Source organism: Vipera berus (assembly GCF_964194415.1).
Source record: "Vipera berus genome assembly, chromosome: 3".
Lineage (NCBI taxonomy): Eukaryota > Metazoa > Chordata > Lepidosauria > Squamata > Viperidae > Vipera > Vipera berus.
Genome location: NC_138204.1, coordinates 128,379,025 through 128,523,203, shown reverse-complemented (window position 1 = coordinate 128,523,203; position 144,179 = coordinate 128,379,025). Strand labels below are relative to the sequence as shown.

The 144,179-nt window shown below is 39.2% G+C and overlaps 3 protein-coding genes across 7 annotated transcripts; 1 reads left to right on the top strand and 2 right to left on the bottom strand.

Moving 5' to 3' along the window:
• Positions 1 to 26,378: 26,378 nt before the first annotated feature.
• CTNNAL1 (catenin alpha like 1) lies at positions 26,379 to 88,417 on the top strand. Of its 4 annotated transcripts, XR_014025814.1 has the most exons (20): positions 26,379 to 26,573; positions 50,546 to 50,735; positions 58,600 to 58,787; positions 59,215 to 59,334; positions 60,763 to 60,852; positions 61,199 to 61,369; positions 63,113 to 63,313; positions 64,798 to 64,884; positions 67,224 to 67,382; positions 68,642 to 68,734; positions 69,481 to 69,631; positions 79,805 to 79,842; positions 81,727 to 81,777; positions 81,877 to 82,031; positions 82,987 to 83,035; positions 83,667 to 83,723; positions 84,859 to 84,978; positions 86,747 to 86,830; positions 86,922 to 87,152; positions 87,350 to 88,417. XR_014025814.1 is itself a non-coding variant. In XM_081322707.1 (19 exons), exons 1-19 carry the CDS (start codon positions 26,427 to 26,429, stop codon positions 87,078 to 87,080), a joined length of 2,307 nt encoding a protein of 768 aa, XP_081178833.1. In that variant the 5' UTR covers positions 26,379 to 26,426; the 3' UTR covers positions 87,081 to 88,417. The 4 variants fall into 4 exon arrangements, 3 of the variants coding, with proteins under 3 accessions (XP_081178833.1, XP_081178832.1, XP_081178834.1); XM_081322707.1 differs by having other exon boundaries at positions 86,925 to 88,417; XM_081322706.1 differs by having other exon boundaries at positions 86,922 to 88,417.
• Positions 88,418 to 88,647: 230 nt separating this feature from the next.
• ABITRAM (actin binding transcription modulator) lies at positions 88,648 to 94,359 on the bottom strand. Its single transcript, XM_081322709.1, has 6 exons — positions 94,263 to 94,359; positions 91,585 to 91,636; positions 90,673 to 90,802; positions 89,270 to 89,346; positions 89,124 to 89,193; positions 88,648 to 89,028 (listed from the first exon to the last, which is right to left on the bottom strand). The coding sequence occupies exons 1-6, from the start codon at positions 94,348 to 94,350 to the stop codon at positions 88,864 to 88,866; spliced, it is 582 nt and encodes a 193-aa protein (XP_081178835.1). The 5' UTR covers positions 94,351 to 94,359; the 3' UTR covers positions 88,648 to 88,863.
• An 8,513-nt stretch (positions 94,360 to 102,872) lies between these two features.
• On the bottom strand, positions 102,873 to 122,472 carry SLC39A6 (solute carrier family 39 member 6). 2 transcript variants are annotated; one of them, XM_081322323.1, is made up of 11 exons: positions 122,306 to 122,472; positions 119,156 to 119,221; positions 117,291 to 117,905; positions 115,777 to 115,957; positions 115,297 to 115,466; positions 112,799 to 113,011; positions 112,222 to 112,315; positions 108,945 to 109,322; positions 107,711 to 107,791; positions 104,710 to 104,900; positions 102,873 to 103,716 (listed from the first exon to the last, which is right to left on the bottom strand). In XM_081322323.1, exons 3-11 carry the CDS (start codon positions 117,894 to 117,896, stop codon positions 103,564 to 103,566), a joined length of 2,067 nt encoding a protein of 688 aa, XP_081178449.1. In that variant the 5' UTR covers positions 117,897 to 117,905; positions 119,156 to 119,221; positions 122,306 to 122,472; the 3' UTR covers positions 102,873 to 103,563. The 2 variants fall into 2 exon arrangements, with proteins under 2 accessions (XP_081178449.1, XP_081178448.1); XM_081322322.1 differs by having other exon boundaries at positions 119,156 to 119,224; positions 122,306 to 122,407.
• Positions 122,473 to 144,179: the final 21,707 nt, after the last annotated feature.

Sequence of the window (144,179 nt, the reverse complement as noted above, 5' to 3'; positions counted from 1 at the left end):
ATAAAAACAATAATAAATAGAAAAAATATTACTCTATTACATCCTCATATAAAACATTACTCCAAAGATCCTCAAGACTGACCTTTTGTGCTTCCTTTTTGAGGTTAAGACACATTTTAATGTCTTCATGCACATTTTTTTGTTAGGGGAATAATTTCTGATCACCTTCTGAAATTTCTTTCTTACTTTTGGTTTCCCAGCTTAGCCAGCAGCCCTGAAATTCCACACTTAATTAGGTCCAATCCTGCTTAATCCCCAAGATTAGCCAAAGTTGGCTAAATATTTCTATTTAATTTTAATTTAATTTAATTTAATTTATTAGATTTATATACTGCCCTTTCCCAAAGGACTCAGGGCGGTTTACAGGGTATTTTAAAATCACACCAATACAAATACAAAAGTTAAAAAACAATTAAAAAGATTAAATTATCCCTGAAAATAAAAGCCCCAGTTAAAAATGCTGGTGCAAGTGACTTTATGGCATTAAATATTTTGGTTGCATATTTTGAATATGTAAATGTTATCACTTAAATATATCTGGTGGCCACAAAAAGGTGCTAGGTGAGAAAAACTGCTTTCTTGATTTGACTGCAAATCTTGATTTCATATATACATATATTATTTGGATTTATTGTATGTTTACAGCTGTCTGCATAATTGTATCCAGTGTTTTTTTTTAAAAAAAAAATACTAAGTAACCACACAATTTGTTGATCTCAGACCAAAGCATCGTTTAGTAGTCACCTCACAATATACTCATAAGCAGTGCTTTTTTTGTAAAAGAAAAAGGTGCCGGAACTCACACATGTCCTACAACCCGCTTTGCCTACCCTACAAGGTTCCATCCAAAAAAGGTGCCGGAACTCCGTTCTGAGCGTTCTATGAGAAAAAAAGCCCTGCTCATAAGAAATTTTATTCTGCTATGAATAGGATTAAAGCTTTAGGATCAACTAAAGCTGAGGGTTTTGATTTTTCAAACAAACAAAATAGCCCTAGGTATGAAATTGTTTTGCATGTGTCTTCTAATCCTGCCCTTTGGAACCAGTTACCCGTAGAGCTCAGGACTGCCCCTGATCTTTGTTCGTTCCGCCGGGACCTGAAGACCTGGCTCTTTGAGCTTTCCAGCCAGGACTGAGAATTTTAATTTTAACTTATTGTAATTGGGTTTTAATTGGAGCTATAGGCGTTTTATATTTTACTCAAGGATAATTTAATTATTTTAATTGTTATTAACTTTTTGTATTTGTAGTGTTATTTTAATTACCTTGTGAACCGCCCTGAGTCCCATGGGAGAAGGGCGGTATGTAAGTTCAATAAATAAATAAATAAATAAATAAATAAATAAATAAATAAATAAATAAATAAATAAATAATCATACTTACTTAGCTTGTTTGATTCATTTCGTATATTAAGTTCTTTGTCAAAAGCTCAAACTCCTTTTTTCACTTTCAAAGACCACTGAACCCCTTTCTTTTAATGAAATTGTAGCAAAATACAAGGCAGAGACAGTTGGTCTTCTGGTTGCTGCTGAACTACCGTTCCAAGAATTCCTCACCATGGGTCATACTAGAATTGGTGAGATATATAGTTCAGCGGTGTAGAGCCTTATTTCTGCTATTTTATCTAACATGAATTTTGTCACGTTTAAGGCAAAAGTAAGAAAGGACAACTTCCTACTTGTCCTTCTATCTCTATGGTACATTCCATTCTAAATAGGTACCCATTTTAAAGAACCCTTAGTACTTCTTTCCAACTTTGGAGAAGGATGTTTATGGTAGATATATATTTGGCAGGAAATTCTTAAGAAGATATAATAATAATTAATAATAATTAATAAATGATAATAATAATATAATAATAATAATAATAATAATAATAATAATAATAATAATAATAATAATAATAATAATAATAATAAGAAGAAGAAGAAGAAGAAGAAGAAGTAGTAGTAGTAGTAGTAGTTGGAAGGGACCTTGGAGGTCATCTAGTCCAACCCCCTGCTAAGGCAGGAAACCCTATACCATTTCAGACAAATGGCTGTCCAGTCTCTTCTTAAAAACTTCCAGTATTGGAGCATTCACAGCTTCTGGAGGCAGGTTGTTCCACTGGTTAATTGTTCTAACTGTCAGGAAGTTTCTCCTTAGTTCTAGGTTGCTTCTCTCCTTGACTAGTTTCCATCCATTGCTTCTTGTCCTGCTTTCAGGTGCTCTGGAGAACAGCCTGGCTCCCTCTTCTTTGTGGCAGCCCCTGAGATATTGGAACACTGCTATCATGTCACCCCTCGCCTTTCTCTTCATTAAACTACACATACCCAATTCCAGCAACCGTTCCCTATATGTCTTAGCCTCCAGTCCCCCAGTCATCTTTGTTGCTCTTCTCTGTACTCTTTCTAGAGTCTCGACATCTTTTTTACATCGTGGTGACCAAAACTGGATGCAGTATTCCAGGTGTGGCCTTACCAAGGCATTGTAAAGTGGTATTAGTACTTCACGTGATCTTGATTCTATCCCTCTGTTAATGTAGCCTAGCACTGTGTTGGCTTTTTTGGCAGCTGCAGATATAAAATATAACTTTTCACTGACAAGCTGTTGTCCCATCTCTGAAAGCACCAATATGTTTATACTTAATCTATTGAGGTTTGTAGATTTTTATATCATAAAGAGTGCAAGTGCAATAATAAGACTTTACTTAGCACCTTTAAGAACCTCTTTATTTCATTCATCTTGCCCACTATAAAAAAAAATCCAGCCTGCTTTTAAATGTAGACAGTACTTTGGAAATTATAAATACTTCAATTATCTAAAGAAGGAATTTCATAAAGAAGTAATGAAAAACATAACCTCATTCCTCCGAAGTGATCTGATAAGGTGGTATTAGTTTTGGAACTGTTGATCATCGTGACTTGTTTTCTTTTCCCTGCAATGCCACAATTTATAAATAGTTGAGGCAGCATGCGGAATATTACAACATTTATCTCTCTTTCAAATCAAAGCAGCACCTGAGAATGCAAAGCATAGCTTATTTATGGGATGTTTGAACTTAAAGTCTGCTTCTTCTTTTAAGGACTTCTGATGTATGTTTGGGGTTTAGACTCAGAGCCATGGCATGTCTAACTTGATCCTGGCACATTCTCTGGAGTGGGGTAGGGCCAGGAGAGATACGGAAGCCCCATCATAGCCAGTCTGCTGTGGCAATCAACAATTTTATTCAGTATTCTACAATCAAGGATAACAAGACGTGTTTTCTCCTGTGGTATCTTGGTACTCAACTGCTTTGAAACTCAGCAAACTTGGTAATGTATTTTGATGCGAAAATTTTGTCCTGGTACTCATTGTTCTTTGGTACTCAGTGCACAAGCTAGAACTCGTCAGTGTCAGCTGCTCTGTGACTTACTACATTATTCCTTATGGAAAACATTTGTTTGGTGCTCATTGTTTTTGGTACTCATCGCACCTCCCGGAACCAATTAATGTTGAGTATATTCATGTCACTAGACATGTGGACTTGCTTTGAAAGATCTGCCCAAATTATTTAAAAGGGCTTTTCTTTTGTACCCTTTTCAGAAATTTCCAAGAATGTTTTTCATTGTCCCCATCCTAAGATATTTGTCTTGTTTTTAGAGACAGGAGATGGGTAGAACCTGTATTTTGGCTTTCCTGTGAATTCTAGTTAATTTCAGGCAAAAACTAATGAGCACCCATAATATATTGCCACCAGAACCTGCCTGTCCTTGCAGTTATGTTCAAGGTGTGCTAGAATTTCTCAAAAAACAAACAAACAACCCATAATAATTATTAAACCATTAAAATACATTATTAATAAGCTACAGCCTGTATTTAGACAATGATATTGTACTTTCTCAGGCAATGGGTGGCAGGCCCATAGCTGCATATAAACCTGAAGCATATTCTCACAAGCCACAAGGGACAATAGGGCAATGATTCTACTATGGAACCAGATCCTTCAACAAACCTAGATGTCTACTTTGCCCCTGCATCTACATTAACAGCACTGTCACAGGCCCCCAACAAGTACACAAGATCACAGATGTCTTCCCGTGCCCCTTCTCTAATAAGATATAGACCATCATGTGCCAACAATGAACATAGAATTCTACATAGGCAAAGAGGTCAAATTTTGTGCAAAACAATTAATGGGCATGTTTGATTCCAGGCCCAAAACAAACACCAGAGAGTTCAACCTCCCAGGATACTCACTATATGGCAGACATCAAAGTGCCCATTTTGAAACAAAACAAAACCAAACCCCAAGATTTTATCACCACTGTTGAGCAAACAATTACTGAACTCATATATCAGGGAATCTCAGAAGATCTCAATAAATACAATGTGTTTTAATGCATCACATTTGTTAATTAGATACTTGTAATCTATATCTCACATGAAACCTGCATCTATATAACTCATTTGCCTTCCCCTCTTCCCCTCCCACCTCATCCCAATTACAATCCTACTTCAACTGAGCCACCCTACATAAGACATAAGTATTTGTGAATTGCAGCTGTCTGAGAAATGAGCTGCAGCTCACAAATGTTTATGTCTTTGAATAAAACTTGTTAGTCAGAAAATGTGTTACTGGGCTCCTTTTTTGCTACCACCTGGGACGTAATGCTGTTATGCTAAAAGACATTAACCTTTGTAAGGTTTTTGGCTCAGAATCCTAATAAATCCCAATGAGACTCTGAACACGAGGCAACTGGAAAGAACATAGGTTTATTCTTTTGATCAAAGGAATAAGCTGGGTGTCTCAATCTCTTGTCACACGCACGTATGAGACAGAGGAGAGTGAGAACAACCTAAGCAGAAAAGTTCTGCTTTTTATAACTAATACACATTACAAAGTTCCTGCGCATCTAAAAAGTTCCTTTGAATTTCCTCATCTATTCTAGCTCCGTTACATTTCTATGTGTCTAAGCCAGAATACACAATAACTTAATAACTGGCAATTAGCCCAGAGACTTAACTTGTTACTTCTTCCAGCAGAGCCTGGGCAGAAGAGTGAAAGGAAAGGGGACAGAAAAAGAACGCAGACTCTTAGCTAGGCTTTCTCTATCTCTTGGAACAACACAGTTTAGCTAGGCTTTCTCTATCTCTTGGAACAACACAGTTTAAAGTAACAGAAACATTTTCTTTGGTCAGCACAATTTAGAATACAATGGAGCATATACAGAAAGCAAGCAGGAATAAATGAACAACAGCTGGGCTGTGTTATACGTAAAAGATGGATTATGCACAAAAGATTATATTTTGAAAGGTTATACTTTGCTTGATCTCTATATACCTTGTTTTTTTCCTCCTCTGCCAGGCTATTGGATGCGCACTTTGCTGGCAGAGGCAGCTGAAACCCAGTGTGCGCTGTTGTGTGCCTCCTCTCTAGCAGAAAATTAGGGTTTTGGTCTTAAGTACAAAAAGACAATGTAGGACATCTTGTATCTGCTATATTCCTTCTCAGGGCTTTTTCCTTGCTTTCCTTTTGCAGGACTAATTCATTGCTTCTCTGAACTACGAAGATGGGTTTCCATTAGAGATCCATCTCCCAAAGTATCCATAATAAGCCCTGTTGTGCCATCACTTCCAGTGTTCTACTTCTGACTGCAAATTGTAGGCACTGCATCCTGATGTTTGTTCTGAGGTGCAGGGAGGAGGCAGTCAGCTTCTGCTCTCAGACATGTGTTTTGTAACTCTTTTGTCTCTCAAGGCTTTCTTGAAAAATACTCTTGTGTAACTAGGTGCTGAACTAGATAAGGATATTTTTGTTCCTAACTTAAAGACATCTCTGAGTGCAGCTGCTTTTTTTTATAGATTGGGATGAGTGCTATTGCGATAGACTCTCTGAATGTATATCTCAATAATATTATTTTTCAATCTAATGAAAGATTGGAAAGTAATTGTTAAAGAAACAGAATTCAGTGGGGTATTTCCGCTTGGATGATACAGAACGCCATTTCAGCTACCCTTGTGCAAGTACAAGTTACACTACAGAATGAATAACCTTAAATCCCCCCAAAAGGTCATACGTATCCATTACTGTACAAAGAACCGGTTGTCTCTGCAATATAACCTATCATTTCAAGTCCCATCTTATTCATCTACTTTGTATTCATCGTGCCCAATTTTAGGACAATTACATGATGCAGAAATAGTTTTACTAATTATTATGAAAAGACTAGAACGTAAATTTTGTAGACTGTGCTCAACTGGAACAATTTATTCCTTCCCTCCTCTGGAGTTGTCTGTGCATGTTTCAGTAATGTCCCTCTGCTACTCAGCATGATAGGCACTGCGGTTCCAAAAGGACCAAAGATGCATGTTCTCTTGAGGATATATTACTTACAACTATGGTGATACTTTCTTAAGTGGAGAGCTGCAAAATAGATGTAATGCAAACAACAACAACAACAAACAAACAAAAAACAAACCCAGCATAAGAAGGGGAGAGTCTGGCAGCAGGAAAGCGTGAATGAAACCTGACTGAAATCTGAAAGATGACCAGATTTCTTGGGCTCAGAAGGTTAAATGTCAGAAAGATCTTTGGCTACCAACAAAATGAAATTGGAATAGTTCTGGGGTAGGAGCAGGGAATAGCATGTTTTCCTTTAATATCACCTCTTGGTCCTCATTATTCGTGTTTCTTGCAGCCACCATACCACATTTCAATGGTGTAATTTTAAGCCATCTCAGTAACAGGCTCTGGGGCTCTTCTGTTAATGTGCACCTCTGTATCCTTGATTTGACTGAAATGTTTGCCGTCATAAATTGCCCTGTCCTGATGGCCAAGATCTGACCTGCATCAGTAACAAGACCAGTGAGTGGTACCTTCTGTAGAGTTTTGTAAAGAAAATTAAAGGAAAGGAATTGGTGTATTCCCCTCGTTTTATTTCCCCGCCCTTCAAATGTATTAACTTTCAGGAAGGTATCCATTAATCACTCTCCTTATTGGCTGAGGAGGAGGCAAACACTGACAGAAAGCTAAATTGGTAGGCTATCTGTTAAAATGTGCTTGTGTTGTTTTATCATTAAAAAGAGGCTGACTATCACCTGAAAACCTGGCTCCTTTTGAACATAGGCTGAACATTATCCTGGAAAATTGCTACTTATGAAAAGAGGAGCAGGGGAAGTGTAACCGTAAAGGCCAAAATCAAACTGAAGAGATGTCATCTCCAGCATTATCTAGGTGGCAACTCAGGTGGTTTTCATGGTAAGTCTTGTGTCAGGAAAAGACAGAAAATCCATCTAAGAACTTTTTTTTTAAAGGGGGGACCGAAGCAAGATCCTTCTGCCTGGGAAACTGAATTAAAACCCTTCCCAAGAAAACCACAGGAAGCCATACATAAAGTAAAGAGGTACAACCATGTTGCCTATGTCTTTGATTTCAGTGGAAAAAAACAAGGCATTCATTAATCACAATGGTTCCAATTATTATCTGATTCGTCTGGAGGAACCTGAGTTTCTGGGCACAGATATCTTCCACCCACCCACCCGGATCCCCCTTCAAGCAAGCAGAATATTAGCCAGACTGGAGACATTAAACTTAGCCATAGGAAAATTAAAACTATTGAGAATTGATGTTCCCCCCCTCCCCTTTACATCTGCCTTTTGTATTTTTAAATGCTTATTTGCTTTAAAAACTGTTTGCTTTTTAATGTTTCATTTCAATTGTTCTACACGTTAGATGAAAAAAAATGCAGAAATCGCTGAATAAATAGATCACATCAGCCAGTTGCTCCCTGGATTATAATTTTGGAGATGTCAATGAATTCCTCCTCCCCTCTTGAAAACATAATATAAAAATATATGGTTCCTCTTCTTGGCACCCGGTTGCCTTCTCAAATACAATGGCTGTACTTGTATTTCAGTTTGAAATTGTCAGTTCCCTTACCAGCACCAAAAATATTTGTATATAGATAATGAGGTTTGAAAACATTGTGACTTGCAACTATAGGTAGTCCTCGACTTACGACCACAATTGAGCCCAACATTTCTGGGGCTAAGCGAGACATTTGTGAAGTGAATTTTGCCCCATTTTGCCAGAGTTGTAAAGTAAATTGCTGCAGTTATTTATTAATAACAGAGTTGTTAATTGAATCTGGCTTCCCCACTGACTTTGCTTGCCAGACGTTCGCAAAAGGGGATCACATGACTCCGGGACACTGCAGCTTTCATAAATATGAACCAGTCGCCAAGGATAAGAATTTTGATCAGATGGGGTGTCCATAGGGATGCTTCAATGGTTCTAAGTGTGAAAAATGGTCATAAGTCATTTTTTTCAGTGCTGTTGTAACTTTGAACGGTCACTATGTAAACTGTTGTAAGTCAAGGACTACCTGTATAGACAATCTTACATAAACAAGTAATTTGAACGCATTGCCAAATAATAAAACACACCAGCTGGAGGTATTGTATTGGGTTTTATTGCTATTACTTAAAAACTGAGAAAAGGAATTATTCCATTTTTAAATGTGTAGATTACTTTTTTTCACCCACACCCACATTTCCTGTACATACATACAGATACAGACATAGATATACATGAGAGTCAGCATGGATAATGGTTAAGGTGCTGGATAAAGAGAAGGGAGACCAAGGTTTTAGTCCTCCCTTAGGCACGGCTGGCTGGGTGACTTTGGGCCAGTCACTCTCGTAGCCCTAGCCTAGACTGAGAAATCAGGAAATACCTACCTACCAATCCATACTGGGGCGAAGTTGTAGATTATTGTCTAAAACAGGGGTGTCAAACTGCCAGCCTGTGGGCCGGACATGTCATCAGGAAACCGTGCCCACCCCATTGCCGGCACTGGAGAAAAAGCTCCGACACGTCACGTGACATCATGTGATGTCACGAGTTTGACATGTCTGGTCTAAAACCTTCCATGAAAAGGCCTTCCTCCTGCAGTGAAATAATTGGGGCTGATGATAATATGCACCTACATATACATGCACAGCTGTGCAGTGATACGATCAAATAACGACTTGGTTCAGTTATTTTTTTTAAAAAAAAACCTTTAAACTTTTATTACTTGATCCTGATATAAAAAAAACTAAGGTTTTGCTAAAAAGACTGAAGGGACCATTTGGTAGATGACCCATAGCATGTGAATTTGTAGCCATCGTAATTAAGGATAAAAAAATTCTCTCCTTTGTAGTACTCCTGGTTTGGCATTAACTCTATAAATCTCATTTCAGGAAAGTTCAATTATTCTTTTTGGCTCTGAGCAATACATAAAAAAAGAGCTGCAGCTTAGTGCAAGTATAAATGTTTTATAGGTAGTCCTCAACTTACGAACATTTATTTCACAACTGTTTGAAGTTATGATGGTACCAAAAAAGTGAATTATTAACCAAGTCTTGCACTTACTAAGAGTTGTGGTGTCCTTGCGCTCAAGCAATCAAAATACAGGCACTTGGCATGTACTTATGATGGCTGCAGCATCCTGGGATCATAGGGTTGCCATTTGTGACTTCCCAGGGGGCTTTCAACAAACAAAATCAATAAGAGAAGCTAGATTTGCTTAACAACCATGTGATTCACATGGTTAATGACCATTGCAAAAAGGGTATAAAATTGAGCGTGACAAAAAAAAATACATCAAACAAATGTATAACAAAAGTGACCTCCAACTTTTTTGCAGCACAGACATGGTAATACAATAACCTTTCTCTAATTTAAAAGAATAGTCAATACTTAAACGGTCTTAAAATGTTAATAATAAACATTCTAAAGATCAATCTCATATTCTTTTCTTGATTTTAATCTAACAGATGAAATAAATTGTCAAATATTAATAAGCATATAATTAAGAAATCACAATATTTCTCTAGTCAGATCAGATCTAATCCTCAAATCCCGAAGTCAGAGGTTGAAAGAAAAATAGGAAAAGAAAATAGAAAATATTGTGTACTGGTACTATATATTGTACTACCAATACAGACACGCATGCACACATGCACACACACACGCGCGCGCGCACACACACACACACACGAGAAAGGTTGCACTTCATAGTGCATACATTCCAGTCACCAGTACTTGAAGATATTGTACAGCTAAAAATGTGTAAAAACGTACAACAGTTCTACTGTGAAAAACAATTAATTGCATCTGATGCTTTTTAGCTGTATATACCTCTGCGTATATAACAGAAGTATATAAATAATGCATGAGGTGGAAACTATGGATGAAGAGATAAGTGAATAATATTAGAACTCTGGATCATTCATTAAGGCTAAACATGGCAAGATATAAATGTAATAAATCCAAACGAGTTCACTGCCATCGTTATGATGGCTGCCAATTTAAACATTTTAAAAAAGAGGATTGGATACATTAACGGAGGATAAAGCTGGCAATGTCTATTATTCTTTTTTAAAGAACACTTACATTTTATTTTAAAATATTTAAAATAAAAGAATCCACCAGTTGGGCAGCTAATAAATTCAAATAAATAAGTAGAATTTATTTTAAAACTTTAAGGAACAAAATAAATGACTACATAACAGGGGGGAAAAAAGAAAGCAATAAAGTACATAGTAAATAGACAAGAAAATTGCTGACTCTCTCCCAGCTGGCTTTCATGCGTATGGTGGGACTAGAACTCACGGTCTCCCATTTTCTAGCTTGGTGCTTTAATCATTAGACCAAAGTGGCTCTGTTTACAACATTTTTACTGAATATTGGTGATGGTTCAGCAAAAATTTTCCATAGTGAACAGTGGATTTGCTTAACAATCACCGTGTTTGCTTTATGATCAGTGTGTTTGCTTTACCACCTCATGCTCACTTAATAATCACTGCCAAAAAGATTGTTGAATTGGGTCAATGACCTACTTTACAAGTGTCATGACTTATGAACATAATAAATTCATAATAAGAGTTACGAACGTGCCTACAGTAGCCACATGGCTACTCTAACAAACAAACAAATAAATAAAATAAATGGCAGGCTTCATTATGGTCATAACTTGAGAACTACCTGTATTCCTTTTCTATGGCATAAAGAATGCACAGCTTTATTGCCTTTGCAGGGTTTAGTTTAACTATTATGCCTAGCAGCCATTAAGAACTTTTTTGTTTATAAAATTGGTTAATTCCAAATGTTAATAATGGGTTGTGTGAAGAACTATAATTAAATAAAAGTTGATAGTAGGTTTTCCCTTAGAGAGAAATTACAATTTCCTTACCCAATTAGGATTATCAAGCGAAGCCAGATCTTAAACTTTTCTTAATTAATTTTCTTCTAGAAATGTAGCTATAACTATGAGTATTAAAGGCACAGTTCTCAAACTAAACTAAATATATTCTGAAATTGTTTTCGAATTCATATAAATAATAATTTGGCTATTTTTCATTGGAGGAAAAACACTTTTCGCTTGGTTAATCACTGTATCCTTATATTGATAAACAATTTAGTTTAAAAGAACATCACCCACTTGTACCATTCTTTTCATCCTCAGCTAGAATTAAATATTTAGCAGTATTTCACCTGCTGATAAAATATTTAAGCCCCATGGAAATTGTAGTAGGAGGCCTATAGAGAGGTTGGTACTGTATTCACCAAGGATGTACCCCTAGATAGATTGTGATCACTTTCTTGGATTTATCCTACTATCCATTTTGTATTCTTTCATCCTGTGGCAAAAGGTGTCAGTATTCTATTCATTTTTACAAATAACAACAGCAACAAAAGATACAGATCTGGTCTTATACACCTTTAGAAGCAAATCAATGTAGCTTGGTCTGAAGAAAAGCGTGTCTAGGATTACAACAAATGAAAAAGCAAACTGATATCCATACCTTGGTCAGTCCACCACTACAGTGCCTAAAGAAAATGAAAGACCTAAAAATAAAAGAGAAGGAAATCATAGCTTAATCTTACAGCATTCTTAATATCCATAGATCCAGAACAAAAGAATCCACTGAAGCACCATTAAGCAATACACCCAACTTAACATAATACACTGATTGAAATACCCAGACTCATAGAACTCATTGGCCTTTGTGTCACAATCTACTTTCAACACTCATGGAATCACCACAGTCAGAATTCATAGCTGAGACTCTGATGCAATGTCTAGAACAGGGGTGTCCAACATTGCTAACTTTAATACCTTTTAGAGCAACTTCTAGAATGGCCCAGCCAGCCATGCGGGCTGGGGAATTCTGAGACAGGAAGTCCACAAGTCTTAAAATTGTCAAGTTTGGACACACCGGTCTAGAAGCATAGCAATCCCACACAAACAACCAAAAGTATGGATCTGCTTTGTAGATAACATTTTCATTATAAGAAAAGGAACAATTATAGAAGACACATGAGACAATCAATAATATCTTTCAAGGAATAAAATGTACAAGAGAAAAACACACGCCGACTATTTTCTTGAATATCTTCATCAACAGAGAAAACAATGGCAAATTAAAGACTAAGTTTGTTTTTTAAAAAAATCCTCATACTAACCAAGTGCTTCACTATCAAAGCAACAACCCAACCACCCACAAAAAAAGTTATATAAGAACATTATGCAGAAACATACTGCAGTAACCCAGAATGCTTAAAACAGGAAAAATACATCCTACACATCTTCCAAAACAATGGATACCCATCTCACTTTATCCAAAAGTAATTCACTACACAACCCACTGCAACACAATCATTACAACTTACAAAGGACTCTCCTGTATATAAAAAAACATTCCAAGACTACTAAAACCACGAATTACTGTAGTATGCAAAACAACAAAATCTCTCCAAAATATCTTATACAAACCAAAACACCTAGTACCAAGAATGAAAAACAGGAATCATCCACAACATACAATGGAAACACTATAACAGCCACTGTTATAGGATGGATAGATAGAAAATTGACAGACCGCATTCACAAACACTAACTGGCTGTCAGAAGACATAACAAATACTCCTTACTTTGCCACAGATTCACCTAACAAAAGTTAACATTTTGCCTCAAGCTGAATCCAAAAATGCTAGGGAATTCCTGGATGCTTGGCATTAAGACAAAGCAGCCATAATAGGTACAAAGAGACAAACCTCATTTATCTATCATTTAAAAGATACAATCAAAAGAAAGGAAGGAAACAAGTTATAACACATCCTTTCAGCAACCAACTACCGTACCTGTTAAGCAGAAGTAGCACCAGATAAATGCTGCAACGGTCGTAAGTGCGAAAAATGGTCATAAGTCACTTTTTTCAGTGCTGTCGTAACTTCAAACGGTCACTAAATGAGGAATACCTGTATGGAAATTGTAGTATAATGTTTTTATAATTGCAAGTATCTGGTATTCAGACTATCTCTCTCCTTTCTCTGAATAAAATGAACGTAAAAGTTAATTCTTCTGTATTAACTTTATAATAAAAGTAGTGTTGGAAGAAAAGTCTTCATTATGGTTCATCCAAGCTGGGAATAAACATGGCAACTGCTTTGGGAAGAAGGTTGTAATTTATTGAAGAGGAGAACCAGACAGGAATATGGCTGGAAGAAAAGAAGGACTGACCACATGTAGGGAGTGGGTTTTTATACCCTCTGGAGCCTTTTGTTTGGAGCTGCTTCCTTTTCCTGTTTGAGGTTATTTCCTGTGTCATGAACTTTTGACCTGAGTCTGAGTGTGCCTTTCTGGTATTCTGATGAGTTAATCCTATTGTGTCCTGTCTTAGATTTTGGGTGGGGTATGTAGATTTCAGGTCTTTGTCTTCTTAATGTTCTAGCTCCAACCTTCCTGATGGTTTACATTTGCATGTCTATAGAACTGGTTCTCTGCTTGGGGGAAGGAGACCTGGGACTATTAAGAAAATTGGGCATGCTTTCCTGGTTCTTCAATATCTTTTTAGGAAATATATTTTTCTGCCCTTTTTAATATTTCCTTCTCTGGGGAGCTGACTTCCCACAGGTGTATTTATGTGTGTGGGTTTATTTACAGAGGGTTAGGAAATCAAAGGCATAGGTCCAATAACTGTCTTTGGTAGAATGAAAGACTTCTGTCCACAGAAACAGAGCAGTGCCTAATTGAAATAGGGAGGAGGTGATAACCACTTATTTCTTCCTCACCTAATACCATCCACAAAACGATCCAAACAATTGGGATGCTCTTAGTAGGACCTGCTTTATGAGATGCCTATTGAAACCTCGCTTCTTACAGAAGAATTATAACCACTATTATTCTACTCGGGCATTTCACTGGCAGGTAGTTGAAGAGAGAGTAAACAGGCTCAATCAAATATTTCATCTCTGAAATTCATTAAACTCTGATTGTTACTATAAACCCAGATTATCTTTTTTTCTGTGGACGTGCTCTTGCTCTGGAACCAAGGTTCCTTGTAAAGTAGCAACTTTGCTGTGAAGATGCTTGAACAGAGAGAAGGCTGGATTGTCTGGTTACAAATTTCCTTATGGGCTTACCCTCTCCTCTTCAGTTTTAAATGATAGCTTTGCTTCATCCTGGGGGGAGGGTACTGCATGAGAAACTGAAATGGTAGCATTTCTCACCCAATGCAATTCTGATGATGGGATAAGAGCACATCCTTAAACAGCGTGCCATGGTTTTTGGAAGGCCAATTAGTTCTGGCTTCCATACCTATAGATGTGCTCCTGGTGAGTTTTTCTTCCTTTCCTTTTTCTTTTTTTCAAGCTGGCTTAATATTTAAGCCAAACGATGGTTCCCAAATTCAGAAAATCCCTAAATCTGGCAAGATTTAACGCCCTTCCAGCAGCTGCTTTTGAGGGGAAATTATGAGATATACTATTCAAAGACTTTTTCCCTGTGGTGACGATGTTACTGAAATATTACACTATGATTTGCTATATTACTCTTATTATAGAGCTGCCTGGGTTACAGTTAATAATGCTCCATTTTGTCAGATTTCTCGGCCACCTGGATTCCTTTTAGTTACAATTGTTGTTGTGTGATCAATGTGATTTTATTTCTATGAAGATGGTTAACTTTTACTTCAAGATACATTGTATTTTCACTGCATCAGTTTTATAATTATTAGATTTTATTGTCATTTTTATTTCTTTTCCTTTTTGAAGTAGTCAATAGCTGTAATAAAATATATTGCATTGTACTGTGCTGGCTACAGACTTTGCAAGCACAAACAACCCAATTTCCACTTTAGACTGGGGGAAAAAATGGCCTTATTTTTCCCCCAAACATTATATATGCATTTTGTAAGTAACGTCTGATTGGTCCTGTTATTCTAACAAAATAATTCTGTTTGCTTTAAATCTTTGCAAATATTTATTTCAGCTAAGCCCCATAAGATCACATAAGGAAAGATTAAAGAAAAATCTCCTTCAGCATTTCCCATCCTCACTGGGGAAAAACATAGGCTGCTTTCCTAGACTGTAAGGCAGCATTCAGCTTGACCTCCAGAAATAAGTTATGGGAGTAATTGAACACCTCCTCTATTGCCAGACTGTAGCATGTGTCCACTAGCTCTAATCCTAAAATTTCACAAGAAAAATACCACGTAGGTTGTTGTGGCACTCAGGGATATGCTGTATACATCTCCTTAAACCAATTCAAAGTATCTTACTTCTGTCCTTGGCCCTATTCTTTTTAACTCTTATAGAAAACCAATGGGTCAAGTTCTGCATAGAATTCCACAGCCTTTGTTAGCTAGTGGGCCCGTTTTGGTCTATATAACACAGTCATCCTGCAGATGCCTTTTGTAGATCTGAGAAGAAGTCACTTTCTCTTTCCTGCATCATCATAAAATGAAAATCAGTGTTCTCAAAAAGTCCTGTTAAATGTCAGCATTCGTGGACAATAGATAGGATTAATCAAGTTAATTGCTTTTTATGTTTCTAGGTCTTGGGGAAAAAAATAGATAGACTATGTCTGCAAAGGCTTTAAGTCTGGCAAACATAGTTTTGTACTTTCTATAGCCAGACTAGCCTCCAAGCATCTTCTAGCAATTCTTAAGATATCTAGGACAAAGATTTTGAGCAACCAGATGTATCACCTTTTTTGGAACTGTTCAATCAAAATTGTTAGGCATATGATGATAGCCTACATAGTTGGGTTGAAAATATAAGCCATGATGTTGTGACTTTAAGATGTTAATTGGCCAATGGGTGTGTAAGTGTTCTCATGGCCATAAGAGGGAGCTAGGAACGTAGTTTCTCTCTCTCTGAATTCACTGCTCTCTCTGTTTTGCTGTACTGTTTTGCTGTACTGTTGGTTTACTACTGTGATAAACCTGAACAACTGTGTATTGACCTCTGGACCGGTAAGAAGACTTTGTATTTGGAATACTCCTTGGACTGTTGCTATTGTGTATGACCTGGACTGTTTATTTTTGACCGTGCATTTTTGTTTTTTACACCACCTCAAAGTAAAATACTGTTTTCACAACTCAGTGTACTCTTGTGGTTACTGTGTGACTCTTACTGCTCTCAGTACTCTTCCTTGTCTGTGCAGCTTCTTGGTAGCACAAGGAGACCTCTGCATAACAAATTTCCTAACAAAAATGTCTTAGATGTTAGATGTTCTTCAACGTATTTCTATTCTTCTATTGAAGCTGGAAGCTGACCTGATGTATACTGAAATATATATCTTGTTTTGCCACTTAAAGTACTAGTTCAGATAAATGATTTTTAACTTGTCTGGTTGTTTGTAACAAGCCTATGTTCTCATAGCTAAAGGAAATAAATTGGGATCTACAATTTCCTGACCTCTCTACTCAATATCTAAGTTTAGTTGATTTCAGGAGAATCTATGTGGAAATAAAATGGCAGATTTTTAATTAAAACCTGCACACCATATCTTTTGCCCAATATTTAACCTGTTTGAGTTATTTAGAAACCTCTTTCTCCTATTGTACAAGATTTTTTGCCTAAAGCTTTATTCTGGGTAAATATGATTTATTTATTTATCATTTCTTTCTCAATTTAATTTTTTATCTTTCTTGACATGAGGATTTAATCATGTCACACCAATCTCATAGAAATCCAAAGATTCTGTTCTTTTCATTTCCACATATACAGTATGTTAATGACAACTTCTTGCAAAATGTTGTGCGATTGCCTTTTTAGTCCTTCATACAAATGTTTAGATTTGTACTATGGATTTTATTGTAAATTGCTGTATTTAAACAACCAATAGCAAGCATGCTACTATGGCTGTAACTATGAAGTGTAATGCATAGCATCAGACTTTATATTTTTTTATTGTGCTTATTTGGGTCCAAGACTATAACAAAACCTTTATATACCATGTTTTCATGGCATAAGGAAGTTTTCCACTACTTCTTCCAAGATGTTTTTTAAGCTTCTCAGTTAACCCAACAACTCTGGAATTCCAGTGGTCCCTCGTAAAGTATTAGCCATCTCCAATCCTGCTTAGCTTCCAAGTCCAGACAGGCTTAGCCAGTTGCTGCCATAAGGTTTACTCTAGTAAACTAGAGTAAGGTAAACTCTAGTTTACCTTTATGTACAGAAGTAAGTTAGAGCAGAAAACTGAGTTCTTCTAGCAATTCTGTGCTTTCCTAGAGCTACTATACATCTTAGTCCTTGGTCTAAGTTCAAAAGTTCTCTGGAAAGGATCACTTAAGATCTTGCCAACAATAATCTGTTTGCCAGCAGCCCAATCGTCAGGGAGGAAGGGGAGAACAATCTCAGGAAATCTTGAGAAAGATGTCCTAAGTGATCCAGTAACACTTTCTATCACCTCATTTGCCTTTTCTAGTGCCCTCAGTGCTTTCATGCCTCATTCCTCCCAACACCGCATTTGATTTTTTAATAACATCTGATGTTGAAACAAAGGCCCCACAGAGGCCTTTGGCCAGAGGTCTTATTGTGGTGGCATTCATGAAAGTGAAAGATTGCTTCTTAGATAGATAGCTTCTAGTACTATAAGTCAAAAAGCGTTATATGACTATTCTACCTCTTCCCTCTTTCACTTTTTTCCCCCTGGTTAATAAAAACAAGAGGTAGAAAAACACGGAAACAAAACACTTGAACCAAATATGTTATTAATTAACTAGGGCTCTTAATTCATATATATATATATTAGACACCTTGATGGTAAGTAAGATATCCAATCAGAGCTCCTATAGGAAAAGCCACTAATGCTCAAAGGATTATCACTTGCATGAAATCAACAAGCATCAATGAACTTCTGAGAACAATCTCCTTCCATTTATATTTCTACAGATCTAATAATGAATGAAAACATTAGACTGGCTTAAAGCCATCGGTGCTGTCATCATCTTTAGCAGAATATGTGACTTTAATAATGTTGGTGACTGTAAGCCCTGAAATGTTCTTGAAAACAAAGTTAACACTTTCTGAATTCAATCCAACAATAAAATGAAGAGAAAGTTTATGTGTGTATTACTTGCTAGGTGTTTATATGTATGTACACCAAATAAGTAAACTGTTAGCATATGCTAATTTTATTGTTGTTGTTTTGAGAAGTGCCCACACAGTAAAATCCTTTTCTGAGCTAATATTGAGGGTTTCCTTAATTCCCTAGATTCCTAGAGTCCCAAATGTATGGTTAATATCTCCAATCTTAAGCAAAATGTATCTATGTAAAAGGAATTCCAACGAACATAAGGGACTAGTTTCTATGAGAGGTGTTTGAATTTTGACAAGGTTGAAACGGGCTTTCCCCATTTCCTTTTAGAAGGGCCTCTTTTTATGTTTGTGCTAAGAAGCCTTTGTGTCAGGCATGGGGAAACCAAGGACACAACGAATTGCTTAAGTAGATTCTTTATTGCGGTTTGCCCATAGATAAGAATCTTGCCAAAGTAAAGCACACTCTGAACTACTGTCAGAAAAATGCTGTGGAGATTAAGGGAGGATCTTTCCTGGGCCTCTTCCTGCATAGTGATTCAGTGCTGATTTGTCTTTTTACTTCTTTCTCCTTTTACTCAGTTTCTACCACATTATGGGATTAATCAAAGCTATGTAAATTTAATAGATTATTACGTTTGAGTAATCTACAGTTAGATTCACAGTCTAAGACTGGTGGAAACTTACCGTATTTTCCGGCGTATAAGACGACCCGGCGTATAAGACGACCCCCGACTTTTAAGAAGATTTTTTAAGGTTTTTCGTCTTATACGCCGGAAAATACTTACATGCGCTGGAGAGGCGGGCTTGGGGCGGCCATGCCGAGGCCGGCTGGTGAGGGCCGCTGCGTGGTCTGCGGGCGAGAGGGGCGCCAGGCCCGCCAGAAGTCCCCGGAAGTTTCTGGAACTTGGAACGGCCTGGCGGCCTGGAGCCACGCCGGAGATAGCTCGGTTGCGCAGGGCGGCCCGGCTTTGCAAAAACGGGGACACTCGACTGATTTATGTTTTTTTCCTGGCGTATAAGACGACCCGGCGTATAAGACGACCCCCCAACTTTTGAGATGATTTTCATGGGTTAAAAAGTAGTCTTATACGCCAGAAAATACAGTATATTTCAAGTGCTAACCAAGGTCGTAAGAATTACTAAAGTAACATCTAAGAATAAAGGCAGTTCCAAGCTGTTTTATTTAAAATGGAATGGAATGGAATGGAATGGAACGGAACAGAACAGAATAGAATAGAATCTGGAAGGGACATTGGAGATCTTCTAGTCCAGCCCGCTGCTCAAGCAGGAGATCCTATACCATTTCAGACAAGTGGCTGTCCAGTCTCTTCTTAAAAACCTCAAGTGATGAAGCACCTACAACTTCTGAAGGCAAGCTGTTCCACTGGTTAATTGTCCTCACTGTTAGGAAGTTTCTCTTTAATTCCAGGTTGCTTCTCTCCTTGATTAGTTTCCATCCATTGTTTCTTGTCCTGCCTTGAGGTGCTTTGGAGAATAGCTTGATTCCGTCTTCTTTGTGGCGGCCCCTCAAATACTGGAATACTGCTATCATATCACCCATTTCTTCTTTTCTTTAGACTAGCCCACGGGTCGGCAACCCGCGGCTCTGCAGCCGCATGCGGCTCTTTGAGCCGTCTCCTGCGGCTCCCAGCCGCCCGGTGCGCGCGCACCTCTTCGAATGGGCAGTGGTGCGCGCGCACCTCTCCAAATGGAGAGTGGCACCACCCGTTCTGAGAGGTGTACGCGCACCTTTCCGAAGGGTGGAGGTGCGCACGCACCTCTCCAAGCCGCCGCCGTCCTGTCCGGAGACCTGCCGCGTTCGTCAAAAATTGACGAACATGGCAGCTGTGCAAATGGGATGGCGGCGGTTTGGAGAGTGCGCGCGCACTCGCCAAACCGGCGCCATCCCGTCCGGAGACCTGCTGCGTTCGTCAAACATTGACGAACACGGCAGCTGTGCAAACGGGATGACGGCGGTTTGGAGAGTACGCGCGCACTCACCAAACCGCCGCCATCCCGTCCGGAGACCTGCCGTGTTCGTCAAACATTGACGAACACGGCAGCTGTGCAAACGGGATGGCGGCGGTTTGGAGAGTGCGCGCGCACCTCTCCCAAGCTGCTGCCGTCCGGAGACCTGCCGACGTTTGGGGAGGTTTGGGGAGGTGCGCGCGCACCTACGGTCGTTCGGAGAGGTGTGCGCGCACCTCTCGGAATGAGTAGCGGCGCCGCTTCTTGCAAAAGCTGCCGCGGCCCGTCTGCAAAGCTGCATTTGAATTTGTTTTCCCCCCAACAATTTTGCATACAATTTGTGCATGTGTTGTGAGATGAAGGAAACAATTTTTTACCTGTAGAAAATTTCATATTCAATTCCTAATATTTCAGATTGGTAAGCTTTCTTTTGCAAAACCAGAAGAGCAATTGTTAGACTGTATTGCAGACCAGTCTACCTTAACTTGATAGTGCCTCAAAGTGTTGGACTAATTTACAATTACCATTGCTGGAAGCTAACAGAGCTACTTGGACAGCAGCTGCTCCCCAAATTTGGCTCCCCAGATTGGGAAAGTCTGTTCTAGAGTTCAATCGATCATTGGATGCCCTTGATAAAAGGCAGCTCCCAATGTTCCCTGTGCATTTGGACTGATGGCTATTGTGAGGTATTGACAGCATTGTCTGAGTGCTCTTAAATAAATTGTTTAATTTTTGTTTCTTTGCACTACAAATATTAAGACACCCAAGAGCAGGATCCTCACCTGGCACTAAAACCAGAAAAAATGCTTCTGCCATCTAAATTTATCAAAGGCCTCTCATATCTGTCAATTTTAGTAGATTCTGCCTCATTTTGTGATGATTAGCCTCCAGGAAAGTGTAAAAACAAGGGAAAAGTTGGTGATAGAAGGATATGCATGTCAATGGTTTTCTCGTGTACAAGCAGAAAAAATTTAAGTAGATAAAAGAACTTTGGTGCTTGAACAATGTAAAGCTGAATCTAAAACCAAATTGCAGGCAAATAATGAATGTGATTGCTGAAATGGATAAACATTTATTGAAATTTGAAACAGAAGAACAAGTAAAAGAATGTGTGATAAAATGAATTAAAACTTTGGTTATAAAATACAAACGGAACAGGAGAATATGTGGCTGAAAGCATAGGAATTTACATTTAATCTGAAATACAAGTACAAATTTATACTGGAAATGTAATTACCGGTAACAAGAAGAGAATTTTTGTCATGTTTGGTATTTGTGTAAAAAAGTTTTAAAATGAACTTGATTACATATACTAATACAGAATATTTTAAAGATTAATATGCATTTAAAACCAGAGATTTTTCTTTTGGGACTGATGGTTAAACATTTGAAAAAAAACACCATGAAATTTGTTTTTGTAAATGACAATTTCAGCAAGACTATTATAGGCACAATGGTGGAAAAATTCGACTATACCCACAGTGGAGGAATGGGTGATGAAGATGGTGGAACTTACTGAAATGGTCAAACTGACAGTTTTAATTAGAGAGATGTCCAAATGTAATTTATTTATTTACTTAGATGCTGCCCACCTTGCCAAACGGCGAGTCTAGGTGGCTTACGCTCATTCCATAAAAATGCCACATGAAACGTTAAAACAATAAACAGAGATCTTATATTTAAAATTCAGTTAAAATTAAATGGAACAAGATGGAGAAGAAGGGAGCAAAGTGTGCACAGGGAGGAGGAGGACACGGGATGTTATCTAATCATTAGCCACTTCCACAATGCCACATCCCTGTTGTAGTGCAGTTGGCAGAGCCATGTCTTCAAGCCCTTTTGGATGACCATAAGGGTGGGTGTGGATCTCACCTGGGGAGGGGGCATGATTTTCCAGAAGGTGGGAGCCAGTATTGAAAAGGCTCTTCTGGATTTGCCACCTGAAATTCCTTGACTGATGGGATCCGCAACATGCCTCTTCTGCCAGCGTGAGTAGGGTGGGCTAATCCCATCAAGATGAGACAGTTCCTCAGATAATCTGGACCCATGAAAGTCAACACCTTGAATTGGACCTGCAAGCAAACTGGCAACCAATGTAGCTCAGAACAGCGGTGTAACACGGGCCACTGAGGGGCCCCAAGAACAGCCCACGGAGCTGCATTCTGAACCAGCTGAAGCTTCCAGATATTCTTCAAGGATAGCCCCATGTAGAGCATGCTGCAACAGTCCAAGTCTGAATTGACCAGGGCTTGATTGACTGAGTGCAGGACTTCTGATCCAGGAAAGGGTGCAGTAGGTGTACAACAGGAAGTGGTGCAAAGGCTCTCCTAGTCATGACTGCCACAAGCTCATTGAGCAGGAGTTGTGAGTCCAAGAGAATCCTAAAATTGCGCACCACGTTGGAAGTGCCACCCCATTCAGAGCTGAAGAAGTTAAAGTCCAAGAAACCAAAGCTCCACATACCCAAAGCCAGTCAGTCTTACCAGGGTTCAGACGAAATCTGTTGCCCTGCATCCAGACCCCAAAAGTCTCCAAGTACTGTGACAGGGTAGATGCTGATTTGGAAACTTTTATTGACTTGTTGATTTATTTGAAACAGAAAAAAAATGAAATTTTGATGCTATACCTTTATAAACATGAAACAACTTTTTAAATATCAGTGTATATAAATTACTTTGATAACATTGTAAATCATAATATAATAACATTATAGTAAAGTTTTCAAACAAAGTTTTGAAGATTAAAAAATAGATTATAGAAAAAATGTAAGCAACGCTGTAACGTTAAAGTAAGAAGTTAATATGCATTTATACTTATAACTGCTATAAGAGGAAATCAAGTCATTTCTTTTTTTTCATTTTTTCTACAGTTTCAACTTTTTCATATTGCCTCTTTTCCGTTCAATCTCAATATTAGTTCTTGTTAGATTTTATCTTAAAATTTACATAAAATTACATAAAAATATGTGATGACTAGCAGCTGAATGAGTAAATGGATTTCAACGAAGAACATTGTAGAAAATGATATTAATGTACTACGTATACTGCCTTGCAAAGGGATTGTAATGATAGCAACATCAAGTATCAACAGCAGATCTCACTTTTTTTCTGATGCATTCACAACCTCTCCAAGTATTATAATAGCTGCTCTTTAAAAAAAAAATGTGACGGCAAATAAAAGTAACTAGGTAACTCCTGGCAATTAGGTAAACACAGATATGTACTTTCCTTGGCAGCAGTATAGAAGTGGTTTGCCGCTGCCTGCTTCTGGAATATTTCCGTTTTACTTCCAGTCTAATCCTTGGGCTAGAGATTTCCTGACGTTTCAAATCCAAGTATTAACTAGATCCGACTCTCCTTAGCTTTTGGGAGTCACCCAGCTCAACCGGTTGCCGCCATGTTCTGTGACAAATGCTACTTAATTTTAGCCAGTTCCAGTGGTGTTCTGAGCAACAGTGTGTCAATGATAAGAGGGCTTAACAATAGCGACATTTACATTATGAAGATCTCCCTGTACTTCACAAGTGCCTGAGGCTTAAACCTTCTTATTTTATAGCAGGTTTTAGGAATAACAAGTACACATTTGCATTAGTTAATATTTCTTTTAAAAAAAGATTTTTTTTGTTTTAAATCTTTTTTTGCTCTTCTAGTTAAAAAACACATGAATCACAGTTTCATGAAATAATTTACCACATGAATAATGAGGCTCAATCAGTAGAATTGCATTAAAACACTTGTTTCAGGTAAAACTATCCAACAACTGAATCTTAAAGCCACAATCCTATGTACGTTTACTTGCGAGAAAGGCCTACTGAACACAATTAATCTTATTTCCAAATATTCATAGAATTTGGCTTTATGATTGCAACCCTGTACATCTTCACATTGAAATAATATGAGATTTAGTATGACGATGTTATCAGGCTGTACATCTCTATCATGGGTCAAGCAAGTGATGGTGTCAAGGTCTTGTCTCAGCACTTGTTCTGTCCAGGATATGGAAAGATAAGCTTAAGTTCAGCACTGAGAAGATTGGTAACCTAGTTTTGAAAGTGTCATTTCTGAAAAGGCTGCACTTTCCCAGATAGAACGAGTGCACAATTTGGGGCTTCCTTGAATTCACAGCTCCTATATTAAGATGTGCACAAGATGGTCTTTGCTCAGATTTGGTACCCTAATCGCACCCTTGCGTGGATTAGGAATGCCCTTTTCATATTCATTTATGCTATAGTTACCTTGCAAGTGAACTACTGCAGTGGGCTTTACACGGGGCTGCCCTTGAAGATGATACAGCTGGTCCAGAAGAAAGGATGGCAAGCAGCTTGGGCTGGCCTCAGCATGCCTACCTATCACATTTCCAGTGCAATTCAAGATGCTAATTGTTACTCCAAAGCACCTCGTGGCATACTTCTTTCAGGGATGGTGTTTTCCCAATGCATTTACTCCTCTGACATTGTGGGCATGTTCAAAATCTCATCTATTAAACAACCCCATTCAATGGGACCTCAATGCTTTCTCTGTCCTGTCATCCAGGTCTGGAATAGTATCTCCCTGGAGGTTCAATCAGCCCTGAGCCTTAAGGGTCTTTTCTTTCTTCCCTGAGCTCTGGCTTAGGGTGGGGGAGGTCTGGGTTCCCCTGCGTAGGACGTTTAGCATATTGATGCAGGTCTGTTTTTCCTGACTTATCTTTAAAATTGATTTCATGTTATTATTACTTTTTTAAAAAAACAACAACTCTGCATGCTGCCAGAATCACTGAGAGTTGGGCAGCCTTATATGTGGAGATTTGATACCTACAGGATGTACCAAAACCAGTTGGCCCACATGCCAAGCCAATAGGCCAATTAGAGTTATACTTTTTTCCCCCAGAGATAGTTACTGTTCTTAGGTAAAGGTAAAGGTTCCTCCGCACATGCGTGCTAGTCGTTTCCAACTCTAGGGGCCGGTGCTCATCGAAGAGCCAGTGCTTGTCCGAGGACGTCTCCATGCTTGTCCGAGGACGTCTCCGTGGTCATGTGGCCGGCATGAGTAGACGCCAAAGGCGCACGGAACGCTGTTACCTTCCCACCGTAGTGGTCCCTATTTTACTACTTGCATTTTTACGTGCTTTCGAACTGCTAGGTTGGCAGAAGCTGGGATGAGTAACAGGCGCTCACTCTGCTATGTGGTACTCGGGATTTGACCTACCAAACTGCTGACCGACAGATCGACAAGCTCAGCGTCCTAACCCACTGAGTCCCTTATATTACTGTTCTTAGAAATGTTCAAAGGTCATAAGTCAAATAATGTGTTTGAGCAAAAGTGGTAATCAATTCACACAGTTAACATAATTTATATAATAATCTACGGGGGGGGGGGCTGACTTTTCATACACCTTGTCTATGTATGCATACCTTGTCTATGTATGTATAATTCTTTTTGTCTTAGTGTAGCAATTTAGTCAACAAATAAACAAACTGCACGGTAAGCTGCCATCATCGGCTCACCTAGTATAACCAAATGGAAAAGGAACGTGTCCGAAGGAAATATTTTTGTCCGTGGTTTATGCGCTCGAGGACGCGTGTTCTGTAAGAAAGATCCGTGACCTCTCGGGAATTTTACGGTATTTTGAGTTCGCGCAACACGCTTTTATCAGGTCCGTTGCAAACTTACCGGCTGCCTTGGCCGATACGTTAAGCTCGACCAAGTTCCCTCTTAACTTACCGTAGTTACTTTGGTTCGGATGGTTTCTGTAATGCTGCCACTCCAAAGCTGACGGCTTACTTAAGGATTTGGGCTACTGAAGAGCCTGCGGGTGATGGAAATAAAAAAAAAACCAACAGACGGGAGGAGGCTGAAGGTTGGTAAGAGTTGCAGCCCTGTGTAATTTTCCCGCCCGAGGGATCGGCAAAATCACACCCATCCGCCCAGGGAGACCCGCGTCCCGTTTGCAGCTGGAGGGAAGGGCGAGGGCAGAAGGCGGGAAGACGGAGGAGGAGGAGGTGGAGACCAGGCGGAGCCCAGTCAAGCAAGCGAGCTTTGGCTTCGCCTCCCGCCTCCTCCTCCTCCTCCTCCCCCTTCTTTCCCCGGCAGGTCCCGTGCGGGCGGGAGAGTCGGGAAAGAGCGAGCTGTGCAACGCCGGAGCAATGGCCGCGTTCCCCGGTGGTAGCGGCAGCTGCGGACTCGCGTGGCCGCGCTCGCCGCCCGCTTCGGCTCTGGGTTGGGAACCGATGCTGGGGCTCCAGATCCGTTCGCGCTCGGTGGAGCAGACGCTGGTGCCGCTGGTGGCGCAGGTAATGAGCAAGCCAAGCCGGGCGGCTACTATCTCGGTCCCGATCGGTCGTTTTTTTCCCGTCCTTTCTCTCTCCGGCAGGCGCCTCCGGTTACCCGCGCGCCCTCCGGGCCCCCCCTTCCTTTTAAGTCCTGATTTTTTCATTTCCAGTGTGCACGGTATCCAGAGTCACTCCGGATAGGGCAGTGTTTCCCAACCTTAGGAACTTGAAGATGCGTGGGGAATTCTGGGAGTTGAAGATACTCTTCTGGCTGGGGAATTCTGGGAGTTGAAGTCCACGCATCTTCAAGTTCCTAAGGTTGGGAAACGCTGGGACAGGGGCCCTTAACGGACGGCTTCCCGAGGAAAAGTACCTTTGCTGGACATTTTCGGTGGGTCTGCCCCACTCGCCCTCCGGGGGGGTGTCGGTTAGGAAGCTCCCGGAGTTGGGGACTGATGCGGAAGGAGGGAGGGGGTGTTTGTAAAGTAGCCTGGATCAAGAATCCCTCTCCAGCCCCCCCCCACCTCCCCCCCCCGTCTGCGCGCGCGCTTTCGCTCCCTCCGGAAAAAAAAAAACTTGGAAGCGTCGCCCGGAACCGCGATTCGGAACGCGGGTTTGGCTTGAGTCCAACTTGGTGAAACCCAAAGCCCACTTCGAACAACTTGGCTTTTCGGAGCGCCAAGTTGGGTTTACGAGTCTTCTGTCCATGCGAGAGAGAACATCTTGGAATTTCAGCCTGGCCCTTTGTGCTTTGTTTGGTCTTTTCTCTCGGGCCCAGAAGTCGGGCATAACTTACTTTTTCTTTTTTTCTTTTTTAATGCTCACCCTCACCAGCTCTAATCCTTGAAAGAATTTTGACTGCCTTCCGGAGGATTAGCAGCGCATCCCGTGTAGCCTTCGCTCGCAATCTTTGTAAGGCGAGGGAGGGAGGGATATATTATATTGCATGAATGTTAACCTTAAACGAGGACGGTGGTACGTACGCCTGGTAAATCTTATAAGGCAGCACTTCTCCAGTCTCTGAAAACCCTGGAAATTCAATAAGAGTAGTTCGTCTGCAGCTCTCGGAACAGTTATTCTTCAAGTCGCCCCATAGAATAAAGACTTTCTGGGAAAATGTACTGAAAAATACGATTGAGTATCTCCGTTGGTAAATCTGGAACCAGTAAAATTTATTTTCCAGTAAATGTATATAAGTTTGGACTATGTGAGCAGGCACAAATCATGGCTTGCCATTATGCAAGAGAACTAGCTGAAGTAGTATTTTAGTTATCTGCCGTTCTCATTCATTTCACAGGGAGCATTTTGATCATCTTGTGTTTAGCCTGTCAGTGCTTTGTCAAAAGCCAGGGGGAAAGTCAGTCTGCTTCTGGATTAATCCCTGTTCAGGCAGTACATTTCAGCAGGAAACTAAGAAGGTTGCTGAATTGCAGCATTAATTTTATTGAATGTTAAAGGCTGTGGGTGTAGACAGAATTTCAGACATTTCAGTTGGAAGCCAGAATGAGTGGAAACTGGAAGAAAAACCAGTGAAAACGTATTTGGATTTTACAGGCATCCTTGGTGAAGTGTTCTTTTTAAAATTCTATGCAGACTAATGGTTATGTTGGATGATAAACTACTGTGCCTTTTTCCTGTATCAGTTTATTTACATAATGCATATGATATATAATGATTATATATTCTTCTGGCTTTATGGTCTGTGATTAATGAGGGTAAAGTGATTTGGAACAGAAGTTGCTTTGCTGCTTCCAAACTTAATGATGGTTAGAACAATTTAAATTTTTTTAAAAATAGTTTAACAAGCTCATAGAAGATGCTGTTCCATTTTTTAAAGATTATCTTTCTTCATTTCCCCATGGCTATTCAAAAGTTTCTTTACTGTACTTAATGCATACTCTTTTCCATTGGGAAACTTAGAAAGCAGCTGTTCATTTGCCTAGTTGCATCAGACCCAGTAAAAATATTGTAATAGCTTATATCATTCAATGCATTCTGAAGTATAAAATATTTGGAAGTGAATTTCAGTGAGTTAAACTGGACAAGTGAACATGTTTTGCGTTAAGATTTTGGAAGCATCTGTAAGACGAGACAATGTTCAATAGTTTAGCGACTGGCTTTAAAAAAATAAGAAATCAAGAAATATTGGAAACGGGAACTGAAGTAATGGTTTAAAAGCTAACATTTAGGAGTATTTACAAATAGTCCATTTATTCTGGTTTGACTACAGTACTGTACTAAATACAAGATGCATTAATGATAATTTTAGGTTACAATTAATAAGCCATTCTGTGTATATCTGAATAAGCAAATTAATATACCTTTTAGCTTTTCCAGGAATTCAATTGGAATTTAAATTAACTTGTTTAGATAAAATAGAAGTATATGGATGCACAGAAGGCCTAACATCATCATGAGACAAGTATAACTTTGGCTCTAAATTGCACAGAATAAATTTAGCTTTTGAAATTGTAGAATACTAGATTACAAGAGCAAGAATAGCTAATACAGACTGTTTGCCCAGAGTTTAAATTTATATTAAACTGAATTACTCCCCTCACTGATCCAAACCTTTGCTATTCTTGTTATCATGCAACTGGTAAAAGAGGTGTGATCCTTCCTGCTTTTCAACCTTCTTTATTGGGTTTTGATGAAGATAATGTAAAGCAGACATGTCAAAACACAAGGCCCGGGGGCCAGATGCGGCCTGCGAAGTGGTTTCATGTGGGCCGCGAAGCCATCCTGGAAACAGTGAGGGAACGGCCCCCGCTGCCTTGGCCCTGGCCCAGAGACCCTCCTTCTGCCAGAGACCCTCAGAACTGTCCCACTCCTGTCCAGGCCCCCAGAGGTACCCTTGATGCGAATGATGTAGAGCTGGCCACGCCCACCCAGTAGGCCATACGCACTCTAGCCACGCCCACCCAGTAGGCCACGCCCACCCGGCCCCCTGAGGGCAACCGCAATGCTGATGCGGCCCTCAATGAAATTGAGTTTGACACCCCTGATGTAAAGGGAAACTCTGTATGAACTCCCACAGTGAAAATAGAATGTGCTATGATAAAATTAGAGAAATAAAAATATTGCCAGAGAAATTTGGCTGTGTTATTGTCTCTAAAGTCATTAAAAAGAGGCTAATCCTTTCTGTTCATGGGTTGCAAATAGTAAAATGGTGAGAGAAATGATGTCTAGTAGGTAAAGTATGCACAGTCCAACCAGGGCAAAAGGATAGGTGGTTTGGGTCATAGCAAAATACCAGGTGAGTAAGACTGTTTAGTGTTTGTTGGGGAATAGATATCTCATTTATATTAAGGCAGAGAATTCGATAATTTATTCCAGTACTATCTCTCGTGATTGATACTCAGATTGATTGATAATTGATTGACAACAATTATCTGGTGACATTAGGCTGCATTCCTATAGCCAGAATGAAACAACAACGTTTCCCCTTAATTCCATTTATCTCCTTTAGTATATTCAATAGCCATTCTAATATTACTGCATTTACTGCTAAAGCCAGTGCACGTCTTAATAACCTGTTGACTGAATTATCACAGCAGTCTTCCTGCCACTTTTATCTGGTGTTTGATCTTTTTAAAATTATTGCTGTTGTCAGATCATTTCCTCTTCTGCTGCAGTGTATTGTAGCTGTTTCTTGTCTTGACTGCTGGCCATTCATCATCTTTAGCTCACATATGCTTCAAGATACACACACACACACACACACACACACGCACGCACACACTAGCTAATTTCTTGTTTTTATTGACCCTGATTAAAAGTGGTTGCCTCAAATGGGAGCTGGAATATTTGGGAAGAATTTACTATTCCGTCAAGGTAAAGTTTCTGCTGTCCTAGTCTGTATTTTATCATTTAAAAAATTGCCTTGATGTTTATGGTGAAACAATAATAGTCAATTCTGAGTATTTTCTTTTATATAGATTAATTGTGTTATCCTCAAAAGCTTTTGAGGACTACCATATGAGTTAGGGATTTATTTTTATTGTAAAGAAAATAAAAATTTCAAAAAAGAATTTTTGTGAGATTGCCAGATCTCAAGAGACAGTAGTGTGTCAACTGAAAGACAAAGCTGGACTTAAATATCTATTTTATTTTACAAATTCCAGAAATGACCTGCAGTATTTTCAAAACCACCACCTGTCTCCAGAATGGAAACAGTTGCAATAGATAGATGAACTAAGTGGAATAGCTTGGAAATGTTTCCTTTTACAAAAGATGAGCCTCGCTTACCATACTGTGATCTGAGCCTCAGCTGTATGTAGTGAAGAATTAGAAATTGTAACAGCGGTAATTATTTCAGTAAAATAAAAATAGAATTGAAAATTAATTAAAGATTGGCAGCATGATGCTGGTGTTGAGGGTTGCATGGTGAATGGCTGATGAATGGACAAGCTGTTGTGGCAAGAAAATACTTGATGTTTGAGGGAAGCTCATTGTAAGGAAGCTGGTGCTGCAGATCAGATGGGTCAGTGATATAAAGAAGGTAGCAGCAGATGTCCTATGTTTTTCTGATTTTTTTTAAAGAACATATGGAGTTAGTTTGTATATGTCCCACTTAAAAGAGAGGAGAGAAAAAGATGTGGAGCTATAATAATGGAGTTCAGGAGTGACATTCTGCCTACAGATTTTCCATTCCTGCTGCAGAATTGCAGGCAGATGCTCAGGAAGGAAGATTGTTTTGTTTTTCATGATATATGTCTATTAAGACCTTGAGTTTTCAATGCCATCATGGTGCTCGTGAGCTATTAAATTAATTTTCAGGCAAGAAAAACATTGAAATGGTTCCAGATTTATTTACAAATGCATACTCTTACACTTTCTAACACAGAGGTAAGCATCAAGTCTATGGCTTGTCTGTTGAGTATACATTCAAACCAATATCTCATTAATAGTTTTTTCAAATAAATGTATATCAATTGGAATATTGTGCATGACTGCACACTGGAATATTGTAATTGGAAGCTTGTACGTGATTCATTACAAATAACTACCCAGAGGGGCATTTTTTATACAATGAATACTGGTTGAGGCAGGATTATATCTCAAAGGATATTATCATAACTGCAAGAGTTAAAGTATGAAACAGGCTTTTCTTTTGATTCAACATCAAGACACATCAAGATACAAAACAAGTCGAAGTAGTACAAGCCTGTGCAGATACAGTAAAGATACCTTTTATTTCTTCCAAGTGTGATACTTTTCAATGGGCAATTTCTTGCATTTTTATAATCAGAACCACTGAGTTGAGATATCTTTACTTGGGAATCAGTCTCATTAAATAAAAGAACTTACTTTGTAGTAAGTTCTACGTATGTGAATCAGCCCTAAATGCCTATAGTTGCTGTTACAAAGTATTGAAAATAGATAGCCTGTAGAATTAACTGGAAGATTGTTATAAAGTGTGGGGTGTATTGTGAGAGGAAAGAGAGGGGGGGTGGAATTTGGAAGTGGGATGCCGGGAAAGAAAATAATGTATATAGCAATCTTTTCTCAATCTAAAATATAAACTGCTTTCGAAACTGGAGGAAGAGATGTGGAGTTAAAAAGGGATGTTCTGAAATCTCAAATTATTGATACAGGGATGTGATTAGTGTGGACCAGTCTTTTGGACTTTTTAAATTCAAGCTGCAGTTCTACCTGTACCTCTCCTGGGAGCAAGTCGCATTGAATTTTAGTTGACATGCAGAAAATTGAACTGTCAGTCACATAAGGTGAATTTATAAAGGTAAAGGTTCCCCCGCACATTTGTGCTAGTCGTTTCCGACTCTAGGGGCCGGTGCTCATCTCCGTTTCAAAGCCGAAGAGCCAGCGCTTGTCTGAGGACGTCTCCGTGGTCATGTGGCCGGCATGACTAGACGCCAAAGGCGCACAGAACGCTGTTACCTTCCCACCGGAGTGGTCCCTATTTTTCTACTTGCATTTTTACGTGCTTTCGAACTGCTAGGTTGGCAGAAGCTGGGACGAGTAACAGGCGCTCACTCTGTTACACGGCGCTCGGGATTCGACCCGCCAAACTGCCGACCTTCCGATCGACAAGCTCAGCGTCCTAACCCACTGAGCCACCGCGTCCCTCAAGGTGAATTTAGTTACCTGTAAAAAACAGTTTAGTTACTGTGCCTATAGAGAACAAGTGGTGCATAACAAGTGGACCAAAATCACCAATTTACAGCATTTGGCATTGTTACGTCTGTGATCTTAGGAGTGCAATTTTGTCATGAAAAACCTTGTCAACAGTTAGTCATGCCCTCATCGCCACAAGATTAGATTGCTGTAGTGCTCTTTCCATGGGGCTCCCTTTAAACACCACTCCAGAACTGCAGGTGGAGCAGGGCAGCAGCCTGTATATGAGGAGGAGACATCCATCACAGCCATATTCCAGTCTCTGTAGTGGACAATTGTGCTGATTTCCAGTAAGTGATTCAAAGTCCCAGTTTTAACATTCAAAGCTCTGTTTGGCTTGGCTCTCAGTCATCCTCATCAGAAAGTGCCAGCTTACCTTGCATGCTCACTGTGAGTAAGGGTGCTTAGGGCGTTATGAGGGAAGGGGAGAAGAGCCCTAGAAGTATTGTTTTCCAGCAGCAGCCGCATTTGGTAGAATAGTCTCAACAGTGGTCTGTTTGGTATTTACTCTTGTATCTATCTTTTTCATATTTAGTTATTCATTTCTTTTATTTAGAGATGGTCATCAGTTTATTGTAATTGGGAGTGGGGACTTTGTTGCTAAGAGACACGGTTGTAAAATGAAAAATCATGTAATGGTGGTAATGCTGCAAGGTCACCGTGGACCGGCTATAAGTTTCCTTATTCAACACCATCCTAATTTTGAATGGTCCCTGAAGGACTGCCTGTATTTAGATTTTTAAAAATTTTCTAATGTTTGTGAAGATTAAGCTTTTTTGGAAGGTCTTTGAAATCTAATTATTGGCTGCTATTAAGCTGTGTGGTGCCAGGATTGTGTTTTGTGATTTGCCATTTTTTTATTACTTTACTTTAGTAATTGTTTTCCTTATTTTTTTACTTTATTATGTGCTTGCTTTTATTTGTCACACCAGTCTGTAAATACAACACGTGAATAAATAAATCAGTTTAGTACAGAGGTAGTGTTGTATCTTCTCAAGAGGTACATTCCACATTCAAGATACTACTTGAATTATATTTTGTACTGTGCAGTCATGGCTAATTGATGTGATTATTCTAGGGAAAAGGGTTTTGGGCAACCTTTTGGTGTATAATGACTAAAAAAATAACCTGGTACGTTCTACCAATTTCTGGTCATTTCAGTTTTAAAAATTGGACCTGTGGGGACTTTCCTGTAAGCTTTGTACTATAGGGTTCAGTAACTTGTAAACTCTAAGCTAAATCCTTCTTTTAAAGAGATTTGGTCTTCTTAGCCCTGAAACCAAGTTCTTGTTCCCATTTTACTCCCTGAAGTATATGAGAACGTGGGAAGAAAGTAGAGAGAAGTTATATAGAGAATGGAAGCAAAACGTGGAATGTATGTGTTCATGCAGTTTCTCTGAATGTGTGCATTATGAAAGCAGAACAGAAGTAAAAGGGAATATAGATAGCATGTTTGTAAGAATTAAATATGACAGTAGGTGTCTTGAGGTAGACGTCATTCATTTACCTTTCGTTCTGTTGTTGTTGTTGTTTTGCTGTGCTCCTAAAAAATGTGTTCTAAGATAGGAGTATTCAAACTTTTTTAGACTACAGAATTTGTTAGTTTAAAAATATACTGTATATTCTGGAATAAGTGGCAAAATTCTAGTAACAAGAAAATTAGTGACTCTATGTTTTAATGAATTTTTTGTTTTGTTTTTGCCCTTAGACTCTCCCAGAGCATAGTTTGAAAAACTCTGCTTTAAATGTGATTTTGCATAAAAGACATAAGATGCTTTCTCATCCTCAAATTCAATCAAGTCAGTCAATTCCAGGCCTGTAGAGTATGGCGCAAGCTCTGGGGTCACATTTGTTAAGAATATCTTGATTTGACATTTGATGGTGCACCTGCATGAAGAAGCCATGCTCATGTAAGTGTCAGGTCCCCAAATTCTTATTGTCTCCCTTCCATTTATATATTCTTTTGCTTTGCTTTGGGGCCTGCCATGTAGCTGGGGGAAGGGGGGAATATTTGCTCTTGCTTGGGATAACTTTCGCTTTCTGCTTTCCTTCTTCCACCTCTATCCTCTTGAGAAAGGAATGTGTCTCCCTTATCAGGGAGACGGTTACAGAGAAACAAAAGCTGGAGAAGACCTTGAGATGCGTGCCAACTACCAATACCCAACTCATTGTGCCACCTGTGGATTGGCTGGATTTCAAATGGACATTATGACTTTGGTTGGGAGGAGGAATATTGCTGGTTTAATTATACCGTTCAAGCGGGATTTTTCCCAGATCTCGCCTTGACTTCCTTACTGTCACTAACCCCTAATAAAAGTTTCCTATTGCGACAATGCCTGTTTCAAGAGTTCTGCTTTCTTGGCTGATTAGGTGAGGTGGGTCCTTGCATAAAAGACGTAAGATGCTTTCTCATCCTCAAATTCAATCAAGTCAGTCAATTCCAGGTCTGTAGAGTATGGCGCAAGCTCTGGGGTCACATTTGTTAAGAATATCTTGATTTGACATTTGATGGTGCACCTGCATGAAGAAGCCATGCTCACGTAAGTTTATTTGGAAGCACTTTAGCAGTGAAGCAAGGTGGTCTCCATATTCTTCTAGTAAAATAATGTCAGGGCTGATTCAGATGATGGGATCTTCTTTCTCAATGAATGTAGGCATTGGTTTAAGACACACATAATAATACCCACAAATGTCAGCCCAGATCCCCATCAGTCCTGTTGCTTATTTAAAAGCATAGTCCCTTATTTTATTTATTTTTCTATTAAAGGATTTTTAAGGCACAGCACAGGAAAGAGAAAAAGAGAAGAAAAATGGTGAGCTTGTGTGGGTATATTTAAATATTTTTTCCTGATGGAGTGTTTATTTTCTTCTACTTAGATTCCTTAATCTGTTAATGCTTTGTAGGTTAGGAGTGTGCAATTTGAGTGGGCACGTACTTCTTTTTTGCATTTCCCCACAACTCTGTTGTCCATAGTTGCCAAAAATTGGTGGCATTCTTTCATTTTACAGTGGAAGAGATGTGCAGACAAATACAGTGTACAATAAGCTATGCAGTGATTTAACTTTGAAAACAAAAGGAGACCCCAGTCTTTCTCCTCTCTAAATTCAGAAAATCTTGGTTCTACTGTATATGTTCACCTCATCCTCAATCTTGGCCACCACTCAAGGTTGACTTAGATCCTGACTGGCTCCAGGTTGACTCAGCTTTCCATCCTTCCAAGGTTAGTAAAACGAGGAGCCAGATTGTTGGGGCAATACAGTATGCAAACTCTGTAAAACTGCTTAAAGAGGTCTGTAAAGCACTATGTAGCAGTATATATGTCTAAGTGCTATTACTATTGCCTTTCTTAAATACAGCTCCCAGCAATCAGAAAATTGCATATTCAAACAATAATCTTTTCTTTTCTTGATATCCTTTTCTGTGTATCCGATTTGTGCCACTCAGTTGCTGCATCAAAAAAAAAGCAGGTTCAAATAATAGGATGGGTGCTTTTTGGTTTTGGACATTTAGATTCTTAGAGTTAACATGCCTCATTTTACTGTGCAAGAGATGTTACTTTGCTCAGTTATTGAATGTGGAAAAACTTTTTTCATGCAGTAGTAACTGCCCTGAATTCAAAAGATGTTGGATGTGGTGTTCAATGAATCTCCCCTTTTCCCACAAAACTTTGTTTTTCTCTAGACATTAACTGCTCCAACAGCCTTTGCATATACAGTATATGTATGTGTGTATGTGTGTGTGTGTATGTATATCTATATCTATCTATATCTATATCTATCTATATATATATATCTATCTGTCTATCTATCTGTCTGTCTATCTATCTATCTATCTATCTATCTATCTATCTATCTATCTATCTATCTATCTATCTATCTATCTATCTATCTATACAAACACACATACATTCCTCACTGTGTTTAGGAAAGAGACAGCCATTGGAACTTACAGCATTAGTGGAAAGCTGTCTATGTTCAGACTTGCAAACACATAATTCACAGTGAAGAAGGCATGAGGAGAGAGAGAGAGAGAGAGAGAGGGGGGGGGAAACAAGGTTATGACATGTGAAATTTTGTTTCATTCTTGAAAAAGTGATGCTTCTGAAAGTTCTGTGGTCAGATTCCATTAACCTAATAGTTATTATTAACCTAATAGTTAAAATAATTGCCTGTAAAAAGTGTCAGAAGCCTTACAAAAACAATTTGTAATAAGACATCAATTTGAAGTGAGACACTGTTCCTTAGTTTATTTAGGTGCTGTGGAGTTATAATGTATTTTGCATAAGTGCTTTTAGGAATGCTTAAAAGAAGGTTGTGGCCGCTGCTCTGCTGACTGATTGCCTCCTGCTATTATTGTCTTCCGTGGATTACAGTACTGATCAGGGTGGTAAAGAGATGCTTCATCATGCTGATGCTAGGTGAGCAGAAGCCAAACATACGGTGTACATTCTGAATTCTGCTTCTGACTCAGGACCAGATAGCATCTCCAGTTTTCCTGGAGGCAAAGAAAAGGCAAAAGAAGTCCAGCCTGACCCCCGTCCACTGGCTAGAAAAGGGGCAGCTGAAGTGAGCTTGATCTTCCCATCCTTCTATAAAGAGCACTTCGTTCCACCTGCCAAGTTTAGGAAGAGGTAAATCACTTGCCCCGTGTGACCCCATCCAGCCAGAGAAGAAATATTTTCTGGATATGTTAAGCTTCCGGAATCGTGTGATTGAAATGATCTAATAAACTGTATGATGCAGTGTCACAGACTTTATATGAGCAACTGTGCAAATTAAGATAGATTAGTGTAGATATGAGCGATATGTATAAAGTTATATGTGGACCTATTCACTGTTCAAATTTTCAACGTCTTCAGAAGAACACAGGCAGCCTGTGTTCAGATTTGCAGGTTTGAATATTATGCAAATGCTTTCCCATATGAACATTTTTAGCATAAAGATTTGTGGAATTCCATATTAAAACACATTTCCCCCACCCCCATTATATTAACATGGATAGTAGCAGAGTGCTACGTGATGAAATTATTTTGTTTCTCTTCTTCTTTGCTGTGCTCAGATTAACTAAACACTTCTTTTATTTTTCACATAGACTTAATATTTCAGGTATGCTGCTGAGCAACAGATTTAACTCTTGGGAATAAATATCCCTTGAAGAACTTGTAAAGACTATTTGAGGAATAAGTTCCTGGTATTTGAATGCCAAGGGTGAAGTATAATGAGATGTAGTTAAAATTAAATTATCAATTTAGACATATTGCATTACAGCTTAAAATGAAGTCTTTCTAAGGAAAAATATAGGCTAAATGGCTAAATATTGTGGATTAATATAATAGCTTTTTTTCTCTATGCCATATATGAGAAGGACCATTTCTAATCTGTCTATAGAGAGAGAATCAAGAATTAACATATAGAGGAATTCCTAAGATTCCTAGATGTATGTGTGAGCACACAATTCCTAAGTGGATTCTAAGCCATGATTTAGTTTGCTTGTACAAGTGTTATGCGCTCTCATGAAATGTTGAGCTCAAGGGCTCTGCTGTCTCTCTTGTTTTGAGCATTCCTCCCCCTCATTTATTCTGCCAAAAGGAATTTATTTCAACAGTCAAACTAAAGCAGATTTCATTTCACTTCTGCAGATTCTTGGCTTGTGATTTTGGGTAAATCAATATTGGAAAGTGAAATGAAAAACTCTTTAGTTAAATAAATCATAAAAGATTTGCATGGATGATTGAGCAAAGGATAATTATTTTAAAATCATAATTTCCAAACTGCATATAATAATAAAGCAAACCAGGAATCTGCAAATCTGCTACTCAGTTCTAGTTTATCCATCTTCCAGTTGCATGGGAGGAGAGGAAAGGTGGGTGGGGTAGAGTGCCAAACATTATGTGTGTGTTCCTTCCTGTTTAGGCGTATAATGCTGTATTGTGTGTTAGCCTTATGTGAGAACCAGCCTACATAAACCATGGAATGCCAAGTATCATACAATTATTTACTGTTGTATGATACATCAAAATCAGTCTAACATTTTCAGGAGCTTATCTACCATAAACAGTATCACTAAATATATTCTGATTTTATACTGCACTTGAGAACATTTTAAAAACTTATTTTTTAAAAAAGTGATAGTCTTTTGCTGTGCCTTGATAGCTTTTTGAATGATATTTTCTATACTCTTATTTATGACTCAGTGGGTTAGGACGCTGAGCTTGTCGATCAGAAGGTCGGCAGTTTAGCGGGTTGAATCCCGAGTGTCGCGTAACAGAGTGAGCGCCTGTTACTCGTCCCAGCTTCTGCCAACCTAGCAGTTCGAAAGCACGTAAAAATGCAAGTAGAAAAATAGGGACCACTCCGGTGGGAAGGTAACAGCGTTCTGTGCGCCTTTGGCATCTAGTCATGCCGGCCACATGACCACGGAGACGTCCTCGGACAAGCGCTGGCTCTTTGGCTTTGAAACAGAGATGAGCACCGGCCCCTAGAGTCGGAAACAACTAGTACGCATGTGCGGGGGAACCTTTACCTTTATATGTGACCTAAAAGTACAAAGCTAAATATAATACTTTTGTCCAAATTTGGGTGCATATTTAACATGTACACGAACTTGTTTACAGATTCAAAAGAATAAAACACACTGAATATCACAGGTGCACAAATTTGGATACCCTTACAATCAGTGCTTTGTAACACCTTTGGCAAAAAACAAAAAACCAGCATGCAAATATTTCACCTTACCAAATAAGAGTTTAGTTTTGGTTTTTGATTCTCTCCCCCACCTTCTTTACAAAACACATCTAGCTCATATATAAAAATGGTAGCATTTTTTAAAAATGCTGGGTTATGTTCTATGCTTATAATGGAGTGGCATAGAAGTGTAAGTAATAAAGAAAAGAAATGAAAAATGTTCTTAGATCTCTACATGCACAGCATATCTGGAATCTCCCTGCAGTTTTTCAATTATATTCAAGACTGGGAATTGTGTAGGATGTTCCTGTAGTTATTTCATGGTTGGTCTTGGGGTATGTTTTGTATAATTGTCTTGCTGAAATATCTAATCTCTATTCAGCTTCAATTTCTTGACTATTGGAGCAATCTTTTGACTGGTCAGATCTGCAAAATAGAATCTGCAAATCACTGCAAATAATTTAACACTTAAAACACTTGCTGCAAAATGTAACGCTTGAGTAGTTATCCATGGGTTGTCAGTGTACAGTGTTGCTATTACAACAGTGCATGCATCTCCCAATTGTTTGGAGACATGTTTAGTTTACCATGCTTTTCCCAGAAATCCTTTGTGGGAAAACTATTGGAAGGAAACATTTTCTGTATTTAAATGGGAAGCTTGATAACCATGAAGTCCCTTGGCTCAAAGGTCTTGAATTGGTAAAATTAAAATTAAAATTTACGCCAGAACAATTTACAGTATCCTTGGAGAACAATGGTTGGATCATTTGATCCGCAGGGAAATAATGTCAGAAAGTACAAAGTTTGGTATCTTAACATTAAAAGCTTTTACTCCAACGTAAGTTTTATTGTATTCAGTGGGGTTTCTTCCCAGATGAGTGGGCATAGGATTACCCTTGTAATTACTTTGATGGAATCCAAGTGAATGCCTGATAAGCATGGTCTAAGAGCATCTGGGCCAATTTTGTATAGAGGAAATCTTTTTCTCCTTTTTATGCATTATTCTATGTCCTCATCTACCCTTTTTTAGTTAAGAGGGTTTTAAAAAGAACAACTGTAATTAATTCTGTCTTACAATACAGACCTCAATTGTTGAAATGAGAAGATAACAGTCTTCTACAATCTAGTATTATAATTCGAAAGGTTGTAATTGTAGAATGAGTAGAAGTGTCTCTCATAATAAATAGCAGTGTATTAGCTTGTGATGGTATTTTGGGCATACACTGAACCTTTAGGAAAGACATAATTTTGGAATTTTTTTTAGGACAAAAGTATGTGTCCTTCTGTAAGCTGGATATGTACCATGGGAATGAGTTGATCATGAGGATAGAGAAAGTTCTCTGGTTCTCATGATTTTCTTATCTCCTGAATTTCATTTTGTTGTTCTCTTTTCCTATTAGCAGCTGAAGGCCCCAACAGTAGCAAATAGTTTTAAATGAGTTAGTTAGAATGTTTCCTGTGGTTTTCTCAGTCATGCTAATGTTGCTCTCTTGGTGGTTCTTAATTATCTGCGCATCAGTAGAACAGCTGAAGAGTGTAGGACTGGTACAGTGATGTTCTTATTAAGTAGTAACAATAAGTAAGAATATTGATTTACACATTTCATTCTTAGAAATTTCTAAATTAGGTTATAGGTGATAAATATATCAGGTTACGTAAACTAGCTTTTGCTCATGTCAGCATAAAATCATTGCTGCAGCCTAAGGGGAATTGATAAAAAAACATTTCAACAAACTTAATTGGCATACAACAATTTTAGTAGTCTGTCTATTTGTATTGGATTTTAAGAATAAGGTTATAATAATTTCCTGTATAACCCCAATGAAAATCTCATTTTTAAAATGAAAATTAAGTTTTCATTATTTATATATTTATATCCAGTCTTTCTTTGTTTTAAAGTTTTATTTTATAGTAAACAATCCTGTCAGACAATGTCAGCGTAACAAGCTAAAAGTTTTTGCACAAGGACTGACTGTATGCAAAGTATCCTATTGTAATGGACATTTTTTTTGCATGTTTTGTGTCATTCTGTTAGTATACCAGAGATAGCTAGAATTGCATAATTTCTGCTTTGCTGGAGAGTTGGAATAGTGCTACTTGTTTGAAGGAACAATCCCATGTTTGCATTCTGAATCCCTAATATTTGCTATTGCCCATTTTCTGCACAATTTTTTTTCTTTATCCTTTTGAGATCCATGGCCAAATTATGGTTTCTTGAGCCTTTACTGCAAGCATCTTTATACAGGCAGTACCAGTGAAACACTTTCCATTGGGAAATATCCAAGCTAAGCAGGTAACTTACAAGTGAAGCCAACCTGGTATAATTTGGCATGGTTCCATTGACATGTGGTTTATTCTGGAAAGAAATAGCTTCAATGAAGTGCTTGTTCTGTACCAGCCTGCTACCGGCCCTGCAGAAAAGGCAGGGACAACCCCTCTACAAACGGCAAGAGGCTGGAATTACGCCTGACAAATTTATTCACATAAAACAGAGCAAGACAAGACACCAACCATAAAACACGAGCTAAGAAGCAGGAACAATCCAAGCGGTTGCCTTCAGCAAACCAGCCCTCCCACACATTCCCCTTAAATACAGTTCAGGGCATGGCCTCTCTGTGCCTCCTTCCGAGGTGCCCCATTGCCTCCCTCTGTTTACTCCTGACTGACTGCCTCCTGCGTCGGGCGTCCTTGAACAGGGCCAGCTGTGGGTCATCTTCATCCACGCTGTCAGGCTCACACAGCTGGGTCTGCATCGTGACCAGATGAGAGGGGCCTTGCTGGGGGCTCTCATCAAGCTGTCCAATCCCCTCAGCAAGCTCTTCAACACCCCCCTCCTCCTCCTCTGAGTCGTCCGACCCAACTGCCGAACCCACAGGCTGACCCTGAATCACAACAGTGCTAATAGTTAGCTATTCAGAGTTTTTGTTTTAAACTAGCTTGAACTTCCAATGTTCCAGTCAAGATAACCAGTGTTATCTTCCATTGGTTATATTGGTCAGATATTGGAATTAGTTTTCCAGTTGTGCCAGTTAATATGTTGCCCATGCAGCTAATCTCTATAAGATATTGCTCTGTGATTTGTCTCTTTAGTTACAACTAAATTTATTGTGGCTGTTTTTATAGTTAGGAATCCCTTAGCTTTCTGAATAGAATAATTGGTTTTAAATGTGATTACAAGTAGTCCTCAACTTAGGGCTTGACATTTATCAATCATTCAGAGCTACAGTGGCCTCCGAAAAGGTACTTTACAGTTCACAAAGCACTTCCAGCTGATCACATTTCTGGCATTTGGCAACTGACTCACATTTCCAACTCATTGTAGCATCCCATGGTCTCATGACTGATTTGCAACTTTTTGGCAAAAAAAAAAGTTTGCAAAAACCACCATCCAAGACAACCCCTTCATAAATACATGGCATAACATAGGACAGGGGTGTCAAACTCAATTTCATTGAGGGCCGCATCAGCATTGCGGTTGCCCTCAGGGGGCCGGGTGGGTATGGCCAGGGTGGGCGTGGCCTAATGGGTGGGCGTGGCTAGAGTGCGTACAGCCTACTGGGTGGGCGTGGCCAGCTCTACATCGTTCGCCTCAAGGGTGCCTATGGGGGCCCGGGCAGGAGTGGGACAGATCTGAGGGTCTCTGGCAGAAGGAGGGTCTCTGGGCCAGGGCCAAGGCCGTGGGGGCCGTTCCCTCACTGTTTCCAGGATGGCTTCGCGGGCCACATGAAACCACTTTGCGGGCCGGATCTGGCCCCCGGGCCTTGTGTTTGACATGTCTGACATAGGAGAACAAACCCATCAGGACAAGATTCAGCAGACCATCTGCATTTAAAAGGCCACACTTTCAAAGATAGTAAAGCCCACATTTTGGACTTGTTTGAAAAAGGGATCAAAGAGGCCATCTACGTCATAATTGAACAGCCCTCTCTCAACAGAGGGGGAGAGATACAACATCCTCTATCTCCAGTCTACAACAAAGTTCTTTTAGCAGTTCCAAGAAGGCTCCACACCCATTTGCATTACTCAGGTGACCCTGATGACAGAGATAAACCTCCAGGTGGCCTCAATGACTCTGTCAATGCTGTAAACATTGACAAGTTTTTGCACTGACAATATAAGAGACAGCCTTTTGTTTAAACTGCTTCTCTTTGAATCTTGAAGTGAGGGAATTTCAAAAAGCTATTTTGAGAAAATAAGAGTAGCCACGTACAGTGAAACTTCATATATAAAACTAATTAGTGAACGTGATTCATGACGTGTAATTAAGGGAGGGAGATTATGCAGCATATGATGTATCAAGGGGAGGAGAGATCAGATTCTGGCATCCCTCCATGAGTGCCATGTTTCGTTTCATTATTAAGACTTTTTAGATAATGCTTGCATTTTGTTTGAACTGTCTCATTTATCGGAACCATGACAGACTCTCTAAAAGAATAGAAAAGACCAGCTGTCTGCAAGGAGTATAAATCCTTCCATTCCCCACCATCCAGTCAGAACTGAAGAAGCTTCTTGGTCGAGAAGTGAAATGTCTTCAAAGGAAAACAAGGAAGTCCAGTTACACCTTTGGACTTAAGGGGAGAAAGTACATTTAAATTTACTGATTTAGCAAATGTAGATTTACTCTAGATTTCTGGATAATTTTCAAAAGAGTGTAGCAACAAAAAATATGTCCTGTGACTAAAACTGTAGTGTGAGATGAATGAGGCTAGGAAGCATAGCCATTGGTTTTTAAATAGGAGAACTATGAGCTCTGTTCAGTTCTGATACATAAGTAATTTGGACTTGCAAGTTCTTTATATATCTAAAGAATTAGCATTTTAGAAAAAAAAGGTGTAACTTATAGATGTACATTTTGAGAAGGTAACATTTTACCTGTTGATTGACACGTTCCTTGGCAGATAATGAAGAATAGAACTCTAGTGAACTTTGACTTTGTTCAGAAATTGAATTTGCCACATCTTTCAAATGGCTGTTATGCATAATATATATGTTTTTGAAAGTGGGCGCTTCAGGCATAATTTGATTCAGTGTGTCTGTAATATAACTTGGTTTCAGTTATGAGCACCTACAAATCTGGGTTTTTTTTCAGATCCATGGACAGAATATGTGATTAGAAACAGGTCAGTTGTTTTGTAAGAATAATGAAGTAAGTCTCTATATATGTATGAATGTGAAAAAGAGAGAATGTAATCTCAGATACAGCTTTTATTGGATGCTGAATTATGCTGAAATTCAGCCCCAGCTCATGATAAATAGAAATGATTAAAATGCATAGATGCAAAATATAATGTCCACTTTTTGCATTTATTATTATATTGTCAATGAGGAGATAAGATAACCTTTATTGTCTTTTTTTTACTGTGGGCACAATGGCACACATCAAAAATGAAATTTAGTTGCCTGCTCTCAAAGTGGAACACATACATGACACACACCTAACCATACTATATACACATATGTATAGACCCACACCCCTACATATACATAACAAATAAATATTAAACACTGTCCATCTTGAATATATAACAGAAGGAGGAAGCTTGAGAGTTCACAAGGTTAATACTGTATGGAATGAAACTATAGCTGAATCTGGATGTTCTACGGATACCACAAAGACTCCTCCCAGAAGGTAACAAGGAAAACAGGTCATGAAGAGGATGTGTAGTGTCCCAGACAATCTTACGGACCCTGCTCAAGCAACACTTCTGTGCTATGTCCTGGATGGAGGGGAGGGAACTGCCAATGATCTTTTCGGCCATCCTCACCACTCTGAACCGCCTTCCTGTCTGAAGCAGTGATGCTTCCAAACCAGACTGTGATACTGTATGACAGGATGCTCTCGATTGTTCCCCTGTAGAAAGTGGTCAGGACAGGGGAAGGAAGATGAGCTTTTCTCATACAATGCAGAAAATACAGGCGCTGCGGTGCCCACTTCACCAGTTCCTCACTGTTGAGCAACCAAGCCAGCCTACTCGTTAGCTGCACACCCAGGAATTTGATGCTGGTAACCCTTTCCACAGGTGAATCATTAATGCACAGAGAAGTGTGGCTGTGCCTGCCTTTTCTGAAGTTGATGGTTTTGCCATGGAATTGTTTTAATATCTATGAAACACATTAGGAAATAATTGTCTCAAAAATAGTATTCAGGTGACATTCAAATGCTTTTCTTTTTTAAAAAAATACTAGACATATGTTTGGATTATAGATATGTCCTTAGCTATCCGTTATGAACTCTTAAATGAAGTTCTTTTAATGAATCTAATTCTAGCTGTTTGGGACAATAAATGATGAAAGATTATTGTTGCATTTGTGAGTTCAGAAGGATATTTTGCTGGTCCCCATTTAAACATAGGCATGCTGAAAAAGATGTTGCCTTGTAACTCAGACTGATTTCAATAATACTGTTGTTGCCTCCATTTCCAGTAACTGCACAAACTCAGCTACCGTCCTCTGAAATAGGAAAAGGTACGATAAACAAATACAGATAAATGTAAGCATCAGCAATGCACTGTTGCTCATTTTTCACTGGACCTGTTTAGAAAAGATGAAAGAAGGATTTAAGAGGTTGGTGAAACTGAACTCCATGTCCAAACGTCTTTCAAGGACAATCTAGAACCCTCAGGATAACTGGAAGCATGATCACAGGAGAGAAGAGAGAATAGAATGTATTTCCAATTCTAAGGCAATGGCTATTGTCATTAGATGAAGTGGAATGTTCTGATGGTAGGGGCAAGCATGCCCACTTTTAGTTCAGTGCAAACAATGTACCCTGATTGCTTTTGTTACTCGTTGTTCCAGAAAAATATCTTAAATATAAATATGTGCCCCAGAGGTGTCAGCATCTAGCCAACCTTGCCTGATTTCAGTTGACCAGCCCATGTTAGTATTTGAATGAAGGACTGCTTCAATTTTCCAGAGTTGTAAGCTAGACTGAGTTTGTATGGGGCGGGCGGGGGGGTCCAGAAAATAACAGCAAAACATTTTCATATTGTCAGCAAAACTGGATTGTCTTGAGGGTGTCTTTATAATTTGAAACAAGATCCAATTCTATACTTGTCTAAACAAGATTTACAGGTGTTTCTTTTAAAAATAATTAAGCCTGTTAATGTAAGGGTTATTGTAATTATGTCACTGAGTAGAAAGGTGGATTTTAAATTGAGTGGCCAACATTTTGGAGACAAGGGGAGCAGTTAAGTTTTTGGTGGGCCTGAATGCACAGAACAATTATATCTGCTTCCCAAAAGGGAACTGCTATACATTTTTGCAATCACAGTAGAGAGTCCCAGGGAACATTACAAAAAAAAGCCTCAAGCCTGCAGGTTTTCTCCTCCCTGTGGCAGTAATACCAATTTAATATTATTTTACAGAAGGAATCTACCACACCTTTCAATGAATTTGCATTGCTTTCCGCAGTTAAAAACAGCTCGGGGCAGCGAAATATTAATACATGCTATGACAGATAACATTCCTAAAAGATAGCCTAAGTTTCAAACAAGGAGAAGGTATAATTAAAAATCTCATTGGCAAAACCCTCCTTCCAAGTGTTCCCTAATAAATAGGCTGCCATCAATCACACTGCATCTCCTGCCGTGAACTAGAGTGTCCTCTTGGAGAATTTATAGCCTTTTCATTAAGGATTTGTCTCTTCAACCATGCTGCTTTTTTTGTGATTGCTTGAAGAAGCCCCTGCAGTTTTCTTGGCAGGATTTCAGAAGCGGTTTGCCATTGCATCCTACCTAGACTGACAAAGAGTGACTGGCCCAAGGTCACCCAACTGGCTTCATGCCTAAGGTGGGACTAGAACTCATAGTCTCCCAATTTCTAGCCTGTTGCCTTAACCACTCTACCAAACTGGCTCAATCAGCCATGCTTTAGGAATAAAGAAAGCAAAGGTCTTTCAGACTTCCTGCCCCAAGCCGCAAAGTACAGTTTTAATAAATGTGGTGACAAATATATATGTTTGTGATTTTACTCCAATTTATTGCTACTGTAGCACGTTTCTCTAGGCCAAAATCTGTGCTAAAAATTCTTACAATATTTGTCAATGACTGAATTTCAATTTTTGATTTTCCACAAACCTTTAGGTCATCCGAATAAAGCAAATGTGAGGTTTTATTAGTACTTTTTGCTGTTTGATAGCCAATATTTATTTTTTTTTCAAAATCACTGAAAGTGGAATCATAGCAATGATACATAATAAGGGTGATAATGAGTCGCCCTGGAATATGCCTCTTCTAATGTTGGGTATGCCTTTTCATTTCCAACCAGCAAGTCTGTCTTCCACTGCTTCATTATTTTTTCTATAAACATTTCAATGACATCAGTTGTTTCCAAACATTTGATTATTGTAGAAGGACTAGCAGAACCAGTGAGAAGAGTAAAAAGAGGGATCAGCTTACATAGCCACAAACAAACTTAATTCTTTTATCCATCCAGCATTTATATTTTTAGTTGAGGTTGGGTTTAGAGCTTTCCAAAACTAGATTGTTTCCTTTTTTTTGTCTGGTTTTCCATTTTCAAGGTTTGGGAGAAGTTTTATCTGTCAGTCCTGGCTGTTTCTCACTCAAAAGATTCACAGAGGTAGAGTCCTTCATGGCTTTGTGAATGCCACTGTATTCAAATCACATTGGACAACCTTGTTGTGTTTTTCTGGATGCCATACATTTGGGACACAGTAATTTGTCCCATTGAGTCTGACAATCTTATCATCTTTTGCTTCCCCAGATTCCTGGTTTGATATTTCTTACAGCAAAATGGGTTAGTAGAATTGAACGGTATAATTTCATTTTATAAGAAAGCTGGGGAATGGCATTTTTAAATATTCTTATATATTTTAAAAACACGAGGGAGGTTTCGTAGACATAGAAAATAGCACAGCAGGACAATTATGTAGCAAAAAACAGATAAAGATGGAGAAGAAAGAAGCATGTAACCGAGACAATAAAAATGTCTCAATTTGGGGAAAAGAGTGACAAATGCTCAAAATAACCCCCACCTTCATTCCATATGGCAGGGGTGTCAAACTCAATTTCATTGAGGGCCGCATCAGCAGTGTGGTTGCCCTCGGGGCCAGGTGGGTGTGGCCTACTGGGTGGGTGTGGCCTACTGGGTGGGCGTGGCTAGAGTGCATATGGCCTACTGGTTGAGCATGGCCAGCTATACATCATTCGCATCAAGGGTGCCTATGGGGGCCTGGGCAGGAGTGGGACAGATCTGAGGGTCTCTGGCAGAAGGAGGGTCTCTGGGCCAGGGCCAAGGCAGTGGGGGCCATTCCCTCACTGTTTCCAGGGTGGCTTCACGGGCCACAGGAAACCACTTCGCGGGCCAGATCCGGCCCCTGGGCCTTGTGTTTGACATGTCTGCCGTATGGTATAAGACTATTTCCCTTTCAAGACTGCCATGGGGTGTGCCTTGCAACGGGTTCAGGATAATGCTTTGCTGAATTTTGAAACAGGGATCTTGTTCGGGTCACTGGCTGATTTGTAGTAAATAGGTTGTTAATAAATATATACTGGGGACAAGCTGCATAATCGATTTGATCTTCGGTGTTTAAAATTCTTTGTTTCAAAATTGAATTGGCTTGTTCTAATTCCATAGGTAAAAAAGGGTATCCCAAGAAAAGTTGTGGAAATATAATTACCTGGAAATGGGTTTTTTTACTAGATGGAGTCAGAAACATCTACTATAATTAAAGCGGTAAATCCGACTGAATCATGTAATCATTTCAGCCAGCAGTTACAATTATAATCCAAATTCTACTGACTTCTGTTTCTTTCTGGAGCATTGTATTCCAGTGAGAGACCTGTCTCGAAAATTTGGATTGGTCTTTCTCTTTTATTGCTATCTTGCTGTATGAACCCAACTGAACCAGCTATAATAATTTAGTGCAAGCCTTAATTATAAATTATTTAACAACCGTTGGAATGAACTGTTGAACTTGAGTAAAATAGAAAGCTTATATAGCCGAGTGCAATTTCTGCCCTTTGGGATATGTAGAAAGGGTATTTCAAGCTCCAGAAGTTTGGAAAGCCTCCAGAGTATTTAACAGTTCTGATTTGTTTCATGGTGTGCCCTCATATTTGCCAGTTCTCTAACTTGGGAAGTTTGGAAAATACAAATATTTTAGATTTGGAATACTTTATCATGAGGTCCTCATTATTAGAACAAAGCTACCACATCATCACCATAGAAAACTAATTTCATACACCATTAGGCCAGTGTAGGAGGATGAAAATCTAGGCTGCTTAAACTAGCCATAAGTGAATTTATGTATGCATTAAACCGTGCTGGAGGTAAACCGTGCTGGAGGTACTGCACAATCCTGTTTTACTCCTGAACTCATTGATATTTCTTTCATTTTATGTCCTTGGTCAGTGCATCTGACTTTCATTCTTGCATCTCTATGCATTCTAAATACTAGTAGAAGCAGACATTTATCAGTTGTGCTAGTTCTAAATTTGCCCATGGTCTAATCCTGAAAATGAAGTTGAATGCGGCCTTAAAATCAGTGAAAGGCACAAATGGAGATATTGCAGCACTATATTATGGTCTCTAGTGTAAATCTATGTTCCCCAAACTCTGCCTGTTTATCACTCAGAATGGATTCAGATTGAGGTCAGTCTGTGGAAGTACATCTGCAGGTATATTTTACCAATGATTTTAGACCTGGCAGGAAGGGGTAGGGGTGAAATTAAGTTGCAAATATAGAAGCACCTTTTACAGTTACTCCCCAGCATATTATATAGATGTCTTTTTAGTTAGCAATTACTTTTATATCTATTTATTTTTTTATATTGCTTTCTCTTCTGCTTATCAGACTTGGAATTTTAATTGAATGTTGATTATTATTATTTTTGTCTGCTGGGTTCTGCCTAAACTCCCTCACACAAGGAAAGGCATTAGGATGGAGAGAGGGTGAGTTCTGATGTATAAACGTTGCATAAATTATTCAAACAACAAAAATTAAAAGACCTCAAAGGAACTAAGAAGGAACATTTAAGTAAAATTAAAATAAGAAGACACTCTAGCACTGGCTAAACACATGCAAGGGATAGGAAAAGAATTTCATAATCTGTTACGCAGATATTATTTTGAGTGGAACTTCTTGGGAATAAAAATACCAAAACAATATTTAACACATGGTTTTGGCTGTCATCTGTTTCTGTTTTTAGATAACAACTCTGATTAACCATAAAGATAAGCCAAAGAAGTCGGATAAGACATTGAAAGCAGTCCAACAGGTGGGCCAAGCGGTTAACCTAGCTGTTGAAAAATTTGTCATGGTGGGTGAAGCTATAGCCAATGAAAACCAAGAGCTGAAAGAAGAAATGAAGGCAGCCTGCACTGAAGCAAAGCAAGCAGGTAGGTGAAGGTTTACGAACCTGAGAAGCAGGGCATCATTTGCTATAAAAACACCTGCAACAGAGACTTGCATTTCAATCTCTTAAATGTTTGGACAAATACCACAGGAGGTTATTTTAGATCAGATATCTCAAGTTTTGTTGAAATTGTATTAACACCTACTGTTGATCTGTGGTATTCAGTAGGAGAGTATCATCACAAAGAAACTGTGGAATAGACACAGTTCTCATAAATATCTGCTGTGATTTAAAGCAAAAACTCTAATATAAATGTATTGGTTCTTTGGAGCATGAATTGCAGTTCCTAATTTCTCAGGATGTTGAGTGATGTGAGCTGGGCAGTATTCTAGATGCTTCATGCTTTAAAATGGGACCAAATTCTTTTCAATGAGGAGTATTTGATGATTACAATAGCCTTCTTTCTCAAAATATAGAAGTTTACAGGAGAGGAACTAATTGACAGGGTGATTAAAAAAGATATACCACCATTCTCCATATTTTGTAAGCATAAGAATGACTAACTAGGACATATAGGTAGTCCTTGACTTACAACAGTTCATTTAATGACCTTTTGAAGTTACAATGGCACTGGAAAAAGATAATTTTTACACTTATGACCATTGCAGCATCCTCTTGGTCACGTGATCAAAATTCAGATGCTTGGCAACTGGCTCTTATTTATGATGGTTGCAGTGTCCTGGGGTCAAGTGATCATCTTTTACAACCTTCTGACAAGCAAAGTCAATGGGGAAGCCAAATTCACTTAAGAACTAACTGTTACTAACTTAACAGTCACAGTGATTCACAACAACTGTGGCAAGAAAGGTTATAAAATGGGGCGAAACACATTTAACAAATGTCTCATACGGCAACAGAAATTTTGGGCTCAATTGTGATTGTAAGTCAAGCATTATATATATTAAATAGATCTATATACGTATATGTTCTACTCAGTAAAATTCCATATTTCGTGAAGCTGTTGTCAATGCTGCTAACATTGGATGTTCTTACTTTGATAACAGATGGAAATGCAGCCATTTTATTCTTTTTCTTTTAAAGTTAGTTGATGCTGGGAGCGGGAATGTGGATGAGAGTGCAGTTAGTCATAACAATAATAACTTGGCCGTGGAAATCCAAGGTTATTGCACCCAGAGTTGATAAAGATTTGGCGGGCTGGAGAGCTGGGGAGAAAGCCTGGCTTCAAGCTAATTGGGGAATGTGATTTATGACTGTTAATTGGAGGAGGGAATTGTGCTTTGTTACTTTGTGCCCAGGGGAGGGGAATTCAGTTTTTGGTTTTAACTATGTAGTGCCGATACTTTGTTTCTCAAATAAAAGATTCTTTAAGGTAAACAGTGCTTTGAAGTTCTTCTGAAGAGTTTCATCTGTCGGAACCATGACAGCTGTAACATTAATGAGTTTCCTTGGTCCCCAAATTGTTGTGTATTTACTAGTTATTATATTAAGTTAACAGAAGTTACAGGGCTGAGGTAAAACCACGGCAGCTTTTGACAGCTGTCAGTATAAATAGAAGTCATGTTCTCTTGTTCTTTGCCTGGTTCGGAATAAAAGTTAAAACGTTAACTTGCTGTCTCGCCTGCTTCTTAGCTAAAGCACTGGCGACGAGGATGGGATGCCTGCTTGCCTAAGCTGAAGTCACTACCTAAGGGGAGAAGAGATTTTTCCCCTTAGCCGAGCTGGTCACTTGCTGAAGTCACTGGAAGCTGAACTTCCATTCAACGCAAGCAGCGGCACCCACAATTACAGACAGCATGACGAACCACGGCCACATCCGAGAATTCGATACTCGCCACCCAGAAGGCTGGGAATCGCATCTGGGCCAGGTAGAAGGGTACCTGGTAGTCAAGAAGATCACGGATGACCGGGCCAAGGCAGCCGCCCTCCTCTGGTTATTGCACCCAGAGTTGATAAAGATTTGGCGGGCTGGAGAGCTGGGGAGAAAGCCTGGCTTCAAGCTAATTGGGGAATGTGATTTATGACTGTTAATTGGAGGAGGGAATTGTGCTTTGTTACTTTGTGCCCAGGGGAGGGGAATTCAGTTTTTGGTTTTAACTATGTAGTGCCGATACTTTGTTTCTCAAATAAAAGATTCTTTAAGGTAAACAGTGCTTTGAAGTTCTTCTGAAGAGTTTCATCTGTCGGAACCATGACAGCTGTAACATTAATGAGTTTCCTTGGTCCCCAAATTGTTGTGTATTTACTAGTTATTATATTAAGTTAACAGAAGTTACAGGGCTGAGGTAAAACCACGGCAGCTTTTGACAGCTGTCAAAAGCTGCCGGACGAAACAGCGCAAGCGCCAACAATTGACAGCTCTACACGCGCTACAGATGACAGCTCCGAGCTGTCAAAACCGGACGGCCCCGATTGGCGGCGACTGCGGCGCGGGAACAGACTCACCCCTGATTGGTCAAGCCGCCGGCAGCTGTCAGTATAAATAGAAGTCATGTTCTCTTGTTCTTTGCCTGGTTCGGAATAAAAGTTAAAACGTTAACTTGCTGTCTCGCCTGCTTCTTAGCTAAAGCACTGGCGACGAGGATGGGATGCCTGCTTGCCTAAGCTGAAGTCACTACCTAAGGGGAGAAGAGATTTTTCCCCTTAGCCGAGCTGGTCACTTGCTGAAGTCACTGGAAGCTGAACTTCCATTCAACGCAAGCAGCGGCACCCACAATTACAGACAGCATGACGAACCACGGCCACATCCGAGAATTCGATACTCGCCACCCAGAAGGCTGGGAATCGCATCTGGGCCAGGTAGAAGGGTACCTGGTAGTCAAGAAGATCACGGATGACCGGGCCAAGGCAGCCACCCTCCTCTGGCTCAGCGGCCCCGCCGTTTATGATGCCGCTGTGGGGATCTTCACCCCGGAGCCGGTCGCCACTATCTCCTATGCTGACCTCACTGAGGGGCTGAGTAAATACTTCATGCCCCTCAAGTCAGAACTCTACTGGAGAGTGAACTTCGCTCGGAAAATCCAGCTTCCTGACGAACCGGCAAATGACTTTATAACCCGGGTCAGGCATGCTGCACGTCGGTGCCGGTTCCCGGATTTAGAAGACCGAATCCGGGACCAGATTGTCATAGGGCTCAGGGACGAACGGCTGAGGAAAAAGCTGATCGCCAAGCCTGAAATGACAATGACCGATGTAGCCAGAGAAGTCATCACATACGAAGACTGCCACGGAGACGACCGACGGCCACCGGACAGCGGACCAAGGGGGTCCGTGCACCAGGAAGACGGCAGGTTCAGCGGTTCCGAGGACGGCGACGGCCCCACAGACATAGACGCGGTGCAACGACGGTTCGAGAAACTGAGGCTGCAACGCAACTACAGGGGGGCGCCTGCCAACAACCAGAGGGGCCCAAACTTCCCGACAAACAGGGCGAAGTGTGCCAGCTGCGGCGGAAGCCACCCTAGAGCAACGTGCCGGTTCCGCAGTGCCAAATGCCATGGGTGCGGAAAGACGGGCCACCTCAAAGCCGTGTGCCGCAGCCGGAGCCGGGAAAACCTGCACGACCTGGAGGTGACAGCCGAAGGTATGGGCCCACATACACTCAGAGACAGGCACAGTCTCAGGCCCCTAGTGTTTAATGTAAGGGGGAGGGCGGAGAAACATACGGTCCACAGCACTCTTAAACCCAAAATCAAGGTGGACGTCCGGATTCAGGGAATTCCCTGTGAGATGGAAGTGGACTCTGGGTCCTCCGTCTCACTAATCTCATGGCAAACGTACAGGGACATTTGTAACTGAAGTAGGAAAGGGCCCGCCCTTAGACCCACCAAACTCCGCCTAGCTGATTTCCAGAAAACGCCCATTAAACTCCGGGGAAAAGCTTCCGTCCCCGTAGAGTTCAAGAAATTTAAAGGATCCCTTCCTATTCTTGTGACCCAAGAAAACAGGATCAGCCTGCTAGGATTAGATTGGTTCGAGGCACTAGGAATAGCGTTGACAGGTGTCAACGCCATTCAGCTGTCAAAATTGGAATCCGTCTGCCTTCAATTCGCGGACGTTTTTGACAGCTCACTAGGGAAATACACGGGACCGCCCATATCACTTAAACTGAACCCAAATGTGATGCCTGTCAGAATCAAGGCCAGAAGGGTTCCCTTCGCCTTGAGGGGAAAAATAGAAGCGGAGCTTGACAGATTAACAAACTTAGGGGTCCTCGAACCGGTAGAAGGGGCCGAGTGGGAGACACCCATAGTGACCCCAGTTAAGCCAAACGGCCAAATAAGATTATGTGCCGACTATAAGGCGACCCTCAACCTCGCTTTAAACGCACATGCCTACCCGGTCCCGGCTGTCAAAGACATCCTCGCGGCCATTAAGTCAGGCGCCATATTTGCCAAGTTAGACTTGGCGCAGGCGTATTTACAGCTGCCTGTCACCCCTGACACCGCTTTGGCTCAAACAATAGTCACCCACAAAGGAGCATTCAAAATTAACCGCCTTCAATTTGGCATCTCTGCAGCCCCGGGAATCTTCCAGGAAATCATGGAGAAAACACTTAAGGGAATTCCCGGGGTCTGCCCATATTTTGACGACGTCCTAATTGCAGGGGAATCAGAAAATGACCTGGCTGACAAACTAACTAAGGTGCTCCTAAGGTTCAGGAAGGCTGGTCTCAAATTAAAAAGAGATAAATGCTCCATCGGGGTGCCCTCAACAGAGTTCTTAGGTTTTAAAATAGACGCTAAGGGAATTCACCCCACAGACACTAAAATTAAAGCTATTAAAACAGCACCAACCCCCAAAAACAAACAAGAACTTCAGGCTTTCTTAGGGTTAGTTAACTTTTATCACACCTTCCTACCGCATAAAGCCTCCATTGCAGAACCCTTACATAGATTATTAGACAAGGGCAAACCCTGGACGTGGACCCCTGAGCATGATAAAAGTTTTAACCTCCTAAAAAACTTACTCTCCAGCAGCACAACGGTAGCCCTGTTTAACGATCAGCTGCCATTATGTCTAGCCTGCGATGCCTCCCCGTACGGCATCGGAGCAGTCCTAAGCCATTTTACTAAAGAAGGATTACAGACCCCTGTAGCGTTCTATTCTAGAACGTTGTCAAAACCTGAGCGTAATTACGCTCAAATTGATAAAGAGGCTTTAGCTATAGTGGCTAGCGTAAAAAAAATTTCATGATTACCTGTATGGCCGACCATTTACTATTTTTACGGATCATAAGCCCCTGTTAGGACTTTTTACAGTAGACAGACTAACACCACAAATATTATCTCCCCGCATCCTGAGATGGTCTACCTTTCTGTCAGCCTATTCATACAAATTAGAATACAGGCCAGGGAAAACCATGGGCCATGCGGATGGCCTGAGCAGATTGCCCCAACCAATAGTGGACCCAGACCCAGCACCAGCTGGAAGAATACTAGCTATCTCAGAGCTGGCAGAATGCCCATTATCTGTCAAAGATATCTCCGCAGCTACCGTGGCAGACAAAATCCTAGGCAGAGTCCTAGGCTATGTCACGACGGGCTGGCAATATTCACCCCGAGACCCACTATTCCAACCTTACATCTTAAGACAAAAGGAATTATCCACCCATCAAGGATGTCTCTTATGGGGCAGCAGGGTAATCATCCCAGACAAACACAGACTCAAAGTGCTAGAGAGCCTACACGAAGGGCACCCGGGCACCGTCAAAATGAAGGCTCTGGCCAGAAGCTATGTCTGGTGGCCTGGTTTAGACAAACACATTGAAGCACACGTAGCTGGCTGCTATTCCTGCCAGCTAGTTAGAGCCGCCCAGCCACAGGCTCCCATACATAGATGGGAAACTACAAAGACACCCTGGTCTCGCATTCACATAGATTATGCAGGTCCATTCCAGGGACAATCATTCCTAATTGCTGTCGACAGCTTTTCAAAATGGCTAGAGGTAGCGCCAGTAGCCAGCACAACTTCCTCAGCCACGATACAAGTTTTAAGGGGATTATTCGCCACACACGGGCTCCCTGATGTTATAGTTTCCGATAACGGCCCCCAATTTACCTCCTACGAATTCCAGAGTTTCACAACGGTGAACTCTATTAGGCACACCACTACGGCTCCCTTCCACCCATCGACGAACGGCTTGGCGGAGGTGATGGTAAAATCAACCAAGGAGGCACTGCGCAAGATCATCTCCGGCAACTGGCACCAAAGACTGGCACAATTTCTTCTGTCCCCACACACCACGCCTTGCACAACTACCGGGAAGTCCCCAGCAGAACTTCGCTGGGGCAAAAGATTAACTACCAGACTAGACCGTCTCCACCCAGACAGATCCCCTCCAGACCCAGAACCAGCCCTCCAACATAGAACTCTCAACACAGGGCAAGCTGTCTGGGCCAGGAACTACGGGGGAGGGAACAAATGGACACAAGGGGTAGTCATAGAACAAACAGGCCCCTTGTCATACATCATTGACATTGGACAAAATATACATATCCGCAGACACATTGACCAACTCCGCCAACGCAGTCCTCAAAACGTAGGGGGAAGGGGGGACGACGGAATACTAACAGAAGCACCGCCGCAGAGACTGGCACGACAAAGCTCCCCCGACCGGAACATTCCATTTCAACACCCCGCACCAATCAATGCGGAACCAGCAGAACCAAACCCCCCACCCCCGGAGCCAACCCGAGAAGCCCCAAGGGAAACAGAACATCCAGCCGAGACAACTCCCCGGCGCTCCGAAAGACTAAAGAAACCTCCCACCTACCTGAAAGACTACGAATGGGGAAACCCAAAAAAGAAACAGTTGGGGTAAAACAACTCAATCAGAGGGAGGGGGAAGGGGTGTTGTGTATTTACTAGTTATTATATTAAGTTAACAGAAGTTACAGGGCTGAGGTAAAACCACGGCAGCTTTTGACAGCTGTCAAAAGCTGCTGGACGAAACCGCGCAAGCGCCAACAATTGACAGCTCTACACGCGCTACAGATGACAGCTCCGAGCTGTCAAAACCGGACGGCCCCGATTGGCGGCGACTGCGGCGCGGGAACAGACTCACCCCTGATTGGTCAAGCCGCCGGCAGCTGTCAGTATAAATAGAAGTCATGTTCTCTTGTTCTTTGCCTGGTTCGGAATAAAAGTTAAAACGTTAACTTGCTGTCTCGCCTGCTTCTTAGCTAAAGCACAAATCATAATAAGAGAGGTTATAAACGTTTTAAGGCCCCTGACCTTCGCTCATTCCGCCGGGACCTGAAGACCTGGCTCTTCGAGCTTTCTGGCCTGGACTGAGAATATTAACTGTGGTTTTAATTGTATTTTAATTGTTATTGGGTTTTTTAGTTTCAAGGTTAGTTTAATCATTTTAATTGTTTTTAATCTATGTAATTTGTTGTACTGTTTTAAAAAACCTTGTGAACCGCCCTGAGTCCTACGGGAGAAGGGCGGTATATAAGTTTAATAAAATAAAATAAATAAATAAAGGTGAACAAGCTTACTTCCTTCTAAAACATAAGCAATGTCCTACTGTATCAGACAGTAGCCTATTAAGTCCAGCAGTCTCTTTTCCTGGTGGTCCCTCATTGTGCAAGAAAGCCCATTAGTCTCCCACAGATGGCTTTCAGAGGCAATTACACTGCCATCAAAGCTAATCACTACTGATCCCCAGGATTTCCCTGAATTGGCCCAACACTTTTTTGAAGTCAGCCAAGCTGGTAGCCATCTTGTCGTAACCAGCACCACTAACTCATAAAAATAATGCACAGAATTTAAAATTCTCTTTCTGCTCCATTGATGTTGGCCTAGAGCTCTTTTGTAAAATACAGTTTTTAACCAGTTGATTCTGTATTTGGAGCAAGGCTGAACTAACTACTTTTTGCTTTTAGGCAAGACCATTGCGCAGCTTACAGACATTGCAACCTTGGATCGTCCAGAATCTGATGGCCAGATTACAATTTTTACTGACAAAACAGGAGTGGTAAAAGCTGCAAGGCTCTTGCTTTCCTCAGTTACTAAAGTATTGGTGTTGGCTGATATAATAGTTATTAAGCAAATTATAGCTTCTAGAAACAAGGTAATTATGATTTTGTGAATACTGATTGTACATTTTCCATACAGTTTTATATTGTATATTATGGAAGTGATAATTAAATATGTTTAACTGGCATTGAGATCAGTACAAGGTCATTGTGTGTGTGTTTGTGTATGTGTGTACATACGTACATTTTCTTATTAATAGAAAACCCAAGTGCTAAATTTTAGCTAGATAATACATAATAGATATGTACAGCTATTATGGGAGCAATAAATAAGCCTTTCATCCAGTAATACATAAAGTTAAACTGCATTGTGTATAGTAAGAGTACATAAATAATCTTGACTCTATGGCCATGCAGAACTGGTTGCATCTTAATATAGAAAACAGGAACTGATTTTGATAAATTCTAAAATTGTCTTGTCAGCGATACATCAGTCATTCATGATTTCAACATATTTGACAGGTCCTTATGACAATGGAACAGTTAGAGAAAGTGAGCAGTTTTCAGGAGTTTGTGCAAATATTCAGTCAGTTTGGAAATGAAATGGTGGAATTTGCCCATTTAACTGGAGATCGACAAAATGTAAGTACTAGACAAAAGTCTGTCTGTTCAATGCTTTGTAGAAAACTAGCAAAAATTACCTCATTCTCAATTCTGCCTTTTTACAGAAAGGCAGAATGGTCAGCTGGTTAAAAACTTACAATTGGTATTTATAATGTGTGCATCCAACCTGCAGTTTATCAAGTATTGTAAGACATAAAAGTGGCTCTGAACAGTGAGATCCCATCTGAGCTGTCACGGTTAATAACCATAAAAGGCAGAATACCACTGGCTTTAGTAATACTAGTGACTTTTAGTCTCAGCATCTGTCCTAATTGAGCCACAGCAGAAGTGTTTCCTCCCAGCTGTGAAGTACTGGCAGTCTTGGATGACCCAACATTTGCAAAAGTACAAAAGGAAAAAAATAAAGCAGAAATACTGTATACTGGGAAACTACCGTCATTAAATAAAAAACAAAACCCCCACAATAGCCTGAGTATGGAGTGCTGACTGACCATCAGTGGGAAAATGTTAATAAATAGATTTCTGGGTCAGCAGAAATTCTTTCTCAGCATGTAGACCGTGGTGAGAAGTCTGCAAATAGCTTCCCACTTGAGCACCTAAGACTGCCTGCCAGAATTTGCCAACTACTATGCTGAAGAAAAGCACCTTGATTTTGTGACAAAATGAGATGTTTCTTACAGACATAAGACACTAATGTTACTTAAGCAAAGAGAAAGCCCCCCACTCTAGTTCCAAATAGGAAAAAAGGTGTTCCAGATCCTTAGGACATATCATATTGTTGCCTGGCCCCCTGCTGCTATCTATCTTGAAGAAAGTGGTAGAAAAGTGTGGTTACTTTTCCTGCTTTTCCTGATCTAGACGAGCAAACAGTTCCTTTAATTGTTCTATACTAGCAAACAACTCCTTTAATTCTGTTGAAGCCAAATCTAAATTGTTAGATCTTTTGAATTCCTTCTCTGTAACTTCTAGATTGTAAAAGAAAAATTTTGTGTTATATCCGTGGAATGTTTTATTTTGATAAATCGGAGATATGAGACATGTCTCCTTTACGGCCCGAAGCTATTTCAAGCTATCGTTCTCATTCTACTTGGGATTCTGAGAATTAAGTAGCATTCACATCTTCATCGGTGATTATAATAAACAGGAATATTAGATATTGCAAGCAAAATAGTAATGCCTGCCCACAGTAATAGTAATCTGCCCACAGTAATCAAAACCCATGCACGTTCAGTTATGTTTTCAGAAGGCGTTGAAATCAGATGAATTCAATAGTTCAGAACCAACAGAAAAGCTGCCCAGGTTTCTCTCCATATCCCATTATGAGGTTCTGTCTTTTTTTTAATAATTAAAAGATATGACATGCTTTGTTTTTCAGTAGATGTCCTACACCTCCCTTTCCCAAGAATTATTGTTATCTGTTAGAAGGTTTTGCTTTTCTTTCCTTAGGATCTGAAAGATGAAAAGAAGAAAGCTAAAATGGCAGCTGCTAGGTCTATTCTTGAGAAATGTACCATGATGCTTCTCACTGCTTCCAAGGTAACTAATTTTTTCTGTTTGTTATCAGCAAAGCAAAAGACTTGAGAGCCACTCTCCAGAACACATAGGGACAGCATTGATTAAAGCTACATCAGTCAACATGTCTAGAGACCGGAAGGCTTTCTGAGGGACCCCAGAGGAAATGTTGACAAATGCAGTGACTGACTCACTGATGAAAGTGATAAACAGCCTTGGCTGATTTGCCCGAGGGTGGCGGTGGGGGGGCATTAATGGGATGCACCTTAGTATATAGCACAGAAAGATCCAAATAGTGTTGATGTATTTTTATTTATCTGCTTGCTTATTGCTTTTTTTCCCCTTTTTTGCTCAAATTATTGATCTTCAGACCTGTTTAAGGCATCCCGATTGTGAATCTGCCCGCGTTAACAAAGGAGCAGTGTTCCACAGAATGAGACTAGCTTTGGAACAGGTTATAGAGATTGTAGCAGACACTCGGCCCAGTGGAGAAAATGAATCAGGCCCAATGAGCATCTATACTGGCATTAAGGAATTCAAGGTAAGGACAGATGAGTCTTTTTTTTAAGAGACTTTTTCTAGATGCAAGAGGGAAAAAACATTTCAGTGCTCTAGACTAGAACTTTCCAGTGATTTTCAAATACTTCAGTATGTTCAAGGCTTTTCAGGGTACTTTGTTCATACTCTGTCCAGGATTTTATGAACTAAAAACTGCATGTATATGTAAGGTTAAAATATGAAAATTCCTTCAAGAGAATGTGTCTGTACCTTGGTGGAGGAGGTTCACTCAGAAGGTAGATAGCTCAGACTACTGGTGGTTAACCCAATTTGCTGAAAGAGAAATGACTCCAACCCAATAGGTTGGTAACTTCTCATTTGTATTAAAAATGGCAAAATTATATAATAGCTATTGCTACGCAACTAACACATGCCATTGGATGGCTTTTCTATAATATAATCTTCTTAGTGATATATCTCATGGGAGTAGTATGGATTATTTTTCTTGCAATTATGGCTGTTTCAGCCCAACTTTTGAGGGGAGCCGGGTATACGAAAGCTTGACAGATCATTTGGGAAGCTGCTTTGCACAAATATCATCTGGTATAATTCCCTATTCATATCAGCCATTTTACATAGATGGTTGTGTAGGTTATTGCATGTGGGAATTGGTATTATTTAACTGGAGTCCATCATCCTTTCCATAAGAAATGTATTCTGAAAAGAATGCAGCAGGATGTGGGTGTTCTCTCACATAAGAGTAAGACGTGGGTCATATTTGTAACATTTTTAAAGATTTGCATTTTCCTACTGCTGCTCTTGATTGTAAACTGTCATTGAAATAAACATGTGGATGTGTTTTGAAGCTGGGAAACTTGATGCCTTCTGAGTCTTTTGAAACGCAACTCTACACAGCCCTAACAAAACCAATACGTCAACAAAGGATTGTGAGAATTAGCCCAAACATTGGCAGGGCCCCAAATTGACTGTCCCTGATATGTGAAGCTCCATTGTGAGTGGTGCATAGTCAGCATAAAGACACTGAGATGCCATTTTTAATTCAATTAACAAAATATTTTAAACAATAGCTTATAGGATGGAATACATATTAATAACTTTAGTTATAAAAGCAGTGTTCCAATATCTCAGGGGCTACCACAAAGAAGAGGGAGTCAAGCTTTTCTCCAAAGCACCTGAAAGCAGGACAAGAAGCAACGGATGGAAACTAGTCAAGGAGAGAAGCAACCTAGAACTAAGGAGAAACTTCCTGACAGTTAGAACAATTAACCAGTGGAACAACCTGCCTCCAGAGGTGGTGAATGCTCCAACACTGGAGGTTTTTAAGAAGAGACTGGACAGCCGTTTGCCTAAAATGGTATAAGGTTTCCTGCCTGAGCAGGGGGTTGGACTAGATGACCTCCAAGGTCCCTTCCAACCTTATTATTATTATTATTATTATTATTATTATTATTATTATTATTATTATTATTATTATTATTATTATTATTATTACATTGAGTGAATTTACCATATTATGGGTGGGAATGTATAGCTTTTTTTAGGTCATTTGATGGAAGAGAGCTTTTGGTTCTAGACCAGGGGTAGGCAACCTTGGCTCTTTTATGACTCATGGACTTCAACTCTGGGAGTTGAAGTCCATGAGTCATAAAAGAGCCGAGGTTGCCTACCTCTGTTCTAGACCTTTCTCCTAACTGGCATGCTGTAGTTGCGCTGATACTTCAGTACTTTTTGCCTTTTTTAGTATATCCCTTTCCCCTCTTTTCAGAATAAGGTGGAAGGTCTGCGAGAAAACCTTTACCTTCTGCCAAGGGAGAACCTTAGAGCATTGCTGCGTCTTGTCCTTGAACTCACAGAAGATTTCACTGATTCTGCTTATACAAGGCATGAAACCCGGGGGCGTATCTTGGAGCTCTCCAAACAAGCAAAGATGGAATTGGAGCAGCTGATGTCAGCCTGGATCAATGCTGTAAGAAACACATTTTCCCCAGGAAAACTGTTGATTTGAGAACTAATACTAAATCCGTTTATACGCTCTACAATGATAGCATGTATCATCCCAGTATTGCAAATTCTATGGGGTGATCACCTTTGCCATTTAAAACTAGAATTTACAAATGTTTACATAAATCAGAACAAAATCCCAGTATAATCCCTTTTATAAATACAACTTTTCTCCTATCATTAGTAGTCAGATTCAGAAAAAGATATAACCCCTAACCCTCTGGTATACTGCAATAGCAGCCACTGCTCTCAGCTAATATGGGCAACAGGAAAATGTGGAGGATTCCAGAAGACTTTAACAATTTAAATTTTCTAAAAATGTAGGGAAGGAATTGAAATCATGTAGAACTGAAATACAGATAAACCTTCGGATTAAAATTGGGAACAAAATTGCCATTGCTAAGCTACATGGCTGTAAAGTGTTATGTCACGTGACCATTTCACTTAGCCTCAACAGTCCTTGCAGTCCACATTTGTCATTGTTAAGCAAGGATCACATGGGTCATTAAGCAAGCTGATACCCTATCAGCTTCTCCCATCGACTTTGCTTGTGGGAAGCCAGTAGGGAACATTAGAAATTGGGATCATATGACTGCGGCTCATTGTGATGTTGTAATTGTGAGCAGGGTGCCAAGCACCTAGATCACAATCATATGACCATGAAAACACTGCAACAACTGAAATTCTAAAGACCTGTCATAAGTACCACTTTTTCAGTGCCATCACTAGTTTGAATGGTCTCTGAACAATAGATCGTACCCTACCTGTGTATGTAACATTGCTTAACAAATCTAAATATATTTTTTTTGGCTTTACAGCATACCATATATTAGAGCAGTATATCTTTCTGTATGCCAACCTGTAAAGCTATTGGTTACAAATTAGAATGGTTGGGTTCAAGTTAAAGTATGCTTTTTTTGGTTTTGGTTAGTATGATGTATGAACACAACTATAGCAGCTTGGAAAACCATGTTTGCAAACACTGGATTAGTGTAATGTATTAATCCAGCTAAACTTCAAGCAACAGCCTTATCATAACAATACACTTCACGACTCTTAACAAATTTTACTAAATAGGAACAAAATTGATTATTGTCATAATTCTTCATATAGAAATTTATTGAGTTCTCATATTGCACTAAAACATAAGCTGGTTTGATTTTAGCTTAGCACATTGTTCAGCTCATTGTGTAAATCAGTCAGTTGCTTCTTATTCAACAAACTTATGATTAAACCATGGTTCAGCATGATATTTGAATTAATATAGAATTCATGCATATCTATCTTAGGCATATCTTTTTAAAGCCACATTTCAAGATAAAATTACTATTGGATTGAAATTATATTTGCAAAGCCATGCTAGGATTTTTCAATTTTAAGATTTTATCTAAAAGAGCAAATGGCCTAAAGGCATGAATTTGTTGAATTTAAAATTTTGGGTTTTTTTAGCAAAATCAGAAGAAAAGAGAAATCACAGAAGACTTGGAAATATCCATACTAAAAATGTGCCAGTGCATGAATGAACTTCAAAGAGAGGTAAGTTAGAATCCAGTGCAATCTGGAATGTGCTTGGGAATTATAATGTGTAACCTCTTCAGAATGAATAATTATAATCTCAATAGAGAAATAATGGTATAACAGTGTTTCCAACTGTCTGAATTTGCCATTTAACCAGCAGGTTGTTTTGAGTAGAAGCCTGCAGGGCATAACTTTCATGCAGGAATACAAATTGTTTGGGATTGTTTCAGAATCCACTTTAAATGCTTTTTATTCACAATGAGTCATTTTAATAATTCAGTTTATGAGCTACATAGATGTGAGTAACCTATTAGCTCTTGCTGTGGCCCTCAGAGTCCCCTCCAACCTTGATTGCTAGAGACTGATGGCATAGTTTCCTGCCTAGACTGGGAGGAACAGAGAAAATTCTCAAAAAGGCTTACAACAATCCAGCATTACAAATCAGCATTTCAGGACCAAGGAAATTATGCCCCCCCAAGTGTGACAGTCTGTAGTTTTCAGCAGCTCTGGTCAGCAGGACCCATGCTTAAGCATGTTGAAACTTCTCGTTGAGCTGCCTCTGAATGCCACAATCCATCTATCAAAGATTTGGGCACAGAGATCTTCCCCAACAACAAACATTTGTGAATGGATGTGTCAAGCGATGAAAACAGGGTTGCAATGGGACTCTGTCCCTTTTGTACATTTATCGCATTTTGACAAAAGCATTGGATCTTGCAGATGCCTTTGTTCCCAGCAAGTGTTAATTTTTGCTGAAGACAAAATCTCTACATGCAAAGTATGTATTCTTCTACTGAGCAACAATCTCTTCCCAAGCTGTACTTGAGTGGGCATGCTTAAAAAAAGAACAAAAGCAGAGAAGCAGTTTAACCCTTTGGAACCAGCTGCTCGTGGAGCTTAGGACTGCCCCCGACCTCCGTTCATTCCGCCGGGACCTGAAGACCTGGCTCTTCGAGCTCTCTGGCCCAGGCTGAGAATTTTAACTTTAACTGGGGTTTTTATTTTTCTTTCAGGGATTGATTTAATCTTTTTTAATTTGTTTTTAACTTTTGTATTGATTTTTCTTTTAAATATCCTGTAAACCGCCCTGAGTCCTTCGGGAAAGGGCGGTATATAAATCCAAATAATAAATAATAAACCTTACTGTCCTTAGAGTACAACAGTTGGGTTACCCACCCTTGTTGTTTTTTTAGAATTAGAGAGAGTTCCAAGGCTGATAGTTACGTGCATAGTTATGAAAATCCTCTGAATTTATGATGAAGCCACTTATAAGTTTAATTTTCTGCCCCTGGGTGTTATACGTTACCCTGTAGATTATTTAGCATACTTTTGATTTTATTCCAGATCACTTAGTTCCATCCTGGAAGAAGAACAAGAATAACGTGGGGGGTTATCCCTTGTTAATCCTCTTCTTAGTTCTGGCAGATTGGTTATTTGTAGCAGCAAAGAACATTGCAAGAATTATGAAAAATAAGATGAACAAATATTGCTGAAGAAGAAGACTACAATTACGTGTCAAAATAATCAAAATTCTGCATTGGAAGTATTTTAATTAATTATGAGATCTATCTCAGGGAATTCTTATTCTGCCCACATTTTCTGCCTGGAAGCTGTGAAATACACAGAAAACCTACCCCTGACCTACCCCTAATATTCTTACTCTCTTCAATGCAGGGTCTCTCTAGATTTTTATAGTATCACCCACATTTTTTCTCATATATATACATATTTGCGACCATGCAACAAGTTTAGATACTTATGATACTGTTTAAATTAATACTGTTTTCAAGAAGCAGTTTTCAAGTCTGTATCCAAGATCTATCAGATAATATAACCATTTGTTGATATGTAGGACTAACAGGTCTAATAGGATGCCAGCATCCAGAAGAGAAATGATAAATGGTTTAGTAAATTCAAACTGGAAATAATTTGCTCCATAAACCCTGTATTAGTTCATATTTTTTCTACTTTGAATAGCAGATTACTTAAGATCAACCATATGTGTTTGAGTTTTTTAATATACCTAGCCCTATCGGGTTTTTTGTTATTGTTTACTGCAATGTGAGAACTATGCAACAGTTAACTCTTGGTAAGCATCTTTATCCTCTTCTCTATGTAAATGATTTTTGACTGTTTATTCCTCATGGTTCACATTTTTTTTCTAGATTCATTATATTGACACAGTCTAGAATATTAGTTCAGAAAGATTAGTTGACCACAAAAAACGTTCAACAGATACGCCAAATTTCAAAAGGAAAATATTAGTGGCTTTTGTATAAATGTTCTGATTGCCTGGAAATAATTACTGCTTGCTCCTACGTTCTCATTGTTTTGTGTTAATTTTTCCAATGTCAAAGCTCCACAGTGCAGCAATATCTGTTGCAGCAGACCTGATAAAGTATCATTCTGATCACCTTGTTTTGAAAGCACTGAAAGCCTGCGGAGCAGAAGGAAATATAGAAGCTATTGCAGAGCGTAGCTATAAGCTCTCTGAACAGAAAGACCAATTGATCGAAGTAAGTTTGGATTATGTTGAAAAAGACAGCCAAAATTCTGCTTATCTGGGGTACATCATTGAAATTATTATTTTTCTTTAATAGAGGTATTAGAAATTGCTTTCTACCATAAAGAGTACTGCAATCGGCTGGGAGATTTTGAGTTGATCATGCCCCTTAAACAGGAATTCCCTTTGCATGGTCATATATGTGACCCCAGTCTTCATTCCCTTCAAAAAGTATTGCTGAATTGAAATTTTAATGTGTCAGGAATTACTATTGGCATAGGGAATAATCATATTAATTGTATTTACTTTGCATTTACATTTAATTTTTGTCCTGGCCCAACCCACTTCTTTGTCCTTACCCCACCATACCATTTAAAGACCAACTGCAACTCTCCCCTTCCCCCAGGTAAGTAAAAGGGAATATCCCCAACTCTTGCAAGAGAAAGTATTCATATAAAATCTTAGGTTTTTGGAATTGAAGTGCTGTGTTAATGCTCCTGCTTCATTCTTCAGATCACCCTTATGGTGAAAGTTGTTTTGGAGCCTTAGGGTATCTGTTCTTAAAACCAACAGCTGACTGATTTCTAAACCCAAGTAGTTGTACCCAGTGCTTTTTTTGTAAGAAAAAAGGTGCCGGAACTCACACATGTCATACAACCCGCCTTGCCTACCCTACAATGTTCCATCCAAAAAAGGTGCTGGAACTCTGTTCTGGGTGTTCTATGACAAAAAAAGCCCTGGTTGTACCAATCCTACCATATTTTTAATACTATTGATTCAAAAGGAGAAGTAAGCATGCTCATGGAACAAAATAATCATAACAATAACAGCAACAATAATTTATTAATCTGCCACCTGATTCTCAACAATCCTGGGTGGAAATAGAAATGGATTCCAGATGTCATCAAGTATCGTTTAAAAAATAACAAGAAGTAGAATTTCAGGGAGTTTTCCTAGCTTTCACTGCTTCCTTTCAATCTTTGCCCCAGCCATATATCCCTTGGCTTATTTAGGATGACTGAAAGGTCAAGGTTGGAGAAACAGGAGTTCAGATGACAAACGATTGGCAGAAGAATACTTAAGCATCCTCTAGCTTAGATGTCAGGCAGATGTCCAGCTTTCTACCAAGAGTAAGCCTGAATCTCTAGATGCATTCCTGTATATTCAAAGCTTTAATTTAGTATCCACCATATATGTTCAATAATATGAGTAATTCCACAATTCATACATAGGTTTTGTGATTATGTTGGATTGTTTTGTTTCTCTTTTTAGATATGCCATCTATTGAGACATGTCTCTGGAACAGAGCCACTTGAAATTACTTGTCTCCATGCAGAAGATACTTTTCATGTGACTGGGCCTCAGGTATTTATAATTTTACATGAATATTTGCTCCAATGTAATTTTCCAATTGTGTTTCTAATTCTTTAGCTTCAGGTGCCGGAAATTGCAACTGAAAACTTTGTCCATAACATGTACTATTCTCACATGGAAATATATCAATATTCCATCAATATTTGACAATAGATCAGAATTTCATAATGGAAAAAGTATATCAAGCTTGGAATAATAGCGTTAAAGTGTCTTTTAACTATTACGTTCAACATACATACAGACTTCCTAAATACGTAGGTAGCAAAACAAAACGAAAAAAAAATCTCTTTAAGGAGGGTTCTGGATAAGGAATCATGTTTATAATGATTATATTATAATAATCATGTTATAATAATCTCGGCTGGCATGATTTATGAGGCTAGATTCACATTAACTGTTCCTGACAGTAAAATCAATAAAGTGCTTCTTTAGAGTCTGTTGGAAGACCTTCCCTGTATCAGAAAAATAATAATCCTTTTCAAAATATTTTTGAAAGAAAGATTTCTTATAACACAGTTATATTCTCTCAGCCTACTTAGTTGAAAACAGCCACTCATTCAAAACAATATATAGCATAGTGTTCCCTATGAAAGTCCCCTGTTTTTTGTAAAGCTTTGTTAGCAAATGCTATGCAGCCTTTTTAATACAAATGAGAGACAGCTTATCTTTTGTCCTGTGGACATGGATGCTGATACACAATTGTATGTGTATGACAAAGCCTGTTTTGTTTCCTTCAGATAATTTCTGCTGCTGAAACCCTGACATTGCATCCTTCAAGCAAAATTGCAAAAGAAAATCTGGATGTATTTTGTGAGGCTTGGGAATCTCAGCTGAATGACATGTCCCTGCTCTTAAGAGAAATCAGTGATGTGTTTGAAGGAAGACGAGGTGAGCAGGTTGTTCCTAAGTACCGACAACCTACTGTCCTTAAATACAAACTTCCAGCTTACAGTGCACGCATATTCTGAGTATTCTCACTATGAGATGTGATGATCTACATTCTTCCTAAAGCCAACAAACTACAACTTGAAGCCACTTAAAACTTTTAGCTCCTCTGTAGGTGTTTTGGGGGTTGACTACACTAAAATATATTACCTATGGAGGGAAAACATACAAACTTTGAAAACCCATCAGTAACATGGCAGATCCTTGGAATGTGTCCACCCTGTGTTCACAGTTCATAGTTATCAAGTTAGGAAATACTAGAGTACTGTGATGCAGCTAAAACTCAGGAGCACTTCTTACGCATTTAAATAATAATTCAAAAGATCTTGTCTCCTATTTTTCAGAGAAGTTAAAGAATATGCTGAGACTGAACCTTTTATGGTTTTAATTTCAGTCGAACCCTGTGAGACTAGGAAGCAGTCTCGCCTAATTAAAAGCGTATTTACTCCTTTTAGTTAAGTGATTTTCAACCTTTGTCTCCTCTTTTCTTCTTTTATATGATAATAGAAAAATCTCTGCTTATCAGACCTAAAGTTCTTCCCCAATATCTAAGATCATGTGGGTGCACTTTTGATAGGTCTATATAAATTGGGTTTGTGCTACATGCTGTGTTCAGTTGTCTCTTTTATTTATATATTACAGAAAAGGGTGCTAAGCAGTATTTCTAAAGAGCTTTCTTAAGAACCGCAGTACTGCAGCTGAAAGGCACCATTTTAAAGGAATAGAGTTCTTTTCAAAGAATTTTAAGGGAATAGAGTTTATTGTACAATGAGGTTATTGTATAGATCAGCAATACATTTTCAACTATTCAAGGAAATGACTCATAATTCAAAGCACTTGAATTTTGTTTTTAGTGGGGTGATGGAAACATAAGTTCTTCTTTCAGTCTGACCTGAACTGTCTAGTGTTCTTGCAAAAGAAAGACATCCTTATTTTTTGTGCTCTCTGCTGACTACACAATGTAGTGAATTTAGCTATTTGATTTTTAAACTGCTATCGTTTCTGCTTGGATGGGATCTTTCTGATGACTGCCCACAACTTTTGGCCTATATTCTGTGGTAAGTCACCTGGTATTTGTGTAGCATTTAGAAAAATATAAAGAACAAATCTATCTCTCAACATTCTTGCCAGAGGCACTGTAGTATTATTTGTTGAGAGATTTCTCATTCCTCTGCGTAATTTAATTTTCTTTAGAAGGGTTTTCAGTTTTACAGAAAAAAACCCACAAAATTCTGCCATTCTTCCTGTGATAGAAATGTTATGTTTGATGAATTGATTCTTTTGGTTATTTTCTTGAATATAATAACTCAGGACAAAATCATGTACAGTATCAGACCTGACATTAGAGAAAAATCAGGCAAGTGACAGTAGCTTTTAACTTATAAAACCATTGCAGAATGCCAAAGGAGACAGTTATACATATCTGATTTTGCCCCTCACTTTCTAGCTGCATACAGCTTTTAATGGGGTAAGACCTATTAGACTTTATGTGCTGATTTATCCTCATTTTATCCTCATAATGAAAGCAAAAATTAGATACCTCTTGCAAAAATGAGGCCTGTGTACCGTATATACTTGAGTATAAGCCGAATTTTTCAGCCCACTTTTTGGGCTGAAAAATCCACTTCGGCTTATACTCCAGTGAACAAAAAAAAAGAACTTCTACCCCCCAGTTTGGAGAGCTGCTGCTTTCATCAAACATGGACGAAGGCAGCAGCTCTCCAAACGGGCGGCGGTGGTTTGGAGAGCTGCGCGCGCAGCTCCGCCGCCACCTCTGCAAGCCTCCGCTGAGAGAATGGGGCGGTGGAAGCTTGCCACCCATTTTCTCGGCGAAGACTTCTTTCGGGGGATGCAGCCTCTGTCACCCCCTTCTCTCAGCTGGGCAGCTGAGAGAAGGGGGCGGGCCTGGATCCCCCGAAAGAAGTCTTCGCCGAGAAAATGGGCGCTGAGACGAGAGAATGAGGTGTTGGAGCGCTCCAACGCCTCATTCTCTCGCTCAGCGGAGACTTCTTTCGGGGGATGCAGCCTCTGCCGCCCCTTTCTCTCAGCTGCCCAGGCAGCTGAGAGAAGGGGGCGGCAGAGGCTGCATCCCCCGAAAGAAGTCTTCGCCGAGAAAATGGGCGCTGAGACGAGAGAATGAGGCGTCTCAGCGCCCATTTTCTCGGCGAAGACTTCTTTCGGGGGATGCAGCCTCTGCCGCCCCCTTCTCTCAGCTGCAAAGGGGCGGCAGAGGCTGCATCCCCCGTAAGAAGTTCGGGGGATGCAGCCTCTGCCACCCCCTTCTCTCAGCTGCCTGGGCAGCTGAGAGAAGGGGGCGGCAGAGGCTGCATCCCCCGAAAGAAGTCTTCACCGAGAAAATGGGCGCTGAGACGCCTCATTCTCTCGTCTCAGCGCCCATTTTCTCGGCGAAGACTTCTTTCGGGGGATGCAGCCTCTGCCGCCCCCTTCTCTCAGCTGCCCAGGCACCTGAGAGAAAGGGGCGGCAGAGGCTGCATCCCCCGAAAGAAGTCTCCGCTGAGCGAGAGAATGAGGCGTTGGAGCGCTCCGCTGAGAGAATGGGGTGGTGGAGGCTTGCCGCCCATTCTCTCGGCAGAGACTTCTTTCGCGAGATCCAGCCTCTGCCGTGCTGCACCGAGAGAACAGCAAGCCTCCCCATTCTCTCGGCGGAGCACTCCACCGCCCCATTCTCTCGGCGGCTTGCCACCCCGTTCTCTCATCTCAGCAGAGACGTCTTTCGGGGGATCCAGACTCCAGCTGCTGCATTTCCCAGCCTCGGCTTATACTCGAGTCAATAACTTTTTCCAGGTTTTTTTGGTAAAATTAGGGGTCTCGGCTTATACTGAAGTCGGCTTATACTCAAGTATATACGGTATTTCTTTTGTGGGACATACAATGTTTATAATGCAGTAAAGATACTTAGGAAAATGTCATACTGCAGGGTCCACAACCCCTCGGCTGCAGACAGGCAGGAACTGGGCCGCACAAGTCAGCAAAGCACCATCTGCGCATGCACGGGATTCAGGCAGCGTGCAAAACCACACACCCTGGTCCATGAAAAAATGCCCTCCATGGAACGGGTCCCTGGCACCCAAAAGTTTGTGGGCCGCTGTCATACAATATTATGTTTCCGTCTCACAAAATTATTTGCTGTGTCACGTTTTCTATGATTTGCTAACTACCTAATGTCTGTAATCTTCTCTCAACACAATCCTTAATTTAGTTTTGAAGAATATTTTTATATTCTGGCTGTGTTTAAATGTCAGGCTTGTTTAATTTTAATTTCCAAACTGCTACAACATTAGCGATTGATTATAGACCACAGTAAACCAGTGGATTTATGCAATAAAATAAATCAAAAGGCTTAGTGTCTAAATATGTGGGGAGAGTTCAGTATATGAAAGGATAAAACCATGCACCTGAACTTTTCCTTGCATGAGATCTGTAGGTGACCTGTAGGAGACCTGTATTTGTGAATACTTGAACATGAATAGAATTATTACACAAGGACAACTATCAATGCGATACAGGCCTACTTCTCTTTATACTGATCTTTTCACACATTTAGACAACTGCCTGAATAGAACTAGAATGACTCAAAGCATATGAATGGCACTCTAAAAGCATAGAGGCAGCCAAGAGCAGCAGCTGAATCAGAATTAAATGTATGTTGAATAATATAAATTGAATTTGAATTATAAATTCCTTATGTAGATAATTTTAATTATTTATAATATAAAGTTTGTATAAATTAAATAATGTAAACGTCGAAATTACCTTGGATGTTATGCCACCCTGGATATATAGATTGACATATAGACAGTCATATTTAAAAAGACTTCCTCATAGGTATATTAGGAGAATAGGATTCATGTGCTCTTAAGAACCATGTAAAACTTCAGCAAATGCAGCTTCTCTGCTCTATACAGTTGACATCAACCAAAAGCCTTCCTTTTGTGCAGGAAGATACAGGAAACATAAGTGGCTGAACTGGGGTTTTTGGAATGCCTGGTGTACTGATTAATTCTGTTGGAGTCATTGGCTAGAGTAGAGGAGGGAGTAAAGAGCTGGTCTATCTTGGAGTTACTCTGTAGGAGGAAGCAGCAGAGGCCAAACTATTGAAGCCTTCATCTGTCTTTTCCCAAGAGAATGCATTGAATCTGGTGAGTTTAATGTCAGGTGCAAAGAACCAGAATAACTCCATGAATAGGCCAAAGTAGTTTCTTTATTGTTGTTTATGTTTATTCGTGTTAGAAGCTCCACAATTAAAATAAGACATACTATATGACATAACATTTACAATATAAAGTACAAGATTAAAATATATACAAATTAAACAGATCTTGGCCAGAAATTAGCAACATTGTGTTGTGTCGCACTGCCAGGAGGTCTTCAAGTGTACACTGATCAGGACACAAAGGGCAGATATACAGTATGTGTTGTTGTCTGCAGATCACCACAATTGCAAAGAGCAAAAGCCACTGGAGAGCCCCATTTGTTCATAGTGTCTCTGGATCTTGTTGTACCCATGCACAGTCTATTCAATGAGTTCCATACTACCCAGTTTTTGTTAGGCTCAGAAGCCAGCTCCTCTGTTGCTTCTCTCCAGTGTTGGTTCTTTGTAGCTTGCCATAGGCCTCTTCTATGACTTTCATGTCAAAGGACATGGAAGGATCCTTCCCAAAGAATGTGTGCTGTTAACAAATTCAGGTGTCCCCTGGACAACAGCTTATAGCTGGCTAATCCTTTCCAAAAGCATCCAAAGCATAGTGAGGTTCACTATTCACCTGTTTCTTTATTGTTGATCATATATTTATAACAATGTCGTGAAACTCACTGCATACCCTTGAGAAAGGCTTTAATTGTCTGGCCTCTGCCATTTCCTCCCATGGACCAACTTCAAGCTAGACGGCCTCTTTACTCCCTTGTCTACGCTAGCTGATGATTCCACATCAATCCAACTTAGTTAAAAGGGAATTTTTAAAGCGAGAGACTGTACTTACAGAATGATGCATTTTAAGTCCTTGACATCTCAGGGGTGTTTTAAGTTTCCTATTTAAATTAATGGGACAGCTTGTTTAATTAGCTGGTATCTTGGCAGGCAATTAGGTTATATTTTTATTACTAAAAACACATTATTTTCCTAGTTATATTTTTAAATTTCAGGACCATAGTAGTTTATTCAGCCTTTTTCTAGAGGAAAAAAAATGGGATTGCTTTCTTGATAATGGGAGGTATATCTTTAGTGTTTTGATTAAGAGATGCAGTTAGCATATCAGGATGATAATTGAGGCTATGCCCAAGCTATCCCACTCCACTTAACTCCTTAATTTACACATGTTATATTTTTATGGTAATGTCATTTTTAAATTGCCAATTTAAACTATTGAGCTTGGTATTGGCATGTGATGAATAAGTATGTTTTAATGTTGGTGAGGCAACAGCCCTCTGCTTTTGATGATGGTTAAAGACTAAAGAGCAATCAAATGTGCTGGACACTTTCTAATAAACCAATTTCAGTTTTACAATGAATCATTTTGGCTCCATTTTGGTTTGTTTTCTCTTCTTCACGGGAAATACAGAAATGTAATGGCTTTAATTCTAAATTTCTTCTACAGCTCACCCTGGCCTTCTATAATGTTCTTCATCTCAATCTTACCTATGTCGCCTTTCTTACTTTCCTTTTTGCCCATATATTAAATTGCTTCATCCCATCTTCAGGTGGTCTTAATCACTCATTGATTAGCAGAAAGCAGGAATGAATTAAGATGGTGTGAAATAGCTGCAATTACTTTTACATATTTTCCACTGAATGACTTTGGGGTTTAGTATTAATTGAAAAAGGACATTGACAAGTTCAAGATGGCCAAGATTTTTTGTTTTTTGTTTTCCTGTTATAAAACATGAGCTTTAAAAACTGATTCTTCTGGCATTCCAAATACTTTATTTGTGGAGGAATAGAAGATAGAATGGCTGGACCAAGCAGAAATCTATTTCTTGTTAACATTGTTTCCTAATAATTAGGAAAAAGGAAGATGGCGTACACTGCCTTGTCTTCCATCATGTGTGAAACATAATGCACTTCCCCAGCTTTTTATATTTCAGTAGAACAGTTGCATTTAAATATTTGATAGCAAGCCCTTTTCTATCTAATGTAAACAGTTCATATAGCTAAGCTTCATATGCACTAATAAAAATTATTTAATTTGCTTGTGGAAATGCAAATTTTGAATTAATCTGGGACATTCAGTTGTTACATCTGTTTGGTGATGATACATAAGTCAGATGTAATTATACCAGCCTTGTAAATAAACCAACAAGCTATTAGACTTCAAGAAAAAAAAAGTTTGCTAAGATCTTGGTCACCTCATTTCCCTGTTGTCCATGAACAGGGAGAGGTTTTCTACCTCCGCTCTCAGATAGCATATAGCTATAATATGTTAGTTTTCTATTAGGGGGTGAGTACAGGTAAAACTCGAAAAATTAGAATATCGTGCAAAAGTTCATTTATTTCAGTAATGCAACTTAAAAGGGGAAACTAATATATGAGATATACTCATTACATGCAAAGCAAGATAATTCAGGCCGTGATTTGTCATAATTGTGATGATTATGGCTTACAGCTCATGAAAACCCCAAATCCACAATCTCAGAAAATTAGAATATTACATGCAATCAATAAAACAAGGAGTGTACATAGAATAATATCGGACCTCTGAAAAGTATAAGCATGCATATTTACTCAGTACTTGGTTTGGGCCCCTTTTGCCGCAATTACTGCCTAAGTGCGGCGTGGCATGGAAGCTATCAGCCTGTGGCACTGCTGAGGTGTTATGGAAGACCAGGATGCTTCAATAGCGGCCTTCAGCTCTTCTGCATTGTTCGGTCTCATGTCTCTCATCTTTCTCTTGGCAATGCCCCATAGATTCTCTATGGGGTTCAGGTCAGGCGAGTTTGCTGGCCAATCAAGCACAGTAATCCCACAGTCACTGAACCAGGTTTTGGTGCTTTTGGCAGTGGGCAGGTGCCAAGTCCTGCTGGAAAATGAAGTCAGCATCCCCATAAAGCTCATCTGCGGAAGGAAGCATGAAGTGCTCCAAAATCTCCTGGTAGACGGCTGCGTTGACCCTGGACTTAATGAAGCACAGTGGACCAACACCAGCAGATGACATGGCTCCCCAAATCAACACAGACTGTGGAAACTTCACACTGGACTTCAAGCATCTTGCAGTGTGTGCCTCTCCATTTTTCCTCCAGACTCTGGGTCCTTGGTTTCCAAATGAGATGCAAAAGTTGCTCTCATCAGAAAAGAGGACTTTGGACCACTAAGCAACAGACCAGGTCTGTTTTTCTTTAGCCCAGGTAAGACGCTTCTGACGTTGTTGTTCAGGAGCGGCTTGACAAGAGGAATACGACATTTGAAGCCCATGTCCAGGATCCGTCTGTGTGTGGTGCACTGACTCCAGCCTCAGTCCACTCCTTGTAAAAGTACCCAACACTTTTGAATGGCCTTTTCCTGACAATCCTCTCCAGGCTGTCATCCCTGCTGCTTGTGCACCTTTTTCTTCCACACTAGGGTGTCAGTGATGGTTTTCTGCACAACTGTCAGGTCAGCAGTCTTCCCCATGATTGTGATTCCTACTGAACCAGACTGAGAGACCATTTAAAGGCTCAGGAACCCTTTGCAGGTGTTATGGCTTAATTAGCTGATTAGAGTGGGACACTTTGAGCCTAGAATATTGTACGTTTTCACAATATTCTAATTTACTGAGATTGTGGATTTGGGATTTTCATGAGCTGTAAGCCATAATCATCACAATTATGACAAATCACGGCTTGAACTATCTTCCTTTGCATGTAATGAGTCTATCTCATATATTCGTTTCCCCTTTTAAGTTGCATTACTGAAATAAATGAACTTTTGCACGATATTCTGATTTTCCGAGTTTCACCTGTAAATGTGTGTGTGTGTCTGTGTGTAAACAAAAGTTACTTTCTCACCCGCATGGGTAATGTAGGTCTTCTTCACTCTTGGGTGCCCTCTGCAGTTTGAGGGTTCTGCGCATTATCTTAGCTGTCCTTAGCACTGCACTCTGGACAGAGAGCTCTGAGGTTGTTCCTGGGATCTGTTGGAGTCACTTTCCTAACTTAGAAGACACAGCTTCAAGCATTCCTACCACTACTGGGACCAATTTGGCCTTTACTTTCCACATCTTCTCTAGTTCCTCCTGATACTCCTCTAGCTTCTCATACACATTCCTAATGTTGCTGTCACTTGGCACCACTATACATATGACATCAATCTCAACATGTATGTATAGATAAATGTGTTTATGTTTGTGTATATGTGTGTGAACAATATATACATACTGTGTATACTGTATATATAAAACATTGAGATACATGTCATGTGTGTGTGTGTGTGTGTGTGTATGTATTTGAGATTGGAATGTTGGTTGCTAAGTGATGCATTCATTAAGTCATCACATGACTGGACCCAATTCTATTACCATTTTACCACGATCATTAAGTAAAATCAGTGAAGCAAGACAATCAGGTTTCCATAATTGACTTGGCTTGTCAGAAGGCATCTGGGAAGGTTGCAAATTGCGATACTGTGACGGCAAGACATTGCAATTTTAAATGTAAGTTGGTTGCCAAGCCCCCACCCCATCTGCAAGTTGGTGAGTAGAAGTGTCAATCTTTGCATTTCTATGATGACCAAAGAAAAATAGGATTTATTTCTTGACAAACAAACCAAGTGGATGGATGGTCTGATCTTAAATGTCTCTGTATGTCTAATCACTTATGATTATCTAATGAATATTTAAATATCAGACCAAACTTATTTTAAATTTAAATAGCAAGCTCAGATACCACATCTGGATGCCATAAGAATTCTCCAAATAATATGAACTTAAGTATTGATAGTTAACAAGGAGCACTACCAATTACTAACAGTTATGGAAACTTACTTACAGTACCTATCTATGGTTAGATGTAAGTTTTGAATGAATTAATTACATTCTTTTTTCAGGCAACTCAGAATCTATTGATGCTTTGATATCAATTTGAAAGCTGTTTTGCATACATTATGATTTGATATGATGTCTGAATTGAAAACCATATTTGGAAATGGAATTCAATCTAGAAAATGATATACGAGAGAAATGAGAGTGATGAAAGATGGAAAATGGGAGTCAGATAAACATTGGTGTGGCTTCTCAAACTAAAAGTTCAAATATTTGTTTTAATCCTGAATGCTGGTTGGAATAAACTATGCTTGTGTCTGAATTGACCTGAATTGCCTTGTAGAAAAATTGAAAAGTGATTTTGAAAATTTGAAAGGTGATTTTGAAATGTTGACTGGTGTGCAGTCTGAATTTACCTGAACTGCATCACAGAAAACTGGAAAAATAATTCTTATGAAAAAATAATATCATCTGACCAAAATTGAGCACTTTAAATTCCCATTAATTTCTACAAAACAAGTCTGAAATACTGAACAGCAGAGAGACTTACCTTAAGTCTCCACTTGACTATGAAATACTGTAGCTGATTTTAGTCCATCATTCAGTATTTTAAAATGAAAGGTAACTCATGCAGTCTGTCTTGAGCCATTTAGAGGAAGATAAATATAATAAAACAAAAACTTTAAAAAGCATTAAGTACATATTGGTGTTGATTTCAATGGAAGAAATATCAGGGTCCTACTGAAAATCAAATGGTTCCTTATACCGTTATAAAATCTGAACTTTACTCCAGGGATTATTTGATTCCCATCATGGCTGTACTAGGCCTTGCACATAGGCTTCCCCCACACCAGATTAGCTGCTCTTCTTGGACATTTAGAAAGATAAAGGAAATTTTTAGTAATGTTGTCAACTAAATGGAAAGATTTCTGGTGAATCTGTCAGTGGCCTCCCATAAGCGCAAATATAGGCAGTAGCAGAATTTCCCTTTTACAATGCAATGCATGGCAAAATACAAAACCTGTCTGATCTATGAAGAGGAACCAATAAGGGTAGGTATATTTTTATATGATGTTTTTTTTCCAAAAACCTGCAGAGACGATTTCAGAAGTACAGTACATAATCAATTTTGGTGTATTGTTTTTAGGGGAGAAGCGTGCATACTTGTCACTACCCAAACCAGGGGTAAGTTCATTTTTGTGGGGCTGGTGATTTCTTTATACTTTTCATCAATTAATTGTTCACTCCACATAGTCATTTTTGTTTAATAAGCTACCCTGGCCTGGTAAGGCGGTTTATATACCACATTAATTTAAAAGGTAAATGAACCGTGTAACGACATAGCATTGTAGGTGATGTAAAGTTGTCAAAGGCTAATCTTTCTAGAACACTAATATTAAGGCTGAATTCTGCACGTATCACTGAGTTTCTGAATGTTGCTGCAATAGCTTCTCTTTTCCATATTAAGAGTTGTATAAGTGTGCCAAGGTAGTGACAGATTTTATTTTCCTGGGCTCCAAGATCACTGCAGATGGGGACTGTAGCCAAGAAATTAAAAGACGCTTGCTCCTGGGGAGGAAAGCCATGGCAAATCTAGACAGCACACTAAAAAGCAGAGACATCACCCTGTCAACAAAAGTGCGTATAGTCAAGGCTATGGTCTTGCCAGTTGCAATGTATGGCAGTGAAAGTTGGACCATAAGAAAGGCTGAGCACCAAAGAATTGAGGCCTTTGAACTATGGTGCTGGAGAAGACTCCTGCGAGTCCCTTGGACTGCAAGGCGATCAAACCGGTCAGTCCTAGAGGAGATCAATCCTGACTGCTCTTTAGAAGGCCAGATCCTGAAATTGAAACTCAAATACTTTGGCCACCTGATGAGAAGGAAGGACTCACTGGAGAAGAGCCTAATGCTGGGAAAGATTGAGGGCAATAGAAGAAGGGGACGACAGAGAATGAGGTGGCTGGATGGAGTCACTGAAGCAGTAGGCGTGAGCTTAAATGGACTCCAGAAGATGGTAGAGGACAGGAAGGCCTGGAGGAACGTTGTCCATAGGGTCGCGATGGGTCGGACACGACTTCGCAGCTAACAACAACAACAACAACAACAAGTGTGCCAAGGGAAATGTCTGAATTCTGTATTTATGATTGAAACAGAGTTGGAAGGAGACAAGTTGACCAATGTTGATCATTCACACTATAGTTGCCATCCAGTATTTTATTTCCAGTCTATTTCATCCCTCAAAATTTCTTCCATTAAAATATTATTTATTGTAATGTCAGCTCTCTGCAACAGTAGTAAATTACGTGTGATCTATTTTTCATATATGTCATAATCCTTCAAAACCTTAAAAGATACAGTACATCCATCTTACTGCCTAATGGATATTGTAATTATTATAAAATATCACATAGGTTTTTCATCAAAATTGAAAAAAACCTTTTTCCAATTACTTTGCATGGTAGCTTTTGATTCAAAAAATGTTTAGCTTTGTGCATTTTTGTATTCAGATTGTATGTGGAAAGTATCATTGTCCATTTACCGTTTCCTAGGGCTTTCCCATCATAAGGACATTCTGAACACAAATCTGTACAACTGTAGCTGCATACCTAAAGAGTATTGCGGTTTTGTTCCTAATACCTTTAAAAATTGTACTGTATCTTGTAATAGGATACATTTAAAATAAACTCTCCTGAGGTTTTAGAAGATATTACAGCGCTGAGCTATATGATTGATGTTGTATAAGGCTGTTTCATATATTTTGAAGTTTTAACACAGGCAACAGCTATGTCAGATAATTACAATAGGAGTAATGTAACTCTGTTTATATAATTTTTAAGTAGAAATAAGTTCATATAAGCAGAACAGTTGCTTTATTCTAATAATGTGTTCAGTTGTCTGGAATCTAGACACCAGAATATTTATTTCAGAATCAACCCTCTTGTTAGAAATAATTCTATTTTCTCCAGCATAATACTCTTGATTCCAGCTCCTAGTAAATATGTTTAATTTAGATAGATTTATAAAAAAAATTAAAATCAAATTGCTCTTTAAAAATATTTTTTTACAGAAGCATAATGCAAATTTAAAAGCCTTAAAGCCAGTCAGACTTGATAATGAGGTAAGATATGCCTTTTATTCATTAGCACCAATTTATTCTAGTAATTAGTCTGAGTTACATAATGAACAAAAATGATACACTTTCTCTTTTCATTTGCAGGAGCAAACAAAACTTGGAAAATTAGGTTTAGAACTTCATAAGCTAACAACTCGGGTTGACTCTGAAATGGAGAAATGGGAAGACCCAGAAAATGAGATTATAAGATATGGACAAGGTCTATCCAGTATGGCTTATTCCATGTATTTATTTACAAGGTAATAACAAATGTGGCAGAAGGGGAAGCATTAAAAATTAAAAATGAGAATAGTTTGTAGAAATGGCCTTGGACCTGTTCCTCCCCATATCAAATCTAGACCATATTATTTAGTAGAATTTCTCTGAATTATAGCCAAATCTAAACGCTACTCAAAACATGTAGTGTAAATCCAAAAATGGGGACTGTTTCATTCTCTCCTCTCCCCAATCTCTCCCTCTCCATATATATGTGCATATGCATGGTTTGCCTGTGCACACATGCACAGAACGAGTGGATAATTTATATAACAACATTATATTTCAGATGTGTTGGCTTTACTTCATGGGGAGGGGATTACAAAAATATCATGATGTTGCAAAATTTTGGAAATTCTACATAAGGTTATAAAAATGGATTATCTGTTCCTCCCATATCTCATCACTTATGTATAGGAAAATCCATAAAACATCAACTTTTTAAACTTGGTATCAGCAAAATGTAATTCAAGGATTGCCAGAAAATTGCAAAATCATCATCATCCTTCTTATTCTAATTCTGATCAAATAAACCAAGTTTATATCCTTTTCTTTTACTTCTAACAACCTTAATCTTTAATTCCATCAAATATTGTCATAGGATTTGATTTCTTCTTTAGCCCATCACACAGATTTCTTCAAGGCTTCAACAAGTATCTTACCTTATTTAACAAGTATCTTTTCTTATCCAGTAAGAAAACATTTTCCAGGTCATTCTTCTGTTTATTATTCATATTTCCCTTTTAAATTTTAAAACTTCAGCCAGTTTCTTTTGTATATCCAATTAAATATTTTTTGTATATCCAGTTATATCTCAGTAGAATCATTTCATTTCTTTACTGCTCCTCTACTTACTCAGTTTTCCAAAATCATGGTGACATACCGTGTAAATTATTTGTAGATTCTTGTGAAATTTTATTCTTTTTCTTTCCCTTTTAGAGGGGAAGGACTACTGAAAATTACCCAAGACTTATTCCACCAGGCAGAGGTAACAAAGCAATGAAAAAAAAATTTACAACCCTACTTTGCTGTCAGAAAAAGTATATTTTTGAGTGCATACTTTCAGCCCCATAGTTGGTTAATCAAAAACAGCTTGTTATTTTTTTCTGTGAATATTCTCCCTCTTTATCAGTCAGTTGAAATAAAAGAAATTCTAATTATTGCATGCCTCCACCTGATTACATTGTACAGATATTTGGTTTTGTGGGGAATACATATTGCTGTATTTTTTCAGTTTTCCACCACTGATTTATTCTTGTCTGTTTTCTTGTTTGTAAACTAAGGTTATAACAGGGGACTATATTTTGCATATATGAGTGCAGTGATTACTACCTTTAATACTGTAGAGCTATGAATTTCTTGAACCTGAACTTCTAACCTAACATAAAAATCAACAGATATGTTTATGTAAACTGTATGAATCAATACAGATCATCAATAGCTACCTTTTATTTTTCTTGCTCAGGAATGGAAAAAAGAAGGGAATTTTGTCAAGTACATTTATTCTGAGCTGAATTTGACTAATCGGTTTACAAATTGGGCATACACACATTTGAAGAATAGAAGGGTTTTTTCCCTTAGTGATTTTGCATTTAACTCTCTATCCTTTTCCCCCTTAGGCCTTTGCTACAGAAGGATTAAAACTTACTTCAGCTCTCCATATATTTTCCAATCAGGTATGGTACAGCTTCTGAATCTTAAAGACAATTACTTTTTAAAATGTGTAGACCTTGTACAGACAGTCTTTGACTTACAACAGTACATTTAATGATGATTCAAAGTTACAACGGCACTGAAAAAAGTGACTTGTGGCCGTTGCCCCATCCCCATGGTCACAAGATTTACATTCAGATGTCATGGTTCTGATAGATGAAACCCATCAAAAGAACTTTGAGGCAATTTTTTTTCCTTAAAGAACAATTTATTTGGGAAATTGCTAAGCACATTGATTTGTGCTTCTTAGATTGTAAGCCGCCCTGAGTCTTCGGAGAAGGGCGGGATATAAATGGGATTTTTTTAAAAAAAAACAAACATATCGGCACTACATAGTTGTACCCAAAAACTAAATTCCCTTTCCCCGATACAAAGTAACAAAGTGCAATTCCCACCCTCAATAAACTGTCATAAAGCACACTCCTCAATTAGCTTAAAGTGCGGGCTTTTTCCTCAGCTCCTCAGCCTACCAAAACATTATCAGCTTGTCCTTGGGTTCCCAGGGCAGCGTTATTATTATGGCTAGCTGAGCTTTCACCCAACACCCCCCCCCCCCCGCTGTACCTATTTCTAAAAGTAAGAAAAAGCATGTTAAAGGAGAAGAGAAAATGGCTGCATTTTCATCAGTTGTCAGAGCAGGAACATCCAGTGTTGGCAGCGTTGATATCAGATGCTCGACAACTGGTTCATGATTTATAATGGTGGCAGTGTCTCAGGGTCATGTGATCACCTTTTGTGATCTTCTGGTAAACAAAATCAATGGGGAAGCCAGATTCACTTAACAACCATGTTACTAATTTAACAACTGCAGTGATTCACTTAACAAATGTGGCAAGAAAAGTCATAAAATGGGGCAAAAGTCACTTAACAAATTTCTCTCTTAGAAACATAAATTCTGGGCTCAGTTGTGGTCGTGAGTCAAGGACTAACCTATACCTTAATGACAATAACAGCTATCTGTGCTGTTCATTTTTCCCCATAATTGTTTTTATTATACTTTATGTATTTCATGGTTTACATTGGCCACATCAATTTTATTGATAAAGTAAATTTAAAAAATAAATTACGTTTAGCATGCCTAAGTAACATCTGTTTCAGCTGGAAGATGATGACAAGCCACTGCTTCTGCAGGAGATTGAGAGGATGGTCTCTGCATGTCAGCAGCTTCAGGTCACAGCTAAAGCCCCTGTGCAGGGCAAAACTGCAACTCATCTAAAGGTAAGCTATTTATTATTTTTTAAAAAAAGTCATTCTCTATAAACTTTTGTTTTCCTATCTTACATTGTAATTTTAATTGTGTGTTAAGTCTTGAACAGGATACATGATGATTCAGTGACAGTGCTCAGTTGTTAAATTAAGGAGACCTTGAATTAGTTGGAATGGATGAGGGGCCAGTTTGCAGTTTTGTGTGGCCTGAAGCATAGATTAAAATATCAGCTAACCAGGCAACTCATTAGAAACTAATTTAGTTCATCATAGTGTCCTATTTGGGCTACAGGTACTTTTGGATTCACAGGCAATGGGTTACCAACGCTTTATTCCATAACAAAACAGTAGAATAAAAAAAGTACACAGAGTATAATATTTACATCTGAGAGAAGCAATAGAAGTACTGGCCGTACACATAATTTATAGGCTTGTAGGCTATGTAGTTTGACATATCTGTAATACCCCATTATCACTCCTTCTTCTGCCTTATGATAAATGGATCTATCTACTTATTTAGTATTTGGCATTTGGCTTCTTCATTCTCATGATATATTTACATAGATGATTCCTCCAAGACATGTATGTTATGCCCCACTATCTGTAATTCAGATTTTCTATGCCAAGCACATAGTTCAAGTTATTTCTGGTCCTACAACATCTGGGCCTATAGGTCAGGTACATTAAGTTTTCTTCACTTGTCTTCCAGGTTACCAAATTCATCGCGGCAACAGGATAAAGCTACTCATTGCCACAATCACATACACTTTAGGTGTTTATACAAAAGATCTTAGAATGGAATTCTCTTGAGTCTGCAAATAGGAATGTCAGTTTGCAAAATACTGCAGGATTGGAATGTCTGTACATACCATCAGCAAATGGCGTAATACCCATACATTTGGAAGAAATCCTTCCATTCCACCTTCAGAGGGACATATACAAAACATCTTCTCAGTTTTGTTCTATGTCAAAACAAAAATCTCCCTCTACTACAATGATTTCAGGCTATATCACAAGACACTTTCTCCCCTACTAGATATACAGTATGCATGCCCAGATACGGAACTTATTTCTAAGTTCTCTGTTTGGATGTAAAGCATCTGTTGGCCTTGCCAGGTTAACCAGATAGGAATCACAACCAGATAAGCTAATTCCACTTTATTGTAAGGCTGTATTAACAGAGTCTTGCAAGTGTGAAAGGACAATTCTCATCTGTCTCCTTTACACCCCCAAAAGTTAAGGAGTGTCTTTTCTGATCCTCTTGTTAATACCCACTGTTGAGCTGCAGGCTGTGCAGTCCTTTATTTATCCATTCCCTTGCCAGTGTCTCTTTGCCCAGTCTCCCAAGGTCTTTCCCACTTGTGATTACATCATCACATGAATTTGAAAGAGTACGGTAAGCCTTCCAAAGCAATCTTCGTGGCCAGAGTGTTAAGATTATATTGGATAATTCTGTGACAAGCAAAATAAGTCTTCTCTTCTTTGCTTACTCTGTGATTTGGCATTGGGTTATCTACCTTTTCTTCATTCCGGCAATTCATTGACTTAGATCACTACTGACTCTGCGTTTTTATAAAAAGGGTATTAAATTACTGTTTTTGTACTTTACCTAAAATACTATTTGGTGCAATACATCTATAGCATTGGCTATTTGTTATATTATTAAACCCCTTCCACAGGGGCCAGTATATTTCTTGCTTCACAGCTGTAATTACATTTTTAAAAATGTTTTCTCCACATGAATTGTGAAATTATTTTTGCTTGAATGCACTGACTTTAGGTGGATACCTGTATTCAGAAAGCAAAGCATATTCTGGATATACTTTCCCAAGTTCTGCCACTTAGCTTCAGATTACTTAGAAAGGTGAGTTGATAATATGTCCAAATATGGCAAAATAAACCATTTCTGTGCAGAGTGCCACTTCTGTTTTTATTCATGGCTGCTTGTTTTGCAGCAGAAAGCAGGAAATGGGTATCTAATGGCCCACTGCTCCTGGAATGGCCAGCATGCAGCGTCAAGAGAAAACAGTGGCCTGGCTGGGAGGACTAACACTTTTGGAATCAAATCCTTGGAACAACATGTAGCAAGCCTCACTGTTTTGGAGAACAAATGAATTGAAGATGGCCACATTTCTTACGTTGGATTTGTACTTTAAGTCTCTCCTAATTGCTTTCTTTTGAGAAAGGTAAAACCAGGTTAGAAAAAGCTGATGTAATCTTTTCACATCTAATAGATGTTATGGTACTTAGCAATTAGCAAAAGGAACAGTCAGATTTAATGGCTGCATATTTTTGTATGGTGAATAACTTTTGGTTCACTATTAATACTGCTATTTTTGTAATAAAAGCACATTATGAATGTCTTATTTTTCAAACCCCAAAGATGCTGCTTTGAATGTTCATGCAGATGATCTGGATAATATCAGATATGCTAAATGGAAAACTACTGGTGGTGGTTGCTGCTGCTGTCTTTTGTTTAATATCTGTCACTAATGTGAGTCTTGACCCTTGCCAATATCATCTTCTGGGGAAATCTGTTTTGAAAAAAGTTTAACTAGCTGAGTAGCTGCTCAGTCTTTGCCTCTTAAAGTGACTTGCCAAGAAATTCTGTTGCCATAGATAACTACATTTGTCTCCTGGTGGGCAAGGAAAGGGAGGAACAGAACTAGGATAGAGGCGGTCAAAAAAATCCACTTTGCTGCTACTGGATACACAAGTTACAATAAAGCTTTAATGATGATAATTTTATTTTCATTTAAAAACAGTTTTTAGCAATATTTAAAATTAAAACTAAAGATCAGTAACAGCATTAATAAAATCAGCTATTTTAAAAGCTTGCTTTTATATTTTTATGTACAATCTTTATAGCACTATCTAAAGATTTTTTTTCAGAAATAGTTCTTCTAAAACTACATGTAGTATGACCTAATTCCCTAATAAATGTGATTGTATTTACAGCCTTAAATATAAAGCTTGACCTTTCATTTTAGCATGATACAGGAAAGCTTAAGACTGATCATTCAAATAAGTTGCAGCTATTAAAAATACTTACTTCAAAGAGGGCATTATCTTTTTTGCAAGTTCTTTTCCAAGCTTGTTTGAGATCTGTATATATCTTAGTGGTCCTATGTTTCAGATTGTAATGTTATCACTGAATAACTCCTTGCCAGTCTTAAGTACTGTAAACTGAGTATGGTTGAAAATAATACAGCTAAGGTAAATTCCTCCCATGTCCTTTACATTTTGCTAAGAGAACAACTTGAAGTCACAAGCTAATATATGATTCTCAAATCATATTTGACTGTATCATGCAATGTAGAGATTGGGAGGCAAAAAAAGAAAATAAGCACTTCTAACCTCTTTTTTTCTTCTGTAACCCCCAGTCCCATCTTCCATTTCTGTGGCATTTATCTTATTGTTGCAATTGTTAAACATATTTTTAATGTTTTGTCCCATAAAACCTTGAACTTTCACTCCACAAACCTTTAGGCAACACAGGCTAAGGACTGGTGTATCATCTAGTTAATTTATAGTTTCAGCCATCATATGGTACCATGTGTAGGCTTCATCACTAAAATCCTCAAAAAACAAAATAATAGAAAAGTGTTGATTGTTGGATTGATATTTTCAGATTGGGTTTTGGCTAATAAAGTAGAAAGTGAGTATAATGTACAGATGAAATCTAAGTAAACAAAAGCTTTTATTGACATAAAGAACAATACAATATTTTGGCACTACATCCTTAAATCCGATGGTAAAAGTTACAGATCAGAATTTTGAAAGTTTTAAATGCTTGTCTAAAAATAAACAATTAAAATTATAGTCATCCAAAAGTAAAGTATGAAAATCCCTAAAGTCACTTTAGTATGGGATATACTGGAAGATATCTGATGTATTTCATACTTCTGCTGAGTTCTCTTTCTTTGTATTGCATAATGATGTGGAATTAAAACGTTTTGACAGAAGCTCTTTGTATTCTTCCCTTGTCAGAAACCCCTGAGTTACTGTTTTGCTTTCTTCAAATTTCGGTAACACAACTGCAATGTAACCCTCTGTGGAAGGCTAGGAAAACAAACACAAACAAAAACATTTGTGAGAAAATTAAAGGAGGAGGCAAGAAAAAAAAAGAGAACAAATAATAAGTTTGAAATACTGACCTTTTCTTGTAGAAGAGATGGATTTTCCAGAATATTTTCGTTCACCTCTATTAATTTCCCTCTTATACAGCTGCAAGGAAATTTCAGTTTATTAAGTGCTAGAACAAGATAAGCAACACAATATAAATAAAATCTTGCCACCTTACCTATAGATGGTGTACTCTTCTCCGTCTGAGCAGAGAATTCGACATAGAGGTGCAAGCTCTGTTAGAAACTGAGCACCCTGGAGGGAAAAGCACACAACTAATTAAGATTCTTGGAAGATGATACACGGTCAGAGGCTCAATATTGTGCAACATCAACTGATACAATTTCACATTTGCAATTGAATGTTTGCCAGTTTTCAATATAGTTCCTCCTTTAATTTGGCAGAACTGATCCTGTACTGACTTTTACATAAAGGAAATCCCATATTAAAACCCCAGTCTTTTATGAAATGCACAAGGCTTGTAACGTGTGTTATTTATTTTTCCACATTTATAAAGATACCCAACTTCTTAATAATTCAGAGTAGCACACAAATTTAAAGACAAAGAAGTAGGATAGCATTAGGGAGCAAAAAGATGGCCATACTGGTGGGAATGGACAAATCCTCTTACACATCCCACCCTGGCCCAAATCTTAGGGAAACAGCAAGGTCTTCAAGGCTTGTTGAAAGAAGAACAGAGCTGGGGTGTTTAAATTTCGGGGTGGGGAGGAGCTTTTGTATTATAGACTGCAAACTCCAAAAATAATTCCAGAAGCTCTTGCAAAAACTACTGAAGAGTTTACATCTTCATGTGCTATAAATGAAATTGCTGAAATCTCACACAAACCCGGGTGCTTATTAATCTTTCCCAAGAAAGACTGTACCCAATATCTGGAATCATAATCGACTACTGCCTTAGGCATCGTATTGTTTCTCGGCAAAACCTGCTTCACAAGATAATACAATATTACAATCTGTCCTGAGATTTCTGATCCGGCCTTCCAGCTACCTCAAACAACTAAAAGACCAGTTATCAGACATGGGACCAATTAATTCCACTGATTTCAATAACTTTATCTGAGAAGATACCAGTGAGAATGTGCTGTCAGTGAATATGCTTTTTTGACTGAGTGCTAACTATAGTAGGTTTAATGTGGAAAACAGCACCTAATGAATACTGGGAAAGCAAAAATCCAGACCGCCATTACCTGGCATCTTTCTGTATTTCTTTGCTGTCTAGTGGTTGCATCAATTTCTACAGCCCAAATTTATACTTACTTCCAAGCTGTCAACTTACAAGAGTGCAAGACTGGACATGCCAAAAAGTGGCTATCCTCTTATTGATCTGCTTTTCTCCTTTGGACAGTTCCCTCTTACTTTAAAATTGGTCTGCTGATAAAGTGTTTTCCCAACAAGGGACATGCTGATAGGAAAAATTAGTCTTGGGATATATAAGCAATCTTGAAACCACAATTCTTTCACTTTGAAGCTAGCCTAATAAGATTTTTTTAAAAAAAAAATAGACTCACTTAAAAATAAAACTGGGATTTGTGGTCATGATGAAAATTAAACAAGCCATACCCGTTTAGACTTTCCAGAAACTTTATTTTTCAGTCTGCTGCAGTTTGCACTAATCTGATAACTAATACTCCTAATTGGTTTTCCTTTTTGAAGAAGAGGATGGGCATCTGCTATAGTGATGACACAGATTCTACAAAAAAAAAGTTGTTTATTGAAAGCATGTTTATATATTTTTCAAAACCAGACTTCCCAGAAACACCTGCAATGATTAAAAATATAATTTTAAAATTAATTTTAAAATGTGAGAATACATCCATTATAACAATAAGACAAAAAATGCAAAGCATAAAATTGCACACAGGACAGGAGGAGAATGGAAAAAGACATGTGAGTGTAATCATTCTAGAAAAGCTTTCTATTATAATTTAAGAATGCTAGTTTTGCTTCAGTGAAGAGAAAAAAAACCATTGTTGAAGATAACATTGCTATAATATTTACATTAACTGTGCTGTCATTTAGATGGGCATTTGATTTATGCTTGCACTTCTCAATCCAACAAGGCTGCTTAGGTGTGGAAATCAACTGCAAAAGGTATATTTTTAATTGCATTTGTGTATAGAAGGAAACAGAAAAAGATTGACTAAACAAGGACAAAATACCAGTACCTTTACTTAGCAAGTCTGCACATAATAAATCACAACCTAACTACTTGGTGGCAGGCCAGAACAGAGGCAACAGCACAAGATAGGGATCAGAAATGGGGGAAGTAAATTGGTAGAATATTCTGCCAGATCAAAACAGAAGATTAGCACTCTAGAGTGGTGAAAAGCTTCAGACTTTAACCACTTCCTTTTGAAAGTGGTCCCTTTAAAATTAGGTTTAATGCCTGGCTTGTAAAACATGCATTATCTTGAATGATAATTGAGCACAGAAGCATTTTTGTGTAAATAAGCGTGTAACTTGAAGTCTTACCTATTAGAATGTTGCAATATGCAATGATCTTCACACTGATTACCTTTTACATCTGGGAAAAGAAGGTTAGCAATTACTTCTGTGCAGGGTTCAGGCTGACTAAAGGTACACAAAATGCTCCAAAAAGTACTGCAGCCTTTTAATAGCTGACAATTTTAGCATAGATTTGTGTAAACCAGAGCCCATCTCTTTAAATAATCCAAATGCTGGCAAATAAATGCACGTAGAGCAGGCATGTCAAACTGCCAGCCCATAGGCCGGATGCATCACACCGAAACCGTGCCCACCCCACTGCTGGCAATGAGGAAAAAGTCGCAATATGTCGCACGACGTCATGTGATGTTGCAAGTTTGACATGCCTGATGTAGAGGGAAGGGAGGAAAAAGTTATTTATAAAGAGCACAGCAGAATAAAATGCAAGAAATAGATAAAGCTAACATTAATATAAAATAAGGTACATACAGTAATTGTTTAATGACTAATTGGAACCAGCAACTCAGTCATTAAGCAAAGTGGTCAACAAGTGAAACCAAGACTGCTTGTGAGCTTATTTCAGCTTTCTGTTGCTTTACAGAACTGTGAAGTCGTAAAAGATCACAAGTTACTTTTTCATCATTGTCATAACTGCAAACAGTTGTTAAGCAAGGACTACCTGTGTTGCCTTAGGCAACTCAGGCACTTGAATTTGAATTTGGAAAAGAAGAACACTTTTATGTATTCCCTGAATTTGGGAAAGAAGAACACTTTTATGTTTGCAAAAGTGGCCCTTTCACTTACCCAAAAATACAAATCACCAAATAATCCAGGCAAAGCCAAAATCATTTATTTAAAGGGGAATGGAGTCAAGACTTTTTATAGGGCATAGGAAACAATTGTTACATTCATTATATGTCAGATAGCAAACAATAAAAGACATTGATTACATTTGAGAATTGGAACAACAAAAAACAGCTATTCTAGATAACATTCCATCAGTGGCAAATTTATGGGTTACATAACCCCCTTACCCAATCAAATTTGTATCTTTATTAATACATGCAAGTATATTCAAAGACATCCAGAATATACTCCCTATGGTTTAGTTATTGAAAAGTTCTGGTTGTCAAAAATGGCATTGGTTAAAAAGAAAACATGGTTTCCTGCACTTCAAAAGGAAATATGAATGCCAGCTGAATGTGAATATCACCTTTATTAAAAGTAATAATGAAGCCTAAAACTCCATTTAACACCTGTAACACCAATAAGTCACACATTACTAGAGACAGATAATGAAGTTTTAACAGGTAGCACCATGCCTATATCTAAGTTACCATCCTTGTGCTGAATTCTTCAGTATTTATTACAATTTGTAAGAGGGCCTTTTCAGAGCCAGATCACAAGCTTAAATCTTTCCTAACAACCTATCATGCACATTGTCACAGTAAAAGAAGCGTACCGAGTCATAACAGACTTAACTGCCGGCAAATATATAAGCACAAGAGCTGCAGGGGGATGTCCTTAAAGGCTCCAGCAATCACATCTGCTGACATTCAGGATCCTCTATTCCAGGGCTTTTCAACCAGTGGTACATTGGCACCTGGCAGGTGGTATGTGACCATCTTAGAAAAGTGGTAGCAGGGAAGGGGAATCAGCTGAACCGGTGGCAGCACTACACAAGCCTGAGCAAGAGATGGCTGGAGCTGCAGGGCTGTCAGGGCTCAGTGGAAGCACCAGGATCAGCACCAGGCTCCAACTGGAGCTCAGCGCTGATCCTGGGGCTTCTGAGCCCAGAAGAAGCGCCAGTCAGCTGGAATGTTGCAGCATCTCCAGGGTCTTGTGATTTACATTCAGATGCTTGGCAACTGATTCATGTTTATGACAGTCACAGTGTCCCAGGGTCGTGTGAAGTGACCAAAACCTGCTGCAACCACCCAGCAGACCAGGGGGGGAGGATAAAAACTCCCTACCCCACCCCCACTGCCAATCCTCAACAGAAATGCTCATAATGAAAACCTCGGACAGGAGGAAGAGAGCCGCCAGGCAGGCAGGCGTCTTGCTCGGCTGTGGCTTGGGGGCCACTTCTTTCAGTGCCATTGTAACTTCGAACAATCACTAAGCGAACTGTTGTAAGTCGAGGACTACCTGTACTTCATCACTTTTTTCCTTTTTTGGGAGGGGGGGTGTCATCAGGTTTTTGACACCTTGCAAGGCAACGTGGTACTCGGATGTCGCCATATCCTAAAAGTGATACAACGGGTGAAAAGGTTGAAAAGCCCTGCTCTATTCCAGACTTTCTCAACTTTGGCAACTTTAAGGCGTGTGACTTCAGCTCCCAGAATCCCCCAGCCGGCTCTGCTCTGCTTCATCCCCATCTCCATCCCCCAACAAAAACACCCTAGGCCAGGGGTCGGCAACCTCGGCTCTTTTATGACTCGTGGACTTCAACTCCCAGAATTCCTGAGCCAGCTATGCTGGCTCAGGAATTCTGGGAGTTGAAGTCCACGAGTCATAAAAGAGCCGAGGTTGCCGACCCCTGCCCTAGGCGATCTGAAAGGTGGAAGGCAGTCAAGGAAGACTGGACCGAAGCGGAAATCCTGGAGCTGCAAAAAAACGTTTTTTAAAAAGAAGGGGGGGGGAGAGACACTTTCCAAACTCGCTTCCGATAAGAGGGAGACGGGCGAGGGTCGGGGATGAACTACCTGGTTTGTACCAGCGGGTGAAATACCGTTCCGTCACACTAGGCAGCGTTGCCATGGAAGCCTGGACCTCCGAAGCGCCCGACGCCATGATTCCAGCCGGGGGCGTGGCGAAGGAGCCGCGCTTGCGCTTCGGCTTCCTCGACGCGGCCATCAGTCGGGCCTCGGGGGAGCGGCCTAAAGCTGGGGGCGAAGCGAATGCTCGCCGCAGAGATGTACAATCAATGAGAGAGGAACGCTCATTTTGTGGCAGGAATTTCCGAGCTCAACTGAGGAGGCTAGTTTAAATGGGGCCACAGTAGGATTTGCCCCAATACAGTGCTACAATGCTATCAGCCCTGCAAATTAAGCCCAGCATTATTATTATTTTTTAGTATCGCAAGCGTTTTAGAGTTGTTTTCATGCGAATTTCATCCAACTTATGGAGGACTAAAACTGTTGATTCTCTAAAGTCGCTCGTTCTCCAAAGCAGTGCAAATGGCAGGACTGAAGCGCTGGCCCACTGTTACGTTTGACGTTTGACTCCTTAAACCAGGGGTCTTCAAACTTGGCCCTTTTATGACTTGTGGACTTCAACTCCCAGAATTCCTCAGCCAGCAAAGCTGGCTGAGGAATTCTGGGAGTTGAAGTCCACAAGTCATAAAAGGGCCAAGTTTGAAGACCCCTGCAACAGCAACAATAGAACAAGCCCTGGAAACAAATGTTAGTTTTTACTGCCCGCTTTTCGGGCCGGGCCAATTAATCACGAGCACGGTAACATTACAAATATTTCATTTACTTCCTTTTAGACATTCCCGGGTCGGGAAAGAGCTTCCAATCTAAAAATAAAGTCTGTGCCCATCTACAAATTTCATGGCTCTATGAGCATAGACTTTGTTCCCCAGCTGAGCTGTAGACTCCCCGTGCTTAATCCCTTACAAGGGTAGCAGCAACCTTGGCTCTTTTATGACTCGTGGACTTCAACTCCCAGAATTCCTGAGCCAGCATGGCTCAGCTTAGAAACCTCTCCCTTTTCCCTCAGCATGGCTGGCTCAGGAATTCTGGGAGTTGAAGTCCACGAGTCATAAAAGAGCCAAGGTTGCCTACCCCTGGACTTTAGCAGCTTCTCTGACTAACACACTTTATAGTTTCTGCGAGGCTTCCAGCTGTTTTGAAAAATAATCATAGATAATAGTGATTAAGATTAGAATTTAAATAATAGTATGTTAGTTTAATTTTATAGATCAACAAAGATTAGTTTTTATTGCATTTCTGTGTTTGCACCTTACTGGAGAAATTCATTCATTCGCCACCAGTTGTGTCTGTCACTGTGGCTACTTTATAGGCAAGTGCTGTCCATGCTACCCTGTGTCAAGCACAGCTCCTTTCAGCTGCTGGATGTTCATCTTTGTATCCGCTTTGATGGCATCAAGCTAGGCCTTCTTCTTGAACCAGTAACCATTCCTAGCACCATTGACTTCTCCAGTGAATTTGGCCACATGACATGGCCAAATTAATAGAGCAGGGGTGTCAAACTGCCGGCCCACGGGCCAGAGTGTCACGGAGAAACCGCACCCATCCCATTTTTGGCAATGGGAAAAAGTTCCGATACGTCACGCGACATCACGAGTTTGACATGCCTGAAATAGAGGTAGTCTTGTGATTTTGGCTTCTAGTGATATTTCGTCTTCTCTGTTGGTTGTTCTGGCTATCCATGGCATATATGCAATAATTTACACCAGCACCACAATTCAAAGGTCTCAATTCTTCTTCGATCAGCCTTTCTTAATGTCCAACTCTTGCACCTATACATTACAGGGAAGACTATTGTTCTAACTAGCCTGTTTTTTGTATTTATATCAATATGTGTGCTTTTCCAGATTTTATTCATGTTAACCTTTGCAGTGCAGCCTAAGGCTTTGATTCCTGCATTGATTTCAGGAATACAACTGCCATCCTGAACAATTTTTGATACAAGGAAGATAAATTCTCAAACTAATTCCATTTTCTCCTTGTTGATTTTTAACATCTCATGTCCATCTGCAACTGTTGTCATAATTTTTGTTTTCCTGAAGACTCTATTCTATTTTTTACTTTCAGCCTTGATTTTTCAGATCATTTTTCCCCAGGTCTTCCTTATTTTCAACCAATAGTGTTGTATCACCTGTGTACCTCAAATTATTTATGGTTCTTCCTCCAATTCTCACTCCCAACTCAGGCAGTTCCAGGTCTAATTTCCACATGAACATTTCAGCATACAGATTGAACAAAAATGGTGATAAAATACAATCCTGCCTAACTCCCTTTTTAATCCTGAACCCAATCTGTGTCACCATAGAATGTTATAGTGTTCACACTTGCACCTTGGTCTCTGGCCAGATCCCAGTAAATAGTAGTTGACAAAGGAGAACTGTGGGGTAACTAGGAGTTAAAACATGCATCATGGGAGATTATATTTTTCCCAGAGATTTGCAGCAAATCAAATCAACAATTTTTGTCTTCTGCAATCAACGCTGTTTATGGGCTGTTTACCAATGTGGCTTTCAAATGGATATTTTAAAAGGCCTGTCTCCATTTCTCCTGGGATTTGGTCAGCTAACCATTTTTCCCCCTTCCTGATTAAATAACAAAATATGGATTATAAGAGCTGTTTTTGCCATTTTTCTTATAAATTGCTTTTGCGGAATGAAATAGTTCCTGTAGTCTTTCTGCAACAATTCTAAAACCATCCATCTCATATTTTAAAGCATTTTTAGCTACAATATGCAAATGAACTCACAATGATACAGCACAACAGAAATCTATCTCATTTCTTTATAGCTAAAAATCAAAAACTGCTCTAACAATAAGTAAAAAACAAAACCTACGTAGTTGGAATGTGAATTCTCTCAATTGTACAAATGGCCTGAAGAATGCATGCTTTGCCAATCATGAGTTGACTACTTTAGAAGTTTGGTCTATATACCGTATTTTCCGGTGTATAAGACGACCCGGTGTATAAGACGACCCCCTACTTTTTCTGTTAAATTATAGGGTTTGGGCTAATAACTCAATATTTCACTTCCTGGCACATAATCTGCATATTAACAACTCGTTTAGCGTTAGTACCCTTTTTTTTATAAGTGCCACGATGTTGCTAAAATAAAAGAGGTAAACTTCGTGACCCTCCCAGCCTGTGCATAAAACAGAAATGAAAAGTCTTAAGCCTTTCCGTTCCCAAATACTAAGGTTTCCCCCGAGTTTGCGCGGTTAAACAAACAGCATTTGCGTATTAATGTTTCTCCACGGAGCACAAAATTTGCCCGAATTAAGGAAAGTGGGGAGCTAAAGAATCTGGGGCTACAGGGAATACCTCTGGCACGACAGGCAACCCTGGGAAACATGAGGACTGTAGCGGCACCCTCAGTTCGAACAATCCGATCCAGAAAGCGCCCGGAGGCTCCTTCATTACTTCTAACAGAATGTCTCCAGGCCCACGTCCCGCCTGCCTCGCCTTTTAAACCCCGCCCCCTTTTCCCCCTGTAACGTTTCCCTGCTCCACATGCTCTGTGATTTGCCCAGCTTTGCTCCTTCCCCGCCAAATGGGCGCCTCACCTTCTTTCCTCTGAGCTCTCTCGCTTGGTGCGCTGCTGCTCTCAGTTCCGCACTCCGTGACTGGGCAAGCGATTCTTCTGGTCGGCGTGGGTCAGGCGGTGCCTCAGTGGGAGCAAAGGTGCTCCCTACTGTTGAGCGGCGCGCCTCTGGGGACTGCCTGCCCCTCCTCTCGTCGGGGACCTGACAGCCAGTATTGGAAGCGCCAGCATGGCCAGTCCTAGAGAGAGCAATGGCGGCGGCTGCAGCAGCCGCCCCATGATCTGACGAGTTTCCCCATCACCCGTTCGCTGTTGGCCGCTTAACCACGGGTCGCCATCGCCTACCTCCATTCACCCAGCGATCCCACCGTCCAGCAGAAAAGATCAGAGAGGTGAATAGTATTTTCCAGCGTATAAGACAACTCGGCGTATAAGACGACCCCCAACTTTGATTTTCATGGGTTAAAAAGTCGTCTTATACGCCGGAAAATACGGTATGATGTGTTTAATTTAATATTTTTTTAATGTTAAGAAAATATGTAACTGATACAACTTATATTGGAAAGACATAAACTGATTTTTATCTGATTTTTATTATATACAAATTTTAACTGGTATGTATGTATGTATGTATGTATGTATGTATGTATGTATGTATATATATCTTTGGTCATTCGGGTTTTTTCCCACGTGGAATTGGAGGTATCAGGGCAACGTTTCGACGAAATCTCATCCGTCATCATCAGGCTGGTGACTTCAGCTTCGTTCTTCTGGGAGCAGTGTGTGATGGTGGCTGTTTTTTCTTCTTTTTTAAACTGCCAGAAGGGGTGGAACAGGGATGAAGTTTGTTCTCCAACACTTTAAAGCCACTGGACACGAAATTGATTTTGAAAAAACCAGAACTATCGCCAAAATTGAACATTTTAACAACAGAATAATCAGAGAAGCTATCGAGATAAAAAAACGCCCCCACAGCATGAAAAAACGAGATACCTCTCGCCTACCAGCCATTTGGAAACCCGCCTTGATTGACAGACGAGTCCCAACCACCAAGAATGATACCAGACCCAAACTCATGATAACATCACAGGACATCACTACCACACAACCATTCAAAAAGCAAATCCGAACCCACAATGATAACGACATACAACCACAAAACAGAAACCTAACTACAGCTGCAACATTAGCCACTTTAAACCCCTCCAAACCACACAATAAGCAAACTGACACCCACTATAAAAACATGGCACCACCACAAACACGGAGCCGAACAAAAGCAGCACAACTCACCAGTTCAGGTCTAAGGCTGGCAGCTGAGACCAGCCCATCCACTCAAAACACATCCCCACCCAATCAGAACACAGCCCCCATTCAAAAAATACTCCCACCCAATCAGAACACAGCTAAGCCCCCACCCAATCAGAGCACACCTCCACCCCATCAGAACACAGCCAAGCCTCCACCCACAGAACACACCCCCTCTGGCAGTTTAAAAAAGAAAAAACAGCCACCATCACACACTTCTCCCAGAAGAACGAAGCTGAAGTCACCAGCCTGACGATGATGGATAAGATTTCGTCGAAACGTTGCCCTGATACCTCCAATTCTACGTGGGCAAAAACCTGAATGACCAAAGATCTACATACAAACACCCGCGAATAAATATAAATATAAATAAATATAAATGTGTGTGTGTGTGTGTGTGTGTATATATATCCTCTGCACCAGCAAACCACCCAAAAGCAACTTACCCAAAGAGGAACAGACAGCACTACTTAACCTAAAAAATGACACCAGCATAATCATTCTGCCAGCAGACAAAGGCAACGCCACGGTGGTAATGAACTCATCTGACTACCATACCAAATTATCCAACCTACTCCGAGACTCCACATACAAACTCCTCAAGACAGATCCCACCACCTACTTGGAAAAAACCACAAAATCCAAAATAAAAGCCACCCCCATCAGTGAAGAGATCCAGAAAACAATCATTCCCAGAGAAAAATCATCCAGATGTCCTAAGCTCTATGGTCTGCCCAAGATACACAAAGAAGGAACCCCACTCAGACCCATAGTCAGCTCCATAGGCTCACCTCTACAAAATCTAGCCAAATTTCTTGCCAAACAACTACAGCCTTATGCAAATTCCATCACCTCACACGTACAAAATTCATTCCAATTCATAGAGATCATAAGTAAACTAAACTTACAGCCCTGTGACCTACTTGTGAGCTTCGATGTCGTATCCCTCTTCACCCAAGTGCCAATCAAAGAAGCCTTGACAGCTATCCTAAATAAATACAATCCCCCAAAACACATCCTAGATCTGACCAACCACTGCCTATCTAACACATACTTCATCTACAATGGACAAAGATACAAACAAATGGAAGGAGCACCCATGGGATCACCCCTTTCACCTGTCATCGCAAACCTCTACATGGAACACTTTGAAACCCTCGCTCTAGAAAAATCCAACCACAAACCCAAACTCTGGCTCAGATACGTAGATGACACCTTCGTAATCTGGCCACATGGCAAAGAAAAACTGGATGACTTCCTCACACACCTCAATAGCCTACACCCCAAAATACAATTCACCATGGAAACAGAAGCTAACAATCAACTTCCCTTCCTTGATGTCTTAGTCTACAAGAAATCCAACGGCTCCCTAGGACACACTATCTACCATAAAAAAACACACACAAACCGCTACCTGAATGCACTCTCACACCACCACCCAGCACAGATCAACTCCGTAGCCAAGACACTCATCTCCAGAACAAAACACCTAGCTGACGAACAACACCAAAAAACCGAACTACACACTCTCACTAATGTACTAACAGCCAATGGATTCCAAAGAAACACGATTACCAACTTAATCCGAAGAGAGACACCCACAAAAACCCAACACAGAGAACAAGAAAATGGCAAAGCCCTCCTCCCATACTTAAAAGGGACCACAGACAGAATCAGCAAGGTCCTCCAAAAACACAACATCAAAACAGCATTCTACACAGACAGAAAAATATCCACCATCCTAAGAAACCCCAAGGACATAATTGGCTTAGAAAACCAAGGAGTATACGAAATCCCATGCACCACCTGCCCCACCACATACATCGGACAGACCAACAGAAGAATAAGTGCACGCATTGAAGAGCACAGGAACTCACTCAGAAAGGGAGAACAAACTTCATCCCTGGTCCAACACTTTGAAGCCACGGGACATGAAATTGATTTTAAAAAAACCAAAACTATCGCCAAAATTGAACATTTTAACAACAGAATAATCAGAGAAGCCATTGAGATAGAAAAACGCCCCCACAGCATGAACAAACGAGATGATACCTCTCGCCTACCAACCATTTGGAAACCCGCCTTGATTGACAGACGAGGCCCAACCACCAAGAATGATACCAGACCCAAACTCATGATAACACCACATGACATCACCACCACACAACCATTCAAAAAGGAAATCCGAACCCACAATGATAACGAAGCACAACCACAAAACAGAAACCTAACTACAGCTGCAACATCAGCCACTTTAAACCCCTCCAAACCACACAATAAGCAAACTGACACCCACTATAAAAACATGGCACCACCACAAACACGAAGCCGAACAAAAGCAGCACAACTCACCAGCTCAGTTCTAAGGCTGGCAGCTGAGACCAGCCCATCCACTCAAAGCACACCCCCACCCAATCAGAACACACCCACCATTCAAAACACACTCCCACCCAATCAGAACACACTTTATCCCCCACCCAATCAGAGCACACCTCCACCCACAGAACACACCCCCTCTGGCAGTTTAAAAAAGAGGAACAAACAGCCACATGCTTCTCCCAGAAGAAGGAAGCAGAAGCCACCAGCCTGATGATGACGGATGGGATTCCGTCGAAACGTCGCTCCTACACCTTTAGTTCTACACGGGGAAAAACCCGAATAACCAAAGATCCATATATATATATATAAAATATATAAATAAATACAAAAAATGTTACTTTCAAGTTTGGAGTAAGACATTCTCAGGATTCAGTTCTGAACAATCATGATCATTTAGGAACTGCCTGCTTAAAACAGGGTACGTGTTGTGAGGTAATGGTTAGCAATGTTAAACAAAGAGTGATTCTGGCTAGTTATCTTTCTACCTATATAGTTATTGTGACAATAACAAAAGTAGAGAAAGCAGAGAATCGCTCCTAAAGTTCTTTACAAGTCCTTTAACTCCAGTGGCCATAGGAGGTATGTGTACTTTTTTCTGTGTATCAAAGTAGCATGTTGCATCTGCATGTGTTCATTTTCTCCTTAAAAGACTGATCAAATTGTACATGTTACCACATGAGGCTATATTAACAACTATCTTTTATCAGCCACTTTAACTCTCCGGCAGTTTTCTGCTACATGTTCTTCAACTTTTTCATAATAGCAATTTTTTTAAGAATGCAGATTCTTGAAAGCGAAGAATGTTCCATCACTTCTATTCTGAGCATATATGGTGTGAAAAAGTTGTTCTTGATTCTAATATGCATCATCTATCAAATAGCCGCTGAAGATTCACATGTACCCAGAGACTTAGACAGAATCTCAATATTATAACTATACAAATACATAACTCATAGCAGAAATCCTCCATTATATGTCCTATTCCAGATGTTCATGTACTTAACCCATTAATGAAGTCTGGAATAGACTTCTACTGCATTGCACTGAATGAAACATAGGCGGCCATTGTTCAGAGATGGTTGTATAGGCATTCTTTTTGCATGCCAGCAAATTTTAACTTTTCCCACTTGACTGTGCCTTGTCTTTTCCCGTCTCCCAATAGGAAGTCGGAAGCAATCAGCACGCAATAGGAAGTTGGAAGCAATCAACACACACCTCCACACAACACAGAGTTGGGATTCAGGAAGCGTTTGCAGCTCTCTAAAACCTCCACTTACCCATCAACCGCTTCGCAATGTAGGTAGGTACACAACAACAGCTATAGGCAATTGGGGCAACTTGATAATTACACAAAAACATACTTTGGACATTTAGTCAGACCAAGAATCATGTAATTTTAATTGCAAATAAAATAACAGATTTCTTCTTTGGAATACATATTTGAAGTAACATAACTGTTCTCCACCATCACTACCAAAAAAAAGGTAATAATTTTAGATTTTTCTACATCTTAAAAGCAACAATAGTTGATATGTTTGTACCACTTTAACATATACAAGACAAACTTTAGCAAAGCATGCTATAATCAGATTTGCAATATTAATTTTCTTTTTTAAAAGAAAGTCCAAGTTACAAACTATTTATACTTTTATTTTTCACTATGTTTGGTAATAAGACAATTTTCTTTCTATGCCACTGGTAATCCCCTGCAATTTATGAAAGATTATTAAAATCTCTATGACTAATGGGAGGGAAAGTGCCTACAATTAAACTATATAGACAATATCAATAGTATGAAAAGTAAACAAAACATGCATCTTGAAGCATTGTACTACTTCAATAAGCAAACTTCAGTTCATGGAAGCAACTGTAATCCTTCAGTGGTTCACCCCTGGATGAAGAAGGGGGTGAGGGTGATTTCACAATTTTCTTCCATCATCCCGTACCTCTACATCTCTCATCCTCCCTCGAAGATCACCCAGCCTCCATAGCAAATTTTCAGGAGGAACAAGAAACTTGGCAAAAATTCTTCCACCTCAAGTGCAGCTCTGAGTATGAATACAATCCTATAAATTAATGCTGAACACAATTTTATGTTCAAACACAGAGATAAGTAACATGATACCAAAACCTAATAGAATTCCTGCATTTTGTAACAGGAAATATCCCCAGCGGCTACATCCGTGATCACTAGCATCATTGTGAAGCATTTCCGGGACCTATATTTAAAGAAACATACATAATTTTAAGTCATGCATATTATAAAAATGTTTCTATGTATTCAGTGGTTAATGTTGGTATTATTGATCAACCCCGTTATAATACACATGAAACCTGCCAGAAAATATTGCAGTATATTCTCATCTGTAAAATGTGCTCCAATTCTTACTTCCAGGCAGCTAACTATTGTATCTAGAATTTTTTTAAAAAACCATTTAATTCCTTGCATCAGGATGGAATCAAGTATTTACTGGGATGCCCTTCCTGATGCCTATGCAGTTTGCAGCAGACAATTACTCAATGCACCCAAGGAGAGAAATACCTGCTGCTACCTAGGATCGAACTCACAGCCTCCTGATTTTGAGCTGAGAGCTCCACCTCTAGGCCACCACCCCGCACATATCTAGAAAAATTAAGGTATCAATTATATTTTCTTTATATTTCTATTTTTTTCAGTGAATGACTTAATTTTCCATGCTTCCTGGATCCACTGATCATTATGATACTTAAAATGAGTACTGTGGCTGGTTGCCTGTGATCAAGTATGAGTTGAAAGTATTGTGCTTTAACAAATCTTGAAATTCTTCTTAGTATACTATTTACACACACACACACACGCACGCACACACACACCAAATGCATTGATTAGAACAAATCCTGCTTAGGAATGTGTGTGCCAAGGTTTCATTCTTAAAATGAATCCAGGATGGTCCTCAGAAAATAATAATTGGATGAATGAATACACTTGGCTATAATTGCCAGAATGGCCATGTTATTTGGGTAAAGTTTTTACAACGCTAATATTATTTCCCCACCCTACTCCATTCTTCTAAACACTACTTCTATTGGCTAGTGAATAAGCATATTCTGAGGTCAGTGCCAGACTAGTATTCCCCTAAGAATATCTCATTGGCATTCCAAAGGATGTGTTTCTATTTAGTATTGGAATGCTATTAATATCTATTAATGTCTATTAATAAGCATATACTTACCATATCAACAAGAGCAACATACATGAACAGCCCAGCAGTAAGGGCAAAGATCCACATGGAAACATTATCGGCATAATGGCCAATAAGTATCCCAGTAGCCATTCCAAGGTATGCCAACATAGCTGAGAGAGCATTATAAAGAACAGCCTGCTTGACAGTCATACCAGCTTTGAGAAGTACAGCAAAATCTCCTTCAAAAGAGAGATACAAACATGTTTATATCAATAATTTATATTAAAATGTCAGCATTTTGACATTCCATTTTGACAACATGGAAGTCATGTCAAAAAATTATGAGTTGTTTGTTTTTTTAAAAAAATCACTGGCTTTCATATAATCGGGTGCTTCAAAACTGTAGAACAGGGGTCAAACTGCCGGCCCACGGGCCAGACGCGTCATGCGGAAGCCATGCCCACCCCACTGCCAGCAATGGCAAACAGTCCCGATACGTTGCGTGACGTCACAAGTTTGACATGTCTGCTGTAGAAGAATGGAGACATGCGTAAGCATAATTGCTTTTGTCCTATTGTATAGTTTCTATGTGCTTGCCAATACACAAATATATACAAACTAGGATTGTATACAGGTTAGGATTGTGAAAACCAGTGTCTTTTCCCAAGATTTCATGATTGCCATCCTCAGCTGGAGTACAACACCAAAAAAAGGACAGTTGCTTTAAGGAGTGGCTCATAAGTGCAGTATAATCACAGACATGCGAAAGGACCACTTTCTTCACAAACCCATTCTTCTAACAGACACATCTACAATTTATATTAATGTGGAATAAAACACTTTAAAATTATTTGCTACTACATATTACAGGAAGTCCTCAACCTAAGACCACAATGAAGGCCAGAATTTCAATGGTAAGTCATTGCAATCATAAAGGAAGGGACTGTGAGACCAGACTTGATTTTATAACTGTTGTAAAGTAAGTCACCAAGGTCATTAAGCAAACCACATGCTTGTTAAAGAGAATCCAGCAAATCTAATGGCCATTTCCCCCTATTTTCTGTTGGAAAAGAGCAAAAACATAGCAAATTAAGATCACATGACCATGGGATGCTGCAACTGATCACAAATGTGAGCAAATTGCCAAGCAGCCAAAATGCAATCGCATAACTATGGAGAGTGCGTGTATGTGCAGCAGGCATACCTTTCAGGACAAGTTTATAAGTAGCTTTACTGAAGTCCATTTTAACTTTAATAAGCAACCAGCTGTAAACCCAGGACTATCTGTAAAACCCTTTAAATTAGAAGCATGCAACTGAATTGAGACAAATCTTCACAAAGTAAACCAAATTAGATCAGGTTTGTGTGAGTTTGGAATATGCTTTTGAACATTATAAACTCTAGTACAACTGGTAGATGCAGTAGATAGGCAATAAAATTATATTAGCTCGTTGATAAGATTTTAGTGTTTTTTGTCTTTTAATTAAACTTCTTTGTCTTCTTAACTCTATTGAAAAGTTTTATTGTATTATTTAAAACTGAATCACCAGACCATGTTTGAAACTGTGGGTGGGTACTCAACAAATCTTAAATTCACATATGCGCCAACAGAGTCTAGGTTGGCCATACAGGTAGTAAGAGGCATGGTACAGATCAGGGAAGATGTGAGGGAATTTGGAAGGGTGTATAGCACACACAGAGGAGCATGCTTGAGGTCATGGAAGGTGCATGAGAGATGCACAAGTAAGAAAGGAGACATAAGAGACACTGCATGGATCAAGAGGCATGTGTGTGTGGGGGGAGGTGTTAAGTCGCCAGTGTGTGCAAGCACAGAGGGGCTGGGAAAAGGTGCACTTGGGGGCAAGACTTTCCCTAGAAACTTGCAATCTTCCCTGCCAGCTTCTGCACTGACTGGGGAAGTCAGCGAAGAAAGTTGCACACGGCAATCACATAATTGTGCGATGCTTGAAAATGGTCATAGATTTAAGGACTACCTGTATATGTAGAAGGGATCTTGACAGCTTAATTTTAAAAAAATTCAATATCCAAAAAGCAAAAAGTTCATTTCTCAACAGAGATCATTAGAAAATGGAAAGAAATTTAATTTCTTCTGTAATGGTTTTGTACAAATTTAGGAATTTGGAATATATTTAGAATACCATGCATAGTTTTTGATGTTCCATGTCCCCCCCCCCAAAAAAAGTGATGCCAAAGTACAGGAAAGTCATCCAGAATAATCAGAGAATTGAAATAACTCTCCCATCAACAAAGTAACAAGTGTAAGGATTAGTTTAGAAACAGGGTACAATTTGGAATGTGGAATGTGTGGAGGAAGGGACGAAGAAAACAAATACAGAAATGTATTTCTCAATCTCTCACAATACCAGAAACCCAAAAAATAACTCAACTGTTATTTTTCTGTTTCTGTTTAGTTTAACTAAATGTAATGACGACCATAAACCTAGCTTAAGAAGGTGTACACCAGGGTTCCCCAACCCCCGGTCCGTGGACCAGTACCGGGCCGCAGCATGCCAGGAACCCGTCTGTACAAACAAGCAAAGCCCCATCCGTGGGATGCAGGCAGCACACAAAAGCACACACCCTCCGGTCCGCGGAAAAACTTCTCTCCACGGAACCAGTCCCTGGTGCCCAAAAGGTTGGGAACCCCTGGTGTACAGAAAAGAAACACAGAAAATTTTATGAAGAACAAGCTTATCAATGGCTACTATAGATTCAAGGGCTTTATAATATATTTGGAAACAGAAAAATAACAGTTGCAAAGGAACAAAAGCAGAGACTCCACTGTGCATGCTTGACAGGGTTCTGTGAGAAACAATATTTTCTCTGATCTGAGAAGGCAATTACACTGTGATAAACCTTAATAAAATGATAGATTACTGTTCAGCGTTTAAAACAAAAACAAAAATAAATACTTATGAGTCAGCAATGGGAATTTGGGCCTTTATTACTATTACTATCAGTCTACAATTGATATACGAATTAAAGCATGGAAACTATATCCTACTGCTCTCTAACACATATGTCTTACCCAACTCATGTGGCAACTCATGACAAAAGACTGCAACAGATGTACTTAAGCCACTGGATAAACCTTCAGTGAAAGCAGCCCCTAGGAAAAATAAAAGAACATTATTAAAAAGCAATTACATTGGAAAATGCAGGCAAATCCAAAAACAAATTTAAATTAAGAAAGATGTTTTATAATCAGTATTGTGTATTATAGGTGCTATATTGCAAGAAACATGGATTAAAATCATACAAGGGGGAACAAGAAATAAATGACTAGTTGTAAGAAATATGCTTCCTATAAAGAAAAGTTAAAAAAATACACCCATTTTCTGAACAAAAGCTATACAGTACTTTCAGCTAGCCCTCAAGGCCATTCTTATTTCTATTTCGGTTCTAGTGAAGAGAATCATTTTCCTATCTCTGTACTTGTTTAGAATTTCAATTTAAATGAAGAGCAATTTATAGTTACCTGAAAATCACAGAACTACAGCTTTTAATAAGATGCAATCAAATAAAAAAGCTAAGGCAATAGCAACAGGACTGCATAGTCTTCACATAACAATAGTAATTGGGACCAGAATTTCTGTTGCTAAGTGATACAGTCATAAAACACAGCATCGCATGACCATGCTATCTACCAACAGCCATTCTAGCACCTTCAGTTTCTGTCATTAAGTGAATAACAGTAGGTTAAGTGAGGATGTCACATGGACGCCATTTGTGACTCCCTGCTGGTTTTCGCACTGACTTTGCTTGTAAAAATCCATCAAAGGTTGCCAATGGCGATCATGTGATCATGGAGATGCTATGAGGGATGTACTTATGAAGGCTGGTCACAGCTATCATTCATTCAACACCATTGTTAAGTTTGAATGGTCATTGAACGAGTGGTTGTTAAGTGAGGACCACATGCAATTTTTATGTTCTTTAAAACTAAGACATCTTGATTCTTGGTTACAACAGGAAACAATAACCAATTATTAGCAGAGCCTACATACAGACAAATAAGATTCATGTCTACCTAACTGCTAGTTATGGTCAAAAAACAGAACATGAATTTTAATGCATTTGTAATTCATGACATAATTATAATTTCTGGGGAAAATAACTGAGAAGCCTGACAGGCTTAATTTTAACAAAAAATCTTTTATTATTCCTCTTCTGCATTTACAAAAAAAAATGTTACTGCAATGTTGCTCCCATTTACCTTTATGAACTAGCAACCATAGGAAAGCCAATACGTATGGACTCACCAATTGCGAGACCGTCACTGAAGTTATGCAAGCCATCTCCCATTATTACCATCCAGGCTAATGTAGCTATACCAGCATCTTTCAATTCCTCACGTGAATACCGCTGGCTATGGCTATGTGGGTGATGATTTTGATGATGGTGGTGATGCAAAATATGATGGTAGTCATGGTGATGATGACTGAGATCATCTGACTGCCCTAGAGTGTCATGCAAGTGTGAATGGCATTTGTTTCTACATCCTCTGGATGCATATTCATGATCAGCTGCCTCTTTCTGGGTGTGTGCGATCATGACCTCTTCTTCTTCTTGTACCATGGGTTTCTGAGACAGGAAATTTGATGGTTCTTGAGAAAGTACCCCCAAATAATTTTCAGGCCCTTGGAGGAAAAAAGAAAAGAAAACAACACAAATAATTATCCAATTAAAGAAAAAAGGGAATAATTAGAATAACTGCTATACAGCTAAAACACTTTGTTTTATTTTCACATGTTTTTACTGGAAGTATACCATGCAAGTAGATAATGTTTTCATTTACTTTATGTTTTAGGACAAATCTATAAAAGGCAGGCACACATAACCATACATTATGCCACGTATTTAGAATCATATGTTTAAAAACTGGCCTATGCATAAATGCACCTAAAGTTCAGGTTCCAACATTTGCCCATAATAAACAAGGTTTCCTGTCTCACCTCATTTTTTTTCAAAAATAGATCGCACTCATAAAAAAAGAAAGTGGTATTAATATGAAAACAAAAATGATAATGACCCACGTGTTTCATTTGCAGGTGTGTCACATGCCCGGGGAAGGGGGAAAATGTGGGGATAATAGGGATCATCCTGGAACAGTCCCATGAACTTGATTTTGTCAGGGCCATCATGGCAACCTTTTTTTTTTAAAAGGAAAGTTTTCTTTTACAGTGGGAACTATTTAGCAACAACTCCCATTGCATGATTTTAAAATTCCCAATGTGTCCATCAGCACAAATGGTTCTAAACCCTTATCTTGCAGCATGTAGAAATCAATTAGAGAAAAAGCGGTGCAAACTGAACAGTCATTTTCAAAACTTACTCATAAAAGCCAAATCTATTTCTGATGGATCAACATAGCACAGGAATGCCTCACTATATTTTTTTTGATTTGGCTAATAATTTATATTATTTATAATAACTAGCAGCATGAAGAGATGTGAAAGAATAGCTAGCAATCAGCAAGGGCAAGTAAACATCAATCATCTCTCTGCAAATTCTTTTTTGTGTGACAAAAAACAACAACAGATGGCATACAGTACATAAGAGCCAGTCGGTATAGTGATTTAAGGCACAAGTCTAGAAAATGGGAGATCAGAAGTTCTAGTTCCACCTCAGGCACAAAGCCAGCTGGGTGGCCTCAGGCCAGTCCCTCTTTCTTAGTCCTAGAAAGCAGGTAATGGTAAACCACTTTCAAAAAAATACTGCCAAAAAAACTGCAAGACATTGTCCAGATAGTTGCCAGGAGTCAAAAACTGACTCCAAGGGACAAAAAAGAGGAAAAAATACACCAACAAATGACAATGAAGAGCAACTCTTATGGGGCAAAAAAAAAGCAGGTATGAAGAAAAGGTTGCAATAATGAGAAACTAAAATCGTGTTTGCCAAAATAGCTTTAGTAGCCTCTATTAGAGAAATGCAGGAAACTACCAATGAAGTCTAAATCATTATAGTAATAACGCATGATGACAAATTATGAAATTAAATGTGGTTAAAAATATTCCAAACAATAGCTGCACCACTTTCACTCAACCCTCCCTATTACAATGATTAGACTTTTTGTGAGATTTTTCTTTATAATTGTAGCAGCCATCTTTCAAAACCTGGGACTGAGAAGGGAGTTTCTAGATCCGTGGTGGCGAGCCTATGGCACGCATGCCACAGGTGGCACGCAGAGCCCTCTCTGTGGGGACGCACGCCCTCGCCCCAGTCCTAGGCCTTCAGCTGGATTTTATAAAACCTTTTCGCTTTAAGCCTCCACCGCCGTGTGCAAAAAAAAAAAGGTTCAATCAATTTCAATTTCTCGCGGGGAAAAAAGATCACGCAAAATTGGAATTGACTGAACTTTTTAGTCCCACCCAGTATGCCATTACCACCACAGCCACGGCCACCCAATTGGCCACACCCACCCAATGGGCCACGCCCACCCGGCACCCGACAATACATAAGTGGGTTTTGGGTTGCAGTTTGGGCACTCGGTCTCTAAAAGGTTCGCCATCACTGTTCTAGATTTTCAGAAACTGAGATGCATTGGCTGCCATACTTTAAGTTTATCTTCCCTATGTTAATATTTGGAACACAAAAGGAGCTGAAAAAATAAAACTCTGGATATATGCTAAGCCAACACTGTTTTATGACAACAGCAACATGTTTCTTAACAGAATGTATCTCATTCATTACTCTCTGTAATAAGATGGTTTTTATTAAAGGGAAAGGACAATTCCCATTCACTTTTTAATATATTTGTCAAGAGATGGGGAGACAACAGGGAAGTTTGTTAGAAGAGAAAAAGCAATTTCTCCTTTTTTATATCCAATAATGTACTAGAAACAAGGGACGCAGTGGCTCAGTGGGTTAGGACGCTGAGCTTGTCGATCAGATGGTCGGCAGTTTGGCGGGTCGAATCCCGAATGCCACATAACAGAGTGCCTGTTACTCGTCCCAGCTTCTGCCAACCTAGCAGTTCGAAAGCACGTAAAAATGCAAGTAGAAAAATAGAGACCACTCCGGTGGGAAGGTAACAGTGTTCTGTGCGCCTTTGGCGTCTAGTCATGCCGGCCACATGACCACGGAGACATCCTCGGACAAGCACTGGCTCTTCGGCTTTGAAACAGACATGAGCACCGACCCCTAGAATTGGAAACAACTAGCACTCATGTGCGGGGGAACCTTTACCTTTTTTACTGTACTAGAAAGTGCAATCTATAATGTGTTTAAGATTGAAACTAATATCGTGTATTTTATTTTTGTTCATTCTTGATTTGTATTACAAACACCATTTGTAATAGGTTTGCTTGGACTCTCTAGTGCTCTTAGTACCCACAGAAAATTGTAGGATTTTTGAAACTGCAGATACATACATGCAAAACTGGAAAAAAACATGTTTTGTATACAAGGATTTATATTAGTTTTTGCTAAACTGAAAGTTTCCAAGCTGTATGGTGGATTTCAGATCCCCTTATATTGCCATAAATACATTTCACAAAGATTTTAGAAGATTTTTATGCAAAGTTTATTGAAACTTACTATCATCTGCATCTATTTTGTCATTTCCTGAAAGCTGAGAGTCATATTTAGACAGCTGTTTCTTGATTTCTGATTCATCATCATCATTTTTTTTCTAGCTCCAAAAAAAAACAACAACAAGAAAACCACCATTGAAATTATTAACATTTTGGCTATTGCTCCTGAATGACACATGTATCAACAGAATATAGATATACAGACAGAATATAGTAATAGAATATAGAAAAATATAGACAGTGGAATAGAAAAATGTCGAAATACATCTGAAATTTCTCTAAGTAGCAGATTGATTAGAAAAAAACCACACTTTTTGCTATTGTAATTTCTTTCAGTTTTAAAACTTCACATCAGCTAGGGCTTAAAATTCAATACTAATCTCAAATACTTATGGATATAACATTTTGTTCTTTGAAAAACTCCCTCTGTAATGGTGAAATCTAAGTAACTGATGCTATTACAGAAAAGCAATATCCAGTGAAAGCATTATTCCATAAATTGGTTATAAGCATTACTTTCAAATAGCCTCATAGAAGAAAATTTAAGCAAAACAAAATTCTGATAAAAACCAGTAGTTTACCTTTTTTTTCTTATCCTTAAACTGTTTAATTAATGTGATCAAGTGCTCAACAAGAAACATAAAATATAATCCTCCAAGGGCAGTGAGGCCTTTCCATGTAGAATCCAAATAAGCGTTTTCTTCTGAACTTTGGAAAACTAGATGCTTTAAAGGGAGATCGTTACTGTGCGCCATCAAAGGTTTTTCATGATGATGGTGGTGCTTTCCATGAGACTGAATATGGATATTTGAAAAGAAAAATAAGTTTAGACAACACTCCATATAGAATATGAGATAGGATGAGTAGACAAACGAAATAGTGAGGTTTCTCAGCCCGATATATAGACAAGATAGAAAAGGTAAAACTTTTATTTTATATATTTTATTATTTTATTCATGTTATATATTATTTTATTATATAAATATATTATATATTAACTTATAATTAATTTAAATAAATATATTAAATATTATTTATTATTTATATTATTTATTTATTTTATTTTACTGCAATCAGTAACCACCCACAAGTAAAACTGATAGACTAAGGCCTAGGATGATTCCAGAACAATAAACTCTTATAATTTCAGACAATACATAAGAATATGGAAATAGATGAGATTCTAGAGTCAAAAGTCCTTGTACTCCTTGCAAAAACTCCAAGAAAAATATGGCATATGGGTGTGTGGGGTGGACCTGGGAGGAACTATTGCATTTATTTCACCTACAGGATATTGTTCACTGTCATTTTTAAAAAGAGTGATACCACACCTGTAGCATAAACATTTGTAAAACACTATTACAATATCTCATATTATTCCAGGGATAAGATTCAAAATATATTCAGGTGACTGTCAAACTACACATTTAGCCTAACAGTTACATTTAGAAACTCAGAAACTTCTTTATGCCAGCTATGAAATATTTCCAAATTATACCAAATGTTTACTTATTTTTAGCCAAAATGTCACACAGGTTCACTGACCCCAGAAGATTTATTTGCTTTAAATACAGTAGTGAGCTATGATGCTAAACCTTTCAATCCCCACAAACTGAATGACACAGAACAGCTTTGTATTATTTGGCAAATCTAACCTGAACACAAACCATAATTGGCAACATTAACATTAAGTTCTTTTCAATACTGTTATTTTGGGAACCAGTCACTACTATATAACCAAGCACAGCCTAAACCAGTGGTGCAACAGGCTTTTACAAGGAATGTCCGTGTAGAAAAATATGTGAACTACATGCCAATAATCCTGGATACCAAATCTAAAAGCAAAAAATATGAAAAATCTCAAAAATATAGATTTTATAAATGTTGATATTCAAATCTATTGAATGTCTCTATTTGGTTGCTATGCCACAAATGTTTAGCCATAGAAATTTTGTACTACTAAATCAGATTGCTACTGTACGGCCTTGTCACATGTACAAACTGCAATGCTATAAGCATCCCATGATGATCTCCCAAAATAATTTTTCTCTTCAACCAAAGCAGGAGGGGGTGATTTTTCTCCCACTATAAGCTATGAGAGCTACAAGAGGAAGGTAAGGAGGAGGGGAAATATCTCCCTTGCATACGTGCACAAAGTTTCACAAAGCACTCTTCCTGAGAAATGCACAAGCACTGCAGTTTACAAAAAAATTCTACCTGACAAGGGGAGAGGAAGAAATTAAATTAAATCAAGTATGTATTTCTCTTATTCCAGACCTATGGTCTAATAATCCATCAAAAAGCTGATGAAATAATGTGACTTTTAAAATGCAAATAAGGATGATGCCCCAGCAGTATTTCCACTGGGAGTGAATAGTGCTTTTTCAACGGGAGCTGGCTATGGCTACAAAAGTTGATGGAATTAGCAGAGATGGCTAAATTGACTGTTTTGATAAAAGAAAAGAAAAAAATAAGTACTTTTGTTTCTACTTGGAAACCGCTTCAGGACTCTGTGCTTGTGGTGGAAAAAAATGATGCTATGATTTTGGGTTTTACTGATTAGACTGATCTGTTGATACAGAAATGGCTAGTGCATACTACTATAGAAATGTAAAAAGTTGAGGTTCGATGTTAATGCTCTATTGTACTGCAACAGAGGGAGTCGGAAGTCAACACCTTTTTTCTCTCCCACCCCCCTTTCCACACTTCTTTTTCCCCTTTCCCTCCCTTTGTTCTGTATTATTTGCTTTTATATCTTTGTACTCTATGCTATAAGTGAATAAAACCTGTAATAAAAATTATAAATTTAAAAAAAAGGTCTTGAGCTAGCTAAGCTCGCCTTTCCCAAAGTCCTGCAATTGTTTCATGCCCTTCCTAACTGTGGTCATAAAAGTGTGTGAGTGCAGTGTTCACATCATTAGTAGTACATTTACTTTAGCCCTAACACTGTTAAGAAAAGCAGAGGACACACAGTCATCAGATTAGATGCTTGTTTCACTCTGCATTCTTTTCCTATTTACAGGCTTCCACTGACCCAAGATCACATATGTACTATTAATAGAAAAAACAATGTACTTACATGTGGAAGGAGATGTAAAAGAGCATCTCCGCTTAGAGTTCCAACGGCTAGCGCCACCAGGAAACTTAAGAGGAACTTGAAAAATACACGATTCATAAGGGGCACCAATATAACACCCAGTAATGAAAGAAAACTGATAATGGAAATGGATATAAAGCCACCAATCCAAGCTGAAAAGAAGAAGAGCTTTATCATTTGATTGAAAAGTACATTCTTTATTGACTAACTGCCTTCTTCTATTTTAGTGAGTAGCTAAAAAGATTTTCTAACCTGAAAGATCACTGTAGCATTTTTGTATTAGTTCGTTGCCATTTATAAAAAGACCCATTCCTGGCTTGAGATAAAAAAAAATACAAACATTTTGATTCAGATAAGTGAGCCAAAATAAAACCAATCCTGGAATAAGAATATATTGCACCATCGAAAACAAGAGAAAGTATAAATATTAAATGGAAAATTTGATTTCACCATCAAACTCACCAACTTGCAGTGAATATGTTTTCGGAACTGTTTCAGCCTTTTCACTTGTTGCATGAATTATACAGTTTCTACCATCAATCTGGTTAATTATAGCTGGACAAAGATAGCTAAATTCAGTGGCTGTCAAAGATGCTTGAATACTTATTCCATGGAAAAGCATCATTTCTGATGTATTAAAGCACTGTGGGAAAAAGTGTTAGAAAAATACACACATTAAAAGATGTAATTTCAAAACAGCAGCTTTTCTTCAACTGACAAACTTCATAATTGTCAGAAAAGCCAATAAAACAAGCACACTGCAAAGTTGTCATGTAAAATCAAAGAATATTATTGGTTTCCTCTATCTAGGTTTTAACTGCCCACCTGATACTTGAATATTATTTCCTCCCCAATCCCTACTATTCCCATCCTCCCATCACCTCCTACACATGGGAAACTGCTGAGAGTAACAGCTCTGGAAAAAAATCTACTGAGATAGTAGTCAAACAAGCTATTTAATATTTAAGACAAAAGTGATTTTTTTAAAAAAAAGTTATAGATGCACCAAAAGCCATTTTATTTGATTACTTTATAGCATCATAGAGACAATGCATTTTTGTATGTCACAAATAATTTAACGTGTTTAAAAACCAAAGATATTACAACTGTCTTTTAAAACATGGCTAGCAGTATAAGAAAACAATGTGATAACTAAAATGGTTGTTTAAAAATCTGCCCAAACTAACCTTATAAATTAAAACATGAAATCCCCAAAGATTGCATTACTTTTGGCAATTGGATAATTGATACTGCTCAAAAAAAAAAATAAAGGGAACACTTAAACAACACAATGTACTGTATTTAATAGTAGGATGTCTAATTTTTGTGTTCCCTTTATTTTTTTGAGCAGTATACTTTTGAACCAGTGGATATCTAAACATTTCAGTACATTCAGAAAGATCACCAATTGCAGACATGTAAGAATTAATAACATTTAAATGTCAGCATGAAAAGATTGTAAAAAAGCTATTAGGTTAGAATCAGATCAAATTTCAGTCAATGATAGCACAATCCCGTGTCTGCCAAACCGGATCGTTCCAATTTAAAATGCTTCAGAGATTTATTACAAGGAAAGTAAATCCAGTGTTCAAGAACCTTATTATCCCAAAGAACAAGATTAAAATATTGATGAACATGCCATTCTATGCGTGATAATCATATGCGAAAGCTTCTGAACCAACTCTTAGATGGTATTTTATTTGGAAGTGGAATAATAAATTAAAGAGGTAACTAAATTATTAAGGTTCTAAAAGAATAGAATCTTATATCAAATGTTTTTTTTAAAAAAGCCTCTTTTTTTTTTTTTTTTTTTTTAATTCCATTTATATCCCGCCCTTCTCCGAAGACTCAGGGCGGCTTACAAGCTTAGCAAATCTTTTGTGTATTTTGTTTGCTAATTTTAGGAAGACAGGGGACCTTCTGTTTCAGACCTCCTCATAAAAATGATTCCTTTGCTTTTCTATTTAAAAACTTACATTGCTGCTGCTTTCTAGAACAGTGCTGGGATTGGAGCTGACAGAGTCTACGCGTGCTGATAATTCTGCAGTTTCTGAGTGCTGCAGCAAAGGGTTGCCCTCTGTAGTTGTGGTGTTGGTACCTGTTGTTATAGCAACATTTGCACTTTTGTTATCCATGGATTCTTGCTCATGGTCCTCCATATTCTCTGTTCTAGGCACATCTTTTGCTGGGTTATTCCAAAAACCTTTGCTGCTACCACCACCTGATTCATCATTAGGACAATTGGTTTTGTCAAAGTTTGTCCTGAGTGTAGCATGGTTGTGATGATGGTGGTAATGATTGTGATCTATTCTTTTCACTTTCTCAATGCCTATATTGCGTAGCAATTTTTTAAACCCTTCAATATTCAATGTATTGTTCTCCCCATAACGAGAGAAGAGATCCTGAAGATGATGTCTCTGCCTACATAAAGCCAAACTAATATTAACACCAACTGCCTTCTCAGGAGTGAGTTTCTCTGTAGTTTGTGAAATTGTGGCTGGTTCCAAGCTAGGGTAGGAAGCACCACAAAACAAGAATGTGGAAAGTAAGTGAAGAAAACTTATATGAAGCTTGTTCGCCATAGTAGGGTCCTATGAAAAGAGAATGACAAAATTAATTTTAAAAACTGCCCATGTATATTATTCGATTAATTCAATAGAAAATAAAACAAATATTTAAAAGAAATCATTGCAAACTTAAAATGGTAAATTGCACATATTTTACTATATGAAATGTGCCTTTGTTATTTCAAGCAGTACCAGGTAACTACATTAACATAAATCCAAGATAATATAAAGAAAAAGGAGGTAGAAAATACAAAAAAAATCTACAATTTGAAGAGATGGTAATATGCATATGAAAATTTACCATCTATAAAGAATATATCAAATTATAATTATTACTTTTAACTCCAACCAAATTTGATGAAATTGCGGGTCCTGCTTCTGAAGTTTTATTACTTTATCTGTATTGTTTTCCTGATGTGGCAACTGAAGAGAATTTTTTAATCTACTACTCAATTGTTATGTTTTCTAACATTTTCCAATGTTACACAATTATTGTTTTGGCTAATAAAATTAAATACGGTAATCAGTTCTTTGTTTTTAAGCTTATAGTTTGGTCCGATAAATAAATGCAACAAGCCTAACTCTGGACAGCATTCAAGTTTATTGATACTTGTCTATCCAAAAAGTTTTCACTGAGGAGGTGTAACTTTTTCAAAGGATCACCACAAATAAAGAAAATGATCCCTTTTTTGACAACCTCTCCAGCATTTGGGAAGATAATTTTGATACATATGTGCCAATTAAATAGGAGTCCAATGTCAACAATATATGATCTTCCACTGAAATTCTTGCATTGAAACTGTAGTGAATCTGAGAGTTTCTATAACTGCTGTCAGAATCAGAAACCAAAGCTTCCTTTAATCCATATGGTACATATTGTATTTCTCATTGCAGAAATAACCTATACATGTTTAGAACTTTTCTTTTGATTGTTATAAATAATAAAGTATTAAATTCTCAAAACTGAATACAAAAGCCATATTGCTGCAGCTCTAATATTTCTATTGCCCCCCAAAAAAGATTTAAGTTGATACCAAAAAAGCCATGGTAGCTTTTCACCTGTCCTATTCATTGCCCTTCATTACAAAATTTCAAGAAAATGTGCTAAAAAAATGCCTACTGTAGTATCCCTCCTTTGGCATTCATACTCTATTCCATTCCTCTCCCATCCTCAATTTTCTATTTACCAATTTCTGAACTACCAGTGAACATTCTGGCATTCTGTGTCCACTGAACATGCATAAACTTCATTATTTTGTTTCTTAGCTCCATACCTGAACAATTCTATTTTTTAGTTTCAGAAGCCATGGGATTCGTAGATGTCTTGTAGAGTGAAACTGCTGCTTTAAAAACCAAGGGAAAAAAATCAATGTTATTGGTAAAGTAAATGGTAAGATACTGGTGAAAATTATCATTCATTACAACTGACTGTTACATATAGGTAGTCCTCGATTTACAACCATTCAGTGACTGTTGGAAGTTACAACGGCACCGATAAAAGTGACTTATGACCATTTTTCACACTTAGGACTACTGCAGCATCCCCATCATCATGCGATCAAAATTTGGACACTTGGTAACTAATATTTATTTATGATGGTTGTAGGGTCATGTGATCACCTTTTGCAACTTTCTGACAAGCAAAGGCAATGAGGAAGCCAGATTCACTTAACAACCGTATTGCTAACTTAACAACTGCAATGATTTACTTAACTGTGGCAAGAAAGGTTGTAAAATAGAGCAAAACTTGCTTAACAATTGGGGCTCAATTGTGTTCATAAGTCGAGAACTACTGGTACAGAGTTCCTCTATCATCAGCATAGATCAGTGATGGCGAACCTTTTAGAGACCGAGTGTCCAAACTGCAACCCAAAACCCACTTATGTATCATCGAGAGCCGGGTGGGTGTGGCTCATTGTCTGGGTGTGGTCAATTGTCTGGGTGTGGCCAGTTGGGTGGGCGTAGCTCATTGGGTGGGCATGGCCGCAGTGGTAACGGCAGACTGGGTGGGAGTAAAAAGTTCAATCAAGCAATTCCAACTTTGCGAGATCTTTTTTTTTACCCGCGAGAAGTTAAAATTGATTGACTGATTGAACCTTTTTTTTCTTTTTTTTGCACACAGCGGTGGAGGCCTAAAGCGAAAAGGTTTTATAAAACCCAGCTGAAGGCCTAGGACTGGGGCAACAGCGTGCATGCCCACAGAGAGGGCTCTGCGTGCCACCACGGGCATAGATATTCAAGACTTCCAAAAGAAACCTACCAAATACTTTGAAGAAAAATCAGTTTGAATTTTCATTTAATACTTCCTAAGGTTTTAATCTTTCTATCTTACTTTAAATAACAAGGTTTCAGTTTTGTGGTACTCAAAACACTTTGCTGCATTCTCAACAATCTAATGTCTTGGGAAGAGGAAGCATAAATGTCTACACAATTGCAATAATTTGGAGGAAGGGTCACAGAGGAGACAGGACAATCAAAAGTAAATGGAAGTCCAAGAATAAGCATTTTATAGTTAATTACCACTAATCATAAAGTGGGATACTATTCTAAAATAAGAATTTCAATCTTTTAAATTGAATTTACAATAGATATCGAATAGTAACTGAGTCCTAGTAGAAATATATTGGGACTTTTGCAACCATTTCCTGTTTGGTGAAGCTGTAGAACTCAGATAATAGTGTATTCCATGCTATGCCAGTAACCAGATGACCTATTTTCAGCTACATGAGTATTATGTATGCATTATTCTACTCGTCCCAGCTTCTGCCAACCTAGCAGTTCGAAAGCACGTAAAAATGCAAGTAGAAAAATAGGGACCACTCCGGTGGGAAGGTAACAGTGTTCCGTGCGCCTTTGGCGTCTAGTCATGCCGGCCACATGACCACGGAGATGTCCTCGGACAAGCGCTGGCTCTTCGGCTTTGAAACGGAGATGAGCACCGGCCCCTAGAGTCGGAAACGACTAGCACACATGTGCGGGGGAACCTTTACCTTTACCTTTATTCTACACCTACAATCTTAATGAACATTCATTAAAAAGACTGAGTAGTTTATCACTTATGGGTTTTTCCTTCCTGATTTCCCATCTTATACTCTTGCATTGACAAATGTCCTAGGCTCACTTTCCACAACTAAAAATCAGGGAAACCTTGATGGATATGTCAACAATCTAGGGATCATAGATCTTAGACATTAGGTTTCTATGTTTACCATTCAACTTATATTTTTATCATGGGTCTGCAAGTAACTTTACTTTCTTTATAACAGTTTATATCCTCCCTTTCTTTCAAAACATCCAAGTTAACATACATGGTCCTCCCCATCCCTCTCATTTTATTCTGACATCCATCTACTGAACTAAGAGGAACTCAACTAAGAACCCACCCTCCCAATAAATTCTATGGCAAGGTGGAGACTGAATTTGGGACAGACAGGCAAGTACTGGCCCATCAACCAGACATCGTGGTAGTAGACAAAGACCAGAAGACAGTCATGGCGATAGATGCAGCAGTGCCAAGTGACAGCAACATCAGGAGCAAGGAGTAGGAGAACCTGGAGAAGTATCAGGGCCTGGAGTAGAGAACCTGGAGAAGTATCAGGGCCTGGAGTAGAGAACCTGGAGAAGTATCAGGGCCTGAAGGAGGTGGCAGAGAGAAGTGGAAAGTAAAGGCCAAATTGGTCCCAGTACTGGTAGGAGCATTCAGGGTTGGGACTCCTCAGCTGGGAGAGCGGCTCCAACAGATCCCAGGAATGACACCATGAGCTCTCTGCCCAGAGCAATGTAGTTGTAGGACATTTGGACAAGTTGCAGCATGCCATGAGCGGAAAATCCTGCACCTGGCGAAACTCCTCTCCTACACGTTCCTCCTTCTCAACTATTAGCAAGCCAGCTTGCCCTCTACTGTGCAAGAATTGCCTCCGATTCAAACCAGAACAGATCCTGTTTATTCAGCCTGATGGCCCCAAGGAAGGGCTGCAGACAACAACAGCCCTCTCCTTTCTCCTTCGCTAGCCTATAATACCCAGAGATTGACTACCATAAGACATGGAGGCTTTGGAAGCTTGAACGACTACTAAAGCCACTTTCTCACCCCATTCACTTGAGAGAGGCTGATTAAAAGGGAAGCTCATTGATCACTGCTGATCCTTTAGGACAGGGGTCTTCAAACTTGGCCCTTTTATGACTTGTGGACTTCAACTCCCAGAATTCCTCAGCCAGGCACGCTGGCTGAGGAATTCTGGGAGTTGAAGTCCACAAGTCATAAAAGGGCCAAGTTTGAAGACCCCTGCTTTAGGACCCTCCAACGTCAAAGGAACGACTTCCGGACAATCAGCGCTGCCGGGCTAAGGCCTCGCCAGACAAAAACACCCTCTCCCCCCAATCCCCCAACACAGACCCCCAACCACGGAGCCGTGGTTCCTCACCAACCGCTCCGGTCATTCCGCGCACGGAACCTCCTTGGCTCCCCGCCCGGAGCAGGATCGCAGCAAGCCGGCCTACGGACTACAGAGGGATGTCGTCGCTCAAAACAGCCAATCAGAATACGCTCTCTGATCAGCTGGGCAAATAAGAACCAATGAGCATTTCGTCGTCAATCCCGTTTCGCCCTCAGAAAAGGAGGGCCTTGGTCGAAGGCGGGGCGGGGCGGGGGGGGGGGAGAAAGCGAGACAAAAGAGCACTTGTATATAAGGCGGCCCACGTGGGGAGAAGGGTGGCCTCTTGCGCATGGGTGAACTAGGAGGCGCTTTAATGTTAAGGAATGAAGTATTTCTTGGTGGAAATTTATTATTATTATTATTATTATTAATTTTATTTGTATACCGCCCTTCTCCCGAAGGACTCATTTAGTAGGCAAATTGGTCGGTTTATGTGTGCGGTTCGCCAGACTCTTTTTTTGGCGTCAACCCTCACGCTTTGATACGGGCTTTCTATCCAGCTAGTAGCATAATGTTTAACCGCAATTAAACTTTTCTTTTCCTCCACGAAGCTGAGAGAGAGATGTACAGTTTTAGTTAGTGTTAGAAACTAACCCTAATCAGGTCAAGCCAGAGCCAATCAGTTCCGACGATATTTATATTAGATCTATCTGAAAGCCTCACTATAAGCCGTAACACCCATCTACCTAGGATGATCATAGATCTGACGCTTTTGGGGTAACACCTTGATATTAAACAGAAATCCGGGGCATAAATCTTCATGGACTTCGACGTTAAACCTGAAATCTCGGGTGAATCACAACCAATTGCATTAAAAAAAGCCGTAACAGTTGGGATCTGACAATTGTGGATTTGTCCCAAATGTGATCCAAACCATGGATTTTCATTTCTCGTGAACTTCTTTGGGAATGACCTACTCTGAATCTGACTGTTTTTGACAGTCATCCTCATTGCTGCACCAAATACTCAGTTGAGCAGAACTGAGTCAGATATGCACACAAATTCTCACATTCACTCAACCAAATCTCAATGAAACTATCCTTGATCATCATCGACAACACTTGGTGGAGTGTTTTAGGAATGAAAAACTGAATTTACTGCAATCATGGATCAAAATAAAGCCCCTCCCCAATTACAACCATTAATTAGAACCACACATGTAAAAAACAAAAAAGTTAAGGAAATGATTGATCCGTTAGTGGGAGAAAGTGGCAAGAAAGTGACAAGCAACAGGGAGAAAGCAGAACTACTTAACTCGGTTTTTGCATCCGTCTTTACACAAAGGGAAAAAACAGTCCAACCTATCAAAAATAGTACCGTAAAAAACAGATTAGAAACATAAGATAGGCAAGAAATTAAGTGAGCACCTGTGCAGCCTAGATGAGTTCAAATCCCCAGGACCAGATGGACTATATCTTTCAAAGATCCTGGAGCACTGGGAAACTACCAGAGGACTGGAAAAGAACTGATGTAGTTCCCATCTTTAAAAAAGAGAAAAAAATGGATCCAGGAAACTACAGACCTATCACCCTGACCTCAATACCTGGGAAGATTCTGGAAAAGATAATCAAGCAATGAATCAGTGAATACCTAGAGCAGGCATGTCAAACTTGTGACGTCGCGTGACGTATCTGAGCTTTTTCCCCATTGCCAGCAATGGGGTGGGTGCGGTTTCATCGTGACGCATCCGGCCCGCAGGCCGGTAGTTTGACACCCCTGACCTAGATGAAAACAAAATCATTACCAAAAGCCAACATGGGTTTGTCAAAAACAGATCATGCCAGACCAATCCTATTGCATTCTTGGACCAGGTGACAAAATTAGTGGACCAGAGGAATGCTGTGGATATAATTTACTTGGACTTCAGTAAGGCATTTGATAAAATAGATCACAACCTACTACTTTAAGACAGAAAAATGTGGGTTAGACAGCATCTCCACCAGATTGATTTGTAGCTGGCTGACTGGCCATACCCTGCGTGTGGTCCTCAATGGAACTGCATCTACATGGAGGGAAGTGTGCAGTAGGGTGCCCCAGGGCTCTGTTCTGGGCCCAGTGCTCTTCAACATCTTCATCAATGATTTGGATGAGGGGATAGACGGGGAACTGATGTGTTGCAAACAACACCAAGCTGGCAGGAATAGTCAACATTCCAGAAGATAGGCTTAAGATACAGAAGGATCTCGAGAGACTTGAACACTGGGCACTATCTAACAAAATGAAATTTAATGGTGAAAAAAGTAAGGTTCTATATTTAGGCAGGAAAAACCAAATGCACAGGTTTAGTATAGGTAGTACCTTGCTCAATACTAGTCACTGTGAGGGATCTCGGGAGTCCTACCTAGTGGACAATCACTTAAATATGAGCCAGCAGTGTGCTGCAGCTGCCAAAAAAGTCAACACAGTGCTACACTGCATTAACAGAGGGATAGAATCAAGATCATGTGAAGTGTTAATACCACTTTACAATGCCTTGGTAAGGCCACACTTGGAATACTGCATCCAGTTTTGGTCACCACGATGTAAAAAAGATGTTGAGACTCTAGAAGGAGTACAGAGAAGAACAATAAAGATGATTAGGGTACTGGAGGTTAAAGCATATAAGGAATGGTTGCTGGAATTGGGTATGTCTAGTTTAATGAAGAGAAGGACTACTGGTGACATACCAGTGTTCCAATAGCTCAGGGGTTGGCACAAAGAAGAGGGAGTCAAGCTATTTTCCAAAGCACCTGAAGGCAGGGCAAGAAGCAATGAATGGAAACTGATCAAAGAGAGAAGCAACCTAGAACTAAGGAGAAATTTCCTGACAGTTAGAACAATTAATCAGTGGAACAACCTGCCTCCAGAAGTCGTGAATGCTCCAACAAGTTTTTTAAAAGAGACTGGATAGCCATTTGTCTGAAATGGTATAGGGTTTCATATTTGAGCAGGGGGATGGACTAGATGACCTCCAAAGTCCCTTCCAACTTTATTATTGTTGTTATCATTGTTATTATCATTGTAATTATGTTCTTATTAGTATCATCTATCCATCTGTGGGCAAACAAGGTCAAAGAATTTTGTGGCATGTTTGGAAATTTAAGGAAATAAGATAATCTTCATTGACTAGTATATAGTGTTAATAATACATATCATTAAAGATAAAATGTATTGAAAAACTTTTCAATAAAAAAAATAATACATATCAGAAGGTCTTGATATTTACATAAATAAGGGTGATCAATTGATGGCAACTATCTCTATAAAACTGGCAATAATGAGAAACATGAGCTATAATTTTCCAGAAAGAAAAATACTATTTCTATCTCCATGCCCACTCATCTCTCTCTCTCTCTCCTCTCTCCCTCCCTCCCTCTTTCTCTCTCTCTCTCTCTCTCTCTCTCTCTCTCTCTCTCACACACACACACACACACACACAGAGAGAGAGAGAGAGAGAGAGAGAGAGAGAGAGAGAGAGAGAGAGAGAGAGAGAGAGAGAGAGAGAGAAATGCAGGAAGCTACGCACGAGTACAAATAAATCTCTTATGCCATCTTCTGTTGAAATGAAAGGATGCAAATGTGCTTCACTGATCATCCTTTTTTCTTTCTTTCCATTTTTCTCAGCATTATAGATTTCTCTGGAGAGCTAGGTCTTTGCATAGTTATCTAAAATATTGATAATTTGGTTATTTGCCCTGAATGAGAACACTGGCTTTATTTGTTCTAGAATCTAGTTTTCCTCACTATTGATGGTATTTTCAGGAATGTTCTTTAACACCAAACTTCAAAAACTTAAACATCCTTTTTATTCTGCTTCTTCAAAGTCCAACCATCACTTCCATAAAATGTCATGAGGAAAACTGTTCCCCACACAATTCTGATCTTTATATACACATGTTATGATATCTGAAATATTTTCCATGTCATTCATTCTTCCCCTACCATATGTTAGTCTATGGCATGTCTAGTTCCTTCACTGTTGATAATCAATCTGAACAGTCAGAAGCTATCCACCACTTCAATATATTTATTGTCCTTTCTCAGACTCATTCCTGAACCTGTTATAATTAGCTTGGTCAATTGTAGTCCTATTTTTTTCACTGTGTTCCTTGCTCCTTGACTTTCATTACTATAGCTTGCAGATTATTTGCATTTTCAACTATCAAAGTAATGAATGTCATAAGTATAGCACTAATGTGTCTTCCTCCAGTAGAATTATTGAGTAGGTGAAATTCTTTAAAGATTTGGGCATTTCTTTTCAATCTTCTACCTTTTTGGGAAAATCAAGCAAAATCATTATAATATCTACACACACTCCCAAAGCATTTCTAGCTATTATTAAATCTGCAAGGTGACATGTGAATAGTTTTGATCCAGGTGCAATTAAAATATTAAAAGCTAAAGTTCCAGTTGTTTTGCTTTATGGAATTCAGTTGTGTAACTATAAGAAGATACATAATTTAAATTTCCTAAACCAGTATAGTAGCAAGCATCCATCATTCGACTTTTAGTGCTTTAATGCAGTTAGAGTGGATCATGTTCCAGAATTTTGTTACAAGGTATGCGTAAATGAAAAATCAGTAGATCTGCACATGACTTACACAATACTTTGCAGGACAGTGGCTTTATTACCTTTTAAACCCTAATTCTCTCTTTTTCTGCAACAATATTGGTTCATTCTATACTTCTGTTCCTTAGAAATGGAAGGAAAGCTACAATAATATGTGATAACTTTTTATTTTTTCTTCCTAGGATGATTGTACTGTACATAGGTCCACATAACATTACTTAAGCATTTCATGAACTATTGTTGTATTAAAAGTTTTAAAGCCATCTGAACTCTACAGGTCATGAACTACATTTTTATTTTTATTTTCAATATGGCAGCTAAATGTCTGGAATATTCATTATCAGACTTATGTTAGTACTACTTAACCTAGCAAAGATTTATTTTACTAGAATTCATTTATCTAAAGTTTTCTTTTTAGTTTCAGTTTAAGGATTTCACAATAGCTTGCCCTTTTTGCATATTTATTTACTTATTTATTCATCACATTCAGAGACTGCCCGTCTCACTCATGGACCAATTCTTCTTTGCAAATGTTGATCTGGTCTTCTATTTTAGCCGTTTGAACTGGGTTGCTCCTAGATTTTAAAGGAGCCAATTCTTTCATCCCTCATGGCAGCTTTCAATGTCTCCCAGACTTACTTTAAAGTCATTTCCAAGGGCAATCCCAAATGTTCTTGCATCACGTATTTCCACTGCAGGTTAGAAAAGGCCACGGATAACAGTCCTGAATCAGTTATGGCTAGATAATGAGAGGTAATTTTGATCTTTCTGCTTACTGTTGAAAGACCATCTGTCATTCAAAGCATGGACATTAATTTATAGCCAGTTCTATTTACAGAGTTGCCTTGTTAAAATTTTTTAAAAAACACCCAAACCCTCCTTACCATCTCAGAGTTTCACTTCTATCAAGCTCCCAGGCCCAGATGACTTTGAAAGTGCTAAAAGAACAGGGACCAGCCTGTTTGAGATTTTCGGGTGGTTGATTAAAAGTTTTAAAGCCTCATCTAGAGGCTTCATTAGGTTTACTATGTTTAAGCTTTGTGTGCATATTAGCTGAAGAGGGCTAAGTTTCTTTGGATTAAAGCAAATATTTTACTATTTTAGCAGGATTAACCGTCTAGTAAAATCCTTCATTGGCACAGAACATTTAGCATTCAAATAGCATGCTTTTCATGTAGAGAAAAGGATCTTCAGCAGAAATTTATCCCATTTCAAAGATAAATTACCAAAATTTTATCTTGCATAATTCCTTTACTTCATTAATATGCCCTGATGAAATAAATAGGTAGTTTTTCTTGGATATTTGTCTTTTTAATTAATACTGCATCCTAATTATAAACAGCATTCCAAGCCAAATTGGAATCACATCATCATAATCTAATGATACTTGTTGCAAAAATTATTACTCGCTCTCCCAGCACATTCTTAATCACCACACTCTCAGACTTGATTATCAGTTATAATTAGGGCAACTTTTATTCTGGGTGCGCATTCCACTGCAGCATCTGCAGCCTTAGCTAAATGTTGTACCAATCTCTTGCCTTGTTTATAAGGGTGGATTAACAAGATATTTCGCCCATCGTGTTTTTCTCATTAGTAGTTGTGAATATTTTAAGTGCTCACTGTATTTTCTACTCAGTTTCACTAACCCCTATGCTGTGAACCAATTCTTGAACTCTAAGGGTGGGCTGCTAGTTATAATAAGCACATTAAGCTTAACTAGTTTCATTCACATCAAGAGACAATTGGCATTGAAATATGTTAATTATCAGTCTGTATCACTGTTTTAGCCTCTGTGTACATACATGAACACAAACTTTTATTCTCTCACCTGCAGTTATAATAATGCCTTTTATAAAGGTAAAGGTAAAGGTTCCCCCGCACATGCGTGCTAGTCGTTTCCGACTCTAGGCGCCGGTGCTCATCTCCGTTTCAAAGCCAAAGAGCCAGCGCTTGTCCGAGGACATCTCCGTGGTCATGTGGCCGGCATGACTAGACGCCAAAGGCGCACGGAACGCTGTTACCTTCCCACCGTAGTGGTCCCTATTTTTCTACTTGCATTTTTACGTGCTTTCGAACTGCTAGGTTGGCAGAAGCTGGGACGAGTAACAGGCACTCACTCTGCTACGCGGCACTCGGGATTCGACCCGCCAAACTGCCGACCATCTGATCGACAAGCTCAGCGTCCTAACCCACTGAGCCACCGCGTCCCTTAATGCCTTTTATACTCAGTTATAATTAATAGTAAGGGACGCGGTTACCAATTGTAAATATTCCAGTTGCTCTGGAAGCCAACTTAATAGGCAAGTGAGCAGCACCAATATCACATAACAATGGTGCTGTGGGCACTACACTTTCTGCCATTAGGGTTCAAAGCATAATTTGTAATGCTGGCTTTAACTGATAAATTTACAGTTCTGGCATCCAGGCCTCTTGGATAACTCATTTTGCCTGATTAAGAGTATTCCACCAATACAGGGCATATTGGGAGTCTCCTGCCCATGGTAACAAGTTGCTCCTATGGAGTAACTTACCAGCAGAGATCCAGACAATGCTCTCCTAATTGTGTTCAGGGGGAGAGGCAGCCAAGATGTTTTGATGTTTGAAAAAGATGGCAATCACTCAGATATTAGTGCTGTATAGTTTTTTGGGGGGGAATTTTTTTAATGTTTCTATGGATTTTTTATGATTATATACCATCAGGAATCCATATAAGGGCAGTCTGTAAGACTGAAATTTTCTGGGAGCAGAACTCTGGAGAAGCTGGAGGGCAAGGCTGGGGAAGGAATGGAAGTTTTCTTCTTTATTTGTTGATATTCTACTAAGGATACAATTATTATATTATTCCCAGACATTAGTGTGTTGAGAAAGATTGAGCAAACTCATTTATTATCCAGGAGTCACGGTCTTTCACATTCCAAAAACTCAATAAGTCTATTATTTGTGATTTTTGGTATGGTCCATTGGAATAAACTCATTATTAACTTAATGGGGAAGTGCATGATTTGCACAAAAATGATTACTTTCTGCATTTGTATGAAGAAAACAAATAATGACAAAATATGATGAGATATCATTTGCAATCCTTATTTTCTCATTAATCATAATTTAGTTGATGCTTAACTTCTACAATATGCCAAGTTGCCATTATTGGATGGCAGATCTATCTATCTGATAGCTAGCTAGCTAGCTAGCTAGCTAGCTAGCTAGATAGATAGATAGATAGATAGATAGATAGATAGATAGATAGATAGAGATAGATAGATAGATAGATAGATAGATAGATAGATAGATAGATAGATAGACTCCTAAGCAAAGATTTTATTTATTAGATCTGCAGTTGTTTCTGTAGATCTAATTACTATGCAGTTGTAATTAGTAGTAAAATCATTAATAGTAATTGTTGAAGTCAAGAACTTAGCAATAAAGCCAGGGCAGGGTACATAAGTCTCTAAACTAAGGGATTCATCAATCTTTGACTGCCCACTGCAGGCCACACTGCAAAAGGGGGTGGAGTAAAGCTAATTTATCAGTTTAAACATGAGACTCTCAATTCATTAATTACTATTCCCATAACCTTTTTCTATATAAGGCATTTTGATAAAACATTATTAACCTTGAACAATAGAAGGAGTACCCGGAAAACTGTTGATTGATCCCAGCCCTCAGCCCCAGAGTTTTCAAGGTCCACTTCAGAACTGCAATTATAGAACGGATGGGACATGTAAATGAGAACCAGACCAGAATTCAGTTCCTACTTGATGTCTGCTTGGGTGGAGAAAGGCAGAACATTTTCTTAAGGATGATATACCCAGGGATGCTTTAGGAAGGACTAGACAGCAAGAGGAGCTGTTTGATATAAAACTATGCAACTGATGCCTGGCCATTGCAAATACAGCTCCTCGCTCAGTTCTCTGTATCTAAAATCGGACAGCTCCCTTCCTCTTCAGGAAATCCTCCTCTCAGACCAGTTGGACAGCTCCTCAGCCTGAGCAGTGAGAGAACTGAAGTCACACAGAAAGATGGGGAGATAATCACTCAATCAAGGCCTAGAACAGGGGTAGGCAACCTTGGCTCTTTTATGACTTGTGGACTTCAACTCCCAGAATTCCTGAGCCAGCCATTCTGGGAGATGAAATCCACGAATCATTAAAGAACCAAGGTTGCCCACCGCTGGCCTAGAACACACACACACACAAACATACATTTTTTAATAATTGGATAGTTTTTTTTAAATGAGAAACAGTATTACAAAATTCTGTATCTAATGTATTTTGGGTGTAAATTTAATATTTTATTTATTTGTATTCTGACTTTATTATTGTATTATACTATACAAAGCATTTCTATATTATACTATTCAAATAATTCAAGACAAGGAATATATTCAACGTACCTTCCTCGTCCTATTTTCCCCACAACAACCATGTGAGGTAGGTTGGGCTGAGGGAGACTGACTGGCTGAAGGTCACCTAGCTGTCTTTCATGGCTAAGGCAGGACTATAATTTATGGTCTCCCACTTTCTAGTTTGGTGCCTTAACCACTCAACCAAACTGGATCTCTCTAGAGTCTAGGAGGTAATTGCAATAATATTTTAAATGCAAAGCAAACAACCTCCTGCTCCTAAGGTGTTTCATAAATGTATACACTGTATGTAATCCTAGCTTAATGACCACAATTGAGCCTGAAAATTTAGTTGTAAGTAGGGAAGTCATTAAGTAGATCACTGTCTGACCTCACGCAATTTTATGACTGCTTCTACAGTGGTCATAAATCATGTCATTAAGCAAATCATATGGTCACTAAATGAATCTAGCATATCCAAAATGGCAAGAACATAGCAGATTATGGTCACTTGCAACCAGTCATAAATGCCAGCCAGTTGCCAAGTGCCCAAAATGTGGTCATGTCATTGCAGGGGGCTGTCTTAACAATGTTTTTTGCAATGTTTTGCAATGTAATGCATTGTTTTCCGTGACTGGAAGTGTTTTATGGGCTATAAAACACCCTTTCTGAGGCCATTGTAATTTGAATGGTTGTTAAGTGACCAGTTGCTAAGTATTAAAACAAGACAGAGGAATGTACAATGTCTCAAGTCTTTATAAAATGATGGCTAACATTGATGGTAATCTTGTGGTGATTAAATTTAAAAATATAGTTTGCAGTTTTTTAACAAACTCAATTACCGTATATACTTGAGTATAAGCCGACTCGAGTATAAGCCAAGACCCCCAATTTCACCCCCCAAAACTGGAAAAAGTTATTGACTCGAGTATAAGCCGATCCGCCGTTCTGCAAGCCTCCGCCGCCGGCGGAGGCTGGATCCACGCTCTGCAAGCCTCTGCCGCCAGCAGAGGCTCGATCCGCCATTTTGCAAGCCTGAATACACAGGAATACCCTGTGTGGCCGCGGCTCTCGGGGAAGCCCTGGCTGTCCGCTTCCTCGCTCCACGCTGCCATTCGGGGCCCGCGCGTTCCCCGGGCAAATCGCGGCGCCCAGCAGGCGAGGAAACACGCCCGCTCCAGTCGCCCCCCCTTCCCTCAGGAGACGCGAAGCAAGTGACCGCCCGGAGCTTACCGAGGACTTGCGCGCGGCCGAGGCTTTGGTGCTTCCAGGATCGCGCGCACCTCTCCCAAGGCGCCGCCGTCCGGAGACCTGCCGAAGTTTGGGGAGGTTTGGGGAGGTGCGCGCGCACCTCCCCAAACCTCCCCAAACGTCGGCAGGTCTCCGGACGGCGGTGGCTTGGGAGAGGTGCGCGCGATCCCGGAAGCACCAAAGCCTCGGCCGCGCACAAGTCCTTGGTAAGTTTTTTTGTTGACTGGAGTATAAGCCGAAGTGGAATTTTTCAGCCCAAAAAGTGGGCTGAAAAATTCGGCTTATACTCAAGTATATACGGTATATAAGCAAATGCTTTTGCTTCCTACACAATAGTTGTGGGATCATCAGTGCCCATATTAGTCAACATGCTCATAAGGCTCATATTTTATGACTGTTCATTATTGCAATTTATAATTGTCTCCTACAGTCAGTCCGTGACTTATGACCACAATGGAATCCAAAATTTCTTTTGGAATGGAAGACAGTTGTTAAGCATGTTGTGTCCATTTTATGGCCCCTTTGCCTCAGTTTTTAAGCCAATCACTGCAGTGGTTAAATGAATCACGCGGTGATTAAGTGAATCTGTCTTCCCCCAGTGATTTTACTTTTTGGAAGCCAGCTGGGAAGGTTAGAAATGGTGATCATATTGCCATGGGACAGTGCAACTGTCAAAAAGAGATTTCAGTTGTCAAATGACCAAATTTTGATTATATGATCATGGGGATGCTGCAATGGTCGTAAGTGTGAAAACTGGTTGTGTCACTTTTTTAAATGCCACTTTAATTTTGAATGGTCACAGACTGAATGATTGAAAGGCGAGAACTACCTGTACTTGATTTTTACTATGATTTCTAATATCTCTGATCTGTGAATCTCCTAAGGTCATTCCACACTGTGAGCTAAACCAAATAAACAGATAAACACCAGCTCCTGCAGAAGCTTAGAGAGGTATATATCTGTAAATATATACCTGAGCTTCGGATGGCCCAAAACCTCCAATCCTTTCGCCGCGGCCTCAAAACACTCCTGTTCCACCAGGCTGACCTGGACTGACAGGCATTTTAATTAATTTATATTTAGAATTTTTAATTTATTTTTTAATTCTTTAATTTTAATTTATTGCACAGATGATTTCAATTTTATTTTTATCTTGATTTCTGTACTTATTATATGTTTTGTTGTTAGCCGCCCTGAGTCCTTCGGGAGATAGGGCGGGATATAGATCCCATCAATAAATAAAATAAATAAATAAATAAAGTTTTGAAGGATCAAATAAAGTTATGGAAAGTAACTTTACAAAAAGAGATTAGCTACAGTAGGCTAAGCCAAAACTCAAGGTATATATGGCATCATGGTAGTTGGATTCTGAGGAAAAGGAAAGACAGTATATGGCTGTTATTACTTCTGGCTATGCTAGCGACTCGGAAGCCAAAGTCATTTGACTGCCTATGCTGGAAACAGATCCAACCTAGGTGCTGATCCAGCAAGTCATTTCTTGTGATCTTATGTTCCTAATGCTATTTGTAAAACCTCTACTGACAGGACTGGAAAAAATTACTTGTAGCAATTTAACTGTTTGCATCAGAATCTTACTATCTGCACTCAGGATAATTACAATCAATATACAATAGATCAGCTGCAATATAGGCTTTAGAGTGCATAAGGGAACAGTTTAAAGCCATGTTAGCTATGCCTGCAGAATTACTGAATGGAATGGAATCCATCCCAACCCCCTTCGGTGTGAAAATGAGTGGTGTGAGTTATATCTCCAAACACTTAAAGTACTGGTGAAGGTATCTCTAGAAATTGATATATAATGTTTCTAAAAAAATACTCAGCCATAGTGAAAGTCATTTAGGGCTTTAATTTTTACTCTTTTCCATTATCTAACTTGAAGGTTTTTACGTAGCTGGTGGATGGCTGCCAGAGTATGCATTTATGGGTATGAATTCTTCAGAAACTGCAACACAAGGAAAGGGCATGCTATTATTGTCCTACTAAGAGGTTTGACACTATTTCTAAGACTTTATTTAGATATTATATCCAATTGGCTCAAAATAAAAACGCTTATCAAGGCAGGTACTAACTACTTTCAAACCCACAGTTTTCAAACCTGATTGTCCAGCATTTCCACAGCTTAGTAGAACAGGAAATTCTCCTCGGCTTGGCAAATTGAATTGAATTGAATTGAATTTATTAAATTTATATGCCGCCCTTCTCCCTAAGGACTCAGGGCGGCTCACAACAATAAAAAGTTAAAAAACATAAAATACAAAATTTAAAAAAGAATTAAGCAATAAATGTAATAAATACATAACAATTAACCCAATAAAACCAAATTTAAAACTATAGTCAGTCCAGGCCCGATTGTTGGAACATCCATGTCTTCAGGTCATGGCGGAAGGACCAAAGGTCAGGGGTCATCCACAGCTCCGGAGGCAACTCATTCCAGAGGGTCAGCGCGCCCACAGAGAAGGCTCTCCCCCTGGGGTCGCCAGCCGGCATTGCTTAGCCGATGGAACCCTGAGGAGGCCGACTCTGTGGGAATGAACCAGGCGATGGGAGGTTGACAATGGCAGCAGGTGGTCTCGCAAGTACCCCGGGCCTAAGCCATGTAGGGCTTTAAAGGTAATTACCAGCACCTTGAGTCGCACCCGGAGGGCAACCGGAAGCCAATGCAGCTTCCGCAGGAGTGATGTAACATGGGAGTATCGAGAAACTCCCATAAGCACCCACGCGGCTGCATTTTGCACCAGCTGAAGCCTCTGGGTGCACTTCAAGAGCAGCCCCATGTAGAGAGCATTGCAGTAATCCAGGCGAGAAGTGACAAGGGCGTGGGTGACCGTGCATAGGGCATCTCGGTCCAAAAAGGGGCGCAACTGGCGCACCTGGCGAACCTGTGCAAAGGCCCCCCTGGTCACAGCAGTTAGATGATCCTCCAAGTTAAGCCGTGAATCCAGGAGGACACCCAAGTTGTGGGCCCTTTCTGAGGGGGGCAACACCTCCCCCCCATCAAAAGAGATGGAACATGTTGGACAATACGAGATGCTGGTATCCACAGCCACTCGGTCTTGGAGGGGTTCAGCCTGAGCCTGTTCCTTCCCATCCAGACCCGCACCACCTCCATCACGTCAAGGACATCACATCAAGGACATCACTGGGTTGGCTCGGGGTGGAGATGTACAACTGGGTATCATCTGCATATTGGTGATACCTCACCCCAAAGCCACAGATGATTTCACCCAGCGGCTTCATATGGATGTTAAACAGGAGGGGGAGAACCGACCCTGAGGCACCCCACAAGTGAGGGGCCTCAAGGTAGATCTCTGCCCCCCTGCCAATACAAACTGCGAGCGGCCCGAGAGGTAGGAGGAGAACCACCGTAGAACAGTGCCTCCCACTCCCCTTGAGCCGTTGCAGCAGGATACCATGGTCGATGGTATCAAAAGCCGCTGAGAGGTCAAGTAGGACCAGGACAGAGGAACAACCCCTGTCCTGGGCCCGCCAGAGATCATCCACCAGTGCGACCAATGCCGTTTCCATGCTGTAACCGGGCCTGAAACCAGACTGGTGCAGGTCCAGATAGTCCGCTTCATCCAGGAATTGCGGGAGCTGACGCGCCACAACACTCTCAACAACCTTCGCTACAAAGCAAAGGTTGGAGACAGGACAATAGTTATTCAAGAAGGCCGGGTCCAGGGCAGGCTTCTTGAGAAGGGGCCTCCCCACCGCCTCTTTTAAGGTGGAGGGGAAGACACCCTCCATCAATGAAGCGTTGACAACTGCCTGGAGCCAGCCCCCTGTCACCTCCCTGGCAGCCAAAACCAGCCAGGAGGGACATGGGTCCAATAGAAAAGTTGTAGCACTCAGTCTATGCATAATCCTGTCCACATCATCCAAAGACACAGGGTCAAACTCACCCCAAATGGTATAACCAAGACCTGTCCTCTCCACTCTGCCAGATTCCACCCAGAGTCCAAACCAGTCCGGATCTGAGCGATTTTGTCCTGCAGATACTGTACAAATTCCTCAGCCCTACCCTGCAAGGGGTCATCCCTCGGTCACTGATTAAGCAGTGAGCGGGTCACTCTAAACAGGGCAGCTGGGCGGTTATCTGTGGACGCAATGAGAGTGGAAAAGTAAACACGCTTTGCCGCTTCCATCGCCACTAGGTAAGACTTAAGATAAGTTCTTAGCTGTGTTCGGTCAGATTTGGATCTGCTGGACCTCCAGCAGCTCTCTAGGTACTCCCTCCAGCTACCCCAAAACTAGTCATATATATATATATATGTCTTGGCATATTCGGGTCTTTTCCCATGTAAGATTGAGAGTGTCTTGGTGACGTTTCGGCAAGGTCCCTTTAATTTTGCATTCTGTTGTCATGTTGGGCAACCCACAAGCAGAACCTGACTGTAATGGCTTGTTCTTGTCCAGGGTCTCAAAAAATTGATACTGAGAGGTACCATTTCTCTATACTGGAGTTGATATATAGACACCTCAATGCCCTCCATTTCTAATTCCATTTTAAAATAACTTAGCAGCCATTATTACATCTTGTAATGCAGATTCCAAGGGACCTTCTGTACTATGGAAAGCAAATTTGGTCAGAAACTCTAGTTTCATTGCATGACTCCAGATTACACAGAGAAAGAAAAATGTCAACACAATGCAATATTGTATACCACTCCACTATCTGGTTCTTCCTATTCTTTAAGATCTAAATAGGTATATGCAATAGCTTCATATAAAAGTATTAGGATATTCACATTTTTAATACCTTTTCTAATAGTCATCAATAGGAACTTTATGAAATTTGCTTTTTTTCCAGCGGCTGCACCAGCATTCCCTGCAATCCATCCTTGCAGGGAAAATAATTTAATGAGTGACCCCCTTCTTGCTCATTCACAAGCATTTCAAATGTCATCAAAGATAACATGTGAATTTAGGATTTTTATTCCAGTGACCTTCATTAAATGACAGTTGGTTGCTTTGAACTGTATTTTCTACCCTACTCAAAAGTTTGGAGACTTTCTTTAAGAGCTGGGGTTTACTTGTTTGCTTAGGGGTTTTGGTAGCATTTCAAAGTGTCATTAAGTTGGTGTCATTAGAAAATCTCAGTTTTTACAGGCTGATTCTTCTAATGTGAGAATAGCCTCTTTGACGTATTTGTTCTTTTTTTACACTTCATATCAGAAGATCTTTTTTTTTTTAATCCCATGACTGCTAAATTTGTTTAGAATTTTCTGGTTGCAGACTTTGTTGAACACCTTTTAAAAAGTTGATTTTGCTCACTCGTTGGTTCTCAACCTGTGGTCCACAGACTCCTGGGGGCTGCAATGTAGTCACAAGGGGTCCATGAAGGCTTAAAAAAATGTTATTATTTAAATCATGAGTTAAGTCTTGGTGGTCCATGGCCATGGTCTGTGGCCACAAAAGGTATTTAAAGGGGGTTGGTGGTGAAGAAAAGGTTGAGAACCACTGTGTTAAATCATATAGGTTTCCCCTATCCCCAGCCTCAATATCTTAACAAGCCAGTGCTTAAATAAGTCATTTTATGACTCTCTCTCTCTCTTTTCTCTTTAAAATATATAGAATGGCTTACATGGCACTGTCAGTAATTTCCCATTTTAAGAAGAATCAAGAACATTCCCATTTCAGTTCACAGGGCAGTTATGGATTAACATAAAAATGGAATAACATCTCCAAAGCACTAGCTTCAAACTATTCTCAAGCAACATTCTATTTGTAGCTATCTAGGGAATACCAAATGTCCAATATGTCTTGTCTGTTTCCAATTCCTTGTGGGAATCTCATATAACACCAGTAATAAGGGAGAGAAAGAAGACTTGCCACAAACTTAAAATGTATTTCTTTTGCATGCTAATTTGCAGGGTAGCTATTATTGTAATTACATTACTGCATCTCCCTCTGGATTCAAAGGAGCATGATGGAATTGGTGCCAGTTTTTATAGTCTGCAAAGTCAGCTAGCCAGTCAGCCTGGCTATGCTGCAAAATCCATTTGCATTTAATACTTGCTCAATGTGGGGAATGCTGGGCAAATGAACATCTTGTTTGTTTGGGAAATAAGGAAGAGGGATCTCTAGAGGAGGAAAGAAATAAACAAGTGTGTGGTTTAATATAAGAGATGTTTAAAGAAAAGGAAGGAAAGCAAAGAGAAAGGAATGGAAAAAAGAGGCATCTGTAGGGATGTCTATGGAGATTCTCAGTCATCCAGGTCATGGTTGCCCAAAGGTGCTTTTCCAAAAGGCAACTGGACTTTCTTTGTTTTTCCTTAAAGACGTTTCACTTCTCATCCAAGAACCTGAGATTTTTGAAGAAGCTTCTCCGATGAGGAGGGAAACATCTTCAAGGAAAAACAACGAAAGTCCAGTTGCCTTTTGAAAAAGCACCTTGGGGACATCTGTAGGGTTGCAAAATTAAAAGATAGTTTGTGCTGGTGGGTGTTTGAGTAAAAAGCAGTGGGTTAACAAGGTTTTTTTTTAAAAAAAAACATTGACTTAAAACAATTACCATAATGCATTTCTGCATGGAAGATGACAATATAATTTTCTCAAATTAATACAGTGGGAAAAGAAGTCCTCAGAGTAATAAAGGTTGTATGGATCCTAAGGTGGAGCACCACTGCCAAGGGAGCTCCTTTATATAACAAAGTAGATGCTAGCAGTGAGAAGTTGTGTGTGTGACAATTCCGAAAGCTATTTTATTAGGTCCAAAACCTAGTTGAATTTGGTTCAACTTGTAGAAGAGATTTAGTAAAGAAGGCAATTACATGAAGTAGTTAGCAGTTGTTTGGAAATACAGTATATTTACTTTGTTTCTTTCGACTGCTTCCTCTATATTCTTTCTCTTACATTAAGGCCAATTGTAAACATGCTTCTCTTTCAGGGAAAATGCATCTCAGCTAAACACTCAGTTAAATAGTGCTCAGAGATCATGCAGACAAAACGTATTTTTCCAAAGAATTACTGGTGATTTGAAAGAGGCAGGGACATGGAGTTGGACACCATTCTCCCATTCTTGCTTCTGCAAAATATGTTTTGTGAACTTGACTGTTGTTTTTAAAAGCTGTTTGATTAGAAACCATATAAAAATGGGTGTGCACGTCATAAAAAAATGAAGCCTTTCTCTCTTTGTTTCCTTCCCCAATATATAAACAATTACTGGATTCAGGCATTGTGAATTAAATAAACCTCAGCTAGCTAGGTCTGCCCAATACACTAAACCAAAATGAAACCAACGACCTTATGACTGTCTTAGCATGTTTTTTTTAAAAAAGAGACACCAAATTATAAAGCAATTACAACTAAAACAAACAATTGCTTGAATAAAGAAGACACAATTTCTGTATTGTTAAATGGAATTGCTTAGGATATTTCTAAGACCAGTCCAAAATGAAGCTGCCCAACAATGAAAATCATGTTTTAAAGTCCTCATATATTATACCTCCAATGAATAAATGTAGCTGGTTGGCTATAAGAAAGACAGCTTTCCCAATTCTATAGCCTCACATATGGAAGGTCCTTTTCAAAGAGATTTAGTTAACACCCAATATCTTCTGGGACCATGGGAAAATATTTCATTCCAATTTTTTCCAAGAATTATAGATGTTAGCAATTTATATCTGAAGCACTATGTATCTACACCAGGCATTTCTGTATTTAGATATCTAACCTCTTGTAAGATCATCCTTTACTTCTGTATACAGGAAGTCATTGACTTATATCCGTTTAGCGACCCTTTGAAGTTACAATGGCACTGAAAAAGTGACTTATGACTGGTTGTTGCACTTATGACCATCCCAGCATCCCCACAATCATGCAAACAAAATTTGGGTGCTTGGCAACCGGCATGTATTTATGACAGTGGCAGCATCCCAGGGTGATGTGATTGCCATTTGTGACTTTCCCAGCTGGCTTCTGACAAGCAAAGTTAATAGGGAAGCTGGATTTGCTTAACATCTGCACTGCAATGATTAGCTTAACCATGGCAAAAAAGCTAATAAATTCAGGTGTGACTCACTTAACAACAGCCTCCCTTAGCAACAGAAAATCTGGTCCCAATTGTAGTTGTAAGTTGAGGACTAGCTGTAGGTGATTAACACGGACATTATATCACCACAACAGTATCTGGCAAAGGGTATAAATCAGTACTGAGCAAAGAGTCCAAGTTCAGATGGTAGCTTTTAAATATACCTATATCCTGCGTTTTATTTCGACTTTGTTTTTGAGCTATGCAACATGGCACATATTTTCTCTGCTTTCAGGCTTTTTTCCCCCCAAGCATCAAATAAAAAAGCAAGGAAGAGCAAAGCAAGGTAGTACTGAATCCCTTAAACATGACAGGATGCCTAATCTCTCCTTCCATTTAATATCCTGTAATCCTCCTTTTTTTCCTTATTAGTTAAAGGGTCCAATATGGGGCATATTATCTAAGACTCAGAACAGTTGGCTTGAAGCTAGCCCTTGTTGATTAATCATCTACTGTATTCTGGATAGGTTTTGGAGGATATTTCCATTTGAGAGAACACGTAGCTAAAGTGTCACAAGGAACTTAAGCTTTCTGAGAACTCTAGACACATGTTTTCTATGTGCTTTAGGACACACAGATGCCCTTTAAATATTACAGGCATGAAACAAAGGCAGATGCTGCAGTTGCTTTCTGCTGTAATAGGACCACAGAGATTTTAGATTCAGAGACAAATATAAATTGTTGTTTTTGATAAAGCTGCACCCAGCATGCAATGTGATAGACTGGAAAAAAAAGTCAATAATCTAATCTATATGGGAGCCGGCTAGTAATTACAAATCAGAGAAACATGTAAACACAATTAAAGAAAATAGAGTTTGAGAATAGCAACAAACATGGCTAGTGAGCAAGAAAGATTAAAGCACATGTGACAATTAAGATAATGGTGGTGATGGTGATAGTAGTGGTGATGATGTTAATTTTATGGGACTTCTGAATCACAGATGTCTAATATCTTGCAGTGGTTGACACATCTGGAATATTAAGATTATGTTCAGGCACTCTTACAATTGAGAAGGCCTTTCATTCACAAATAATCAGTCATAGGATAAAAGCTACGTAATTATAAATAACTAAATTGCTATCTGAACACTTCTTCATTTTTCTCCTCCTGCGAGCAACTTTGATCAGCTTTAGCCACTATTGATAATGGTGTGGAAGGTTGGGAACTGCATAGTCTGGGTCAAAACATGAGAACAAAGCAGACCTAATCTTGGAATAGAAAATATATCCATGAGTAGGGTATGTAGCAGTTCATCAGCCCTGGTGACAAGAAAAGAACACAATTCCATTAGTTGGTTGCTGTTATGAGAAAGGTAATCACGATCAATCCAGTAGGTCACCACCTTCATAATTGTGATAATCTTTCTCAGCAACCAGTCAGTGCAACTATGTTCTCCTCTTTCTTCCATAACTGGTGAGGAAAGCCTTCACTAATGCATTTACTGTTATTTTGAAATATCTCCCTTCATTCTTTTCAACAATTAAAGTTGGAAATATTTTTTATTCTTCTTTTTAGGTTGCATTATTAATGTTCTCATTAAAGTGTCTCACTTTTATTCCTATAATATTTCTAAATTCTACTAACTATAATTCTTATTCAGAGCTTCCTTCTAACCCATGTTTAGTATGTTCTGCTAATCTTCCTGTTTCCTCAAACCTATCATTTGTGTTATTATTTCTATCGGCTTCAGACATTTTTTGTATTAAATTTCAAGTTATAGTTTTTATCTTTCTAGTGGCTGGCTGAGGCTGTAGTTGGAAAATGCAGTATTCCAAGAAGACCACAAGATGCTACAAATGAGTGTTTTTAACTAGGTCTCACAAAAGAGACTGCAACACTTTCAAATCATATTACAAGCCATAAGAATAGTCTAAAGACAATATTATATCTTAATGCCTAGTCAAAAGAATGAAAAAGAGAGTGCACAGTGTTTTGTAACTTGCATGGGGGGGGAAAAAGAGAATTAGACTGAGCACCAAATCAAACATAGCACAATATTCTTGACTAAACATTTTACCTATTTCTATAGAGACAGGAAAACTTCCTGAAGCAAAATTGTCCCCTGCTTCAGTGTTCTTGGAGGTTCTTAGAAATCCCAAGCTTTTCACAGAGGATTTTGGGAAGAAGGATACTTGTATTCCTTACCTTGTATTCTCTTTCTCTTGCTTCTCTGTCATTGTGACCCTAGTCTTTTTTTGTGTGTATTCAGCAGAGAGGCTGGGGATATCTGCCCTTGTATACTTGGTAAGAGAATATCATGAACATGTATATCCTGTTTCTGGCAAGCAGCCTGCAGTTTTGTGAATGCTTAGCAAGTAGGCCCAACACTCTTCAAGCTATTTTTGTTTCATTTTGCTGAACCTCAACTTCCTTAGCTAAATCCTTCCAATTCTTGAATTGAATGGAATTATGCTGCAGTTTTAGTTTATGTGCATGATGAATTAGATACATGGTGGATGTTATTGCTACTTGTTTTGATATCATACCTCACCCAGATCTTGGATGCCACTCAGGATTAAGTCCATGACCATCTCTCTTCTGTTGGTAACATGATTATTTTAATATTTGGGTTACCTGATACCATTAAATTCTTCTGAATCAGGGGTGTCAAACTGCGAGACGCATCATCCAGAAGCCGCACCAACCCCATTGCCGGCAATGGCAAAACTCTCCCGATACGTTGTCCAACGTCACGTGACGTCACAGGTTTGACATGTCTGTCCTGGATCATCATGAAAATCCTTTTTACTATGGATCAAGACTTATTTATTTTTCAAGTTTCTTCTAATTTCTGAAAAATATTGTCTACTTAATTGCATTGGCTTTAATACATTTTCCTTTTGGTTAATTGTACTTGTTATCACTTACATTTTGTTAAACATTTGACAGCCTAATTCAGTAAGATTACATATTTGAAATTGACAAAATATCCATCGGTTTAAAAAGTTATTTTTCAGGTAAGAAAGTGTTAGCATTTAAATTGGGAACTAAAACCACTACAGAAAAAACATATTGCAAGTAAAATAAACTCTATCCTCTCATGAATTGCAATTCCATTTTATTATAGTTGGTAGGCATTTATAAAGAATACATACTGCTAAAATGATAATTAAGATCAACAGCCTGTTCAAAAACACAAACACAATGTGACTGAAAATAGTTCAGATCATAGGATCTAAAATCAAATAGTCAGTACCTTTGAACTGGCCATGTCAATAAACCTGGGCCCCCAACAGGTGGCATACCATTCTGGAGGTGGTTATTAAATTAAGAAATCCCACACCTTTCCCCGTGTACTTTGTGTTCTTCTTATCCACATTTTCAATTGTGCCTATTATTATTTTGTTATTGTTTTATTATTTTAATGCTTACTGGCTTTAATGCTTGTAAGCTGCCAAGTGTAGCCTCTAGGCAAGATGGGCAGCACATAAATCTAATAAATAAATAAACAAGTGCTATCAGAAATAACAGAATTATATTTTATTGATATAGGCCATAGTACAGTAACAGAATCCTGAAAACCTGGTGTTTTATCTTCCATCCTTTTCTGTTTTCCTGTGCGAAACATATGATTTGGTAACAATTGCCTCATGTTTCTTCAAGTCCATCTATTTATCCCTCTATAATAAGGAATTAAAACTGTCATGGCAATCCGGGTGAAGA

Bases quoted from the DNA above. Each gene is read 5' to 3' on its own strand.
- ABITRAM (XM_081322709.1), bottom strand. From the start codon at position 94,350: ATGGCGTCGGGCGCTTCGGAGGTCCAGGCTTCCATGGCAACGCTGCCT. The intron at 89,347-90,672 runs GTATGGCTTGTT...TTTTCCCTCCAG, and splicing joins TTTCTGGAAAGTCTAAACGG to GGTGCTCAGTTTCTAACAGA. The intron at 89,194-89,269 runs GTAAGGTGGCAA...ATTTCCTTGCAG, and splicing joins GAAGAGTACACCATCTATAG to CTGTATAAGAGGGAAATTAA.
- CTNNAL1 (XM_081322706.1), top strand. From the start codon at position 26,427: ATGGCCGCGTTCCCCGGTGGTAGCGGCAGCTGCGGACTCGCGTGGCCG. The intron at 82,032-82,986 runs GTAATAACAAAT...TTTCCCTTTTAG, and splicing joins TCCATGTATTTATTTACAAG to AGGGGAAGGACTACTGAAAA. The intron at 83,036-83,666 runs GTAACAAAGCAA...TTTCCCCCTTAG, and splicing joins ACTTATTCCACCAGGCAGAG to GCCTTTGCTACAGAAGGATT.
- SLC39A6 (XM_081322323.1), bottom strand. From the start codon at position 117,896: ATGGCGAACAAGCTTCATATAAGTTTTCTTCACTTACTTTCCACATTC. The intron at 112,316-112,798 runs GTAAACTACTGG...TTTTGGAGCTAG, and splicing joins TTAAGGATAAGAAAAAAAAG to AAAAAAAATGATGATGATGA. The intron at 104,901-107,710 runs GTAAGACATATG...TCTCTTTTGAAG, and splicing joins TGAGTTGCCACATGAGTTGG to GAGATTTTGCTGTACTTCTC.